This window comes from Artemia sp. Qi Xiang Cuo, chromosome 3 (assembly GCF_049724085.1).
Source record: "Artemia sp. Qi Xiang Cuo chromosome 3, ASM4972408v1, whole genome shotgun sequence".
NCBI classification, from domain to species: Eukaryota; Metazoa; Arthropoda; class Branchiopoda; order Anostraca; family Artemiidae; genus Artemia; species Artemia sp. Qi Xiang Cuo.
Genome location: NC_142796.1, coordinates 76,562,279 through 76,706,457, shown reverse-complemented (window position 1 = coordinate 76,706,457; position 144,179 = coordinate 76,562,279). Strand labels below are relative to the sequence as shown.

General features: G+C 36.1%; 1 protein-coding gene and 1 long non-coding RNA gene across 4 annotated transcripts; one reads left to right on the top strand and one right to left on the bottom strand.

Annotated features, from left to right (window-relative positions):
* The first annotated feature begins 30,812 nt into the window (after window positions 1–30,812).
* Window positions 30,813–119,537, top strand: sn (fascin domain-containing protein singed). The gene is made up of 9 exons (XM_089086589.1): window positions 30,813–30,904; window positions 40,045–40,218; window positions 49,182–49,511; window positions 62,832–63,122; window positions 76,321–76,441; window positions 105,813–105,969; window positions 109,574–109,735; window positions 114,420–114,556; window positions 116,432–119,537. Exons 2-9 carry the CDS (start codon window positions 40,063–40,065, stop codon window positions 116,626–116,628), a joined length of 1,551 nt encoding a protein of 516 aa, XP_088942715.1. The 5' UTR covers window positions 30,813–30,904; window positions 40,045–40,062; the 3' UTR covers window positions 116,629–119,537.
* On the bottom strand, window positions 115,300–143,217 carry LOC148954550 (uncharacterized). 3 transcript variants are annotated; one of them, XR_016141532.1, is made up of 3 exons: window positions 142,873–143,217; window positions 131,247–131,395; window positions 115,300–116,057 (listed from the first exon to the last, which is right to left on the bottom strand). It is a non-coding gene; the product is annotated as an uncharacterized LOC148954550 (long non-coding RNA). The 3 variants fall into 3 exon arrangements; XR_016141531.1 differs by having other exon boundaries at window positions 131,247–131,355; XR_016141533.1 differs by lacking the exon at window positions 115,300–116,057 and adding an exon at window positions 129,766–130,063 and having other exon boundaries at window positions 131,247–131,355.
* Between the last annotated feature and the right edge of the window lie 962 nt (window positions 143,218–144,179).

Genomic DNA, 144,179 nt, shown 5'->3' with positions numbered 1-144,179 from the left:
ATTCAAAAATTTATTTGAAATATATATAAATTTTTTAAGTTAAATGTTAATAAACGACCAAACTCTTTTTAAACAATCAAACTATTGCATTTAAATGATAGAAATTCAAATGAACTTCGAAAAATCAAAAAAATGTAACTGTGATATGTTAAACCACAATCAAACGCTAGTGAAATATTCCAACTCTTGCATTTCAACGAAAGAAAATCAAAATGAACTTTGAAAAATCAAGAAAATGTAACTGTGACAAGGTAAACCACAACCAAACACTACTGAAATATTACAACTCTTGCATTTCAACTAAATATATTCAAAATGAACTTTGAAAAATCAAGAAAATGTAACTGCGACATGGTACACCGCAACCAAACACTACTTAAATATTTCAACTCTTGCATTTCATCGTATGAAATTAAAAATGAACTTTGAAAAATCAAGTAAATGTAACTGTGACAAGGTAAAACACAACCAAACACTACTGAAATATTCCAACTCTATCATTTCAACGAAATGTATTCAAAATGAACTTTGAAAAATCCAGAAAATGTAACTGCGAAATGGTCCACCACAACCAAACACTACTTAAATATTCCAACTCTTGCATTTTAACGAATGAAATTCAAAATTAAGTTTTAAATATCAAGTCTAGCTAAATTTTACAAGGTAAACCAATAAAACCATATACTTACTTTTTAAAACTAGACCCATAAAAATATTTAAAATCAAGATTAACTTAGAACAATCAAGAAAATGTAACTTTGAAAATGTGCACCACAATAACACACTACTGAAAAATTCCAACTCTTGCATTACAACGAAAGAAATTCAAAATGAACTTTGAAAAATCAAGAAAATGTAACTTTGACAAGGTGAACCACATCCAAAGACTATTGAAATATTTCAACTCTTGCATTTCAATGAAAGGAATTCAGATTGAACTTTGAAAAATCAAGAAAATGTAACTGTGACAAGGTAAACCACAACCAAACACTACTGAAATATTCCAAATCTTTTATTTCAACGAAATAAATTCAAATGAATATTTCAAAATAATTAATAACTCGCATTAACTATTTAAACCACTTCAAAAAACTACTGACATATTTCAACTCTTGTATTTCAACGAAATAAATTTAAAATTAACTATGAAAAATCAAGATAATGTAAGTTTGACAAGGTAAACCACATCAATATACTCCTGAAATATTTCAACTCATTCATTTAAATTAAATAAATTCAAAATGAACATTGAAAAATAAGTAGAATGCAAGTGTGACAATATTAACCCTATCCGGAAGCTGGCGGAATAATCCAACTCTTGCATTTAAACGAAAGAAATTAAAATGATCTTTAAAAAATCAGGAAAATGTAACTTTGACAAGTTGAACCACATCAAAAAACTAATGAAATATTCAAACTCTTTAATTTCAACGAAATAAATTAAAAATGAAAAATGAAAAATCATGAAAATTTAACTTTGACATGGTAAACCTCAAAAAAATAGTAATGAAATATTCCAACTCCTGTATTACAACAAAATAAATTAAAAATGAAATTTGAAAAATCAAGAAAATGTAACTGTGACAAGTTAAAGCACGACAAAGCACTTCTGAAATATTCCAACTCTTTCATTTCAACGAAAGAAATTCAAAATGAACTTTGAAAAATCAATAAAATGTAACTGTGACAAGGTAAACCACAACCAAACACTACTGAAATATTCAAACTCTTGCATTTCAACGAAAGAAATTCAAAATGAACTTTGAAAAATCAAGAAAATGTAACTGTGACAATGTAAACAACAACAAAGAACTACTGAAATATTACAAATCTTGTATTACAACGAAAGAAATACAAAAAGAACTTTTAAAAATCAATAGAAATTAACTATGAAAATTTAAACCACTACAAAAAGCAACTTAAATATTCATACTCTTGTATAACAGCGACATAGATTAGAATAGAACTTTGAAAATCAAGAAAATTTAACTCTGGCAAGGTAAACCGTGACCAAAAACTATTAAAATATTCGAACTCTTGCATTTCAACGAAAGAAATTCAAAATGAACTTTGAAAAATCAAGAAAATGTAACTGTGACAATGTAAACCACTACAAAACACTACTGAAATATTCCAACTCTTTTATTAAAACGAAAGAAATTCAAAATGAACATTTAAAAATAAATAGCATGTAACTTTGACAATGTAAAACACGACAAAACACTACTTAAATATTCTAACTCATGCATTTCAAAGAAAGAAATTCAAATTGAACTGTGAAAAATCAAGATAATGTAACTGTGACATGGTAAACCAAAAAAAAACACTATTTAAATATTCCAACTCTTGAATTTAAACGAAAGAAATACAAATGAACTTTGAAAGATCAAGAAAATGTAACTTTGACAAGGTAAATCACATCACAACACTACTGAAATATTCCAACTCTTGCTTTTCGACTAAAGAAATTCAAAATGAACCTTGAATTATCAAGTTAATTTAACTTTGACAAGTTAATACACAACAAAACGCTACTGAAATATTTCAACTCTTGCATTTCAAACAAATAAATTCAAAATGAACTTTAAAAAATAAGGAAAATGTAACTGTGACAAGGTAAACCACGACCATACACTACTGAAATATTCCAACTCTTGCATTTCAATGAAAGAAATCCAAAATGAACTTTGAAAAATCAAGAAAATGTAACTGTGACAAGGTAAAGCACGTCAAAACACTACTGAATTATTCCAACTCTTGCATTTCAATGAAAGAAATTCAAAATGAACTTTGAAAAATCAAGAAAATGTAACTGCGACAAGGTAAACCACAACAAAACACTACTGAAATATTCCAACTCTTGCATTTCAACGAAATAAATTCAAAATAAACTTTGAAATATCCAGAAAATGAAACTGCAACAAGGTAAACCACAACCAAACACTACTGAAATATTCCAACTCTTTCATTTCAACGAAAGAAATTCAAAATGAACTTTGAAAAATCAAGAAAATGTAACTGTGACAATGTAAACCGCAAACAACCAATCGTGAAATAAAACACCTATTTCAATAAATATAAATTAATTCAATATGAACTTTGAAAAATAAAGAACCTGTAACTGTGACACTGTAAACAACAACCAAACACTACTAAAAAATTACAACTCTTGAATTACAACGAAAGACATTCAAAATGAACTTTGAAAAATTAAGAAAATGTAACTCTGACAAGGTAAACCACAACCAAATACTACTGAAATAGTCAAACCCTTTCATTTCAGCAAAAAAAGTTCTAAATGAACTTTGAAAAAATTAGAAAATGTAACTGTGACAAGTTAAACAACAACTAAGCACTACTGAAATATTCCAACTCTTGCATTTCAACTAAATGAATTCAAAATTAATTTTGAAAAATCAATAGAATGTAGCTGTTACTATGTAAACCACTTCAAAACACTACTGAAATATTCCAACTCTTGCATTTCAACGACAGAAATTCAAAATGAACTTTGAAAAATCAAGAAAATGTAAGTGTGACAAGGTAGACCACAACCAAACACTACTGAAATATTCTAACTCTTGCATTTCAACGAAAGAAATTCAAATTTAAATTTTATATTTATTGATTATTTAACTGTTAAAAGGTAAAAAACAAAATAACAATGATTTAATAGTAAAAATATTTAATTTAATCTATAGAAATTATAAATGAACTTTGAAAAATCATGAAAATGTAACTGTGACACGGTAAACCACATCAAAACACTATTGAAATATTCCAACTCTTGCATTTCAATGAAAGAAATTCAAATGAACTTTGAAAAATCACGAAAATGTAACTGTGACAAGGTAAACCACGACCAAACACTACTGAAATATTCCAACTCTTGCATTTCAACGAAAGAAATTCAAAATGAATTTTGAAAAATCAAGAAAATGTAACTGTGACAATGTAGACCACAACCAAACACGCCTGAAATATTACAACTCTTTCATTTGAACAAAAGAAATTCAAAATGAACTTCAAAAAATAATGAAAATGTAACTGTGACATGGTAAACCACAACCAAACACTATTGAAATATTCCAACTCTTGCATTTCAATTAAAGAAATAAAAAATAAACTTTGAAAAATAAATAAAATTTAACTGTGACAAGGTAAACCACTTGAAAACACTACTTAAATATTCCAACTCTTGCATTCCAAATAGATAAATTCAAAATGAACTTTGAAAAATCAAGAGAATGTAACTATGACATTGTAAACAACAACAAAACACTAATGAAATATTCCAACTCTTGCATTTCAATGAAAGACATTCAAAATTAAATTAGAAAAATCAAGAGAATATAAATGTAACAAGGTAAACCACAACCAAACACTACTGAAATATTGCAACTCTTGCATTTGAACTAAAGAAATTCAAAATGAAATTTGAAAAATCAAGATAATGTATCTGTGACTAGTTAAACCACAACAACACACTACTTAAATATTACAACTCGTTAATTAAAGCAAAGTAAATTAAAAATAAAAATTGAAATATATAGAGAATGTAGCTCTAACTTGTTAAACCACGACCAAACTCTACTGAAATATTACAACTCTTGCATTTCAAAAAATGAAATTCATAATGAACTTTGAAAAATCGAAGAAATGTAACTGTGACATGGTAAACCACAACCAAACACTACTGAAATATTCCAACTCTTGCATTTCAACGAAAGAAATTCAAAATGAACTTTGAAAAATCAGGCCTTTGGGGTACCAGGGGCCCTTTGGGGGGGCGGGGGGGGGGGGGGGGCAGGCGGAGGGGTCAGGGGGAGGGGAGGGGTCAGGGGGAGGGGGTCGTTCTGGGTTTCAATGCACAAAAATATATTAAAAAATAGGGGGAGGGAAGGGGAGGGGATGGGGGAGGGGGAGGAGGGGAGGGGGAGGACTGGAGGGGGTAGGGGGAGGGGGGAGATGGAGGGGGAGGGGGAGATGGGGGGAGGAGATGGAGGGAGAGGGAGGGGGCCCTTGTCGGGCCAAAGGGGTGGGGGCCCTTTGGGAGCCCGGTGGACCTTTGGGGACCGGGGACTTCCTTCGGGGTTAAGGTAGGGGGATCGGAGCCCTTTGGGGTTGGGGTAGAGGACCTCACAACACTGTTCAAATGGAACTTGTGTATTATAACGACCACACTCAAAACCTCTTCTAAAACATCGTTTAAATCATCTTTTAAAATGCCTCTAACTGTTTCGCCAAAATAATTCCATAAAATGGGTAAAATAGTTTTGCCCAAATAATCCCTAAACGTAATTCAGCGTCTTCCTTTTGTTTAGCATGCCTGGGTAGTCACATTTAAAATTACATAGAAACCCTTTCGCGCGCTTAGATCAAAACATTTGCTCGAACAACAATAACAAATACTGTTTCCCGGAAACTCATAACATCTGCCTCGAATAACAACAAGAAGGAAGTGTCATTAACTTTGCCTCCAACAACAACAGGAAGGAAATGTCATTAACTTTGCCCGGAAACGATTTGGTTAATGACTCAATAATCCATGAAAGTGACAAAATTCCTGTTTTTCAAATTCTCACTGACAAAGTCCATAAAAACAGACATAAATATGACAAAGTTCCTGTTTTTTCAAATTCTCACTGACAAAGTCCATAAAAACATACAAAAATGTGACAAAGTTCCTGTTTTTTCATTCTCACTGACAAAACCATAAACCACGTGGTTCTATGCCCATATAAGGAGTCACGGTCGGAGATATTATGGCATCTCTACTATTGACTAGGGGGCGAACCCTCTCATATACATGATAATTTCTGTTTTCTGTGAGTTTTAATGTTGCTCCTTACTTTCAGTTGAAAAAACTTGTTTTTTATTTAATTTCTGATTGTTGTTTAAATAATGCTAGGAAATCCGACAACCCCTTCATAGAAATGTACCTTCCCCCAAGGAAACGTCCTCGATGGAAAGATCCTCCCACGTGACCCTCTCCTCCGACCCCCTCCCCCCCCCCAACATAAAAAATCCCTTCTGAAAACGTCTGTATACTTCCCAATAACCAAAACTATATGTAAACAATGGGCAAAGTTCATAACTTGAAGCCCTTCCCCCGGGAGCTGTTGGGGATTAAAGCATCCTCAAAGACATATTTATTAATTTTCGACTATGCTGAACAAAATGGCTATCTCAAAATTTTGATTGGATGACTTTGGGAAGAAAAAGAGCGTGGGAGGGGGCCAAGTTGCCCTCCAATTTTTTGGTAACTTGAAAAGGGCACTAAAACTTTTTATTTCCGTTCGAATGACCACTCTCACGATATTCTAGGACTACTGGACGGATACGATCACCCCTGGGGAAAAAAACAGAAAAAAAACAAATAAACACGCATCCGTGATCTTTCTTCTGGCAAAAAATACAAAATTCCACATTTTTGTAGATAGGAGCTTGAAACATCTACAGTAAGGTTTTCTGTTACGCCGAACCTTATGGTTTCATTTTCATTAAGATTCTATCACCTTCAGGGGTTTCCCCCCTTTTTCGAAAATAAGGCAAATTTTTTCAGGCTCGTAACTATTGATGGTAAGACTAAACTCTATGAAACTTATATATTTGAAATCAGCATGAACATCCAATTCCTTTGATGTATTTACTGGTATCAAAATTCCTTTTTTTAGAGTTTCGGTTACTATTGAGCCGGGTCGCTCCTTACTTACAGTTTGTTACCACACTGGTTGAAAATATGGAATTTTGTATTTTTGTTAGGAGAAAGTTCACGGATGCGTGTTTATTTGTTTTTTTGTTTTTTTTTTTGTTTGTTTTTTTCCCAAAGATGATCGGATCGATCAAGTAGTCCTAGAATATTGTGAGAGGACTCATTCAAGAATTCTAGTGCCTCTTTTAAGTGACAAAAGAGATTGGAGGGCAAACAGACCAAAAATAGGATAGGAAACAAATGATCCCTTTCACCAACAAAAAAAAGACTTGACTCACTTGACTTAAAACTCCTGCCGAGGGTTTGGTGAGAGAACAATGATAACAGGTGCCTCAAGGTTGCCCTATCGCTTGCCAGGCTCGCAGCTTCTTCCACCGGGATGTTGGCTTGGATGAGGAATTCATCGACTTTGTCTTTCCACCTAGTGGAGGTAGGCACCCTCTGGAAACCCCCCCCCCCAAAAAAAAAGAGAAAAATTATAAAAAACGCAAACTATAAATACTAGAAATTAAAGACGGGCCTTAATTTGAAACCATTAACCCAAACACAATATTTAAAACATCATATATAAACTCATATGCAACAGAGGCACTTCATTTGGAAGGGGTCGTCGTTTAAAGTTCAAAGGGGGCTTATCCGATTGGAAATTGAAAGTTCTTGTCGGTAGTGATTTTTGTTCGTTTCAAGCTTGATTTGCATATTCAATTTAAGTTTCATTCGTTTTAAGATTTATTTATTCATTTACATTAATATCTAGTATATATTTGTTTGTTTTACAAGAGGTTAAAGTCTGGAGGTTAAAGAGGTTGTAAAATAGAGGCTGTAAAAAAAGGTTCAAGTCTGTATTAAAATAGATCGCCCCCCCCCAAAAAAAAACAACTTGAACCTCGTCTACTAATTCTTGAAGTTAAAACATTTACTCTAAGATATTCAAGAGCAGAGACAATATATATACCAATATTAAACCCGAATATTAAACATATATGAAAATACCACACATTATACAATCGAAGCACCACATTCCAAATTATTAGCCTAACGACACAAATTTAATTCTAAAACTAAATTTAAGACGTTAAAATAAGAAAAAATTAATATTAGCCTAACACACTAGTAGTATCGATATACACAGTCCAGAACCTACAAGAAAACCCACGCCTGAGGCACTACAGTATCACATGGACATTGCAAAAAAAGCTGGCAAGGTATAAAGTGGCCAAGCATGTTTTGAAACTATAGTCAAGGCTTTATAAGATAATTAGACTGCTTTTTGTTATTGATATCAACTGTACAAGAATATACATGGTCATTTGACGTGGGCATTTAAAAAAAAAGAAGCTGGCAACCTATAAACTGGTCCGACATGATTTTAGAGTATAGTCGAAATTATATAACTCAACCAGACTGTTATTTGAGGCAACATTCGTATTTTAGGGGTCCAATCAGAGACAGGGGAGGTTGCTCAATATACGGTAAGTTGATTGGTAATTGGTTATAAATAAAAGGACTGATTTTTTATTCGTCCTTGAGATTTTGTATAAAATGCTCATACCTTACGATTAAATTTTCATAATGATTTAACATATCATGGATAGTACACTAAATATTATTGACATTGAAGTTATGGATACATCAATTTATAATATGAGTACAGCTTAGTAAATTTCTTAATTTATTTCCAAATAAAATTATTTTACCATCCCTCCAGTAAATTCAAATTTCAGGGGCATTGTCCCCCTCCCCCAACAATACAAACCCTACAAAATGATGACTATAGTCGCTAGAAAACATAAAGTACGCTCTTTTTCTATTATGTAAATAAAATCCCTCCACCCCTGCTCTGTTTACGAGCTTAATTCTTTAGAAATAGTTATTTCCTTAAAAATATTTCTTTCCCTCTTATCAAAAATAGAGTTTCCGGTCTAAAAGCATCTGTGTCTAATCCTGTTAGCAAGAGTGATAATTTCCAAACAACCTTTTGCATGTGTATTATCTGAAATTATTAATACCACATGTTTAAGGATAGCGGCAATGGTTTCCTTGACAAATAGATTCTTTTTTATGGTCAAATTAAACGTGAGTAAAGCCTTTGAAATGCGATGCATAAGTGATGCTTGAACAATGTTGTCAATTTAAAATAGGGTCTAGCGTTATGGTATACTAAAAAATTGATATTAAAATCGTTAATTAAAGAATACTACACTAAACTCAGAATTGACTTTAGGGGGTAATTTATATCATGGGAAGATGTTTTTGAAATCCCCCTTCCCCCCAAGCTCAAAATTTTTCAAAATTTTACTTTAGAACCTTTTTTAAATATTTCTAAAGCTCTAAGACATAGAGCGCTACAAACATCAGAATCAACTTTAGAGGACAAATTTTGTTATGGGAAGATGTTTTTGAAATCCCCCTTCGCCCCAAACTCAAATTTTCCAAAATTCTACTTTAGAAGATTTTTTAAATATTTCTAAAGCACTAATAGATAGAGCGCCACAAACATCAGAATCAACTCTAGAGGGCAATTTATCTGTAAAAGAGGAGTTGCTATTTCCATACTAAATTTTTCTTCTTTTTTAAGGAGGAGGTGGATTCATACAATTACTCTCCCCCGAAAAGAGACCAAGATGGAACGATACCACATCGATGCAAGCTGCAAGGCCTTCCATCATCAGATATGCTAGCTCCATTACAAGTTCTCTGGACCAGCCAGAACCCTCTCATACCAGTGTCAGCTCTGCACAAACCTCTATGCAACCTGGCAGAAAATTCAAGAGGGAATGGATGGCTTCTCATAATGCATCGGTCTTGTCTACTCAAGATCGTGAGGGGACCCCTTTCATGATTTGCCAGGGGCTTCAGGCATACAAGTGCAGTCTGAATTTGGAAATGTAGGTGTTTTACCTCTACCTTATACCTAATTATTTACTTAAAAAATGCTAGGAGGAATTGAGTTTTGTGGGTGGGGTGAAAAATGGTACTTATTAAATATCCTGGTAAACATACGACTAAAAAAATGCTTCAGGGTAAATAGAGTATTGTGTCTTTATGAACTTTCTGTGGGAGGGGGGGGGGGTAAGTATTTAGTTAAAATAATGCAAAGAGGAATTGGGTTTTTAGGGTGGTGTGAAAAATGGTACTTATTAAATATCCTGGTAAACATACGACTAAAAAAATGCTTCAGGGTAAATATGGTATTGCGTCTTTCTGAACTTTCTGTGGGAGGGGGGCGGGGGTAAGTATTTAGTTAAAATAATTCTAGGAGGAATTGAGTTTTTAGGGTGGTGTGAAAAATGGTACTTATTAAATATCCTGGTAAACATATGACTAGAAATACTTCAGCATAAATATGGCTATTGCATCTTTCTGAACTTTCTGGGGAGAGGGATTGAGCTAAGTATTTCGTTTGAACAATTCTAGGAGGAATTGAGTTTTGTGGATGGGGTGAAAAATGGTACTTATTAAATGTCCTGTTAAACATACGACTAAAAAAATGCTTCAGCATAAATAGGGTATTGTGTCTTTATGAATTTTCTGGGGGAGGTGGGGGGCAGGGGTAAGTATTTAGTTAAAATAATGCTAGGAGGAATTGAGTTTTGAGGGTAGGGTGAAAAATGGTACTTATTAAATATCCTGTTAAGCATACTATTAGAAATGTTTCAGTATAACTAAGGCTATTGCGTCTTTCTGAACTTTCTGGGGAGAGGGATGGAGCTAAGTATTTAGTTTGAACAATACTAGGAGGACTTGAGTTTTGGTGGTGGGGTGAAAAATGGTACTCATTAAATATCCAGGTAAACATACGACTAGAAATGCTTCAGCATAAATAGGGTATTGTGTCTTTATGAACTTTCTGGGGGAGGTGGGGGGTGGGGGTAAGTATTTAGTTAAAATAATGCTAAGAGGAATTGAGTTTTGTGGGTGGGGTGAAAAATGGTACTTATTAAATATTCAGGTAAACATACGTCAAAAAAAAATGCTTCAGGGTAAATAGGGTATTGTGTCTTTCTTAACTTTCTGTGGGAGGTGGGGGGCGGGGTAAGTATTTAGTTTAAATAATTCTAGGAGGAATTGAGTTTTGTGGGTTGGGGGGAAAATGGTACTTATTAAATATCCAGGTAAACATACGACTAGAAATGCTCCAGTATAAATAAAGCTATTGCGTCTTTCTGGACTTTCTGGGGAGGGGATGGAGCCAAGTATTTAGTTTCAATAATTCAAGGAGGAATTGAGTTTTGTGGGTGGGGTGAAAAATGGTACTTATTAAATATCCAGGTAAACATATGACTAGAAATACTTCAGCATAAATAAGGGTATTGCATCTTTCTGATCTTCCTGGGGGGGGGAATGGAGGCAAGTATTTAGTTAATAATTCTAGGAGAAATTGGGTTTTGAGGGTGGGGTGAAAAATGATACTTATTAAATATCCTGGTAAACATACGACTAGAAATGCTTCAGCATAAATAAGGGTATTGCATCTTTCTGAACTTCCTGGTGAGGGGAATGGAGGCAAGTATTTAGTTTAAATAATTCTAGGAGGAATTGAGTTTTGTGGGTGGGGTGAAAAATGGTACTTATTAAATATCCAGGTAAACATACGACTAGAAATGCTTCAGTATAAATAAGGGTATTGAGTCCTTCTGAACTTTCTGGGGTGGGGGCGGGGGTAAGTATTTAGTTTAAATAACTCTAGGAGAAATTGATTTTTGTGGGTGGGCTGGAAAAATGAACGTTTTTTTTAAATTTATAAAATAATGGTTATTTCACATAGAAAATAAACCTTTTTTCTATAGATTAATGAAATAGCAGCGCCGTCTTAATTGGGTCATTAAAAATCAACATTTAGTGGACCTGAACCAATTCTAGCACCACCAATGGAGTTTAGAGATGAACCTACATTAGTTCTAAGCAATATGGAGTGGCAGAGGGGTTTTCTAAACCATTGTCTTGGGGATAAGGCCAGCCTAGACAATTTAACGTGTGACATTGACATAATAGATGAACCGGAATGGGCAGATAGATTTATGTGAGAACATTTGGGTGATGATAGTAGTGCATCTGAGCCTGCTCCACATAAATAAATCCCATCACAGGACAATACAGGCTGGCCTGATCAGCTATCCCCAAAAACCTTGGAATACATACTAACTGACTTAGAGGACTTCATACCATCTCCATCCATTGAAATTGAACAGACGGGGGGTGGTGTTATCGACAATTCTATGTCACCCCCCACCATTCCGCTTAATGATACAACTAGTACTAGTAGTAGTAGTAGAAACGATACAGCAACAACACAAGTGTCCCTCTTCCAGATTTTTTCCTTTCCAACTCTGCCTTGCACCACACAAAGGTCTACAGCGCCAAATTCGGTGACCCCTTTAACTCTCTAGTGTCGGGGGATATAATAACAGATCCCTCGGCCATTACACATTTATATACTAATAAGATTCGAGCCATTCTTGAACAACAGCTGGGGGTGTGGGGGATGGGGGTTAGTTTAAAAGCTTCAATAGTACTAAAAAAAATTTAATGAAAATGCGGGCGAGATGTATTCGAAATACTTGCACACAGAGATGTTGGCAATTCGCCCGCTTTTATCAAATTATGAGGAGGTTTTTCTAAATTAGGTTAATATTATTCAAAGTAAGTGGGAAAATTATAACGAGGGGGTAGTGGGTCGATGGTTTTATATATTGAATGTTTAAATGTTAATATTTGTAGATTTAAAAAGGATTTTATTGTAAGAAGTGGGCATGGGGGAGGGAGGGCAATTGAATTAAAATATCATTCAGATTTAGAGGGATGTAAGGGGGTACAACGAATCTGTTTCGATACGAGGCTACAGTGTTTCAAGTATGCATTTTTAATTGCAGCATACAAACCTCTACGCGATGATGCCTATAAGAAAAAGTTGGACAAATTAGTAGTTAATGGTAGGGAGGGTTCAAAGTTCCCAATAGTAGATTTTAATTGTTTAAATGGTAATTTCCCGTGCTACTAAAAGGAATAGATATTTTCGAGCGGGCTAAAGCATATTTAAAGATTGGTGTCACGGTGTTACAGTATGAAACAGAATTTGAGGAGGGTCACCGTTCCGATAAGAAGGGTGTATTATTTCCAGTTCGGGCTCCTTCAATTGAATCAGTGGAACATTGGGTGTGGCTTCTATACACTCCACCCACAGACCCTGATTCAATTGGGCATTTCAATCAAATTACCGATATTAGTATGGTTCTAAGTGAAGGTAAAAAGCGGGATGATGTATGCTATTATCGTACGACATGTTTCTCAGTATTACGCACTGATATAAATTTAAATCATCATACTAAATACTATAAACGTCATGGCAAACAGGCTGTGGAGACGGTAAGTGAAGATAGAGCAATCTTGAGTTTTAGATAATTCCAAAACACGTTCCTACCGAGCAATAGGGTCGCTTTGTACTGTGAAGCGAAACTAACAGACGTGTGCGATTCGTCGAATTCAAATCGTGATAAAATACATGAAGCCATAGGGGTCTTCTGCGCTTACGCGCAGTAAGATTTAATACCATGCAAGTGCTGGATGTAGTTGAGATGGTAGGTGACGATGAAGACTTCATGCGCTCGGGAGTGGTCAGTCTAATCAACAAAGTGAATGTTGCAAGTTCACACTTTCGGTATACAAACTATCCTATGCTCCTATCACCAGATGACATAGCGACCATTAAAAATAGTAAAATGTGTTGGGTTTGCAAGGGAGAATTTGATGATGGTGTTGGGAATGGGGGGAGGAGGAAGTTGATCGACCATGATCATTTGTGGCAGGAAATTACATCGGGGGGAGTAACTTTAGGGGGTAGCACATCAGTCGTGCAATTTAAACGTTAGACAGCAATATTTCGTACCTGTTTTTATACACAATTCCAATTACGACTTAAAGATTGTTCTACCGGCGTTGGCCCGCATTGCCAAGGGTGGAGTTGTAGATGACGTATGGATAGATGGTTCTTTTTCATATAATATCATACCCAAATCATCGGAGAAGCTACTGCTGCTAGAATTCATGTGGAAAACAGTTGACAAGGGTAACACGTGCCTGAATAAAATCCGTTTTTTAGACTCTTTCAGCTTCTTCCCCAAATCTTTAAGTCAATTGATTCAGGTACAGAAAAGTGACAATTTTGATAGCTTCCCCCTCCTCAAATATTGCTTCCCTGATGATGAAATGTATGATTTATTAACGTGTAAGGGTATATATCCATATGATTATTACAACTCTGGCTCGAGGCTAGATGAGGTGTCATTACCGCCCATTGAAGCTTTTTACAATTCTCTTACTGCGAGTGAGTGCACCACTAGCGACTGCGAATTTGCTAAGAGGGTTTGGGCAAAGGGCGGATGTAAAAATGGGTGGGTTTATTTTAAACTATACTTTGCCAGTGACATACTCACTCTTCTGGACATTGTGTGCAAAAATAGAGATAAAACCTACGGAGAATTTAAGTTGAATTTAGTTTATTATTTTTCCACTCCCCATCTGGTGTTGGACCTGATACTTAAAATCATACTAGAATAAATAGCTCTGATCGCCAATGTAGATCAGCATCAATTTGCAGAGAGATTAATAAGGGGTGGGTATGTTTTCCAAGGAGACCGTATCTTGAAAACTGATACTACTGGACAGCACGCCGATGAAAAGTCTGACGCAGTTTTTTGGATATGAATCCTTTTATCCGTCGGTAATGTCTCACTACTGTTTGCCGTGTGGTAATTACAAATGGCTTAACAATCCGTGTGCTTCAAATTTCCCCGACATTGCCATTTTTGAGAAAAATGGGACACAGGGATGGTTTTTTGAAATTGACGGTGAAATACCCATGAAAATTTAAGACTCGGCAAAAGACTGTATTTTTCCGTGCATAAATAGACCGGTGGATGGGGACTCTCTGAGCCCCTACAATTTATCTTTAGTAGAGGACGGGGGTATGCACTGGGTACCTTCAAAACAAAAACTAATTGCCGACCTCAACCCGAAACAGAATATCGTCGTTCATCAATTGCTATTGAGATGGATGGTGTCCAATGGCTTAACAGTCACAAAGATTGATATAGCCCTCCAATTTGATCAAAAGCCCTATATGAAAATGTTTATTGACGCCTTTGTCAGTAAGCGTTCACAAGCGAGAACGAAAGTTGAAAAAGAAGTCTATAAACTCATTTTGAACTCAGCTTTTGGTAAAATTTGCGAAAGCGTATGAAACACAAGTCGATGTGACATTATAACCAATCCCAAAGATTGGGCTCGAATCATTGCGGATCCAAACTTCACATCGTTCACAATCATAGACTCTGATATGGTGCTTCTACACCGCAAGAAAATAAACATTGTTTTAAATAAAAATATTGCAGGTGGAAGTGCAATAACTGAAATATCTAAGAAACTGATGTTGTTATTTTATTATAATGTATGCAAGGTGCAGTCGCCGATTGAGGGACAAGTTCAAGTGTATTACGGGGACACCGATTCACTCCTGTTAAAAGTCAAAACTGAAAATCTATTGAATGATTTGGAAAATGGTGAGTACATTAGCTCACGAATGGACTACACTAATTGGGATGAATCCCGCTACCCAGAGCTAGTGAAACGCCAGGCCCCAAATCAATTGTTAATACTAAAATCTGAAACGAGTAGCGATCTGATATCCAGTGGTGTGTTTCCTGGGCCGAAGGTATACTGTGTGGAAACGGAAAACAAGGATATCACACAAGTTTGCATGAGGGTGCCTGCAGACTATATAAAAAATAAATTTGGATATGAAGCCGCATAAAAAATACGTCGGCTATAGTTAAGTGACGAAGGAAAGACGCATTACGATTTATTATTTAAAATTTAAAAACTAAAGCGGTATAGTTGAAAAAACGCCATGTCGGCTATATCGGACAAAGTCTATGTACTTGAGGATGGTGTTAAGGTACTACCACATGGTAATTATTTAATTTCAGACCGAGTTTAATTCATAGAGTACAGAAAACAACTCGATCTAGAAAAATTAGCTTAAATTCATTTAAAAAAAAGTACAAATTGGGTGGGAGGGTTTTTTGGGTAATGGGTGCTTTTAAATTTTTTTTTTATCACAAACAATTTTCAATGTGTCTGTGTGTGTGTGTGCAAGGCAGATCAATTTCCACTATTTAATGCCAGCCCGACCCCGGCCCGCCGCAGCGGGCCCCGCTTCCTGGCCCCGCGGCACTTCCCGCGGTGCTTCCCGACCCGCCGCAGCGGGCTCTGCGGCCACTGCAGCGGCCGCCCTCGGGGGGACCCCATTTAAAATGCTGTAAATACAAGTGATATTATTATTTTAAGTGCATTATTCCAATAAATGTTGTAGTTTTTATAAATAAAGAAAAAAAGTGTATTTATTGAAGTGTTTTTCTAGTGCCTATGTAAATGTTGTATTTTTTATTATAAATAAATTAAAAAAGTGTATTTTTTCATGTCTAATGTGCCTTTTTCAATGTAGTATTCTTTAAGTGTTGTTACTTTTTTATGTGTGTATAATAAAAGAAAATATGATTCTTTATTCGTCTTCTTATTATTATTCTTGAACGGAGTAGTAGTAGTAGGGAAATTATTTAGTAATTAGACAGCTATAGTCTACAGTTAGTTGTCGAGGTGAACTTTTGAAGGGAACAAATATCAATTTAAAACACCATTCAGATCGTTTCTTTGTGGGCCGTCAATGTCAGGCAAAACAAAACTCCTAACTAAAATATTTAAAATTTTCGATAAAATGATTTTGGAAAAGCCAAAAAAAATCCACCACTGTTACAGCATATAGCAGGATCCATAAAAGCGATTCCCATAGTGAAAATGATGAAAATACAATTCTTACTTGGGCTAGATATTTTCAACAATATAAAGCAAAAATTTTGGTTGACCATTGATGATCTGGCTGAATCTATTGAACAATAGTCCCCGGAAATGCTACAACTGTTCACTGTTCGCTCTCATCATGAAAAGATATCCGTTACTCTGGTTCTACACAATCTCTTTCATCAGAGCAAATGTATGCGAGCACTTGCATTGAACTGCACCTACTATATCATCTACAGAGTTGTTCGTGATTCTAGCTCGCTAATAACTCTCAATAAACAGATATACCCCGGTGCCCCTAAATTTCTGCTCTCAGCATACAATCAGGCAACTAATAAGCCCTATGGCTTCATCCTTTTGGATCTTAGTCAAAATATAGTTGAGGATCTGCGTGTATTCACAGATATTTCCGACAATGAAATTTCAGTATGTCTGCCGATAAGCATCCAAACGACGTCTAAGTCGATATCATGACACTGAAGAAACTGAATGAAAATTTACATTTGTTGTCGGTTTTAAACACTTTAAAGACCTTGCTTAGAAAAGCCATGCTCAAACAAGGTATTGACAATGATTTCGTTAATCTAATATCTGAACTTTGTTTAAATTTGACCAAGGGTAATGTTCAACTGCCATAATTAGTTAATCAACAGTCAAATAAACATTGTTCATTTATACTTACATTGTCATCTAAAAAGAAAGGAAAGAATTTTAAAATGAAACGACTTCTTCAAGTGGGCGGTATCTTTTTCACACTTTTACTGCCGATAATTGCAGGACTTGTAAACAGCTTTCTCTAGAGAATGGCAAAACCCTATAAATTGACTCTAATAGAACTCGCTCTCTCGTCCGTGGAACAATTTGAGAACAATCTGAGAAAATTCATTTACAATGAGAACATTGAGGATGATAAAAAACTGCTTTTAGTTCAAGATGCACTTCGATGAGCGGACAAACAGAGGCCCTATCGTGTTAACGCCTGTAGTATTGACCCAAAAAACGAGTAGTCTTCACATGAGTCTGCTGGTAATGCTGGAAAACAATTGAAGACGTTGTATTTCTATTCAATTTTGATGAACTTCTGGAAGATAATGCCGAACAAATATCACGAAAAAATTACAAAACAACTAGCATATCCCATAAAAATCGGTCAGGACTACTTGCTAATTTATGACTGTAAGAAATAAGTTATACCTCAATGCGACAGGTATATCCCTTTTGCCATAGTATACACTATGGTTACGATACGTGCGGGGCTAATGTCATTTGATGATAATTTGTAAAACTTTCTTAATATACTAAACTTCCACAAAAGTCTTATTACCAATAGAAAAATTCCAAAAAAATTAAATGGGCATGCATCATCATCATCATCATCATCAACAACATCAACCAAACATGAAGAGGAAGAGGAAGAAGAAGAAGATTTGAAATCAATATTGTAAAATACTAGTAAACGTTGTTGAAACTTAAAACTAATGGTAGCAGAAAAATAAAAATCTGTCATGTCAACATCATCCCCATCACCAACAACAACTAGCACACAACAAAGTGTCAAAGGTTATTAAACGTGTTTACGCTCAGAAGGGTTTAATTTCTGAAAGGTGTTTATAAAAATATTGATGAGACGGAGGTTTAAGTTCCCCCACCACTCTTTCTAAAATCACTGGTGTTAACACTAAAAGTGTACAAGACTATCTACAAAATGAATCAAGCTACACTCTGCATAGAAATCATAGACTTCGTGCTAATCATTATCAAAAAACTAAAGCCTTTTTCCCATTTCATATAATGCAAGCAGATCTCCTAACTCTAGATGAGATTCAACAATGACACAATACACCGTAAAAGCACATTCTGCTTGCCATCATTGGTTATAATAGTTATGCATACGCAACTCCGTTGGTATCAATGAGAGGTATTGATGTTGCTCAGGCTGTAGAAAGTATTTTCGAACAGGATTTGTATAAAAAAATTCAAACGGATCGCGGTAGTGAATTTTTTAATCCCCATGTTGCAAAAGTACTAGCGAAATACAACACGCTGCTCTACGGTACTCTTAGCCCTATAAAGTCTGCAGTGGCTAAGCGATTGAAACGAACTATTTGACTTTTAATTACAAGATATTGTACATTGAAAAATACAGCAACTTTTATTCACTATCTACATAAAATCGTATTGATTCTTAATCAACGACCTCATCATCCAACTCAAGCCCAAAGGAAGTTCATCATTCTGATCATGATACAATTGACACCTTTCTTAAACAATATTCCAATGAAACGATTGTCAAGAAGAAAAATAAATTCAATGTTGGTGATACTGTTCGAATTAATAGAACAACTAATGTTTTTGAAAAGGGGAATTACTTGTGGTCCACAGAACTTTTTAAAGTGGCAAAAATCCTAGACACTAAACCCATAACTTATCGATTGCCCGATACCAAAGATGAAGAGGTTCTCGAAGGCTTTTATGACTATGAACTGCAAAAGGTTAAAAATAATAGTGAAATCTATCAAATTGAAAAGATATTAAAGACTCGTACTCGCAGGGGTAGGAAACAGTTACTTGTTCTGTGGCTAGGAAACAACCCTGATTTTGATTCTTGGATCGGTTTTCAATATACTGGAAGTATCCAATGATTTCTAAAGAACATTTATGTCCAATGTCTCCTATCCTCTCTACAAGGACTTGAATATGACAACTGATTTTTGGACAAAACTCTCCCCCGCCATCAAATTTGACGGTGCGTATTAAGTGGCTCTTGTTGACTGTATTCTCAAAAATACCTATGACATCCTGAGAAAGGATCGTGTGTATGATATAAAAGTTATACCATTTGATTGGACACACTTTGTCGACTATGAATGGGTTGAAGCACTTAAATCTAGCGAATATCCACATGTTAATTTAAAATCGATTTAAAACGATAATATAATAGACTCGTGTCGTACAATCAATAGAAAAATCTCATACTATAGGAATGGTACATTCCATTTTAATTATTCATTGGAACACGATAGGATTTACATTACCTCGCCTGTTGACACTGAAATAATTATTCTCAATGCTAATCTTAGATACGTTCTTGGCTTTAAACAGAATGTGATCAATGGGAAAAATGCTGGCATCGTTTACGGGATGGATCAAGTTATTTTTTCTGATTATCCACCTGGTTTTGCCTCGGACTCTTGCATATTTCTCTATGCATCCTTTGTGGAAACATCGAGAGTTGGTAATTAAAATGTCCCTCTCCTACGTGTTCTTGAACGAAAAACAACTCATGAACTTGTTCATCACTATAATATAAAGCATCTTCAGTATGTTCCTGTAAACACTTCGTATTTGTAACCCCGTCACTTAACACTAAGAAGTGAAGTGGGTGATCCTATAGCAATAACAAAAGGCTTAGCAGTGATTACATGTCATTTTCGACCCATTGTCGGCGACAGCAGAATCACCTAAAATGAACAAGAGAAGAATTCCATTTGTCTGTCCTGATATCGATTGCTATGTTGGTGCTCTGAGTCCACGTCAAATAGGCAATGGATTGGACTATTACGAGGGGCGTACTACAATGTCTGGCTATGGTCTTGGTAGCTGGTTTACTAGGCTATTTCGTTCTGCACTACCCCTTGCCAGAAAATATCTTGTACCTGCTGCATCAAATTTTGCTGCCTCAACACTACAGGACTGGGGGTCGGGCAAGAATTTCAAGAAGAGTGTTAAGGAAAATATTAGATCTTCAGCAAGAGCCGTTGGTGAGCAATTAAAATCTCGACAAAATGGGGACGGATTGAAAAGGATGCGTGCGCGTCATTCGCTCATCAGTCTCCACCCAAACGGGAAGCGAAGGACATCAACAAGGATTTTGAGGACTAGAACAAGGAAGACCAATAAGCAGAAGAAGAAAAAGAAAAAGATTGTTCGATCACAGAAGTATTTCTTCTCTTAGGATTACTAATCGCCCCCACAATGAAGCTCACAAAGCGAATAGTTCCTCAAAGAATCTGATGAGTTCTGGAAACGGTGATGTCTGCTTGACATATTTCAACTATGAAAAATTACACACTCAAAAACAGCACCCGGAGAATATACCATTACAATTAAATTCCAATGAAGATTATTTCATTGATTTGTCATCAACATTTATTGATATAAATGTTGCGGTGAAGAAAAAGTCAGATAATACAACTCCAACTGTTGCCAATGGTCTCTCCTACGAGAACTGTATTTTACACAACCTCTTTAAACAAATTAAAGTTTTTATTAATGAAACATTGGTGAGCACTAATAATAAGTTATTCAACTATCCAAGCTACATACAATTTATGATGATGACACCAAAGGCATACAAGGAGTTGAGAGGACAATCATTGGGCTATGAATATCGACCAGGTGTTGATACTGACGGTGAATTGACTATTGCAGTGACCCAGGAGTTTCAACTGGTTTGAAAATTAAATTATGAGATTCAATATACCCCAATGGCTACCCCCCAATGTCAAGATTGACATAAAGTTGGAAATGGCCCAGTCGAATTTCATTTTCAGAAAAATACTTCCTGCAGCATCCGATGCAAATGTCATTATCACTTCGGCAAGTCTTAATGTCCGAAACCAACAGGTTTTGAGCCCTGTTTCATCGGCATTGGAAAAGTTAAAAGCTAATGGTAATAACATCAAACTTCCTACCTCCCAAACAATCGCTGTCCATATGAACATTGCAACCAGCACTTAGAGTTATAAAGATACATCGCTTATAAATTTAACCAACCCTTCATAATTGGCATTAACATTTGTAAAATGTGTTAATGTTATCTGATATTGGGACGCATCGCCCCACGGGTCTAATTTTTTTGTGTCTATATAGCCTTGTATTCAAAGTAAATGGTATTCCAGTGTAGGCTACACTCTATCTTTTGACAAAAAAAATTCTATAGAACTCTGTACGAGTTGACCATGCAATCCCTAGATCATGACTCTCAGCTATTTGAAAATGGAACAACCGATTCAATGTTTTCAAAAAATCATGGGGTAATTGTTTTGGACTTGTCGTGAACTCAAGATATGAGCATAGTACGAACAGGGAATGTACGTTTAGAGTGTACATTTGCCGATGCTTTGACTGAGAGTATCACGGTAATATCATTGAGTCATTTTGAAAACTATAGGGAAATCACACCAGACGGCAGTGTTCTACTAGACCTAGCACCTTGAACACAAACCTAATAATCAACGTAATTAGTATGGATCCATACACGTCTCAGTACAAGTCCTATTGCATACCATCGGACTTCATTGAAAAAATTTCAAGTGTTAACAGTACCTCAATCATTGTTAATAGCAATCCATCGACTTGAAGACAGGCCATCGACTATACATCTTTCAAACAGCGAAGAATATTGAATTTTTTTGATCCTCTTGGCCTATCGTATAAATTCTACACTCCATACATCAGCAACTTTATTGAAAGCAGTGGGAAATATTATTCAAAATCAACGAAGAGTACAGGATTTAACGACTAAGACATGTAGCTTTCATGCACTACTCTTTTTCATGTTCAGATGTCGTGGCTATGCCTACAAACAGTTTCTTGACATCAACATAGACTTACCGTGATTGAACGACTTTCTAGTGGAAAAAGTACTTACAAGCGTATTTAATATTGATTTTAGTGCCCTACGAATAAAATGTTCTAAAAATGTATGTGAAATTGTTTATTAATAAATAAAAAATGTATATACATGATAAAACGACTTTTCTACTCTTTAGATTTGATCTCCTACTAGGTATAGGTATTTGTCGACAATAACTAATGCAGGTAGATTATCTGAATTCACAGTGTACTGATCCTGATGTGTTGCAAAGTCAGGGTCACATTTTCTACATTAGAGTGTAAATTCACGCTTGTCATATCTCTTTGTATAGTCAATGATACTATTCTCATTCATTCTATGGAATTCACATGTTTCAATTTGCTTATTTGAAGCAATTTCACAAACAGTGTCCTCAAGTGTCGAATCACGCTCCGTCACAGCCTGACAAAAATCAAAGGGCTTATAATAATTAAACCCATTGTCGTCACAATGATGACGTAGAAACCATATTCGTTTGTTGTTCCAGCAGTTGATTCGTAGATCCGCCTCCTCCTCTCAGAACAATCTAAAACCACGACGATACCAATCTCGTAGCATTAAACTAAAATCATGCTTAGGATTTTTTCCAATTATACTTAGATATGTATTTTGCCACTGATTACATTTATCATAATGACAATTGGAACATAGGTGCCCTCTGGGATGAGAGTCACGAACCTCTTCAAGACAGGAATTACAACCTTTAATTTGTACAGCATATCCTTTATGCAATTTACACGGGTTGCATAATCTACACTTTTCATCATACTCATAAATCATTGTGCAATTATCACATGATGACCAGCTGCCCAGTGTCTACATACATAGCGGACATGTGTGGAACATTTTTTCATGTGTTGACACTCTCACTGCCACAATGAAACTGAGCTAGCAACAACAAAAAATTGTCTGGGATAGAGAGAGAGAGGAGTAAATCATCCTTGAGCACCATCTTTCTCATGAAAAAAGTCCTAAATTTCTAAACTAATGTTTAAAAGCATATCCACAATATCATTTTGCCGTGTCGTGATCAATATATCAATAAATTGTGTAAATGCATTTGGACCACGACGTAGAAGCTTCATACAATAGTCTAATGATGGAGAATCACTTTTCATTATATCGACAAGCATTCCCCGAGAAAATATCTTCCTTTGAATAGACAGCTCTAGAAAATCGTCATCTAGAATCAAACGTTTTTCCATAAGCACTAGATTCCCTATGATTCGCTCTTTCTCAAATCTATCCATTTTTTAGAGTCCTAACACTCTCACAACCAACTTCAGACTAACCAGAATTTTTTCTACTCTAAAAAATATACGCTAATCTACTATAGAAAGAAAAGTACCTTTGATTTAGAAACAATTTTATTGAGCATAATTACAACAATAATATTCACTGATGCATTTTGTTCTCATCAATATATTTCGCTAGCACATCTAATGCTGCCCGAAGTTTATTTATATGCACAATATTCAGTTTCGCAGCAAAACATAGTTGCTCCTCCTGATTAAATTTGCTTAATGATATCATATATCTCGCATGCATATCATCATATTAAAGGTATAGTCTACAGCCTCCGATTATCTCTACAGCCACACTTGCCACTCGATTATCGTTGCTACCACCGGTTCCATCATAAACCTCCACCAGTGTAAATGCACCACTCATTTTTCTCTACTAACATCCTCTCAAATAAACTATTCTCACTGAATTCAATTCTTACTAATATGAATTGTAATGAAAACCATTTCTTTTATTCAAATCCAATCACCAATCAAGTTATCGTATATTGAGCAACCTCCGCTGTCTCTGATTGGCCCTAATAAAACGGATGTTGCCTGATAGTATAACCTTGACTTTAGATTCAAAACATGCTTGGCCACTTTATACCTTGCCAGCTTTTTTTGCAATGTCCATTTGATACTGTAGTGCCTCAGGCGTGGGTTTTCTTGTAGGTTCTGGACTGTGTATATCGATACTACTCACAGTTACACAAAAACTTTATCTTGACGCGTCAATCTAACACAAATGACTAAATCCAAACCATTCAAATTCTAATCCCCCCCCAAGAAAGCAACTTTAGTCAAGATACCTAACTACAAACAGAAATTTGAAAAAAGTGCTTATTGGTCTACAAAACGTAAGAAAACTGAAAAAACACCCAAGTTACAGAAATTTCAACCTTTAACAAAGAAAATGTAAAGTCATACCAGAGGAACTCATGAACAAACACATCTTGGACCCCAATTATGAAGATAAATCCCACATAATTTCCCAACTAAGTCTCCGTAAGCCAATAACAGATATACGAAGATTAAATCCAGAAACCCAATTAGAAAACTTAAGATCTAAAAAAGAAAATAGAGTAAATAGCCAAATATTGTGACTTCAGTCCTTATATGCGCATTCGTGCCTCCAAGACAAAATATTGATCCTAAAAACAAGAATAAAATTTCATTTTTTATTCCACTCGCAAAAACTTCAATGCAACGCACGAAAACCTTCCCAACGCTTGCGAATACCTTTATGAGGGGCATATTTATTTTTAATACAAAACAAAGTTAAATTACAAGTTTGAACCGTCATTCCTAAGAATATGAGGCACGCTTTTATTTGACCAAAATAGCAAAAACGTTAGGAATCAATGAAAAACCTGAAAAACAAATCTTAAAAATGTAGGCCCCACCTATTCAAATTGAAAGTAAATTCAAGGAATTTTATTTTGGCCAAGTATATTTCTGTAACACCAGATATTAATACATACCAACAAAGAGACTTCCCCTAAAGATCGGTCAGATTCTTTGAAAAAAGTTGTGACAATCTACTAAATAAAGTTTCTTTGAAAACGTCATTAACATTCCCTTACCTGAAATCCATGCTTTGTTCACTCTATTTTGAATCCTCAAATCCATTTCTCCGGGAACACTATCTGACACTTCACCAGTGAGAACCATCCTGAAACTAAAATATGGCACATATTGCATTTACATAAATACTTCGTATAACATCATATCATTTTTATAATGATCTTAATATTTATATTTCCTTTGCTTTTTAATTTTTCGTTATTTATTAACTATCACTTCAAAACAATTTGAATTTTGACTTTCTTTTCATTCTATATCGTTCTTTCATTTTCTATTCTTTCATTCTATTTTCTTTCAGATTTTATTAACCAAGATGGAAAATAAAAATTAAATATAATACAAATTTCCCAATTTGAACATTCGATACGGCTTTAACTTTTCAAGTTTCTCATTGATAACATATACGGTTTTTAATTAAGACAAGAGGGCATATCTGATCCTGGATCTATTGAATACGCTGCTAGATGTGCATTGAGATTTGTGAATACAGGGCCACCACGTAAAATGTGTGCAAAGACAGCCCATTCACCCGCTAGCAACCCTGTATACACACCTGACCCCCTTATATTCTCCCACTAGCAGCGTATGAATATGTACCAAGGGAAAATACTTCCCAAGAAAACTAGGACTCCATGTATAATAATTACTTAATCAACTCCAAAGCCAACGAAAAAGAATATAACTTAAAATAAAAACATAGTCTTCAAATCCCAATTAAAGAAAACAAAAACGGATTGTTCTCTGACAACAAAAAATTTAAATATAAATACATAAATTTCCTCCAAAACAAGTCGAGCCTTATTCAAATGCTCGAAACAACCATTAATTTAAATGCATAAGTTAAAAAATTTAAATGCAAAACACAATTTAAACATTCTAAACAAAAATTTCAAACACTGACAAAACTTAAAATCCAAGTTAAAAGACTTTTACTTCCCATATAAAAAAAAATGAATCAAATGCAGCTTTAACCAAATACAAGAAAAAAAAAGAGGAAAACCTGTTTATGTTATTTGTCCTTTTTCTTTCTGCCACTGTTTTTGGCCTTCCACGACAAAAAATGAAATTTTTAGATGAAAATCTTACTCAAAATTGTCTCTACCCTACGAAAGAGGACTAAAACTTCCAATATTAAACCCTAAACTCTAAGCCTCAATCATGGAAACTAAAACCTGACAAACGAACATGTTATACCCTGCAAACAAATACGAAAATAAATCTAAAGAAAAAAAAAATAGCTACGCTTAAAAAATTTCAGCTCACCTCAGAAAAAATTGATCCAAATTCAGGTTCTTAAAACCAAAATGCAAAATTGTAAACCTCCTAATACCGAAAGTTAAGTTAAAAAAACACACAATTTAAAGCGTATAGACAAAAACTTCAAAACTAGAAAAACTTTGAATATAAATACAAAAACTTTAACTATATAAAACACGAATATAACAAATGATCACTTTCACCAAAATAAAGACTTGATGACTTAATTGACTAAAAGCTCCTGCCAAGGGCTCGGCGTAGGAAGCGACGCGGCTCAATAGTAATTGAAAGTCTAAAAAACGGAATTTTGACACCAATAGACATATCCAAAGAATTGGAGTTTTATGCTGATTTCAAATATATAAGTTTTGTTAAATCTAGTCTTACCCATCAAAACTTATGAGCCTGAGAAAATTTGCCCTCTTTTCGAAAAAAGGGAGAAACAACCCCTAAAAGTCAAAGAATCTTAATGAAAATTACACCTGTAGATTCAGCGTATCAAAGAACCGTTTTGTAGGAAAGATTCTCCCAATTAACCCCCTCCTCCGACCCCCCCCCCAGAAAAAATCCCTCCTGAAAACGTCTGTATACTTCCCTATAACCAATATTATATGTAAACAATGGGGAAAGTTCATAGCTTGCAGCCCTTCCCCCAGGAACTGTGGGGCATTAAGTCATCCTCAAAGACATATATATTAAATTTTCGACTATGCAGAACAAAATAGCTGTCTAAAAATTTTGATTGGGTGACTGCGGAACAAATGAGCGTGGGAAGGGCCAATTTGCCATCCAATATTTTAGGTCTACAAAAAAAAACAAATAAACACGCATTCGTGACCTTTCTTCTTTCAAACATACAAAATTCCACATTTTTGCAGATAAGACCGTGAAACATCTACAGTAGGGTTTTCTGCTACGCTGAATCTCATGGTTTGATTTTCATTAAGATTTTATGACTTTCAAGGGGTGTTTCCCCTTTTTCGAAAATATGGCAAATTTTTTCAGGCTCGTAACTTTTGATAGGTAAGACTAAACTTGATGAAACTTATATATTTGAAATCAGCTTAAAGATCTTATTCTTTTGTTGCATCTACTGGTATCAAAATTCCGTTTTTTAGTTTCTTTATTGTATGTAAACTTTGCCCATTGTTTACATATAATATTGGTTATAGGAAAAAAAAAACCATAAATACTAGAAATTTGAGACAAACCTTAATGTGAAACCATAAACCCACACACAATATTTAGAATATCATATATAAACTCGTGCCTCACACCCAAAAACATGAAACCTAATTTAAAAAACCCAATACAATACAAAACTTTGACCCCTTAAACATTAACTGAAATGCGAGAGAAAACAGATAAAACAACTGAAAATACTAGAATCCTACAAAACGAAATTTTCAATCTTATCACAAAAATAAAAAAAACTTAAAAATTAAATGCCATGATCCGAAATTCAATATCACAAACAAAAACTTCCGTCCCGTATACAAAATTCAAACACCATGCACAAAAAAAAACTGTGCTCCAGACAGAAAAGGTACCTTAGCAAATAACTTAAATTTAACACACTACTATCAAACATAAATAAAAAAAAACTTGCCGTAACGAACCGTAAGTAACGAGCGACCCGGCTCAATAGTAATTGAAAGTCTAAAAAGCGGAATTTTGACACTAGTAGACACATCAAAAGAATTGGAGTTTTATTCTGATTTCAACTACATAAGTTTTATTAAATCTAGTCTTACCAATAAAATATTACTAGAAAGTTTGTCCTATTTTCGGAAAAAAGGGAGTAACACCCGCTAAAAGTCAAAGAATCTTAATGAAAATCTCACCAGCAGATTCAGCGTATCAAAAAACCGTATTGTAGAGGTTCAAGGCTTCTGTCTGCAATTAAATAAAATAAACAAGTTTTTTCAACTTAAAGTAAGGAGCAACATTAAAAATTAAAATGAACAGAAATTATTACGTATATGAGGGAGTTTTCCCCCAGTCAATACCTCGCTCTTTAAGCTAAAGTTCGAATTTTGTTCGAATCACAAATCCCTGAATCACAAAGGCTGTTTAATTAGACTGGATAGCTCTTTTGAAAGTACTAAAAAAATCTTTAGTGTAAAGAGTGAGGTATTTACTCATATCTATTGCATAATATCTATTGCATGTTTGTTTGTATTAAAAGAGGTTAAATAGGTTATAAAAAAGAGGTTAAAGAGGTTGTAAAAAAAGGTTAAAGTCTCTATTAAAAGAGACCAACCCCAAAACAAAAGCTTGAACCTCGTTTACTAATTCTTGAAGTTAAAACACAAAAGCTTTACTCTAAGATATTCAAGAGCAGAGACTATATATACCAATATTAAACCCCAAATAGGTAGAGATATATGAAAATACCTCACATTATAGATTAGAAGCACCACATTCCAAATTATTAGCCCAACAACCCAAATTTAATTCTAACACTGATCCTAGGACGTTAAAATAAGAATAAATAAATATTAGCATAAGACCTAACACCCTTACACAAAAAATTTATCTTGACACGTATAGTTCAATCCAACACAAATAACTATGGCCAATACATGAAAATTCTAATCCCCCCCCCCCCAAAAAAAAACAACTTTACTCTAGATACCTAACTACAAACAGAAATTTGAAAAAAGTGCTTATTGGTCTACAAAAAGTAAGAAAATTGAAAAAAACACCCAAGTTACGAAAATTTCAACCTTTAACAAAGAAAATATAAAGTCATATCAGAAAAAAACAAACACATCTTGGACCCCAATTATGAAGATAAATCCCACATAATTTCCCAACTAAGTCTCCAAAAGCCACTAACAGATATACGAAGATTAAATCCAGAAACCCAATTACAAAATTTTAGATCTAAAAAAGAAAACGGAGGAAATCCCAAAATATTGTGACTTCAGTCCTTATATGCGCATTCGTGCCTCCAGGACAAAATATTGATCCTAAAAACAAGAATAAAATTTCATTTTTTATTTCACTCGCAAAAAATTCAATGCAACGCACGAAAACCTTCCCAACACTTGCAAATACCTTTATGAGGGACATATTTATTTTTTATACAAAACAAAATAAGGCCCCACCTATTCAACTTGAAAATAAATTCAAGGAATTTTATTTTGACCAAGTGTATTTCTGTAACACCATATATTAATACATACCAACAAAAAGATTTCCTATAAGTATCGGTCAGATTCCCTGAAAAGGTTGTGCCAATCTACTCAATAAAGTTTCTTTGAAAATGACATAAACATTCCCTTACCTGAAATCCATGCTTTGTTCACTGTATTTTGAATCCTCAAATCCATTTCTCTGGGAACACTATCTGACACTTCACCATTAAGAACCATCCTGAAACTAAAATATGGCACACTTTGCATTTACATAAATACTTCATGTGACGTCATATCGTTTTTGTAATGACGTCATGATAGGAATTATTATTTCGTCTTTTATGATTTTAATATTTATATTTCCTTTGCTTTTTAATTTTATGTCATTTATTAACTATCATTTCAAAACAATTTAAATTTTGAATTTCTTTTCATTCTATATCGTTCTTTTATTTTCTCGAAATTCTCTTCGAAATTCTCTTTTAAATTCTTTTAAGTGTTTTCACTTTTATAACTTTAAGAAATCGAAAATTAATTAAGATTTTAAGGAATAAATATCAGCATATGCAAAATAAACTGACAAATCTAATTTTTTTCAGTAAACTCACTTGATTTTTTTCAGTTATGTAGAAATTATATTTTAGCTTTTAGATAGCATAGGGTTTAGAACCCTACTCAGATTAATTTCTGCTCGTTTTGAGTTTGACTTATTTTAATTTATTTATTGATACTGATTTGTGGTAGTTATATACTTGGTAGATTTTTTTATTCTATTTTTGTTCATGTTTGGTTTAATAGAGCTCTTTACTTTCTTCTGAAAAATTTATTTTGTGCAAAAAGTTTTTTTTAATTAATAATAAAAAAAAGATTTAAGAGAAACGGGAACTTCCTGGGAGCGTGTAAAGGAACACAACTGTTTATTAACATTGCATCAGAATTACTCAAACAAATTAGTGCACTGTTGACAAAATTTGTTAAAGAATTTGAAGCGCAATATTCAAAATTCGGAAAAGGACTATTATTGTTTCTTGACAGAGCTTTTTGACAAATTGTAGAAAAAACCAGCAAATTGGAACAAACATTTTTCAGACGTTCTGACTTGACCAATGTGTTCAAAAATTTCTTTTGCTGCTTTGAGTTTATTTTGACTTAGCTCCTCGAATAAGATCTTAAATTTTCAATACTTGTTTCCAAGTTATTTTTTTTTTTTTTAATTTTAAACCCAATTATAACGTTTCTGCAGGAAAGATATCTTGATTCCTAAGGTAGTGCTACCTAGAATATTTTGTTTAATAGATGGTCGTCAAGTCTCCTTATATAGAAGATCCAAATCGCAGATGCCTTATAATTGATAGACCCGCTTCAATAAGCTCAGTGAATTCCTGAATGAAGAATTGGACTAAACTGAATATATACGTAAATAGAGGTATTTCGAACTATTGTTTTGTCAGTTATATCAATATTTTAAGATAGACTATGTGACATTGATGAATAGCCTATTTTGGCATAGTTTTATAATTAGAAGCTATATTCCTCCTCTTGTGATATTGTGTTTGCCTAGGCTATTAATGATAACTGATACAGGGCCACTATGAGTGGAGGGGGGGGGGTGAATACTCTTGTACATGGCGAACTTAGTATACTGACCAAGATCAAATACAATCTTTGCTGATTTCTTTGTAGGCTATTGGCAAAGCAACAAAATCAAGTATACTACAGTGTAATGGAACCGCTTTCAAAATCTATTAATTGCAAAAATTACACATAACTGAATAAATTATTAACCGAAAAATTCTATTATAGGAAACTGAAAAATTTTACTATAGGCAACTGAAAAATTCGCTTTTTCAGTTTCCTTAAATTCAGATCTAGGCCTAGTACAATGGAATTTGGTAAATTTTTCGCAAATCATATTATTGACTTACGAATAAAGTGAATACTACACTCGATGCCTTTTTTTATGCTCTTTCCAAATATAATAATCATTATTGTCGGAAATGAATTTTATCCCCACCCCTATATATACCAATTCAGGGTAGCCTATATATTTGCCCATTAGGGGGATGGGGATAAATTTTATTTCTGATTTAAATGGGAGGCAAGTTTAAACTTTACCCCTACCCCCTAATGTGCAAATGTATACCCCTGAATTGGTATATATAGGGATGGGGGTAAAATTCATTTCCGACAAAAATGATTATTATGTTTGGAAAGAGCATACAAAAGGCATCAAGTGGTATGTTTACTTTATTCGTAAGTCAATAATATGATTTGCGAAAAATTTACCTGGAATTCCCCTGTCAACATAGCCTGCTAGGCTATATACAAATCTTCGCTGATTTATTTGTAGGCTATTGGCAAAGCAACAAAATTAAGTATAGTACAGTGTAATGGAACCGCTTTATAAAATTTATTAATTACAAAAATTATAGAGAACTGAATAAATTATTAACTGAAAAACTCTACTATAGGAAACTGAAAAATTTGCTTTTTCAGTTTCCTTAAATTCAGTTAATTTCTTACTTTTAGTTGAAAAAATTTTGTCTTTTGTGTTAAATTTTTGTCCTTTTTTCAAACCCTGAGAGGAAATCTCACCACTGTGTAAAATTTCCCCTGAAACCTCCTTCTCCCCACAGAAAATCCACCCACAAAATTTCCATTTATTTTCTAATAACAAATGTTATATGCGAACAGTGGGCAAATTGCATGCTTTACAGCCCTTTTCCCAGAGGCTGTGGTGGCTTGTGTCATCCCCAAAGCCATATGCTAGTTATTACACTTATAAAGGTACTACCGTACAATCCAGAACACACTCAAGAAACGGTTCTAGGCATTTACACCCCCCCCCCCCCGAAAAATAAAAATTATAACTTGGAAAAAACACTTAAATGAAACATAACACTTACTTTATACTGGGATTTTTTTTTTTCAGTTAACAAAATTTCCAGATACCTCGCTATTCTTCTGTAATTTTTTAGTGGCCATACCTAGAAAAAATTATTTTCTGACTTCAAACTGTCAAAATACTTTACCACCCCCCCCCCAAATATATATGCAAATATATAGCCCAAATTATATATTTCCCATATATTCTGTCACTTCTCTTTGTGCTGTCTCGTGCTAAGCTGAAAAAAAACTAACGAAGAAACAGGTTTGTTTTCGAGTTTTACACAGCGTAAACTTTAGTGAGTAGTGCATAATACACAAGTACCAAAATTCCTTCCCCCTACGGAAATAAAAGAAATAAAACTGAAATAAAATCCTCAAATTTGGAAAGCCTTATTTTCCACGGGGGGTGGTATTTTCTGCGACGGGAGGGGGTATTCGCCGGGGGGGGGGGGTAAACGCCGGCCACCTCAAGAAACATGCTCAGTTGAATCAGCTAAAAACCGGTGTATATCTGTCTCTATTTGGAGACAATTAGGGTAGCTTAAGTTCACTGAAAGAAACTAAGTTATAGTTATTTTTAGTTAAATGTTTAATATATGGATTTGGTATTTTGGTTCTATTATGTTAGGTTGCTTTACCCCCATCCTCCCTCATGTGCAAATATATAGCCCAAATTATATTGTTATATAAACTAAAGTATTATATTTTCATCATGTTAGGTGTATTTCATTATGATTAACCTAACTTCACTTTGCGAGTGTGTTCTGGATTGCATGGGAGTACCCTTTTAAACTATCCTGTATCAAATGGGCATTTAAAATTTTGATTGATTGTCTTTGGGGGGAAAGGAGTGTCGGAGGGAGGCTAGTTGCTGGTCCGAAATTTTTGGTCACTTAAAAAGGGCACTAGAACTTTAGATTTCCGATCGAATGAGCCCTCTCTCGATCTTCTCGTACCATAGGTTCGATACAATTCACCCCTGGGAAAAAAGAAGAAGAAAAAAAAACAACAATAAACACGCATCTATGATCTTTCTTCTGACAGAAAAATACAAAATTCTACGTTTTTGTTGATAGAAGCTTGAAGCTCTACAGTAAGGTTCTCTGATATGCTGAATATAATGGTGTGATTTTCATTAAGATCACCTGACAAATTTTATGGTCTTTCCCGCCCTTTTCCAAAAATTAGGTAAATTTTCTCAGCCTCTTAGCTTTTGATAGGTATCACTAGCTTAATGAATTTTTATATTTGAGATCACCACAAAAATACAATTCTCATGATGCATTAATTGTTGTCAAAATTGTTTTTTTTAGAGCTTCAGTTACTATTGGGTCGAGTCGCTCCTTACAGTTCGTTACCGCGAACAGTTTTAAATACAGTTCTGTCTTAGTGACTACAATGGAATTGTTCATAGTAGCCTATGTTCAGAGGTGGTTTTATGGGAGGGACAAAAGGGTCACTTGCCCCTGGCGCAGAAATTTTAGGGGTGGAAAAATTTAAATAAATAATTTAACGGTTATAATCACTTTGTAATTTTTGAAATTTTGTTTTATTAAAATAAAGTAGAGGGTGCAGTTAACAAATGAAAAAAAATAATAAGTTACTAATTAATTAATATAAATAAAAATATATTAGAATTTGAAAATAATTAAATAATGATAATCATAATAATCAAATAGCTTAAATAATATATTCATATTAATTTAAAATTTAAATATTTATAAAAAATTTACAAAGAGAGAAAAAACTCAATGAAAAAACGACAAATGAGACTGCGGCCAGTAAAGAGAAATGATCAAAAACTGAAACAACGTGGATATTTCGCCTGTATCAAAACTAGGCGTCTTCAGCACAAGAGAAACAAAGATGAAAACAAAAATAAAACTAAAAACAAATAAAACCACCACCAATAAAATACAATTGTCGCAACTGATCCACGTAGGGAAAAGAAGCTATTAGTGTTCAGTGTTCTTTGTTCTAAGGATTTTGTTTTCTCTACCTCCCCCACGGACAAGCTTTGCTTTTTAGGGGAGGCAGCAATAATTTTTTGTTGATACGTTTTTTTTTCAATAAATCCTTCTTCTTCTTCTTCTTCTTATTAGAGTTACTTCGATAAGAACGCCAAAGCAACTGAGGCAAAAATATAAAAAATTGAAATTTGCTTAAGATCTATCATTATATATTTATATATATAAATATATATTTATATTTTTAAAAATTATAAATTAATTAATAAATTGAAAATTATTTTGTTACTAAATGAAAATTTTGCCTGAAAACTCTGGGATACAGGGGGGGGGGGGGTCCAATCAAGATTTTGCCCTGGGCACAAGAGAGGCCAGAACCGTTATTGCCTATATTATTTGAAATAACTTAAAACAGTGGATAAAAATGTAAGGAAACATGATACTCTAATTAATCACAACAAGTTGCATATTATAAAGTAAGAATTTCATTGTTTAGTGTTTTCTTTTAGTTTTCTAGGCAATATATCCTAGGGCTATATCTGGGACCATCAAGGGGGAATGGGGTGTATTGTCTTAAACACGGATACGATATTCAAAAAGAACATAGAATATAGAGCCCCTTGTCTACAATTTTTACCGGAAACAGTGTTGAATGGAGAATTGAATGATACTACTCATTTGTTACTATGCTGTTTATTTCAAAAGAGGCCATGCATAATCCAACAAAGAAGTCGTGTATCACAGGGGGGAGGGAGACTGGAGAAGCTGTCCTGGGTGCTGCAGCTAGGTTGCCCTATGACCAATATTTTTTTTAAAGGCAGTTCATAAGCCATTGGATAGTTCACATAAATTTTGTGAGGTAGATGAGAGACTAATTATGTCCTTGGCGTTACCAAACCTGCGATTGATCTTGGGTACCAAGGGGCTAATAACTGACCGTCGCAGGTGTCCCTTCCTTCGTGCCTCCGGCTGTGCCTCCGGCACCACACCTGAAACAGCGTGTTCCTGGAAGCGAAGGAACACAGTTTTATCTTTGGCTTATGGAAAGCCTGCGGCGCGTTTTTTTACGACGGCAAACTTTATCCTCTTGAGAGGTTATCTTTACTTGGTCGTGTTGTTTACTGCGTTCGACATTGGAGATACTGGGTCCTAAAAAGTGGACATTATGCTTTGAACGAGAATTTTATTACCACAAACCTTTACCATTGCCTAGAGATAAATATGCATTCACTAGTGTTTCTCATTCGTCGGTTCAAACGGCTTGGGCTCGAACGTCTTTTAAAACTCTCCGACATGAATAGCCAACCGTGTGAAGATTTTTTTTAGGAAGATGCGGTCTCAAACCAGCACTTACAGTACTGTAATAAACTTTTCGTTCCTCCAACTTCTACATCGAATTCGTCGATATGAAAGTATAACTGATTTTGAAGCTCAATATTATAATGAACAGTTGTCCTTGCCCAAGGCCAAGCGAGTTAGATCCCTTGGTGCTGTGTCTGTTAGTTCCGATTTTTCTTTGCCAGGGGACGATGAAATCAAGCTGGAGCTAGGGTGAGCTCGTATTGAAAGCCAGCGAATAATGAAAGCCTTGATACCCGACGACGTACTTTCTGCTTTCGGTCCCCAAGTACCGAATTTTCGTCTTTCTGTACTTCACGACAGTGACTCAGACGATGACCCAGAGGAAAATACTCTGTCCGATAAGCAGGAAAAGGCTTCCGCGACTGACACTGAATCGGGCTCGGAAAGTGACGGCATCTTTGAAGATTTGCCAGTGATTGCTCACTGTATGAAACACCAAGTTGAGAAAAATTGGGTTAGTGAGCCAGTGACGAACATGAAGAATTCTAGGTTTTGTCTTGTCAAGACTTCTGACGGCTCCATAGCACCATTAAAAAAATCCACGCTGTTGTGGCTTCTGAGGGAAAGCTCTGAGAAGCTGAGTAGTGACCGATTAAAATGGGTGATGGTCCAAGGCCGACAAGTAGGACTACGTGAGTTGCCACCAACCAATGCAGAGGTCAGTATGAAATCCGAATTGTGTATCGGTGAATGGTGCGTTTACAGACCGATTGGCAGGGGAAAGAGAGTATTAGTTGGGCGGGTCATACAGTTTGGCTACTTGTCTGGGCGAAGATGCCACTCAATTGACACGCAGAATATGGCGATGCCGTTCCCTGACGACATAGGAATTCTGTTCCAGTGGTTACGGCTGAATGCTGATCTCACATTAACTGCAGCATTGGTAGACCAGGGTTACTGTGACTCCAGCCTGTATATCATGCATTCAGCAGAACCCGTTTCAATGGAAATCGGCACCAACATTGTCTTTGGCCTTGACTCAGACGTCTTCACAAAGCTGAATTCATTTATCCAGAAGAAAGGGTTCCATTCTTTTGTTGTCTCGTCAGCATCGCAATCATTATGTTAAAAATGGCACCTAAACCCAAAACTGACCTCAAGACCATATCCACCACCATCGCCATGTTCTGTGTGTCAACAGAAGGAATTTTGTTTAACATTTTTCAGAGGTAGTTGTTATTTTTTCCTTCCCCTCCGCCTCTCCACTCGGTGATATTTTAATACAAAAAAATATAAATCTTAAAACTTTATACATTATCATATCACCTAAACTTCAAAAAAAAAAAAAAAAATATTATATACCAGTCAATGTATTCGTGGACATGAAGGCACACTACCATTTAACTTTTTTCTTGCCAAATATCTATCGCTCCCCCCGTTCCAGGGTGTCCTTCCCCCTCTAGGAGACGCTTTTCCGGTGGCATTTTTACTTCAATTTCTTAAAATTCATATCCTTCAATTTTCACTAATACGAATTCGAATTTTAAAGGTGGTCTTCTAATTGGCTTACTCTTACAACTTTAAAATTTTTTAACACAAAAAAAACTATTTGCTCTCCCGTAGACTGGCCATCCTCCGTCCACAAGAAAGACTTTCTTGCGGTGACACTTTTTTCCTTCTTTTTTTTCTTTTTTTTTTCAGCCCTTTTTACGACCAACCTTAATCAACAAAAAAAAACAAAATACAACCAACCCATCAACAAAAAAACAAAAATAACCTTAATACCGACGTGCATGAGGGCACAGAACTGAACAGAATGTTGAACCATGTCTCCTATGGACGAGGAGGCCACCCACGGCGGGGCTGGTCCTTCCAGCTCAAGTGCGTTTGCCTCTCGTCCCCTATTCGCTTGAGTTCTTGATATAATTTTATGAGTCTCGAATGCATTCCGAGATCTAGGGCAGCGAAAGCGATGAATACCATCGGAAAACTTGTTATGCTCAGTAGAAGACTTAGTAGTAGAAGACTTAGTGTTTATACTTGTGCTAACCGAGCTTTGTTTGATTTACTGAAGCTCATTTGTCCAGTTTCTTAGGGTTGTCATTTGAGCTGTGATTATCGAGATGATTACTGAAACGTACCAATAAATATCTGAGAAACTAGTTATTTTTTTTTAGTTGGTTGCTTTACTTAGCGCTTTTTACTAATAACTCGGTAGTAACAGTTTTTCTGACTGTTGCTTTACAGATTTCTCTTCAAATGCCCAAAGGCCTGGGTTTAATACCAAGAAAGTTAGATTCTAAGGACATTCGGGAAAAAGGGATCTGTGTTTCTTCCGGATTCTTTTGTGTCAAAGCAGCAGATTCCTTTTTTTTAGAACAATTAAGAATCCGAGATCCAAGGGTGCGTCTTGGCACACCAACTAAACAGAAAAGCAGGTATGATAAAAGGGAAAGGGACGTGTGAAGACGTGATAAAAGGCAACTTTTACCGCTGGCCAAGCCATATTGAATAGGGCTGCGAAGCGTGACGTCAATTCTTGGGCAGGAAATTCAAATAACGATGAAACGTGGATGCGTAGACATGTTTTTTCGGAGCTCTGGCGAATAGTTTTGACCTGAAATATTTGTCGTAGATCGTACTAATCCACCAGAACGTTTTCACGTCGAAATAATACTAGGAATATTGACAATCAGTTGTTAGTTACAACTAGAAACCACGTTTCACGGTACTTTGAATTTCGCACCTTGCTTTTTACGTCATCACCGCGCAGCCCTATGTTGTATAACTTAAAAATGGTGTTCTGGGATTTTTTTTTTTAATTTCGGGATTTTTTTTAAAAGAAAAATCGGAATTTTATTTTTGAGCTGGTGGCAACGCTGCATGTGTAATAGGAAAAAGTGACACCATCAGTATCATCGTAGGGTTACCTAGTTTTTGCATGGATATCAACAACTTGCAGTCCTCCGTTCTTCTTCTTTAGGTATATATCAGTTGTTTTCAGTCTTGGGGGTTCTTTTCCTTGCCAAATAAACCCGTAAATGATTTTTTCCAAGTTTTAAAAGATCGCTTCTGAAGGTGCTGAAATATTCGACAGATACCGAATAACAGGCAAGCTGTATATATTTACATATTGTGCCCTTTGGAATATTTTATAAGTTTCCTTCCCTGTCCATTTTTAATGCCTCCGGCATGCCTCCGGCGTGCCTCCGTGCCTCATGCCTCCAGGTGTCCCTCAAAATGCCCAGTTGTTAACCCCTCGTTGGGTACTTAAGCTATAAGGAAAGGGGGGCTGGTTTATTTCTTAAAGTGTGATGCCCCCTCAATGGAATTCTTGACTTTGATATTGGGGAGGGGGTAGTATCATCCCTAGAAGACTGATTCCCTCGGTGGCAGATCCAGAATTTTGGGAAAGAGGTTGGTTGCTGGTATTTTTTTTTCAATGGGTTTGTAGGGTAGAATTTCCCAGCTTTTCTATGCTCAAAAGCGTAGAATAGAATTTAGAACTGTTTTTGGCTTGATAGGTTTGCATAAATCCCAGTTTGAGGCGTAATGACTTTGTGCGTGATTCCTTTGCTGAATTAAAAGCCATACTAACAAAAAATAATGCAATTCGATTCTCAATTCAAAATTCTTTTCAAATAAAATATTCGCTACTGTGACCGTTGCATCCCAACCCTCCTTCCCCTAATACACTGTCGTCAATCCACAAAAATTTAGGATGGGAGGGGGGGTGGTAGTACAATACGTCAAGATATAGAGGGGGACAAACTGTTTTTTTTAATGTTCCCAATGGAAATATCTTAAAATTCATTTTCAATTAAAATACCCCCCTCCCAAAACCAACAACAGTATTTTCAAGAGGGGGGGGGGGCACAATTGACACCACTGCTATAATAGTCCAAGGTTATATAAAAGTTTGCTTAGGTTCTTTATTTTCAAATTTTCATTATTAACCAACAATTGATAAAAATTAGCCTAAACACAAAAAACATACGGCTATATCAAGGCATCAGAGAAAGGGTATGGAAGCAATTTTCGTGGCAGCAAATATCATATGTGAAAAGGTTGCTGAATTAGGAATCAAATGACATTAGTCTTTTGTTATTTTAGTGTTTAGTTGAAACAAATAATATTGTAGCAAAATTACTAAAGATTTGTTAAATAGACTACATCCCAGTCAAGGATTGCCCCCCTTTCCAATCCTTTATTTGAATAAATTTTTTTTCCAAGAAGGAAGTTGTCACCCCTCCTCCTATTATTGGTGGGTTGTCTTAGTAGCTTAGTTCCTCTTCAATAAAACCTTCGTCCTCCACCCCTCCAACCCCTAAAGACCAAACGAGTGTGAACCCACGAACTTATCCCTTATGCAAAAATAGCGTTTTGATAACCTATTTTATATTTATAGTTGCATAGGTCCACAATCATGGTGTTTAACAATGGTTCAGGAAGTAATTCTGACGCAGCCAGTGTTGGCTCGGGAACGTCGAGTTTGTCATCCGACCTCCGCGGGAACTGGAATGTTGGATTAGTTAACTCTTCATTAAAGAAGTATCTTACGGCCGAAACTTTCGGATTTAAGGTTAGTTCCTCAACATTTTACTGATAACAATTCTGACCTTTGTAGCCCATCTCATGTCTTTTTATTAAAGAAAGAAAAAATAAGAATAATAAAGGAATAGCTCATCCTATTTAAAAAGTAGAGAACCCATGCCATTCTGAAAAAGTCAACAAAATAAGAAGAGAAAAAAGATTGTAGACTTCCTCCAGTGGAAGTATAAAACTGCTTTTAATTGTGATTTAACTTGCCAAAGAGCCTATCAGGTGACTGCTATAAATAAGAGAAAACGTATATTCTTGTAAGGATCGGAGAAAAAACATTTTGTCTGCTTTCCCCAACCACGTATTTCTAAGTCAACTTACCTTCTTCCCCCCAAAAATTTTATCGGAAAACTTTTATTTTAATTTGTTAACTTTAATAATATTTAACGAAATTCAATCTAATGATAAATATTCGCATGTCTACAGGCTTCAAGTACCCGTTGTATAACATCGTTCGATTGTTTTCAGAGTTGAAGATTAGTGGTCGAGTTAAGGACACTTACGAATTATGTAGGTAGGGAAAAAGGTCGAGAAAGGGCTATTTTTATACAATTCTTTCATTGGCTTTGTTTTCATACGTTTACCTCCTGCCACCTTTAGACATGGGATGAAGGGGTTTTGTTTGACGTGAATTTAAAAAAGGAGGAATTGAAATTAAGGGGGAATAGTTTACCAGTTGGGGTAAGAAGGAAGTATTTAGGGCGGAGGAGAGGGCAAGATGGTCCTTATTTGACCGAGGTGTGGAAGTATGGATGAGAGTGTGGGTAATTTGATGTATGAGTGGGTAAAACTGAATGAGTTGAAAAGTGAAGTGTAGAGAAAGTCTGAGTTTGATGAGAGATGGCTGAGTAATCTAACGTGGGAGGCTTTTTTTGCAAGCATTACAAACTTAGGACAATTTCTCAGGTAGGCAATGGAGCACAGAAGTAGATTTTTGTGATTTGTGTTTTTCTTCGTTTGTGTTATGTAATGACAATTATTTAAAAATGAATCTTTTTGTTTTGTATTGCCATGGATGTAGGGCTTTTAGTGCAATGAAACTTACTACATGTACACTTTCATAGAATGTGAAAACCCGAGGAAGTAGTACATAATCTTTTGTCTTTAATCTGTATTAAAATATATGTTTTTCTTTAACCATTTAGATTCAATTTTGTTTATTACAAAATGAACACATAGCATCAATCCAAGTGGCTGCCCAAAGAAAGACATAAAAGCACTTGATACTGGGTGACCACATATATAACAATCACTTAACAAACAAAAATCTTAACAAACAAACAAAACAAACAAAAATGGAAATAAATAATAATAAATAAACAACAAAATTATGACCAATCTCTAATCAAAAAAAAACATCTATGAACCAAGGCCCAAAAGTAAATTTTTCATTTTTTTTTTAAACAAATCAAGGTGCTCCTCCGCCCGAATGCTCACTGGAAGTGAATTCCAAATCTTAAGAGCTATATATCTGACAGAAAAACCTGCTCTAGTTCCACTTCTGTATTCAGTGACCAGATTGTCAGCATTGTGGGTACTATAACTCTGAAGTGAATTATTTCTGTATCTAATATATAGTGATTTATTAGATACTGAAGTATTAAGCATAAATTTTTTTGTTGCAACGAGAAAACGTATTCTATGCAAACAAAACTTCTTTTGGGTAAAAATCAGTTATTCCTTGCATAGGTGCAGGCAGGTCTCACCTCGATTGGAAGTGGGATTCAGAATTTTGGGTACTTTTATATTTTAGCGACCACACTTAAGAAGTGAAGTTAAGTTAGTCATATTGAAATATACCAAAATAGGATAAAAATATAATACTTTAGCAACAGAATATTGGAAACTACAGCAGTGAATTATAGAAAGCAGGCTGCCTAGAACAAATTATATTAAATACCTAACCTAACCAACTCTATATGTTAAATATTTCATTAAAATATACCTGCATACAATATTATATCCAGGAGGGTAGGGAATTTGACCCCCCCCCCCCCGAAATGTTTGTCCGACTCGTTAAAACGTAATAAAAATGAATATAAACAAATATCTGATGTGTTTTTTTAATGTTTCTTGGGTACTTGTCAAGAATCCAGGTACACACGCGACAAGTGAAGTTTCGTTAATGCTAATGAAATAAAAAAAAATAGGATGAATATATGATAGTTTAGAAACAAAATTGGGTTATATATTTGCACATTAGGAGGGGGGGGGGGTAAAGCATAGCATTTATTAAATACGTAACCTAACCTAGTTTAAATCTTTGTCACGGAGTGAGCAACGCCTCACAAACCAGTTTATCAATAGCAGCTTTGAGATTTGGATGCGGTCTTTCTCGCGTTTGTACCTGGGTTCTAGACAAGTACCGTTTTTTGTAACCCTTCCCCCAAAAAATCCTTTTGACCCCCCCCCCCAACAAAAAAGTCGATACGACCCTGCCTGCATAGTGGTTTATCTCACTCGGGCTAAGTTAATTATCTCCGAGTACACACAGAAAACTGGTTCTACAACAGGTCAAGAACAAAAGTGTGGTCGCTATAATTTACAAGTACCGGATTTTGTTTCGCCGGTTGGAGGGGGATCAAAATCGATAAATATAGTTTAAGACTACTTTTGCAATTTTTCACGACCCCCCCCCCTCTTTCTTAGGTATTATCTTATCTCTTCCTTTTATTTATTCACAGTTGTGGTGCAAAAAATCATGCACCAAAAACCCTTTTGTCTGAAACTCTAAATGTAATGATTACTGAACAAATAAGATGATTTTATATTTATATTGCCTCCTCAAAAGCAAGGGTTTAAATTGCTTTTTGAGAGGACCGGGGAATTGTCCCCTCCAGATGCAGTTTTCTCCCTATCCAGGCCTAATTTTTCCCCCCTTTCCAACAGTTTCAAGCGTAAGTAATTTTTATGAATGCAATTGTGATTACGGTTGTATAGTGTTGTATGTATTATATCTTGTAATTCATAAGATATAAATTATCACTCAATTTGGCTCAAAATTTATCCTCTATTGTATTTTTGCTAGTTCACTCTACTTTCGGCTGTTTATTGGAAATTAGTTTGTCCCCTCCAGATTTTTTTTTAATTTACGCCAATCCCCAAAACAACTACTATTACTATTAACAACTCACCGCAGCACCAAGCCACCCGAGGCCAGCACAGCTGCGCACGCTCCTCCTCCATCCCAATCTTTTCAAAGCATCTCTCTTTACACACTCCCAGGAAATTCTCATTCCCCTTAAATCTTTCATTGTGACATCTTCTCCCCTCCAACCGCGGACGACCCTCTTTACGTTTAGCCCTAGACGGTTGGCCAAAAAGGACAGTCTTTGGTAATCTGTCATCCTTTATCTGCAGAACGTTAAATTAGTATGTCCGATTGGATTCATAGACATAAAATTACCAGCTATAACAAATTATATAACTGCTGTAATATTGAAGTCTTATTGTTAAAAATAATTCTCGTATTTTTCTTCTGTCAATATTTAATGAAAAAACAGCGTCTCACTTATAGGGGAACATTTCAGAGGATGAAACATAGGTTGGTCTTGCTCGACTATTTACAACTGGACAAATTACAAATTATAAGGATCGCCCTCTTTTGGAACAAACATTTTCAACGATGGGTCGCCCAATTTCCGCCACCTGGGGCATAGGAGCTTGACGTGTGCTGCACAGTCTCGTTACGCATGGCACAGTCCCCTCGACGCTTGATAAAGTTTCTCCCCGCTTGGAAAACTTCCCCACTTCTGGCATGCGAAAACCGGTGTGCGTAATTTTTGAAAGTTAGCCACTCTCGATTTTAAAATCATATCATTGAGAATTTCCTACCATACAGAGTCCTAATTTAGATTTCTTCATTTATCTTAGGTTAATTCTGTGTGACGAAAGTAACCTTGTATGAGCTTGTAATGTAGCTCATTTATTCCGGATTCTTTTAAAAAGTAAATATTTTCCTGAAAGTGTGCATGCTACTTATAGACCAATTAATTAATAAGACATTCGTTGTAATGGTCGAAGAGCTGCCCTCTCTCCTCCATTTGGTGTGCATCTCGGAGCGCCACATGTGCTGCACAGATCCGCCACGTGTAGCATAGTTCTGCCACGCTTAGCACACTTCCTGCAGCGCTTGGTACAGTTCCGCCATGCTTGGGATGTGGTACCTGGTGTACGTGATTTCTGAAAGTTAGTAACCCCTTGATAATGACCAGAAAGAAAAAGAAGGAAAGGCTCCCGAGTAACAGGAGCATAGAATAGATTCTATATCTATTATAGAATCTATATCGATCTATTATATAGAATCTATATCTATATTATAGATTCTATATTATAGAATATTATAGATTCTATATCTATTATATAGAATCTATAGAATCTATAGATTCTATATCGCTCTATATCGATAGAGCGGTCAAATCGAATTGGAGGTGGAAGGGTCCAACTGCCTGAAACAGGGGCGAACCTCCAGCATTTTTATTGGAGGGGCAAGAGGAATTCATATCCAGATGGTCAAGAGGTATGGGATATATAATATTTTTTTCTCCACATTATTGGGGGAGAGAACTTCCCCCCCCCCTGGCCCCTCCAACAAACGACGCCCCTGGCAGGAAAGGTCTTTTTTAGCCAATGTATCAAAAACAGTTCATGGTAACGAACTGTAAGTAAGGAGCGACCCGGCTCAATAGTAACCGAAACTATAAAAAACGGAATTTTGATACCAATAGATACATCAAAAGAATGAAATTTTTATGCTGATTTAAAATATATAAGTTTCATGAAGTTTAGTCTTACCCATCAAAAGTTACGCGCCTGAGAAAATTTGCCTTATTTTCGAAAAAAGAGGGAAAACAACCCCTAAAAGTCATAGAACTTTAATGAATATCGCAACATCAGAGTCAGCGTATCAGAGAACCCTGCTATAGAAGTATCAAGCTCCTCTCTGCAAAAATGTAGAATTTTGCCATAATGAAGATCACTGTTGCTTGTTTTTTTTTTGGTTGTTGTTGGTTTTTTTTGTTTTTTTTTTGTTGTTTTTTTTTCAGGGGGGATCCTATCGATCCAGTAGTCCTAGAATATCGTGAGAGGGCTCATTCGAACGGAAATTAAAAGTTCTAGTGCCCTTTTTAAGTGACCAAAAAAATTGGAGGGCAACTTGGCCCCCCCACGCTATTTTTTTCCCGAAGTCACCCAATCAAAATTTTGAGATAGCCATTTTGTTCAGCATAGTCGAAAATCTAATTAATATGTCTTTGAGGATGACGTAATCCCCCACAGTTCCCGGGGGAAGGGCTGCTAGTTATAAACTTTGCCCGTTGTTTACATATAGTATTGGTTATTGGGAAGTATACAGGCGTTTTCAGGAGGAATTTTTTCTGGTGGGAGAAACTTAACACGAACGGAAATTATTACGCATATGAGGGGATTCGCCCCTCGTCAATACCTCGCTCTTTGCGCTAAAGTTTTTTTTAGTACTTTCAAAAGAGCTATTTATTCTAATTAACCTGCCTTTGTGATTCAGGAATTTGTGATTCGAACAGAATTCGAACTTTAGCGTAAATAGCGAGGTATTGACTAGGGGGCGTACTCCCTAACACACGTAATAAAAACATACGAATATAGAAAGTCGTTACATAAGTTAATTCATAAGTTACGTCAGGAGATAATTTCGAGAAAGCCATTTAGCCAAAAAAAAATTAAAATTAATATGCAAATTTCGTTTTAATTATTCATGTACAGTGAGCCAAAATCAAAGCTGCATTAATTCAAAAACTTTCAGAAATTAAATAAAAAAAGACTCTTTTTTTTTAACTGAAAGTAAGGAGAGACATTAAAACTTAAAACGAACAAAAATTATTCCGTATATAGAAGGGTAAGTCTCCTCCTCAACGCCCCGCTCTTTGCGCTGAAGTTTGACTCTGTCTCACAACTTTATTTTTTAAAACAAAAAAAAAACTTTAGCGTAAAGAGCGAGGCCTTGAGGGGGGGGGGACAGCCCCTTTCATATGCGGAATAATTTCTGTTCGTTTTAAGTTCTAATGTCGCTCCTTACTTTCAGTTAAAAAAACGTTTTTTTTATATTTAATTTCTTTTCTCAAAAAGAATTACATGGTTTTGGTGTCTTTGTTTTGAAATTGAAAAATAGAGGTCTAAATGTGCACTTCTTTCAATTTTGATCCTCTTCCCCTCCATAGGAAAACGCTGACCAATTCCCAGGAGGGCTAGACTGATACTATTTCTGATGAAATCTTTTTAGTCTCCTTTTTCCTCGCCATCATAGCTAGTTGAATAACTTGTCTTTTATTGATTTGACCAGAGATGATCATTGAAGTTTAAACGGTTTTTTTTTTAATTTCGTCTGTCTTACTCAAAGAAAAAGAATCCGATGCCGGTTTCCAGCAAGGGTTGCCAACTGGACACATTTATGTTAAAAGGACACATTCCCAGTGCCGGGACACAATGACATTTAAGGGCAAAAATTGACACATTTTAAGGATTTAGGACATAAAACGGCAAAAAGGGACACATTTTGTAAATTTAAGACTTAAAACGAAATATTTCTCAACTGGATATTTTGGTTTAAAAGAATGTCACTTTTCACCAAAGTTTTATATGGAATTTTTTTCGTTTTCATTATTTTTTATATTAACTGGCCGCTTTGAAAGAGGTTTACAAAGCGTCCTTTGTTCAATAATACAACTGGCAAAAAAAAAATAACCTCTAGTTTTGAGATTTCAAGATGGACACATTTTAGCTAAAAATTACACATTTTTGGATGCTCAGGAGACACATTCATGGACCTGTTTCCAGCAACCCTGTCGGCAACCCTGTTTCCAACGAGCTGTTTATTAGTCAGGTAAAAACCTGTACTAAGCTTGATGATCGATCATCGATTACTAGATTCATAAAAGGTTAATAATATTAAATAGCTGGAATAAATTTTTCACATAAAAATTTGTTTAGCAGAAAAGGTGAGAAAGTGTGCAAATATGTATTAGTTAACTACACACATAGAAGAAAACCTGTTTTCATTCTATGCTTATTACCACTACCCGAGTAAGCTCGAATTAAATACCCTGACGAGTAGACAAGGGCATTTGTGCCTATTGTTTTGCTAGCGACACAAGGTTAAAAACGCTGCTTTAGATCGAAAATTTTCGCCGCAGGTTGAATAATTGATCAGTTATGAGTAATCACGTCTGTTATTCTTTGCATACATGGATGGGCGCAGAGCCGTTCAAAGGGCAAGAGAGGGGGGACAACCGGGTCGGTTGCCCTTGTCGCCGCAGGTAGGGGTGGCTGGGTGACTGCCCACTTTGATTAAATTTTTAATTTAATTTGACTTTTTTGCTTTTATTTGAGTCGGGAGGGGGGCTGTAACTAATTTTTCCCCGGGCGCCACCAACTCTAACAACGGCTCAGGATGGGCGTCATTACTTGTTTTGGTTGAGTGGACAAAATATGTAATTTTGTTTTTCGTTTCATTCTTTGTTTTCCGTTGCTTAAATAAATTGTTCTTTGTATTCACGTCAGTTTGTTTCCTTTTTTTTCTATAATTTGTTTGTTCCGTTTTCTGTTGTGTGAAACTTTAAAGATAGAAACGTGAAAGTTGATGAACGATAATTTTGAAACCAGGAGAATGCAAATTAGTCTATAAAAAAAACTAAAAAGAAACAAAGGTACTTATTTAGAATCTGATAAACACGCAAGAAGTGAAGTTTCGTTAATGCTAATGAAATAAAACAAAATATGATGAAAATATAATAGTTCAGAAAAAAATTTGGGTTATATATTTGCACATTAGAGGGGGTGGGGGTAAAGTATTGCATTTATTAAATATGTAACATAACCTAACCTAAGTACCTTTTTATGTCCCTTCAACCACCAAAATACTAAAGTTTAAGTCTTTGTCACGCAGTGAGCAATACCTAACAAGGCAGTAGAAACCTGTTTTTCACATAGCATCTTTGAGATTTCGATGCGGTCTTTTTCGCATGTTTATTGCATTCTAAACAAGTACCGAAACAAATAATGCTCATTGGCCATGTGGCATTTATTATTGATTCATCTAAAAGTAAATATTACTTAAGGACCGTAAAAGAAACTTGTATTGGTGTATGTTTCATTTAAGTGTTTGTTGATGCACGTTCCTCATATTTGGGCTTTTTATGATGATCACCGATGTAAGTTTATTATATTTTTGCTCTTTTTGTGCCTATGGCCGTATTTTTGGCTTTAATACACTTATCTATCTATCTATTACTTGTAAAGCGAGGGACTACCGACTTTCATAAATCATGTACACCGGGTGGTGTTTGCCAAGCGTGGCTGAACTATGCCAATCTGCATAGACTGTGTCACGTGTGGCAGAGCTGTGCGGCGCACGTGGCAATCAGAGATCAGGTGATCAGGCGCTCACCTGTAGATCAGGTGATGAAAAATGAGTGACCCCTCGTTGTAAAGCTTTCAAACTGGATCTTTTTTTAGTGAAGAATCTTTCTTGTTATTATTTACCGTAAAGTAAATTTAAAGAAATGTTGTTGTTACTGGTGATAGGGAGGAAATGGAATGCTGATCCAAATTAATGAACCAATGACGCGGATCAAAAATGTAAGAATTGGAGGAAGACAAAATTAGTTTAGGTTTCATAATTTCAGTCCATCGGGGGCGAAAGCCCGACAACTCGTCAGATAAAGTGAGTCTTTCCTGTAGAGAAACACAGGAGGCAGTATGGAGCTGATAAAACGTCTACAAATAAAAAATAAAACACGTCTCAATATCAATAGTGAAACCAGGTAAGTTATATACAAAAAAATGAGGGAGCCATGGCTTTAAGATTGCGAAGGCCATAAATTTGTATGGTTGGGAACAAGGAATAAAGCAATGGTCCTAAATATTGACAACTATTCTGTTATTTCAAATGATTCTTTTTTGTTATTTCAGGTGAATGCCAGTGGTGCGTCATTCAAGAAAAAACAAACTTGGGTATTGGAACCATATGGTGACAACACGGATGCTATTGCTCTCCGTAGCCATCTTGATAAATATTTAGCAGTTGATCAATATGGTAATGTTACATGTGAAAGTGATGAAAAGGATGAAAGCTCAAAATTTGACATTATTATTTCTCCAAGTGATTCCAAGGGAAGATGGGCCTTAAGACACGTATTGAGGGGATACTATCTCGGTGCCAGTGCTGACAAACTAATTTGTACTGCCAAATCAGCTGGAGATGCAGAGCTGTGGTGGGTTGTTCTTGTTGCCAGACCTCAGGTAAGGCTTGACCAATTTTATTGTATTTTCTTTATGGAAGGATGTGTTGAGGAAAGGTTATCAATTTTGTTCACTTTTTCTTCGAAGTAAATGCGTTGCCTATAATGTTAAACGGCATTATTCCCAGTACTTAAGAACTATGTTGAACTCGGAACATTGCAGTTCACTTTATTATGAATGGCTTAATTTATCCGTTTATAGAAGGGATTCAAACAAAATTAGCGAAGGCAATAGTCCCTGACAACTTCAATTTCAAATATGGTAGGCTACTAGTGTATTCAGAACACACTCAAGAGTTTTGATCTGTAAAATGTGAAAAAAATCGGTTTGTCTGTCTGCAGTAGGTTATAATTAGCTTAGTCTCATTGAAAAAAAGTACGGTATAGGTATATTTTTTTTATTAAATATTTAATATATAGAGGTGATTAGGTTAGGTTAGGTATTTAATATAATGCGTTCTGGGCGGCCTGCTTTCCATAATTCTCTGTTGTAGTTTCCATAATTTTGTTTCTAAAGTATTATATTCTCATCATATTTTGGTACATTTAATTATGATTAGCCTAACTTCACTTATTGAGTGTCTTCTGGATAATACACAAGTCCCTCAAACATTTTCTAAACCACGACCAAGGGTCGAACCTGTTTGTGCCATTGGCTGGATTCATATATTGGCTAATCCAAGTAATTCAGTTTGTGATAGATTAAGTTATCAACGCATCACTTGCATGGGCGCCCATAAGCTGAATTCCAGGGGGGGGGGGCAAACCTGGTCTAAATGACACTTTTAATGCTATATAATAGAAATCTCAGAACAAAAATATAAACCTAAGGCAGCATCATTCAGCCAGGGGGCGGGTGCCCCCCTGCCCCCTGCCAGTTCTACTCCTGTTTTTGGAGATTTCTGTTCGTTTTGGGTTTCATTTGGTCATTAATGTTGTCTATTCATTTTCAGGTTGTTTTTTTTATATTGTATCTGCTCGTCTTTGGTTTTGTACTTTACTTTTCTTTTAAGAGATTCTCTTTTTAGAAAAAGTTCTTTCAAATTAATTTCGGTTGTTTTGAATTTATAATGTTTTTTTATTAATTAGTAAAAGGAATATTCGTAAAGTTTTGTCGGTTTCTCTGCTGAAGATTTAAGAATTTGGCTTGATATTTATATTCTTGACACAATTTTGCAACACATTTTAATAATAGTTCATTATAGAATTATGGGTGGATCGGGAAGGTGCATAATATATGGATTGAATATTTGCTTAATTTTGGCCCTCTATAGGACTGAAGCCATCCTGTCCTGTTACGAACAGCATAAAAATCCGATTCTTTTGATGTATCTATTGGTATCAAAATTCTGTTTTTTAAGGTTTCGGTTACTATTGAGACGAGTCGTTTTTACTATACAGTTCGTTACCACGAACTTTTTGTTTATTTCAAAAATCAAATATATTTGAAAAGAATGTAGCATGAAAAGACATCAAAAATGCAATTTTTTTTTGTAAAAAGTGATTCTATTTTTATTTATTTTTTTTTTTAAAGACACTAGAACTTTTAATTTCCGTTTGAATGAGCCTTCTCGCGACATTCTAGAACCAGGGGGTTTATACGATTAGCCCTGGGGAAAAGAAGAAAAAAGAACAAATAAACACGCATCCGTGATCTTTCTTCTGGCAAAAAACACCAAATTCCACTCTTTTGTAGATAGGAGCATGAAACCTCTACAGTAAGGTTCTCTGTTACGCTGAAACTGATGTCGTAATTTTCATTATGATTCTAATAGGGCAAATTTCCCCAGGCTCGTAACTTTTGATGAGTAGGACTAAACTTAATGAAACTTAAATATTTAAAATCAGCATAAAAATCCGATTCTTTTGATGTATCTATTGAAATTATAATTCTGTTTTTTAGAGTTTTGGTTACTATTGAGACAAGTCCCTCTTAGACGAATACTGATCGGTCATTTTTTTTTTATAAGACTTATTGTACTATATTTTGTTTTCACTACCTGTTTGTTTAAATAAATGCATCTTGTATTCATTTATTTAAAAAAAAAAAATATGTGTCGTTGATAAAATAAAAATAGTCCGCCAAGAATCAATGCAACCACGCAGATTTATTTCCGATAGAGCTTCCCTTCGTTCTAAAATTTTAATTAAGGTGTCTTCATTGCCACTTAGAATCAATACAACTTTAACTGCCCTTCATAAGGGCCATGGGCATAGCTTCAGCATTTTTAATGGGGGGGGGGGGGAGCAAAAGGGGTCCATATCCGGATAGCCAAGGAGCGTGGGCAACATAATTATTTTTTCTCCAAATTATTGGAGGACAGCTGCCCCTTCTTGGCCCCCCCCTAACGACGCCCCTCATAAGGACAAGGCTCAAAACTTTATTGCCCTTGATAAGGCCCCAAATTTAAAATCTCTTAATTCCCCATTCCAGTATTCCCCGAAATTTTCAGCTTGGTCCTTTAATCCGCTAATTTATACCATTAGCTGTTCCTGAGATATTGCTGACAGGCAGTTTTGACAGCCTGGATACACATAGTATTCTTTTGATTGCATTCATCACGCCCTGAAAGTTTCAATTTAATTCTCTTAGCCGTCCCTTAGATATTACAGATACGCCCTTTCGACAGCGTTGGTGTACACAGTGTCTTTTGATCTAGTTCGACATTCTCCCTCAACGTTACCTGATCTTGATAACCTTAGCCTTTCTGGACACCCATGATGAAGCATGCCCCCCTTCCCAATAATACAACCTATATCTAAACAATAGACAGCTTGTGTAATTTACAGCCCTTGCTCCAGGAGCTATGGGGGTCATGTCATTCCCGGAGACATAGATATAAGACTTTTCTGCTATTTTTACCAAAATAGCTTTCCCCAAGTTTTGATAGGATGTCTTGGTGTTGAGCGGTGAGTAAAGCAGCTAAAATGGGTGCGGAAAGGGGGTTGGTTACCCTCCAAATACTTTTTACTCTTGAAAAAGGCACTAGAACTTTCAATTTCCACTCGAAAGACCCCCCCCTCCTTCCGAAGTTTTGATCGAATGTCTTTTGCATTGAGCGGTGAGTGAGTAGCTAAAAAGGGCGTGGAAAGGGGGTTGGTTCACTTTTTACTCTTGAAAAGGACACTAGAACTTTCAATTTTAAATCGAAGAACCGCTCCTCCCTCCGAAGTTCTTACGGTAACTCCTTTCATGCGAAGTGGCCTGGAAAAAAAGAATGAAATTAGTAAATAATATGTTGAAACCATTTCGCTCTTTACTTAGGCAATTTTATTGTGCTGTTAATTTCGATTATAATATTAATACTTTAATTAAATTAAAGTAATTAAAGTAAATTAAAGTAAAGTAAAATAATATTAATACTTAGGCAAAATTAATTTCGATTATATATCGACAGATTTCAATACCAACATAAATTTTGGATAGAGAATTCACTCGTACGAAAAAAAAGAAGAATATAAGATTTATTCACGATAGTAGCCTATACACGTACAATAATAGGTACTACTTAATGCCATGACTAGGCCTACTCGTACATGAAAATAACAACAACAAACATCAATAGCAACGTTTTATGGCCGGAATGCAGGGAGAAAGACCAAAAAACAGAAGAAAAAAGACGAAAGTAAAAAGAAGAAAAATAAAAATACATACACACTAAAATATAAACATCATTCAGCCGCCCAGCATTGACTACTCGCCGAAAATCAAACCAGAGCAAATTGCCCTACCGATAAACAAAACAGTACACAATTCCAACTTGGACCAGAGACATCACTCGCATGCGGATGTTAAAGAAAAAAAGAAACAAATGTAAATAAATTAACCCAGAGATGAAAAATGTTTTACAATCCTTTAAAAGGCACCAAACGAATGACACTTTCCAGCCAACTCAGGTAAAGTATTTCAGGCACACTAACAAGCAGTTAGGGGGTTGAAATCTGACTGACTGATAGACTGAATGGAATCCGAATATTATCATAATTACGAAGGCAATATGTACAATGCTCAGAGACAAGAAACTGTCTAGTTTTAAGGGCCGCAATATAATTCGGAATAGAATTCATTTTCAGTAAAGCACCCATGACGCATTAGGCTTTAGACTTTTACAGTTAGGGAAAGGGGCAGTAGCCAAACTCTTGTTTCAAGGGGTTTTTGTTCGTTTTTAGCTAGATCTGCATAGTCAACTTAAGTTTCAATCATTATATTTTGAGTAACTTTGAGTGTCCTGGGGGACAGAAGGCAAATGCTCCATAGAGGGGCGTACGTGGGGATGGCATAACTGTTGACCTGTCTCTTTCCTTAGAAACATGATATTTTAGAATTGGTGCTATAATTGTTCGTTTCTTCCATGTGTTCGCTATTTTCACGTTTTTTGGCTCGAAAATGGCGGCCCTTTCCCAAAATACATTTCTGTGTATATGGCTGTCTCCAACTCCCTACAAGGGTTGCGGTCATCTTTGCTGAAGGCCCATTCACAATGATATTTTATTAATGCTGAGATTTGCCTAGCGCTAATTTGAGCCAATCAGGATTTTTTGTAAAGCTTTTTGACCAATCGAAAAATTAAAGGGACAATTTGATTGGCTCTAATTAGTGCTAGCTAATTTTCAATAGAATTAAAATACTGTTGTGAATGGGCATTAAGGGCATCATATCTAGTGAAGATAGTTGCTTCATATCTTATGAAGGAACTCTGTCTAGTTAGAATTCTTGTCTGTAGTATGGGATAACCACCCATAGTACTGGACAAAATCTGCTGAGACTAGACGTATTTTACCAAATATACGACCTATCAATGGCACCTCGGATGTTGCCATTGAAAGTGCTACAAACAGTATTAACGTCATCGAAAGGAGAAATATGTGTTTCAACGCAGGTCTGGGACGTTCGGTGTATACTAAATCCCCAAATCTAGAAACAAAATAGGGAAGAACCAGATAGTACTTCATTTGAATAGGGAAGACAAAGTTAAACCTGGATGTTAGTGTAAAGTAATTATGTAAACAAAATTCATACGAAGCAACCAATTTGTAGGAGGCTATTGGGGCTGTAGGTCACTCCTCTTACAGCTCGTATTTCGTAAGATCTAAGACAAAAAGCTAATTTTTACTGAAAAGCTGATAAAAATAGGGTTGCTTGTTTCATTGGCCTCAAAAATCATTTGTTCTTGTCTCCCTTACCCCTTCCCCCCACAAAATTTAAAGAAAAAGCTCAAATCTGCGTTCTGAAGTAAAAAAGCCTTTAATTTTGCTCATGGCGGGGTTTCTCTACACCAGCATCTTTGAAGCGACTACTGTTTTTTATATTGCAAGGAAAAAAATATCGCAATATTATCAGTAAATGAATAATCGTGTTTCGCAACACACTGCTGCAACTTTGTAGGTATAACAATCTAGTTATAACCAATACAATATTTAGTCATGATATGGCCCATTCAGATCATGGTAAGACAGCTAACCTCATTCATTATGTTATCAAACAGTTCGTGGTAACGAACTGTAAGTAACGAGAGACCCGAAGTTTAATCTTACCCATCAAAAGTTACGTGCCTAAGAAAACTTGGCTGATTTTCGAAAAAAGGGGGAAAGACCCCCTAAAAGCTATAGAACCTTAATGAAAATGACATCATCAGATACAGCGTAATAGAGAACCCTACTGTGGAGGTTTCAAGCTCCTATCTACAAAAATGTGTAATTTTTTTTTTCCATTTTTTACCAGAAGAAAGATCACGGATGCGTGTTTATTTGTTGTTTTTTTTTTCTTTCTTTTCCCCAGGGGTGATCTTATTGACCCAATGGTCCTAGAATATCTTAGGAGGGCTCATTGGAACGGAAATTAAAAGTTCTAGTGCACTTTTTAAGTGACCCAAAAAATGGAGGGCAACTAGGCCCCCTCCCACATTCATTTTTTTCTCAAAGTCGCCCAATCAAAATTTTGAGATAGCCATTTTGTTCAGCATAGTCGAAAATCTAATAAATATGTCTTTTAGGATGACTTAATCCCTCACAGTTCCCAGGGGAAGGGCTGCAAGTTATGAACTGTTCCCATTGCTTACATATTGTATTGGTTATTGGGAAGTATACAGACACTTTCAGTAAGGATTTTTTTCTAGTGGGGGGGATGGAGGAGGAAGTTCGGGAGAGTCTTCCGGGAAGGATGTTTCTTTGGGGTAAGGGACATTTCTATGAAGGGGCGCCGGATTTCCAAGCATTATTTAAAAAACGATCAGAAATTAAATTAAAAAAAACAACAAGTTTTTTCAACTGAAAGTAATAAGCAACATTAGAACTTAAAACGAAGTGAAATTATTGCGTATGTGAGGGGGTTCTCCCCCAAGTCAATACCTCGCTCTTTACGCTACAGTTTTTTTTAGTACTTTCAAAAGAGATATCTATTCTATTTAAACGGCCTTTGTGATTCAGAGGTTTGTGAATTAAATTTTTTTAACTTTTAACGTAAAGAGCGTGGTATCGAATAAGGGGATATCCCTCTTATATACGTAATAACATATACTTAATAAAAAAAACAATAAAAAACAACAAGCGATACGGCTCAATAATAATCGAAACTTTTAAAAACGGAATTGAAAATTTACCTGATTTTTTAAAGAGGGGGAAACATCCCCTTCAAGTGAAAGAATTTTAATGAAAATCATACCAAATTCCTCTTTAGGAATCAAAATCTTACGTGCAGTCAGATTCAGCGTATCAGAAAACCCTGTTACATAGGTTTCAAGCTCATATCTGCAAAAATCTGCAACTTTGTATTTTTTGCCAGAAGAAAAATATACGAATATAGAAGTTCGTTACGTAAGTTAATTTGTGAATTAAGTCAGAAACAAATTTAGAGACAGCCATTTAGCAAAAGAAAAGTAAAATTTCTATGCAAATTTTGTTTACTTATTCAATGACGGTGAGCAAAAATAAAAGCTGCATTGACTAAAAAGCGATCAGAAATTAAATAAAAAAACAAGTTTTTTAAACTGAAAGTAAGCAGCGACATTAAAACTTAAAACGAACATAAATTATTCCGTATATGAAAGGGGCTGTCCCCTCCTCAATGCCTCGATTTTTACGCTAAAGTTTGACTCTGTCTCAAAACTTAATTTTTTTTAACAATAAAAACTTTAGCGTAAAGAGCGAGGCGTTGAGGAGGGGACAGCCCCTTTCATATACGGAATAATTTCTGTTCGTTTTAAGTTTTAATGTCGCTCCTTACTTTCAGTTTAAAAAACTTTTTTTTTATTTAATTGTCAACCAAAGACTGGCAAGACCAATCCAAGATACTAGGGTATATAGGGATGCTGTTATTGATTGTAAAACTAAAGATTACCATCTAGTAGTTTCTGGGGTCAATTTAAAGCTGAAATCTCGGAAGGGTAACTACCTTCCGGGAAGCCATGACGCTGGGAAACTCCAGGATGAGAACTTGAGAGGAACTTTCCAGGAAAAGCTGAATACCAAACTGGAGAGATTGAAATTTGACAAAATGCATGGAATAATTTTAGGAAAATAATTTATTAAGTTGTGATTGTGTCTTAGGGAAGCAAGTTAGGATCGCAGCTAGGAATATTAGTGAAAATGCTGCATGTTTAATAGAGAGGAGGAGGTGCTTGTACAGGAATTATCTGAGTGATAGATCGTATGAAAATAAGAGGAAAGTAGAGAAAGCATTAAAATATGGACTAAGGAGGTGTGAAATGGAGGCCATGAATAAAATTGCCCAGGATCTTAAAGATGCAGCCACGACCAAAGATAGGCCACGGGGCCACAATTAGTGATAAGGAAAGAGTTAAAGGGAGGTGAGCAGAACATTTTGAGAATGTGCTAAACTGGGATTGAGTTACAGGAAAAGATATATCGGAAAATGAAAAAGTTTGTGACACATTAGATGTGAAGTAAGATTTATTTTGTGAGGAAGAATTAGTAATAGTACTAAAAGGATTGAAAATATGGTGGCTATGAGATTAGAAACAAGTTACTGAAGATTATGAATAGGATTTTTGAAATAGGGGAAGTACCTGACGATTTTAGGAAAACCCTAATTAAACCCCTGTGTAAGAAAGTTGATAAGAGTGAGTGTGGTAATTATAGAGGTATTAGCCTGGCTTTTGTAGGTAGCAAATTACTTAGTATGATGATAATTTTTAAGGCTTAGAGATGCTGTAGATAAAGTTTTGAGAGAAGAAAATTGCGGTTTTAGGAAGGGTAGAGGATGAGTGGACCAAACTTTCACTCATAGGTTAATAACTGAGAAGCGCCTGAGTAACCAAACACCCTTAGTGCTCGGTTTTATTCATTATGAGCAAGCATTTCATTCTTCTGATAGAAGAGCTTTAGCGAAGGTCTTATCCATGAATGGTACGCCAGACAGCTACCTTTAAGTGATTAGTGCTATGTATGAGCATAACACTGCTGCAGTTAAGAAATGAGATTAGCAGCTGGTTTCGTATTAAATCGGGAGTTAAGCAGGGTTGTGTTCTATACCCATTTATACGGATCATTTTGATGGAATTTGTCATAAGGAGCACAGGAAAAGCAATGGGAAAACACGGAATCAAATCGAGAAGAAAAACTTTACTAGACTTTGATTGCTGGTGAATTAAGCATTTTAGATGAAAGTGTGAGCAAATTGAATGAAGGTTTACAGGTTTTGTGAGTTCAGGCTGTTAGTATACGTTTGAAATTAATGTTAAGAAGACTATGTCGCTAATGCTAGGAATAAGTGAAGATGAAAAGGTGACGTTAGGTAACGGAAAGACCGACCTAGTGGATAGTTTCACTTACCTTGGTAGTAGTATTAGTAAAGACGGTGGGTGTCAAATATGGTTCTGAAGCTTGGGCGCTCCGGAAAATGTAGGAAGATTTGCTGATTTCCAGAGAAATTGCCTACGGATTGTTTTGGATACCCGACTGACTGATCGTATTTCAAAAAGTAGGCTTTGCGAAAAATGGGGTTCAATCTCTATTTCTGGGGTCATAATGAAAAAAAGGTTGAGATGGTTAGGGCATGTTCTGTGGATGAAGGAAGACAGATTGCCAAAGATTATCCTTCTTAGCCAATCGTCTAGGGATGAACGGAAAACAGGTCGTCAGTGTTTGGGGTGGGAGGATGTCGTAAAGAAAGACTTAAGGGAAATGGGAACTACCTGGGAGGTTGTAAAGAGGGAGGCTTTGAATACATTGGGACTGAGGAGAAGTGTACTTAGCTGTGTCGGCCTCAGGTGACTTGGTGCTGCGGTGAATTGCTAGAAGTAGTACATAAAATTCGGGTTAAAATCAAAGACATATAAAATGGGATTGAAAGCTCAAAAGCGTTCAGTCTAGCGTCAAACTTGGTGCAAAACCTTTAGCGTAATCGGATTGAAGTAGTTATTATTAGTAAATTATATTTTACAAGATATACGCACTTAGGATGTATTTTGAAATCATAGAGTGTCTTAGAATCTACACTAGTGCTGGGACTTGTATCTTAGTAGAAGAAGTAGCTGGGCGCATGAGGAGTCACATTAGGTGGCGATTACCAATGGCTGAGCCTTAGAATCTACACTAGTGCTGGGGCTTGTATCTTAGTAGAAGACGTAGCTGGGCGCATGAGAAGTCACATTAGGTGGCGATTACCAATGGCTGCGCCTTAGAATCTACACTAGTGCTGGGGCTTGTATCTTAGTAGAATACTTAGCTGGGCGCATGGGAAGTTACATTAGGTGGCGATTACCAATGGCTGCGCCTTAGAATCTACAATAGTACTGGAACTGGGATGCTACCATTTCATCTAACCGTCACAAGCACTAAACGTCATTTCGTTGACAAGAAAAATCCACCAGAACATCGACACGTCAGGACATCGACAGTCACAATCGTTACCCGTCAGAACGTCGACAGTCATAACATCGACAGTCACAATCGCTACCCATCAGAACTTCGACATGTCAGTTCATCGACTGCCACAATCGCTACCCGTCAGAACGTTGACAGTCATAACATCTAAAAAAAAATTTTGATGTTATTATGTGTTTATGTTATGACTGTCGACGTTCTGACGGTTAGTGGTTCTGACGGATTTTCGTTATGAAAAAAACATTTGATGTAATGACGTTTCGATGTTATGAGTGTCGACGTTCTAACAGTTAGTTGTTCTGACGGATTTTCGTTATGAAAAAAATTTGTATGTTTATATAATAGTAGTAAATATATAATAGTTTAGAAACAAATTTCGGCTATATATTTGGACATCAGGGGAGTGGGGGTAAAGCATAGCATATGTTAAATACGTAACCTAACCTAACCTCGGTACCTTTCCCCCCTAAACCCCAAAAAACTAAAGTTTTACAATTTTAGATTTTATGACGTGTCGATGCTATGACTATCGGCGTTCTGACGGTTAGTGGTTCTGACGAATTTTCGTTATGAAATTGTTTTAGATGTTATGACGTGTCGATGTTTTGACTGTCAACGTTCTGATTATTAGTGGTTCTGACGGATTTTCGTTATGAAAAAAAATGTTGATGTTATGACGTGTCGATGTAATGACTGTCGGCGTTCTGACGGGTAGCGATTGTGACTGTCGATGTTATGACTGTCGACGTTCTGACGGGTAGCGATTGTGACTGTCGATGAACTGACGTGTCGATGTTATAACTGTCGCTGCTCTGACGGGTAGCGATTGTGACTGTCGAAATCCTGACATGTTGATGTTCTGAATGATTTTTTGTCTATGTTATGACGTATTTTGTCGATGTCCTGGCGCCTTCCCGTTGGGACTTATATCTTAGTAGAAGAAGTAGCTGGACGCATGAAGAGTCACATTAAATGGCGATTACCAATGGCTGTGCCTTAGAATCTACACTAGTGCTGGGACTTGTATCTTAGTAGAAGAAGTAGCTGGACGCATGAGGAGTCACATTAGGTGGTGATTACCGATGGCTGACCAAATATTTTTATTTTTAGGGGGTTCGGGATTTTCTTAGGTACTTACGTGCTAAAGCGATCACACTGTTGTGCTTGATGTGATTGAAACCGGCCTCCCTGTCTGCATTCGGAGATAATTAGTTTAGTCCCAGTGAGATAAACTGTTTTGCAGGTATATTTTAATTAAACATTTGATATATGGAGTTGATTAGGCTAGGTTATGTTAGATATTTAATACAATGCGTTCTGGGTGGCCTGCTTTCCATAATTCTCTGTTATATTTTCCATAATTTTGTTGCTAAAGTATTGTATTGTCATCAAATTTTGGTATACTTCACTGCTTTCGTGTGTACATTTTGTGGATGCTTCACTTCCTTGGTTTGGTCGCTATAACACGTAAGTACCTTTTTTTATATGAAGCAATGAAACTGTGACTATACTGTAGTGTCCATGCTTCATACAATATACTGTTTATGTGACTGTTCCTGTATGTGATACAAATAAAACAGAACTATACTGTTGAACATTATTTTTACCTCAAATCTATTTTAAGGGGTAGGATGGGCTTTCCAATCCCCATCAATCAAAATAATGGTGACTATTTTTATGGAGAACCACTTAAAGCGAAAATCCATTTGGCACATTCAGCAATTCTGGATCGCATCTGTCTTCACTTCCATGTTTAGGATTGTTCCGAAAAAGCAATTTGCTTGACACCCTGGTATCTATTTTAAAAGAGTTCTATTTGGAAAAATACATGATGGTTGACTTTCCAGATAAGGCTCGTGGTATTTTCGTCTACCTATATATTGTATGCCTGCTGAATCTGCAGCGCCCTTGGTCAGTGTGTATATTATACATCCTGATATCAATATATACCTGGTATCATCCTGAATATACCGTGGCAATTTATTATTCAACATTTTTTTGAAAAGTAATCCTGCGTGCTGACCGTTTGGAAAGGATAAAATAAGATTCCGTAATATCTCTTCCATCCCTTATGCGGCTTTCCAAGTAGAAATTCATTATTAAGTATTCTACAAGAAAATGGAGGACTGGAAAAAAATGGTTCTTTTATATGACAGTCATTGTCAAGGTTTATGTGAATTATGATTTTTTTTTAGAATCAACAGATTTCAGTCATCGCATTTTGATTTAACAAAATTCCATTATAGTAGGCCTGTCACGCACATATTCTTTTTTCCACAGGACAAGCTTTGTTTTTTTTTTCACGAAGTTTTATTACAGCAGGTTCTTTTCTTGAAGAATTTTCTATGGACTATCGCATGTTATCAATTACAGCTTTTCTCTAAAAAGCAACAACCGTAAAAATTCTGGTTACAAAGCTTCACTCATGATGGAAGCAAACATTGGGTTACGCACTAGCTGGCTCCGTGTATTCCACAGGCATAGAGCCAGAGCCAGGGGCAACTTGAAACCAGATCCTGGCTCTGAAGCATAAGAGGCAAAGTCAAGAGGCAACATTTTTCTCTAAAAAGCAACAACCGTAAAAATTCTGGTTACAAAGCTTCACTCATGATGGTTGGAAACATTAGGTTACATACTAGCTGGCGTCGTGTATTCCACTGGCATAGAGCCAGAGCCAGGGGCAACTTGAAACCAAATCCTGGCGCTGAAGCACAAGCCACAAAGTCAAGAGGCACAGTAGTCAGAGGCAGAAATGGTGTATATGCGTGATATTGTTGCCACGTTGGGTGCTTTTTTGAGGCCGTTGCGCATTAGATTCTATGAATTGATGCATTTTTTAAAAGTTTTTCTTTTTAATTTGTAACTTCGCCGTATTTTTGCTACAAAAAAAGAGGGCTTTGGTACATCTTTGTTTTTATGACTTAGCTAACGTGTACAAGGAATCTGGTTAAACTGATACACGGCAATGGTAAACTATTTATAATTAAGCGACTGTTCTATATTTGGATCAGCGTATTGTTTTAATCAAACGTCCGTGCGTTTTTTCGTTGTGCTTCTAAACTTAGGCAGGGTTGAACCAGGCATGTCCGTAAGTGCTAATTTCCGTTTTTCTTGAGGGGGGGGGGGATTTCTTGGTGGACCCGAATTTTTCGAAGAACAATGAGCAGGTGTTTTATATCAAAACTATGGAGAAATATTGGGAAAAAATGGGAATAAATTATGAGCTTTTGTGTTGGGGGAGGCCTTAGGCCACCCTTTTGTCGGGTTTTAGCAATATTTGGGAAAACTCAATATTTGTCCTTAAGCTGAAAGTGTGGGATAAGCTTAGAAGCATGAACAAAATCCAAGCCAGTTGGAATGGCTTAAATTCCTGTAGCAAGAACTTATATTGACGGGGGCTAATGCACTAAATCCATGTAAAAGCCATGGCGTTACCTTTTATACATATCTGTAAATAAATTGAAGCGTTTTTGTTTAGGTGAATCTTCGCTCTGTCGGTCGAAAGAGGTTTGCACATCTCAGCGAAGAAAAAGATGAAATTCACGTCGATTCTAACGTTCCTTGGGGAGCAGACACCCTCTTTACATTGGAATTTCGTGAAGATGCACATATGTACGCTATTCATACATGTAATGACAAATATTTACAAAGAGATGGCAAACTAGTTGATACCTGTGCGGATGCCTGTTTATTCTCTGCTGAATATCACGATGGACACATTGCTCTGAGAGACTCACAGGGGGCTTATTTAGCCCCTATTGGATCAAGGGTGTGTTTTATTTTCCTTCTTTCAAGTGCAGAATTTAGAATGCTAATAGAGAGTAATTCGTTAGACTCTAGTATATACAATTATACACCATTGTTCTAGGGTGGCATCTCATAGGGATGCTACCAGGGCCACATCCAGGATTTTTTTTTTCGGAGGGAGGGGGTACAAACGGATTTTTTCGGGGAGGGGGGGGTTATAAAAAGACTTTAAAAAGCGCGTCAAAAAAAATTGTATTCGATTTTTGTTACGTTTTTACGAGTCGGACAAGCATTTTTTAAACAAAAGTTACTTCAACTCAAGTAGGTTAAGCCAATTTTTATGGTATTTTGGTCTTAGAAATTCATCCTCGTTCTGAAACAGAGTTTTTGAGGGTTTTTACTCTTGGGGAACCCATAAAATAAATTGCAGGTAATAAGGTACCCCTGCACAATAAATAATTTCTAAGATGCACAATAATAATTAAGTAATTTGTTCATCATAGTTCATATGGATCCGTCGTAATTCATCATAGCTCACTGCTTCCAGGGATACCTCTAGGGGCTTTTCGTGGAATTCTATAGTTCTGGACCCTTGTTGAGAAGTCCCAAAAGCAGGCACGTTTAGCTGCTGTATCACGTTTCCATTTAAAGAATTATTTCACAAGGTTTCTATTTTAGAAACAGTAGCTATAAGGTTTCTTCTAATAGTCTGAATAGTTTCATACTCAAGGTTATATTCTCCTTTTTTAAATGGCTTAGATGCGACATCTAGCATTTGTCAGATCGTGCAAAAATCTCAAAGTGTCAATCTTGTCAAATTTCGAGTGAAGCAGCGAGCGTTGTTTGGTACAATGATCGCAGCAATAGCTACAACCAAATAAAGAGTGAACCAGCTCATTGTAACGGTAAGTTTGAATACGTGTTAAAATATACCTGTATAGTAAGAAAAATTGCTATTTGAAGCTGATTCAGGTAACAATTAAATCGATTAATTCTTTATTTTTTCGATATTCTTAGTTAATTCTTTATTATTAACTATTAATTCTTAAAAAAAGTTTGTAACGAAAAAAAAATTGTGCTAATTTCGAAAAAGAACTTAAAACTACCAAAAAAATGGAATCTGATCGAAAAGGAAAGGACACCATGGAAATTACCGTGCTTGAAAACCCTGATCGGGAGAATCAAAGTCCCCCCCCCGTTGAACAACAAGGAAAAAACACTTTTTTTTGCATGTGAAGCGCTTGATGTTTTCCTCTTTTTCCAACTGAAAATACGGAAATTTGTGGTCGTTTTAAGTACCAATGTCTCTCATTACTTTCACTTGAAAATTTTTTTTTTCGTCTTTCACTTGAATTTTTTTTTCAAACGCATATGAAGGGTTCCTCCAAATGCGAGGAGGGCTACCCCTCTCCCTCAAACCTGACTCTTTATATATCTATCCATCTACTCTCTGTAAGCGAGCAATAATTGTGTATTTACTTGTGTAATTGTTTTTTTTTTCTCGAAAAAGGCTTAAACCTGAAGAATAACAAGCCAAATGCGTAGTTAAGATATTTCAGAAGGTATATGCAATGGAACACGCCTTGTTGTTTCTGTATTATATGACAACGTAATTAGAGCAAAAACACATTAACGGGGACAAAGCTTATAAAACATTTTTTTGGTATCTATGACTTCATTATGCAAGATGATGAATGAATCCTGACAGCACAATGAATCCATCCTATAAATGTGTGATTCTGTGAAGGATAAACAGGAGGGAGGAACTGAATTCGCATCAGAGTTTCTTAATTCAATTGAAGATTCACCAACTTGTGACTTCAAACTAAAGAATGATACGATAATTATTCTAACAGTTATGCTAATTCGTTATTTGAGTCACATACATACAAGCCCGGTGCTTGTCGATTGTCAGGGCCCAAAGCTCTACTCTTATTGCTGAGACGATAGTTTATTTTTGATAAGTATTCTTTATTTTGGAAGTAAATACTAGTAAATGAGCTCCTTTTCTTTGCTCTACAAAAGCTGAATTGTGATTTGAAGAGTCCGGTTTTAGAGGCGGTATGCCCCTGGAAGCTTTGGGGGGTTATTTTATCAATAAAGGCGTAATTATTGACCTTTCGACTTTTGTAAACAAAACTACCCTCTCAAAATTCAGAAGTCTTTGGGAGGTTGAGGGGGGTGCACGACTAAAAAGGGGCTGGGAGGGTTTCTTATTGCCTTCCAATCACTTTCGACTTTTAAAAAATGAATTTCCACTTTATAAACGAATGCGCCCTCCAAAGTTTTTAGGATCTCCCTTTCCGTGCGACCTGTTAGAAAAAAGAAGAAAAAATATATTGCAACCACTTCGCTTTTACTTAGGCAGCGCTATGGGGATGCCTATGAACATAGAGTATTTGCAATCAGCAGGGTCAGAAATCCTTGTCATTTAATTCTAGTGGAAGCTAAGCATCGTTTATGAAATATTTACTTTTTTTAATAGGACTAATATATTTTCACCTTAAATATTTTCAATGATTAAAATTCAGTAGTAATATACATTAAATAATCTGATAGATAATTAGTCGAAATATTTACAACAGGGGAGGGATATTGGAAGGAGTGTGAAATCAGACCGTTACCTTGAATACTCTGTTATTAATAATTAGTTGGAATATTTACAACCGGGGAGAGGGATATTAGTAGGAATATCAACCCACGGGCCCTGCTTGAAGGTATGTGAAGCCACATACCGTACTTAGGCCGTCCAATCGTGCAGATTTAATATCATAGCGTGACCCCAATTTCAACCGGGTGTGGCCATTTCTGAAATACTTACTTAATCTGTTTTTATTTTCGATGTCTATATTGCACTATTAGACAGAGACCTGTAGTCAACAAGTTCACAAAGTCCTTGTAAATCAACTAGTCTGAAATAGAACGCTATTTTTTGAACGTCCTTAATGCGTTTTGATTTTTCATAATACTTCATGTTACTTCATAGCACGCAGACTATGAAGTATGAAGTGAGACAAATCAAAAGCCTCCAGGATTTGAGCTGTATTGATTTTGTCTGTTTCCAGAGGGCCTCTCCTGTGGATGTCTCAGATGGAATGTTTTCTTACACCCTTGTGAAGGGTGAATATCCTAGAGACTGAGGCACAACTGGAGCAAGAATTCAAACAGCTGGAATGCTAGAATTTGCGTTCTTGATTTATAAACTAAAGGAAAAGATAAACGTATTTATAAGAAATAGTTCCAACATAAATTTTGGGCTATAGTTTTGCTTTTACTCCATAGCCTCAGTATCTTGGTATTTTCTTGCAATTGGTAAAATACGGCATATAGGCTATTTAATTCTTTCCCGGTATTACCTTTTTCATGTTGCCCTTTTCTCATTCACTGTTTTTTTCTTGTCTGTCTATCCATTGAATAGCTTTTCTCCGTTAGTTGCCAAGCCAACGAAGGGTTTTTCATCCGCTCCGACTGGGATGAGGTTATACAGCTCAATCCTGGAGGCTTCAAATCAACAGTTCTTCAAATCAAGTAAGACTGTATCCAAGGGGGGTACGGGGTTGGACCCCCCCCCCCTCGAAGTTTTGTCCAAATCGTAAATACTTAACAAATATGTATATAAAAAAATGATGCGTTTTTGTTTTTTTTTAAACCCCCCCCCCTGAATAAAAGTCAAGGAAATATTTTTTGGATCCTTCAAGAAATATGGAACCAAATTAATTTTTGGAGGGTGTTGGAAATGTTTGTATATATGCTCCTCTCTAAGGAGTAAACAGGATATTTTTTTTAGCATTCTTCCTGGCAAATTTTCCTTATCATAGTACACCGTCTCACATTCCGTAGGGAAAAATCACAGTAGGATTTTACTGGCGTCGATGTTCAGGGTTTAGGTTGTACAAGCTTATTAGAATCAGTTCAATTCAAACCTGTTCGCAACAAATGTTTTGTTACCATGGTTGCAGCGATAGGTGCAACCTAGTAAAGAGCAAACCCGGGCCGTAGTAACCAAAAGCTTAAAAAAATTATCAAGTGAGAAAAATTGCCATTTGAAGCTGATTCAGGAATGGTAACTAGTATTTCAGTTAATTTAATAGTAAAAGTAAATTGCGAAGACAAGTTTAAGGGAATTTCAAAAGAGAGCTTGAAACCGCTCAAAAATGTGTCGGACCGAAATATACCGCACGGATTCGCCATGGCCTAAAACCCACCTTGATCAAAAAGGAAAATCACTTCTGCATGAGAAGCTCTGGTTTGCCTCTTTTTACAGGAGTAATCATATCGTACCAGTGATCTTAGAATATTAGGAGAGGGCTCTATTAGAGAGGAAATTACTACATTTAGTGCCTGCTCTACGTAGCAAAAAAATTGTCCCACGGTGAAATGGTGCTTTCTGTAATTTTGCACCACAAGACATTGAATTTTGCCCAGAGAGGGTCAAAATGCCACGCAATGGAAATTTTAAGATAACTGATAGATTTTTCATGATCTGGAATCCTAAACCGGGGTTTTCAAGGCCACCCGATCCATCTTGAAAATGGCTCTAAAGTAGACGTGAATGCCGCACTGACCTCCATGTTTATTCCTGTATCGTCAGTTGATAATGACATGAATGCTGCAGTAATTACCAAGGTTTTCGATAAATCATCAGCAGATGACTAACTTTTAATGGTTGCAGCGTCAGATGCACCGTAGTAAAGAAGGAACTTGAGCCCAAATTAACCGAAAGGAGCTTTGCGATCTCCCCTTTTGTGTGCTCCCCCTAGTCCCCTTAGTAAGCTTAAAAAAAATCGTTTCAAGAAAAATTGCGCTAGTGGAATCATCATAGTCGCGAACTCCATATGGGAGAATTAGAGTCCCCCATCTTGAACAACAACGAAAAACACCTTTTCACATGGGAAGCAGTGATGTTTTTCCGTTTTTCACCATATTTAACCAAGAGATTGTCTCGCCGCAAAGTAGCTTTTTGTGCCACTTATACCATAAACATCAGTCTTTTCCCTAAGAGAGTCTTTTCCCAAGAGATGCCGATGAGTGTAAATTCTAAGATAGGCAATCGATTTCTAACGGTCTAAAACGCTCAACTGTAGGTTTTGGGCCCCCTCCTCTCATTTTCAAAAAGGAGGGAAAACGTTTTTTTTTCATAGTTAAGAGGCGTGTTATTTATATCTAATAGCTTTTTTCTGCGACGGCTGGCTGGCTACCATAAAATCACATACAGATGCTTAATGGTTCGTCTAAAAGCCCCTACCTCACTTTACCTGCTTCTTATAAGCTCGGCTCGATGGTTCCATCCTAAAGTGCCATATGACACATTCTGGAGTTTAAAGGCTGGGAAGAATAATAGGGATACCATTATAATAGCCAAGGTCTAAAATTGTTAACCAAAGTTTTACGATCTCCCTGTCGTATACTCCCCCCCCCCAGTCCCCTTTGTAAGCTAAAATTAAAAACGCGCTTTGAAGAAAAACAGCCTAACGAAAAACTGTCATTTATTTATATTCATTTTTCGCGAAAATAATTGAGTTTCTTATGTGCAAATTCCGAAAGATAGCAGTGACAATGCGCCCTTTCAGTCTTTAGTTATCTGACAAAGTTGCAAATATCTTGTGGCAGTTTATGGAAGGTGAAAGCCTATATTTAATGTAGTATTTTGACAAAAAAAAAATCGTATTGACTTCTTCAGTTTTGTCGTCTGAATTAAACAAACAACTTTTCCTAAATTTGTTTGCGTATGTTCAAAAAATGAGAACGAGCTAACTCGCTCATGATATTTACCAATATCTATAGGATTGTAAAAACTAGCAATTTACTAAAAACTTTGCTGAAAATAAGAAATGAAGAGAACTATTGGCAACGCTAGAGCGTTACTGCTGTACAACATTGCTACTGCTATTAATGCTCCTACCACTATCACTACTTATATGATACTAGTAATATTAAGACTACGGGTATGCAGGGGAAATTTGAGAGAATATAGATGGAAAGTTTGAATTAAATCAAAACTACCAAATCTATGCGCATGCAGATTGTGAAAAGGGCGCATCTTAGGAATGAATAAGAAAATTAAGTTATAATTTTCTTTTGACTCTTGACAATTTTTTCTCGAACAATTCTTCCAGAACATTTCCACATGTAAAACTGAGTCACCAAAAAGAAAGTAACACAAACAAGAAGAATTTCGTATAGGAATTCTTGTCTTATACGAAATTTCCCCAGGGGCTGTGGATGTCATGTCTTCCCCAGAGGCATAGTTATTGGACCTTTCAACTATGCTAAACAAAATTGTTATCGCAAAATCTTGATCGAATGAGGGAGAGAAAAAGGGACGTGTGAGGGGGGGCTAGTTGACCTCTTAATTTTTTCGGCCACTAAAAAGGTATTAGGATTTTTAATTTTCGTTCGAATGATCCCTTCCTGGTCTTCCAGGACCTCTAGTTCGACACGGTCACCCCTGGAAAAAAAACAAGAAAAAACGCATTCGTAATATTTTTTTCTGGCAAAAAAATGCAAAATTCCACATTTTTTCAGATCTGAGTTTGAAACCTCTACAGCGGGTGTTTCTCTGATACGCTGAATCTGATGGTGCAATTCTCAATAAGATTCCTTGACTTTCCGGGGCTGGTTTACTGTCTTTTTCGAAAATCGGGCAGTTTTTCTCAGGCTCGTAGTTTTTGACGAGTAACATTAAACTGAAGGAATTGTTTATATTTGGAATAAGGAAAAAATCCAATTCATTTGATGCATTATTGGTTATCAAAATTCCATTTTCAAAGTTTCAGTTATTATTGGGCCGATTCGCTCCTTACTAAGTTCGTTACCACGAACTGTTTGAGTATGTACATGCGCCCGTATTACTGGCGAAAAGCGAGTGATAAGATTTCTAGAATGGACGTAATCTATCTTTTTTATTACTCTACGATGCAAATACTTAGCATGAACCAGTAAAGCATGTGGTATACTACAAAGAGAGAAAATAAAAACAGCGAATTGGAATTGATCCTATAAATCTATAAAAAAAAAGAAGTGCGATGTTAAATGCTTTAAGGACAATTTTAACAATAAGTATTTATGAATGAGAATTCAAAGAAGTGAATTTTGTTTTTATTAAGCTTGTCCAAATTTTAGATTCGATTAAAAATGTTAAAATAAGTCAATTCCGACCGGGTATGGCGCAGAGAAGTCAATTAAACGCATGACAGATTGTACAACATCTGTTTCCGCGGACGGATGGAGGTACAAATTTGAAGGGATGGCGTCATCACTTCCTGGAAAAAAGGTTTTTGGATCCTTTGTTTTTCGACTGCTAAATCCCCCTATTCGGAATTCAGTTGCCAGCGCTGGCATTATGCAAAAATGTAAATGATATCTATATCGCTTTTCACACGTCGTCTTGCTCGGATTCCGAACTTTTAGTGAATATGAGTTATTGTCTCTGGTGCTAGGCTCATTTCCCCCGTAAGATCCCCCGTGGAAAATCACCATCCATGGAAAATTCCTCCCACCTTGAGGAAAATTCTCCCCGGGGTTCCCTCCACGTCTCGGGACAGTCCTTCTCGGAAAATTCCCCTCACATGCAAAATAGATCAACCCCAGAGAGAGTATGTCAAATGAAAATAGTAAAGAAAAGAAGGAATGTTCTACCAATATTCCAAAATATAGGCAGAAAATGTAGTGTAGAAAGTCTTATAGTAGGCCCTACTGTAGCTATTTTTACATTTTTATTTTATTTTAATTCTTATTTTGTGTTACCTGGGGGCTGATTTGTTATAGCAGGGTTAGATAAAGTTTAACGTTGAAGCTGCGGGGTAATGTCAACCCGAAGGCGCTTATTAGACATTTGGAAAGTTTGGAACAAAACAGACATATCGAAATTTGATTCGAGTTTAGAGAATAGGGGTTAGAGGAGGGGCGGATAGCAGAAAATGAACCAAGACGGACGCTGATTACCCTCCAGTAGCTTTCGGTCTTTAAAAAGGACACAAGAACTTCCAATCGAATAATCCCCCTCCCAAGTTTCTAGAATAGCCCCTTCTATTTGAAATGGTTGGGAAAAAAGTTTTAGCGCTTTTCTGGAATTTTTTTTGGGCTTCATTTTGATGGAAAGCAACATTTTTATTTCGTTTCCTTTTGCATTGGGGTCCCTTTAGCCCAAAGTTTCATATAAGTTTCAGGCCAATCAGAAAAATTCGTTTTTTTTTTAGCTCACTTTATTAGAGGAGGGATCAATTTCAAAGGGACCAATCCTTTAAATAATTTGTGTACATTAAGCATCTTGGCCTAAGGACTTGCGGTTGTAAGTTTCAAATTGATCAGGGAAAAGTATTGTGGCTAATTTCGGAACCCTTAACCCCTCCCTCTCACCACAGCAAAATGTTAATGATTATTTTTCCAAGAAAACAATCCCCAAAAGCTCCACGTCACTGGACTCCCAAGATCACCCCCCCCCCCCTCCCTTTTCGCTATAAAATGTGTCTGTAATTAATTGACAGTTCACATAATTTACGGCCATTACCTAGGTGCTCTGGGGATTATGTCATCCGTGGATGCAAATTTACTGGTATTTTCAACTATTCCGAAGAAAATGGAAACCTTGAAATATTGATCAGGTGCCCTAAGGCTTACAAAAGAATGAGATATAAAAAAATGTTATAGGGCAGGAGCTGGTTTCTCTCCAATCACTTTTCAGGTTTAAAAACGGTACTAGAACTCTCAATTCCCGATTAAAGGAGCTTCCTCCGAAGTTTCAACTCTCCCCGAGGGAAGAGAGTTAAGGAGGGAGCAGCTCCCCTCCTATACAGAATAAATTCTGGTGGTTTTGGGGTTTAATGCTTCGTCTTACTTTCATAATAAAGGCGTAGACCAGACACAATCTCGGAAATCAAGAGGGATTATAAATAAATTTCTACATCACCCTTACCCCTTCCACAGAACTAATTCTATATTTACATCTGCTCCCCCGTTCCTACAAAATGACCCACCACACCTCCTTTACAATAGCTGATGCAAACTTACACGTCATTGTATATAATATTATGAAATATGTAACATACTAGTAAGTTAAATGAAGCTATTAAATAAATGTCAGAAATATTTTTCAAACAGTTCGTGGTAACGAACTGTAAGTAAGGAGCGACCCGGCTCAATGGTAACCGAAACTCTAAAAAACGGAATTTTGGTACCAATAGGTACATCAAAAGAATCAGATTTTAATTCTAATTTCAAAAATATAAGTTTCAACAAGTTTAATCTTACCCATTAAAAGTTAAGCTCCTGAGAAAATTTGGCTGATTTTTGAAAAAAGGGGGAAAGACCCCCTAAAAGTTATAGAACCTTAATGAAAATCACACCATCATATTCAGTGTATCAGATAACCCTACTGCAGAGGTTTCAAGCTCCTATCTACAAAAATGCGGAATTTTGCATTTTTTGCCAGAAGAAAGATCACGGGTGCGTGTTTATTTGTTTTTGTTTTTTTTTCCCCAGGGGTAATCGTATTGACCCAGTGGTCCTAGAATATCGTAAGAGGGCTCATTGAAACGGAAATTAAAAGTTTTAATTCCTTTTTTAAGTGACCAAAAAAATGGAGGGCAACTAGGCCACCTCCCACGTTCATTTTTTTCTCAAAGTGACCCAATTAAAATTTTTAGATAGCCTTTGTGTTTAGCATAGTCGAAAATCTAATAAAGATGTCTTTTACGTTGACTTAATTCCCCACAGTTCCCATGAGAAGGGCTGCAAGTTATGAAGTTTGCCCATCGCTTATATATTGTATTGGTTATTGGAAAGTATACAGACATTTTCAGGAAGAATTTTTTTCTGGTGGGGGGGGGAGGGGGCTGGAGGAGGGGTTATTAGGGAGACTCTTTCCGTGGAGGATGTTTCTTTGGGGTAAGGGACCTTTCTATGATGGGGGCGCCGGATTTCCAAGCATTATTTAAGAAACGATCAGAAATTAAATTAAAAAAAAACAAGTACTTTCAACTGAAAGTAAGAAGCAACATTAGAACTTAAAATGAACAGAAATTATTACGTATATGAGGGGGTTCTCCCCCAAGTTTATACTTCGCTCTTTACGCTACAGTTTTTTTTAGTGCTATCAAAAGATAAGATAAGATAAGTTTTATCCTTCATTAAATACACATACAATATTAGATGTTATAAATCCCTCAAAGGCTCATTGGCCTGTACAAAGAGGGAAGACATATGAATTACATACTCAAGGATAAAAAACAAAAGAAAATTTAAAATGATCACTTACTCACATATGAAGGAGAAGAAAATAAAATATAAATAAAATAGAAACTATATAAAAAATTAGAATAAATAAACTAAATTAATTAATTATATTAAATAGACTCAAAAAAAAAAAAAAAAATTATTACTATAAGCGAATTCCTGTCGTCGAAACAGACTGTAATTATTAGACTGTAATAAATTGGTGTGAAAGCAATAAAATTTAACCTGTCTTTATGAATGCTACTCCTTAGTGAACTATACAAGTTTCACCAATAAATATTGATAATCATACCTGAGGCCTGGGAGTCATAGCGCAGAGAATACCACCATAAAACAAACTAAACATTCAGGGGACATCAACTCCACAAAAAAAAAAAAAAAAAAAAAAAAAAAAATATTCAGTTTTATTCTTAACTAAATGGTCCTTAAGAATCCTCTTGAAAGTGCCAAACGAGTGGCATTTCTGTACTTAAGAAGGTAGGGAGTTCCAAACCTGATGACAAGCGATGAGGGGATTGAAATCTGACCGCACAGGGGGAGTAGGAGGACTGCAGATTTTATGTGACGAACGAAGGAGATATGGAGCTGAATCAGAAATAAACTGAGGAGTTTTTTGAAGAGATTTTGGAAGATTGCCATGAAGCTGATGAAAAACAAAAGAAGCACAAGAAAGAATGTAGATAGACTGTAGATTTAGATGCGGTCTTGGTGAAGAACGGTTGGTGCCCATAACCAGACGCCGTGTTTTATCATAAATGACAGAAAGCGACCGCAGTGTAGAAGGAAAAGTAGACATCCATACTATGGGGCAATAAGAGACATATGACTGGACAAGGCAGAAAAAAGAAGCTTCAGAATAGATCCAGGAAAGGTGTGTTTGAGTTTTCGAATGACACCCAAACTCCGTGAGACCTTAACCTAATCATGGCTATATGGTGTCTAAACGAAAGGTTCTCATCAAGCAGGATACCAAGAAATCGGACCAACCGATTCTTTGGTCTACACAAGAAGCCTTGTGACACCTAAAGCTGTGTCAGTTGAGGGAAAGCTACACCAATTCGAGCAAAAATTAGAAAATGTGACTTTGTAACATTCAAGGCCAAGTAATTCGCCTCAAACCGTGAAACTACTTTCTCAAATATAGCCACCAGATTAGATCTAATATCACATTCCGTCCTCCCTAGAGTCCCAAAAGTGCTGTCGTCAGCAAGAGCTATCTATTCAAATTAAACGGCCTTTATGATTCAGGGGTTTGTGAATTAAAATTTTTTTAACTTTTAACGTAAAGAGCGTGGTATTGACTAAGGGGAGAACCCCATCATATACGTAATAACATATACGTAATAAAAAAAACAATAAAAAAAAAACAAGCGATACGGCTCAATAGTAAGCGAAACTTTTAAAAACGGAACTTTGATGTCAATAAATGTATCAAAAGAATGGTCTCATAATGCTGATTCTAAATATATGAATTTTATTAAGTTTAGTATTACTCATCAAAGGCTACGAATCTCAGAATACTCACCTGATTTTTTAAAAAGGGGGGGAACACCCCCTAAAAGTGAAAATTTTTTAATGAAAATAACACCGTGAGATTCAGCGTATCAAAAAACCCTAAAACGTAGGTTTCAAGCTCAAATCCGCAAATATCTGCAACTTTGTATTTTTTGCCAGAAGAAAAATATACGAATATAGAAGTTCGTTACGTAAGTTAATTTGTAAATTATGTCAGAACCAAATTTAAAGACAGCCATTTAGCAAAAGAAAAGTGAAATTTTTATGCAAATTTTGTTTACTTATTCAATTACGGCGAGCCAAAATAAAAGCTGCATTAACTAAAAAACAATCAGAAATTAAATACAAAAAATAAGTTTTTTATACTGAAAGTAAGGAGCGACATTAAAACTTAAAACGAACAGACATTATTCCGTATATGAACGAGACTGTCCTCTCCCCTCGCTCTTTACGCTAAAGTTTAACTCGGTCTCACAATTTTATTTTTTTAAACAATAAAAAGCTTTAGCTTAAAGAGCGAGGCGTTGAGGAGGAGACAGCCCCTTTCATATACGAAATAATTTCTGTTCGTTTTAAGTTTTAATGTCGCTCCTTACTTTCAGTTTAAAAAAACTTTTTTTTTTCATTTAATTTTCAATAAGAGGAGAGGTATCACCCTGCAGTACCTTTATTCAGGCTTAGTCTAAATGAAGGGAGATGAGAGGTTATTCCCCCCTACCCCTTCCTAGTTGTACCTGAAGGTTCATGTAGATTGTCACAATTTGGGCATTGAAATGTACTCTTAGGCTTATGGCATCCCCCACCCTCAAAATGACCCACTGCCCCTCCTTCATAATAACTGATGAACAATTAAACAGTTTGTCCTTTATGTCCTTTACCTGTTTTAGTGTCTTATTTATAAAGGTATTTTGGATATTTTGAACATTATTAGGTTAAAAGAATCAAGATGGGACAACACCCTCCAGGAGCCTCCCTCTGTGGCAGGAATTTTCCGGGGGGAGGGGTATTTTCCGGGGGACAAACACCGGATCGCGAAAGAAAGAGCCTGATTATAAATTATAAGGATTGCTGTGTACTTTTCAGAAGAAGTATTTGTGAATTTTCTATCCTACTGCGTTGGCATTAGAATTTCATCTTCTTCCTTTTAAGTTTTAGGTTAATTTTGTCCCAGTATAGTAATTTTTAATTCGTCTCATTATGATCTTTCGTCTCTGACGCTTTCATCCCCTATTATATGTATCTTGCCCATAGTAAACGAGGTTTAAATTTCGATATTTCGAAAAATGGTAAAGCAAACAAATTTGTATGATAGACAGTGGATAGGAAAAAGATAACATTTATCGTTCCAGACAGTAGCTCTAAAATACAACAGCAAAGTAAAAGTGTATCCACTATATTTTGAAGAGGGGGACAAAGTCACATTTTCCTGATTTATTCTCAAACTATCTAAATGGGATATTTTTTTATTTCAGGCTGTACTGAAGACAAGATCTTCAAACGTGACTCGTGACGAATTATTTTCACTTGAAGATTCTGTCCCGCAAGCTACTTTCATGTCCCTCATGAACGGAAGATACGTATCTGTAAAACAAGGTAATATCTATTATTATCATTTACTTTTAGTGATTCCCTATTTCGTCCCTCTTTGCCCCTCATGAATCGAAGATACGTATCTATAAAACAAGGTAATGTCTATTATTATCATTTACTTTTAGTGATTCCCTATATCGTCTCTCATGAACGTCCCTCATTGTCCCTCATGAATGGAAGATACGTATCTGTAAAGCAAGGTAATGTCTAACCTTCATTTAGGCTAACCTTCAGTAATTTATCGAAGAAAGGTGTACCACCAACAGTGGCGGATCCAGGGGAGGGGCAAGGGGGGCGCGCGTCCCCCCCTAACGTGGTCTAAATTTAGTGTAATTTACTTAATTAACGCAAGTTTGCGTTAAATAAACTTGCTCCCAACGTAAGTTTATCAGATCAACATATTTTGCGCCCCCCCCCCCTAAAAAATCCTGGATCCGCCCCTGACCACCAATGTACTAATATATACCATTATAATACTATTATAGTACTATTATATATAATGAAATGTATGTTTTTGACATGGTTCCGATATAATGCATTTTGTGTAATAAGTTTTGATGATAAAAGGAATCTGCATAAAACTAGTGTGAATCAAAAGGTCCTTTTTTAATTCCTGAATTGGTGGCGCCAGTTATAATTGAATATCGGACTTGGCACTAGTATTTTATCGAGGTTGAATGCAATATAAGGTTAAAATAGTATATAATAGTACTTTGGTAGTTGAACCAACGACTGTTGAATCTTATTTTGAAAGAATCAACAGAGAAACTTTTACGAATACCTTACCCAGAAAAATCATTCCAGATCGAAGTGCAACGTCGAATGAAGCTCTTTTTCAAGTACTCTGTTCTCGGCTTGCCAACTTTAAGATAATTGGACCGATCTGTGTGCCTTTGTTTCTCTCCTGTCGGTTAGACAATTGGGGGGAGAATACGGAAAGCTCTAGAGAAGGAGGTGAATTTATGTACTTGTAGAAAACAGCCATCGATGCTACATCGAACCTCTCACTAACAGACTAGAGAGAGTCCTGGGGAAGGACTAAACATGTCCTAAATACTTTGCTTCAATTTCCAAGTCTTTTACAGATCGCTTTTATATTAGTATGTTTTTACGTGAAATATCTGAAATAGGTTCGAAGTTGCAGCATAGAACGAAGCGTCCTTATAAGGGAAATCTTTTTTAGAAAGGGTCATTACCAAACACAGCAAACAGACAAATAACACTGCGTAACAGGATTAAAAGAACTATACAAGTTCCATATCTTTAAAGTCCTTGCGGCTGAGAGCAAAACACGCTGACAATAAACAGACTAAAATGATTTTTTTCTTTGCATCGAAATTTGTAAATGTCACGAAGAGTCACGAGTGACATTTACAAATGAGCGTCACGAAAGTGTCACGAGTGTCACGAAAATCAGTGAACTGTCACTGAGTGTCACGAAATTGTAAACCCGCAGCTGAGCATTTTCTTGTATAGTATCACTAGGGCATCAAGTCCTGGCGATAGTCCTACAAAACCTTATAAATCACCTCAGAAGCATTTTGACATACCATCTATGCGCAAGTATTTGCTTTGTCGTACTTCTGAGGACGCAGTTCCCCATATGATCCCTGGAAAAAGTTTATTATAGAATTGATCCCCTGGAGTTTAGCTTCATTCTCCTTTGTGAGGAATATCAATCGTTCAAAAATACTATCTGATAAGTCCTGTGATTATAGTAGGTTTGATCTCAGCTTGGTAATATGGGACCCAGAGTTCTGGTTCAACTGTAGCAACACTCTGCAGGGCCGACGCGAGGACCTTAGTAGTCAAGAGGCGTCGTACATATTGATAAGATTGGCGGTGGTGCACTTTATTGCTGCTGCCACGAATCTTTCTGTGAGTAATGAAGCTATTGCCTTAGGCTATTCCATGGGTATAAGTTTTGAAGTTGCTTTTAGAATTTAACTTCGGTTATCGTTCTTTGCTAGGTTACAACTACTATTGGAACCATGAAACGTGATTACCTAATACCATCTAACTCTTCAATGTTCTTTCGTCATTAGTTGCGGTCATAGCTGTCTAGGAAATAGGATTTCAAGGAAGATGGGATAGAAATCACACTTTTATTTTTAAAACAAGACTGATAAAAAGCAATATACAGGGAAAACTTCTGGCTCAACCTTGCTAGGGCTCCCTAGGCTGCCAATTCCTCCAGAGAATTCTGGAGCTCGTCATTCTGAACTTAGTCTTATCTCAATACATTAATTTAAGCGTTTAGAGAGTTGTGTAAAACCACCTTTCAAGTTCTTATAGAGGTAGGGGGCTTACCTCCTCTGAGTCTCCCTGAAATTAGTGCCTATTCCATGAAGAGTTTTGCAGGTTTGTTCAACCAGGAAAATTAAATATCAACCTTGTTTAGTCCAGATTTAGCCTTAGAAAATTGACAATTTGTAGGACAAGTTTATAAAACTACGAGTAAATTCTTTTGTATTGAAGGGGAGGGGGGGGATGTCCTTTACACACCTGGGTTTGAGAGTGTCAGTTTGTTAGGGCTGACTTAAAAAATCAAAATCAAACTAACAAATCTATATTTTAAGAAAGTAGTTGTAACTCCTTACTTCTTAAATTAGTCTTTTCAAAATTGGTGGACAGGACCGGGCCTACAACGCACTGTTGGAGCTGCCTCTGCTATTCTGTGCCTCCTTTTTTATTGTTTGAATTCTACCTCGGTTTTGATCTATCATCTCATCTAGCTAATTAAATGCCCCATACGGGATGTCTAAACTCAAAATCTTTTCCTGTTACCTCTGGTGTCAAATAAATCACTGAAAGAAATGAGTGAAAAAGAAATCTGTCTAGACAAGCAATCACCTGAAAACGAGGTTGTGTGTGTGCTTTATTTTATTTTCTTATTCCTTCTAACAGATACAAAAACAAAGAAAAATTGTGATGTTGATTGACAAAATGAGAGTAAAACCTGGTATATATATATATATATATATATATATATATATATATATATATATATATATATATATATATATATATATATATATATATATATATATATATATATATATATATATATATATATATATATATATATATATATATATATATATATATATATTTAAAATCGGCACCTTCCGAAATTGTTGTCACGGGCACACCTCATATGTTGCAAAATTTCAACTTTTCGATGACAATATACAAAAAAAAACAAAGGAAAAAACCCTAACCCCATCTGAATGGAAGAGAACCCTAATCCCTATACGGCACTAAAATACGAAGAAAAAACTAAAATAGTTCGTTCATGTTGCCGTCTCGATAATTTAGTTTTTCGTTATACAATACACATAGTAGCGCTGATATACAATTTTTTTTATAGAAGTTTAAAAAGTAGAGCTATATTTTTTTCAGAAAATATCACTTTTAAGTAATTCGCTCTTTATATATTTTTGTCTTCGAGGCGAAAGGGAGTGAGGGGAGCTGCTTAAGAATAGCCATTGTTGTTTATAACATCAACAGACTGTTCAAAGTAGTTCAATTTATAAGTAGAGCTCAATTTCTCAAAAATCAACACATACCAATACAATGCACGCGCCGAACACAATGTGGTTTTACTGTTTATTTTTATGGCCACCTCTCGTGAGGATCTGGCTTTTGTAGTTTATTAAATAAAAACACAAGTTTTTTTTTACCTGAAAGTAAGGAGCGACATTAAGACTTAAAACGAACAGAAATTATTCCGTATATATATATATATATATATATATATATATATATATATATATATATATATATATATATATATATATATATATATATATATTTAAAATCGGCACCTTCCGAAATTGTTGTCACGGGCACACCTCATATGTTGCAAAATTTCAACTTTTCGATGACAATATACAAAAAAAAACAAAGGAAAAAACCCTAACCCCATCTGAATGGAAGAGAACCCTAATCCCTATACGGCACTAAAATACGAAGAAAAAACTAAAATAGTTCGTTCATGTTGCCGTCTCGATAATTTAGTTTTTCGTTATACAATGCACATAGTAGCGCTGATATACAATTTTTTTTATAGAAGTTTAAAAAGTAGAGCTATATTTTTTTCAGAAAATATCACTTTTAAGTAATTCGCTCTTTATATATTTTTGTCTTCGAGGCGAAAGGGAGTGAGGGGAGCTGCTTAAGAATAGCCATTGTTGTTTATAACATCAACAGACTGTTCAAAGTAGTTCAATTTATAAGTAGAGCTCAATTTCTCAAAAATCAACACATACCAATACAATGCACGCGCCGAACACAATGTGGTTTTACTGTTTATTTTTATGGCCACCTCTCGTGAGGATCTGGCTTTTGTAGTTTATTAAATAAAAACACAAGTTTTTTTTTACCTGAAAGTAAGGAGCGACATTAAGACTTAAAACGAACAGAAATTATTCCGTATATGAAAGGGTCTGTCCCCTCCTCAACGCCTCGCTCTTACGCTAGAGTTTTTTATTGTTTAAAAAAATAAAGTTGTGAGACAGAGTCAAACTTTAGCGTAAAGAGCGAGGCGTTGAGGAGGGGACAGACCCTTTCACATACGGAATAATTTCTGTTTGTTTTAAGTTTTTATTTTGCTCCTTGCTTTCAGTTTAAAAAAAACATGTTTTTTTATTTAATTTCTGAACGTTTCTGAATTAATGAAGCTTTGATTTTGGCTCACCGTACATGAATAATTAAGACGAAATTTGCATATTAATTTTTTTTTTGGCTAAATGGCTTTTTCGAAATTTTGTTCTGACGTAACGTACGAATTAGCATACGTAACGAACTTCTATATTCGAATGTTTTTATTGCGTATATTGGGGATTTCATACCCCTTGTCAATACCTTGCTCTTTACGCTAAAGTTCAAATTCTTCTCGAACTCCAAACCCCTGAATCTTGAAGGCCGTTTAATTAGAATAAATAGCTCTTTTGAAAGTACTAAAAAAAACTTTAGCATAAAAAGCGAGGTATTGAGTAGGGGGTGAACCCCCTCATATACGTAATAATTTCTTTTCGTTTTAAGTTTTAATTCTGCTCCTTACTTTCAGTTGAAAAAAACTTCTTTTTTTTAATTTCTGATCGTTTTTCAAATAATGCTAGGAAATCCGGCGCCCCCTTTATAGACATGTCCCTTCCCCCAAGGAAACATCCACCATGGAAAGATACTCCCTCTTAACCCTCTACTCGGACCCCCCCCCCCCACACACACACACACAAGAAAAAAAAATCCCTGCTGAAAACGTCTGTTTACTTCCCGTCTGTATAATAACCAATACTTTATGTAAACAATGGGTAAAGTTTATAACTTGCAGCCCTTCCCCTGGGAACTGTGGGGGATTAAGTCATCCTCAAAGACATATTTATTAGATTTTTGACTATGCTGAACAAAACAGATATCTCAAAATTTTGACTGGGTGAATCCGGGAAAAAATGAGCGTGGGATGCGACATTTCTGCCCCCCAGTATGTCGTGTAACGTAAAAAAGCCCCCAGAACTTCTCATTTCTATTTGAATGAGCCCTCTCATAATATTCTAGGACTACTGGATCGATACGATCACCCCTGGGAAAAAAAACAAACAAACATCCGTGATCTTTCTTCTGGCAAAAAAAAACAAAATTCAACATTTTTGCAGATAGGGACTTGAAAATTCTGTTGTAGGGTTCTCTGATACGCTGAATCTGATGGTGTGATTTTCATTAAAGTTCTATTGATTTTACGAGTTGTTTCCCCCTTTTTTAGAAAATAAGGCAAATTTTCAAACGTAACTTTTGACGAGTAAGACTAAACTTGATGAAATATATATATTTGAAATCAGCATAAAAATCTGATTCTTTTGATGTATCTGTTGGTATTAAAATTCCGTTTTTTTAGAGTTTTGGTTACTATTGAGCCGGGTCTCTCCTTACTTACAGTTTGTTACCACGAACTGTTTGATATCCAAACGCTTACTAATTAATTTGAGTTCTTGAAATCTAAGACACCCCATATTGCAGCCACGTTGATACCATCAAGAGAACAATATTAGGGAGTATCTTACTTGAATGCTGCTACAAAACCCGGCCAAATCCCGGGTTGATTTCATCTAGTTTCGAACTTGAAAGACTTTTGATACAATTGAAGTTATCAAGTATTTTGCAGTAGGTTGCATAGGTTGCATCAATACATGGCTAATTGTAGATTAAATAAAAAAAACAAGTTTTTTTAACTGAAAGTAAGGAACGACGTTAAAACTTAAAACGAACAGAAATTATTCCGTATATGAAGGGGGCTGTCCCCTCCTCAACGCCTCGCTCTTTACGCTAAAGTTTTTTTATTGTTTAAAAAAATAGAGTTGTGAGAAAGTCAAACTTTAGCGTAAAGAGCGAGGCGTTGAGGAGGGGACAGCCCCCTTCATATACGGAACAATTTCTATTCGTTTTAAGTTTTAACGTCGTTCCTTACTTTCAGTTAAAAAAAACCTGTTTTTTTATTTCATTTTTGAATATTTTTGAATTAATGCAGGTTTGATTTTGGCTCACCGTACATGAATAATTAAAACAAGATTTGCATATTATATTTGGTTAAATGGCTTTCTCGAAACTTGTTTAATTTTATTTACGAACGTTTTTATTAGTAATAAATATACGTAACTTAGAATTAACTTACGTAACGAACTTCTATATTCATAAATTTTTAACACGTATAATCAGTTTTGATTCAGTCTCCCAAGTGAAAACATCTTTTTTGGATTTCTTGAACTTTAAAGCGTGCTCTCAACCAGGATTAATTCATTTGCTTTGAACTTGACCTAGTTTCTTGATGTTCATTAATTCACTGCTTGAACTTGAATTTAATTCAGTGACTTAGTTTGGAATAAATAACAGTCGACTTTTGGTGAATTGACCTGAACTTGACCTAGATTATTGATATTCATTCATTCACTGCTTGGGCTTGAATTTAATTCAGTGACTTAGTTTGAAATACTAATAATAATTCTTAATAGCGGATTCTAGAGTGCGTTCATATTATTAAATTTTACTAATAAGCGAGCAGAAGAGGGGAGTTTCTTGTCGCAAGGGCCGTTGTACCTGCCGGGAGTGTGACTCCCTTAAACTGCGGGGATCAGGTAGCAAGAGACTACGCTTCCCTCGCTTATTAGCTTAAATAGCTCTGTATTACGTCGTAGTTTATTGAACTGGCTCCTCCCCTCGGACTTTGATTTTGCATTACGGATTGTGACGTGGCTGTTGCGATGGGGAGTAATGAGAAATTGGTTTGGAATGCGTTACTGAATTATGCTTTCCGTGCGATAAAAGCTGGTAATCGCTCGGAGGATATAGCGAAAAAAGCAGTCGAGTTTTTCTCAGAGGACGCAATTGCAATGGCGAAGGAGTTATTGTGGCCCCTAGCAGGAATTACCACACGTGTTACTGCGCGATCGAAGAACACCGATGATATCCTGGACATATTAAAAGTATTTCGGGTTTGTGAAGATAAAAATATCTCGTTGCCGCGGTTTGTGATTTTCGAACCTGATGAAGTTCCGATAATCCCGGGAGAAGTGACGGCTACCCTAACCCGGAAAGTAAACGAATTGTGTGCTAAGTTCGATAGTTACGTGGATTCTAATCCCTCTCCTTCTGTCTCTGCTATGCCTGCGGCAGAAACCAACACGATCATGTCGAAACTGTAATATGCGGTTGTTTTGAAGAATCACCCGAAAGATCTTTCGAACCCTAGCGCTCGGAAATCCTATTTGGACAGAGTATGTTGTGATACTAGTTCGAACATTGTGGAGCTGAAACCTAGGAAATCTGAATGGAGAGTAGTCTTGAACAACAAGAATGCTGCCGAGTCCCTGGCTGAGGCAGTGGGTAAAAGTGACTCAACTATAAGTGTTAAAGTAAAAACTCCCGCTTTCTTCGGAATAATCCGCCACGTTCCCACTGAAACTTCAGATGACGAACTGCGCTCAGTTGTACCGAACTGTGTTAAGGCCGTACAAATTGGTAGTACTCGGTCATTCAAATTACAGTTTGAAAGCAAAGCTCATCTCTTTATCGCAATGAACTCTCCGCCCATTTTTGGTTACGAGCGACTACCCATTACAGAATTTAAATTCTTACCGATGCAGTGCTACAACTGTCAGTCCTACGGACATGCAGCAAAATCTTGTGTAGATCCCCCGAAATGTTCAAAGTGCGGTGGAGATCATTCCAGCTCTCGGGACAATCCATGCCAAAATGCCCCCAAATGCGCTCTGTGTGGTTCTTCTCGACCCCCGTGCTACAGCTTCCAATGTCCAGTAGCTCAGAAGCTAATTTCTAAACAATGATCGGTGATTCTATACGGGTTGTTTCATGGAACTTAAATGGTGGAGTGGTTGATAAAATGCCACTGTTAGAAGGATTGTTATGTTATAATGATGTACTCTGTGTGCAGGAACACTTCCTCTCGAATCAAGCCGTTAGTCTGCTTGAGCTAAACGATGGCGTCAAAGTATTTGCTACTCCTGCAAAGTCATCGGGCAGGGGAAGGCCGTCCGGTGGAATCGCCATTCTTGTTAGCAGCAGGTTAAATCCCATTCTGTATAAATCTTCAGACTTTTTTGTTGCTGTTAAGGTGCACAAAACTGTTATCCACTCTGTGTACATGCCAACAGACTACAGAGACAGTAAATCAGAAAAAAAATTTAGTGAAGCCTGCAGTAAGCTATCGAGTTCGGTGGGCAGCTGTTCTAGCCAGGGCCTTGTATGTATAGTCGCTGGTGACGTGAACTGTGACTTGACTGATGAGTCTAACGCTCGAGCACAGATCCTCCTATCTTCCTGTGACGGTCTTCGTCTTGCTAACAATGATCTGTGTTTTACTTATATCCATAACTCAGGCTCGACTTCATCTCTCGACTTCATGTTAAGTTCCATCCAATCTCCAGCTTGCGGCAATTCGCACGTAGATCTGAGCGTAAGCGCGTCTGATCACTTTCCAATTATAAACACTTTTCGAGTAATTCCTGCCTCTCCTAACCCCCCAACTAATGAAAAGAAGTGGAAAATCAAAACTAATTGGAGTAAAATTGACCTGGCTACTTATCATTACGTATTGGATGAGATTCTCACAAAGATTAAAGTGCCGTTCCAATTACTACAGCAGAGTGTATGTATTCAAGATGAAGAGAAACAGCTGCTACTAAACATCTACTGTAGTGAAATATCTCACGCACTGTTATCTGCCGAGGCCGCTGCGGTCCCCATTCGTAAAGTCCGAGTGGGAACGGAAATTCCAAAGTGGTCCGAAAACCCTGCTCTAAGTGAAGCATGTGGTCGTGCAAAATTTTGGCTTAGGCTCTGGAACGAGTGTGGTCGTCCGAAATCAGGTGTTGTAAATGAAGTTCGGCTGTTCAGCAAACGCAGATTTGCTAAGATTTTGTCTAAGCATAAATGTGAAGTGATCGATCAACATAGTCAATTGATAAGTAATGATCCAAATGCTGTGTGGAGATTTCTTAAACGTAATGGTGATCAGAATAGTGTCGAACCTGTGATCTCTGAGCAAGATTGGGTGTCCCACTTTACTTCTGAGTTCTCTCCACCCGAACAAGATCTTGAAGATAAATATGAAGTCGAACTTGATAAGTTCATGGAATTGCCTAGTTCTGGTGTTGGCTACATAGTAACTGTTCCTAATCTGATTCGTGCAATTTCAAAATTAAAAAAGAAACAATCGAAAGGTGTCGACAAGTTGTGTGGGTTGCATCTTGTACATGGTACTGCTGGTCTCCTGAGTCATTTAGAGCTTCTATTCCAAATTATCTTTAATTCTGGTCTCGTTCCCGACGTTTTTGGTACTGGAGTAATTACACCTATTTTGAAAAAAGGAAAAAATCCGTTTGAATGCGTGTCTTACCGCCCTATAACTGTTTCGCCGGTTTTATGTAAGCTTATGGAATTGCTAGTTATAGATCATATTGCTTTTCAATGTTCTACCCCCGATAATCAGTTCGGATTTAAAAAAGGTGTTGGTCGCGAGCACGTCCATTATATTCTTGCTAATATATTAATAGAAGCTGATGAACTGAATGAATCCCTTATTCTAGCGAGTCACGATGTTAGACGTGCTTTTGATTCTGGGATACATCCCCAGTTATTAGTGTCTGCTCATAAACGTGGTGTGGACCGATCGGTTATTTTGCCTTTTCGGGATATGTATAAGAAGCTTCGAGTCCAAGTTAAAGTCCCGTCTCCTAACGGGCCGATTGTATTACCAAAAGCTATTCCGGTTAGAAAGGGCATTAGGCAGGGTGCAATTTCGTCACCCCGGTTGTATAATAATAGTGTTCTCGAGGCCCAAAAGTTAGTGCAAATGAGCTGCATTTTCCGAGGTTTGGATGTAACATTACTTAATTACGCAGATGATATTTTTAATTTAAGTAGATGTTTGTCTCGTATTGAAGAAAATTTTCAGATTTTAGATGATGCTTATAGAGAGATAGGCCTATCTTTTAATGCAAGTAAAAGCGAGATTGTTGCTTTCAATAGGAGAAATGCAGACTGTATAGATCTTGCTGTCAAATTTGGTGCTCAAGAGGTTCCACTGTCTGACTCCATAATGTACTTAGGAATGCCTATAGGTCATAACATGGCATCTACAAGTGCTCGCCAAATAAGTAATTTCGCAGAAAAGGCACGTAAGGCTTACGGGGCGCTATCTTCAACTAAAGCGAAATATAATCGACAAATTCGAGCTAGGCTATATAATGCACTGGTGATCCCACACTTTCTGGCTTTATCACCGTTTTGGCATATATTTAGTGTTAGTGATAAAAGAAACCTTCGATCACTTTTTTACAAATATGCAAAATTTCTTTTAAATACCCCACCGTGGGTTAAAAATTCCAAGATGTCTGCAAGGTTCGGTATCACAGATCCGATTGCTGCTGTGACGAAACGTCGTTCTGAATTTTTGGGGTCGCTTGGGCCTAGTAGTCTGGCAATTGCATTTCGTCCTTCGTTATTTTTTGTAATATTGTCTTTTTTTTTTGGGGGTTTATCTTAACGTTTTTTTTTTTTTTTGCATTTAATTGTTTTTTTGTTTTTTTTTTTTTTTCTTCTTCTTTATACTCCATTCGTGCCATTTGTGGTTTTGTATCGAGTGGGTGAATAAAATTATATATCTATCTATCTATATTAGGGGGGTTCGCCCCCTAGTCAATACCCTGCTCTTTAAACTATAGTTCAAATTTTTTTTCCAGTTCTTTAAAAATGACCTCTTAATCACAATCAGTTGATCAGTTGAAAAACTTGTTTTTTTTATTTAATTCCTGATCTTTTTCTTTAATAATTCTGGGAAATCCGGCGCCCCCTTCAGAGCAATGCCCCTTTCCCCATGAAAGCTTCCTTCCTGGAAAGATCCTTCCATATAGCCCCCTACCCGCTCCTACCCCCACCTCACACAAAAAATCTCCACATAAAAAGTCTGTATAATTCCCAAAAAACAAACCAAAAATATAAAAAATAGTAAATTTAAAAAAAATAATAACACCCCCTGGGGACGTTGGGGGATCAAGTCATCCTAAAAGACATTTTTATCATATTTTCGACCATGCTGAACAAAATGGCTATCTCAAAATTTTGATCGGGTGACTTTGGGAAAAAAATAAGCGTGGGAGGGGGCCTAGTTGCCCTCCATTTTTTTGGTACTTAAAAATGACACTAGAACTTTTAATTTCCGTTCCAATGAGCCCTCCCACGATATTCTAGGACCACTGGGTCGATACGATCACCCCTGGGAAAAAAAAACAACAAACAAACAAACAAATAAACACGCATCCATGAGCTTGAAACCTCTACAGTATGGTTCTCTGATACGCTGAATATGATGGTGTGATTTTCATTAAGGTTCTATAATTTTTAGGGGGTTTTTCCCCCTTTTTTCGAAAATAAGCCAAATTTTCTCAGGCACGTAACTTTTGATGAGTAAGATTAAACTTAATGAAACTTATATATTTGAAATCACAATTAAAATCTGATTCTTTTGATGTATCTATTGGTATCAAAATCCCGTTTTTTAGAGTTTCGGTTACCATTGAGCCGGGTCGCTCCTTACTTACAGTTCGTTAATACGAACTGTTTGATAGAGAAAAGCCAAGACAGATAGTCCAAGTAATTGAGAGGCAAATGTTTAAATTGCTGGGGCACGGGTAAATGGCAGTAGTAATGCATGACTCTTATTGGACACATGCTTGTTTGTTAGTTTTTGGAAAGGCATGCAAATTAGTAAATTAATAAAAAAAAAGAAAAGACTATAGCTAATGTATGGACTGTTTAAGGCTTCGGAGAGGTCTAACAATTTGTAAAGTGGTTCTTATCATCGAAACATAGAAACTCTGATCGGGGCTCTTAAAATTTGAAAGCAAGGATATTATCGGGGGTGAGGTGCATGGAATATGACACTCTTATACGGAATTGAGTAGTGAATTGCTCTTCCAATATTTACATTTTAGTAAAAACAGCCATTGCTCTACATTTATGAAAACAATGACAAAAAATCATATGAAACGAATTCATTTTTTTAGTTCGTATACAGAAAGGAACAATATTTGAGAACCCACTAGTATAGCATGTAGCCTGTACACTCGCAATATATATTGACCTTCCCCGGTTCATTTCCCTTTTATATCCAAGCCACAAATCTCCCTTATTTGCTCTAAACCGCTAATGTGACGCATAAAATGTCTCTCCTCACAGAAATTTTAAGCTCACCTTACAGATTGGAATAGAATAAGAACCTTTACATCCTTTAATCTATAACCCAGATGTTTTCTTTTGGTTCCTAAGGGGTCTGAAATATGAAAGCCACGTATGAGCACACCCCATTTAAGTAAAATACTGCCGCCTGACTCAATGCAAGACCTTTGTCCTTTATGACGATTAAATAAAAAAAACAAGTTTTTTTTAACTGAAAGTAAGGAGCGACGTTAAAACTTAAAACGAACAGAAATTATTCCGCCTATGAAAGGGGCTGTCCCTTCCTCAACGCCTCGCTCTTTACGCTAAAGTTTTTTATTGTTTAAAAAAATAGAGTTGTGAGAAAGTCAAACCTTAATGAAAATCACGCCATCATATTCCGCGTATCAGAGAACCCTACTTTAGAGGTTTCAAGCTCCTATCTACAAAAATGTGGAATTTTGCATTTTTTGCCAGAAGAAAGATCACGGGTGCGTGTTTATTTTTATTTTATTTTTTTCCCCAGGGGTGATCGTATCGACCCAGTGGTCCTAAAATATCGTGGGAGTGCTTATTGGAATGAAAATCAAAAGTTCTAGTATCCTTTTTAAGTGACCAAAAAATGGAGGGCAACTAGGCCTCCTCCCACGCTCATTGTTTTCCCAAAGTCACCTGATCAAACTTTTGAGATAGCCATTTTGTTCAACATGTTCGAAAATATTATAAGTATATCTTTTAGGATGACTTAATCCCACGAAGTTCCCGGGAGGAGGGCTGAAAGTTATGAACTTTACCCAATGTTAACATATAGTATTGGTTATTGGGAAGTATACAGTACAGACGTTTTCAGGGGAGATTTTTCCTGGTAGTGAGGGGGGGGGGTCGGGCGGGGACGCACGCAGGGAGGGGGCCTCCGGGCACAGGCCCCCCGAAATCTCACGATTTTTTTCCTTTTTCCCATAATTTTCTGATTTTTCTCACAGAATAATGGGTTTGAACGATTAGGCCCCCCCCCGAAACAAAGTCCTGCGTACGTGCCTGGGGTCAGGGGTTATGTTGGAGGATCTTTCCATGAAGGAAGTTCTCATGGGGGAAGCAAAAGTGCCATGAAGGGAACGTCGGACTTCCCAGCATTATTTAAAAAAAAAGATCAGAAATTAAATATAAAAAACAAGTTTTTCAACTGCAACAGCACCAACATCAAAACTTTAAATGAACAGAAAATATTACATATATGATAGGGTTCACCCCCTATTCAATACCTCGCTCTTTAAGCCAGAGAAAGGATTAAACTTGATGAAACTTATATATTTGAAATCAGCATTAAAATCCGATTCTTTTGATGTATCTATTTGTATCAAAATACCGTCTTCTAGAGTTTCGGTTACCATTGAGCCGGGTCCCAATAACCAATACTATATGTTAACATTGGGTAAAGTTCATAACTTTCAGCCTTCCCCCTGGGGGCTTCGAGGGATTGAGTCATCCTAAGAGACATAGTTATCATATTTTCGGCCATGTAGAACAAAATGGTCATCTCAAAATTTTGATTGGATAACTCTGGGAAAAAAGTGAGCGTAGTAGGGGGCCTTGTTGCCTTCCATTTTTTGGCAACTTAAAAAGGGCACTAGAACTTTTAATGTCCGTTCTAATGAGCCCTTCCACGATATTCTAGGACCACTGGGTTGATACGATCACCCCTGAAAAAAAACAATAGAAAAATAAAATAAAAAATAAACACGCATCCGTGATCTTTCTTCTGGCAAAAAATCCCAAATTCCACATTTTTGTAGAAGGAGCTTGAAACCTCTACAGTAAGGTTCTCCGATACTCTGAATTTGATGGCGTGATTTTCATTGAGGTTCTATAACTCTTAGGGGGTCTTTCCCCCTTTTTCAAAAATCAGTCAAATTTTCTCAGGCGCGTAACTTTTGATGGGTAAGACTAAACTTGATGAAACTTATATATTTGAAATCAGAATTAAAATCTGATTCTTTTGATGTATCTATTGGTATCAAAATTCCGTTTTTTAGAGTTTCGGTTACCATTGAGCCGGGTCGCTCCTTACTTACAGTTCGTTCCCACGAACTGTTTGATTCACAAGTGGGAATTAAACTTTGCTTACGTTGATTAATTTAAATGTTCGTGAAAAAAAAAATATTGGAAATTTGTACTGATAGGAAATTTGTGACTAAAATGCTTCAGTTGTTAAATATTATCTTAGTACGTCAAACGAATTTCATAGCTTTTGAGAATCCTTCATGCATAACATTTTTTTTGTGGTTGAAATATCCCTGGCGACAAGAAAAATGCAATATCCGGAGCTTTTTAATTTAAAAAATGATTATTGAATAGTTTAAATCATGCTATAAAAATCGGAGGCTCTAATTCAAGAAATTATTGCTGCTTTTGATTTTCCATTAAAAGAAATTAAAAGAAATAAAAAGGTACTTCTGTATAAAACGTACTATTTTATATACTGCTAAAGAAGTCAAGTTTGGTTGATACTAATGAAATAAAATAAAATAGGACGAATATATAATAGTTTAGAAACAAATTTGGGCTATATATTTGCACATTATGGGTGGGGTGGGGGGGTTGGTTAAAGCATAGCATATATTAAATACGTAACCTAACCTAGGTACCTCCCCCCCTAAAACCCCAAAAAACAACAGTTTAAATATCGTTAACGCAATGAAAACCACGCCTTGCATTGCATTACTCTATAGCGGTTTGTTGAATGGGCTGGTTTTTCGTGATTAGTATCCAAAAGAGTACGTTTAATACACTAGTGGCGAAATGGCTAATTCAACATTGCAGAATTTGTCTGAAATGGTTTGGTACTATAAGGACAGAGATCACATATCAGTTTTTGAAGGAGAGGGGTGGTATCAGGGAAGTATTTTCCTCAAGTGATGGTTAAGACTTTAGTAAACCCGGGGTCTCAAGAGAATTTACAGATCAAGAAACTTATTGTAATTCACAATTACAGATCAAGAGAATTTGCTGCTTTTTGCCGAATGACTGACCCATATTTGGTACTTACGTGTTATAGCGATCAAACCAAAGAAGCACAGTTAGGTTAATCCTAATGAAATATAGCAAAATATGATGAAAATATAATACTTTAGTAACAAAATTATGGAAAATACAACAGATAATTAAGTAAAGCATGCCGCCCAGAACGCATTATATTAAATACCTAACATAACCACCTTTATATATTACATATTTAACTAAAATATACCTGCAAAGTAGTTTATTTTGCTCAGGCTAAGTTGATTATCTCCGAGTGGACACAGAAAACCGGTTTCATGACAGATCAAGAACAAAGGCTAATATCCTGATCAATCAACTCGGGCCCATAAAACCCCACTGCAGAATCCCCAAGTTAATTTAGAAAAAAAACTGGTTAATAAAAGTAGAAAAAATCGTAGTACTTACGATTACTCATGCGTGAACAGGACTTGATGCCCTTGAAGGCCAAGCCTGTTGTACTTTCGTACTCAGTGGCGCAGTCCATGGCGTCATTTTCCAAGGGGGACTGTATAGCATGCAGCCATGAACTTTTGCCAGGAGAGCGGGGAATTTCTTGGGGGGGGGGGGGAATTTCTAGTGAATTGGCGTGATTGTAATAAATTTATGAGCTTTGAATTTTTTACTATTCGCAAATATCTTCATTATCATGAAAGTGATAAAGTCCAAAGAGTGAGAGTCCAAAGGGAGGAATTACATAGGGGTCCTAAGTATCAAACGGAAGCTTTTATTGTCACCTTTTTCCATGGACAGGCCACCCCCTCCCCCCCGCGGTGATGCTCATGGTGTCTTTAATAATGGTTAAATACAAAAAAGTTTTCTTGATCTATTAACAGCAGAGGGAACAGGTCAAATCTGTGAGTAAATTGGCATAATTTGAGTCATCCTTAAGCTGTATGTAATTTTGAAAACTTTATTCATTCGAAATACGCGATAAGTATTCTTCTGGGGGCCAACATGGTCACCATTGTCGGTAGGACGTTTTTCGTATGTCCCCAAACCTGTCTCCAATGTCCTTGCCCATATGGCACCGTCCATGTCTCCAAACTTGCATACAGCTCTTTTTCTATACCTTTGGCTTACAATCCATGAAGTGACATAATCCTTAAATCCTTGATAACATCAGTTCGGACTTTTCAGTAAAGGTTTTGAATAATTTTGTCTTTTTTTCTAACGAGTTCAATTGAATTATAACTCAAATGATTAATATTCTTGTATTGTTTCATTGTCTTAATTAGTAATACGGCCTTTCGGCAAAACATCTCAAATCTTAATCAAATATGCTGCTAACTTAAATTTCCGCTATATTAAGAAAGAAAAAAAAACAGAATAAGAAAAGTTACTTGTTTGCTTGGAAGCAGAAGAAGAGACCGTATTCATGATTTCATTTTGATTTTTGTTCAATGACTAGTTTGTAGTCGGTTTTTGACCCTTTGGTTAACAGATGGTGATTTTCCTTCAACTAGTTAATTACAGCTAGATTTCACTTGCACAAAAACTAGGCCAGTGTAACAAACCTTAATTTGCTAGTAAAATCAAATTAATTTAATTTGTTCTTAAAATATATGTAAGTTCATTTCTAAGTAATTAATTATATCAGATATAGTAACATCAAAGTTTAGGAAGATTTAAGTAATAATATATTTTATACCGTTTCGCCAAAAGATATCCCGTCAAATTGTATAAATTTGAGTTTCATGCTGGAAATTCTGCATAAAACTGACCAGTTTTTATTTTTTGCATTGACCCAAATTGGTGTAAAAGAGTCTGCTTTTAATTTTAAACTATGGAGACTACTGTGCCCAAGATTTAAGGCCATACGGATCCCCTACATAGCCTACTCTACCTATTTCTTTCATTGTAAATTATTTAGATTTTCAGACAAAGGTAATGGCAATTAATAGATTATTTTGATGGCAATTAAAATCTTGGAAATTAAGTTTAAAAAAAAATTACAAAAAAAAACAGAATTCTTGAAGAAACTAACTGAGCGAAATTTTTTTGTAAGAAATAGAGTAAAACTTGAAGTCGACGCTCACTTTTCTAAGAATTTTTGCTAGTGTCTTAACCATTAACAAATATTGATTTTAGGTTACACAATGAGTATGGGTAACTCGTAAGAGTGAAAACTGGCCCTAGTATCAACACACAAAAAAAACCATCAGCTCATGTTTGGCGTTCCTTTGCATTTCTTTCTGTGTAATAATAAGAGTAATTAATTTAATTGGTAAAATTAGTGTAGTAATAAGTGTGATATCAGTTCCTGATAAAAAACGATTACAAAGAGTGAAAAAATGCCAAGTTCCAAACGCTAGATTATGCTGTTTTCTTTGTTGTTGTTTTTTTTTTCACTGACGGTAGCGCCAGTTTCCACCCTAATAAGCTATCCATACTCTGTGGGTTATACAGGTTATTTTTATGATACTCACTTTGATAAAAATTATTTGAAAAAAACTACGTTTTCTAAAGAGTAAAAGAGGCTGAGTTACAAGGTCGAACCTTAAAACGTACAGGGATTAGGAGGCACAGTTGGGGGGCTGCCGCCCCCAAACCCCCACTTTCGCAGCCTTTAAATAAAAAAAAAAAAATTTAAACTGAAAGTAAGGAGCGACATTAAATCTTAAAACGAACAGAAATTATTCCGTATATGAAAGAGGCTGTGCCCTCCTCAACGCCTCGCTCTTTACGCTAAAGTTTGACTTTCTCACAACTCTTTTTTTAAACAATAAAAACTTTAGCGTAAAGAGCGAGGCGTTGAGGAGGGCACAGCCTCTTTCATATACGGAATAATTTCTGTTCGTTTTAAGATTTAATGTCGCTCCTTACTTTCAGTTTAAATTTTTTTTTTATTTAAAGGCTGCGAAAGCGGGGGTTTGAGGCGGCAGCTCCCCAACTGTGCCTCCTAATCCTGTACGTTTTAAGGTTCGACCTTGTAACTCAGCCTCTTTAACTCTTTAGAAAACGTAGTTTTTTTCAAATAATTTCTGCACGTTTTTGTACAGTTTATTACTTATTATTGCTTGACTAACTGTTAGCTGATCGTGTCAGGAGTTAAAATTGGGGGGCTGCCGCCCCCAAACCCCCCGCTCTTGAACATTCTTGTGTTAAGGCTTTTAATTCCTGAATACTCAAATCACGTCGTACAGGGTGCCTCCTAATCCCTGTACGTTTTAAGGTTCGAACTTGTGACTCAGCCTCTTTAACAGCCCCCCCAATTGTGCCTCCTAATCCCTGTACGTTTTAAGGGTTGACCTTGTAACTCAGCCTCTTTAACTCTTTAGAAAACGTAGTTTTTTTCAAATAATACACATAAACAGGTTAGACATGCTTTGTTATGAAAATTGACGCGCAGATATTTTCATAACAAAGCATGTCTAACCTGTTTATCTGTATTATTTGAAAAAAACTAAGGTTTTTCGTAAATGTAAATTCGGGGGATAATTTTTTCGGTCTGAAAATATCAAAAGGCCCTAACAGGTCGAATTCTGCTTCGAATGAGTCCTCATTCAACCGGATCCGTTGCCAACTGTGGCCTGTAGGCGTGGCTAAGAAAAAAAGAAGAAATGATGAATTTTAAGTGGCTATATTTGGTTTTTTGAAAACAGGGAAGGAGTGATCGGATTGAGCTGAAATTTCGAGGATAAGCTCCCGGGCCCTAGGAAAGCTTAACCTCTAAATTTCAGCCCAATCGGACAACGTTAATGGGGGGATGTGGTGGGAGGGTCCAAACTTCCGGCCCAGTTTACCCCATGAAGATAAATTCGGAGGAGGATGAAATTTTGCAAGTTTCTTAGTTTGAGCTTGGGCTACAAAATGCGATTACCGCCGTCTCTCTGCGACCTCTAGGACCTGAAATCGCTTAACATTGTGGTGGGTCGCCTCTTTATAGAGGCACAAGTGTGCCTCCTTGATTTTTTTCAAATAATTTAAAAAAGAAACTGAATTTTTTTTTTAATTTAAATTCAGTATATAAAAAATTTGATCTAACGGTGAATCGAACTCGGGTTTTCCGCCTGACTGCCAGAAGTCTCACCGCTACACTAAAGAAACATAACTAATATTGTTTTTTAGTGAGGTGATGAATCTTTTTGCCGCAAGCAAAACTTGATATGTGGTTTTTGGAAAACAGAGAAGAAGTAATTAGATTGAGCTGAAATTTCGAGGATAAGCTCTCAGGCCCTCGGAAAGATTAGTCTGCAAATTTCAGCCCGATCAAACAACGTACAAGGGGGTTTGTGGTGGGAAAAATTAACATGGGCTAATATGGGAGAACAAGGTTTTTCGTCAATGTAAATTCGGGGGATAATTTTTTCGGTCTGAAAATATCAAAAGACCCTAACAGGTCGAATTCTGCTTCGAATGAGTCCTCATTCAACCGGATCCGTTGCCAACTGTGGCCTGTAGGCGTGGCTAAGAAAAAAAAAGAAATGATGAATTTTAAGTGGCTATATTTGGTTTTTGAAAACAGGGAAGGAGTGATCGGATTGAGCTGAAATTTCGAGGATAAGCTCCCGGGCCCTAGGAAAGCTTAACCTCTAAATTTCAGCCCAATCGGACAACGTTAACGGGGGGCTGTGGTGGGAGGGTCCAAACTTCCGGCCCAGTTTACCCCATGAAGATAAAGTCGGAGGAGGATGAAATTTTGCAAGTTTCTTAGTTTGAGCTTGGGCTACAAAATGCGATTACCGCCGTCTCTCTGCGACCTCTAGGACCTGAAATCGCTTAACATTGTGGTGGGTCGCCTCTTTATAGAGGCACAAGTGTGCCTCCTTGATAATTTTTTTCAAATAATTTAAAAAAGAAACTGAATTTTTTTTTTTAATTTAAATTCAGTATATAAAAAATTTGATCTAACGGTGAATCGAACTCAGGTTTTCCGCCTGACTGCCAGAAGTCTCACCGCTACACTAAAGAGACATAATTGAAATTGTTTTTTAGTGAGGTGATGAATCTTTTTGCCGCAAGCAAAACTTGATATGTGGTTTTTGGAAAACAGGGAATAAGTAATTAGATTGAGCTGAAAATTAGATGATAAACTCCCAGGCCCCATGAGATAATAGTCTCTAAATTTCAACTCGAAAAAACCACGTTCCAGGGGGGTTGTGGTGGGACAAATTAAAATGGGCTAATATAGGAGAAGAAGGTTCTTCGTAACTATAAATTCGGGGGATAATTTTTTCGGTCTGAAAATATCAAAAGGCCCTTACAGGTCAAATTCTGCTTCGACTGAGTCCTCATTCAACCGGATCCGTTGCCAACTGTGGCCTGTAGGCGTGGCTAAGAAAAAAAAAGAAATGATGAAATTTAAGTGTCTAGATGTTTTTTTTTTAAAAAAGTTAAGGATGTATGTTAGTCATCTTAAATTTAGAGTATACAAGCCCGGTCCATACTAAAGCCTAACCTCTAAATTTCAGCCAAATCTGAAACCGGTATAGGGGGGCTGTGGTGAGAGGGTCGAAACTTCCGGCCCAGTTTACCCCATGAAGATAAAGTCGGAGGACAATGAAATTACGCAAGTTTCTTAGTTTGAGCTTGGGCTACAAAATGCGATTACCGCCGTCTCTCTGCGACCTCTAGGACCTGAAATCGCTTAACATTGTGGTGAGTCACCTCTTTATCGAGGCACAAGTGTGCCTCCTTGATGTAACATCGAACTTTCCTACAATGACAATAACCAAGAAATAAATTTTGGAGCCAACGGGTCTGTGGCCAGTAGGGAGAACTAAGAATAAAAAAAGAGAAGAAAGAGAAGGAAGAAAAAGAAGAAGAAGAATAAAAAATGTTTCGTCTGTATACAACAAGACATCCTCACCGTTGAAAAAAGTAAATAAATTAAACGATAACTAGTTAAAAAAAGAAAAATCAGAAATTGAAGTTGAATAAAAAGAAAAATCAAACTAATATTTAGGAATCACCGCTTCTTTCTTGCAATTTTTTAAGAAGGTTTATTGATTTATCAGATTTGCGTGTTTTTTCTTACTAGATAAAAATGAGAATTGACAGAAGCGGCTAAATGTTCCCTATCCAAATGACGAATAAAAGACCTAAGTGCCTTGTCGTATACACGCAAAATATTCGTTTAATTGTTGTTCGGATTTTTTTTTTCTTTTACTATTGGTTATAGGCCCGTTGTTTTCTTATGGTAGGTCAGTTCGGCTTTAGCACTTTTATTCGCCAAGTGTACAAGCAACATCAATAACGTTTCTCTCAATTCTTATTTGAATCTAGAAAAAACACTAATCTTATAAAACAACAAATCTTTTTAAAAATCGCAAAAAAGAAGCGTTGATTCTTACATTGGTGATTTTTCTCGTTTATTCTCTATTTTACTTTATACAGTTTTCATTGTTTTTTAATAATTATGGTTTAAATTCTTTCCAATGCCGGGGATACCTTGTTGTGTAAAGGCGAAATATTCGTTAGTTTTTGTTCCACTTCTTTGTTTCTTCTTACTGGTCATAGACCCATAGTTTTCAAAATATCAAAATAGTTTCAAAAGTAAAAAATTTGGTTCTTTAGCTTTGGCTAATTTAATTCTAACTAACCGAAGAGCCTGTCAGACTACAGGCTTAAGAAGCCGTGTTATATAGTACTTTGTGAGAATCGATAGTTTTACCATCCCCAAATACAAAAGTTCTCTGCCCCCCCCCCCACAAAAAAAAATCCGATTTGATTTCCCTGTCGTGAGATAAAACACGGTACGGTTGCCGCCTTTAGTATTTGGGCATAAAAATGAAAAAAAAACGTATTCTGTTTTGTGAGAACCTGGAAACCAACTGATTCTGACTGTAAAAGTAATCATGAAAAATCGTTACTCGTTTACAGTGTCAAGTGTTTTTTTTCGATTAATGATTGGCTGGTCGGCACGGACACTTACCAATTATGGAAAGCATAAAATTGGAGATCGATATGCCTTTTCCAGTCTGGTTGATTGGCAGTAAGAACAACTAAAGACGTATTTTCTTCAACGTTGGGGAAAACACAGCAGTGGAGACTGGCTGATTCCAAAAAATGTAGGTTTGTATAAAACGTCAAATGGAGGTTGGCTTTTGAAGTTTCCGAATATCTCCGTTTGGCATAAAAAATAAATTCAAATGAAAGTATAGATTGACATCAAAAATTAACGAACAGAAAGTATTCTGGTACTTGTCTAGAATCCGATAAGCACGCGAGAATTGTATTGCGACAGGAAGGATAATAACCGGTTAGTTTCCAATGTATAGTGATTGAACAAAGGGTTTCTCATTCTGGGAACTATATTTAAACTTTCGTTTTTTGGGGGTTTAGGGGGACTAAAAGGTACCTAGGCTCGGTTAGGTAGGTAACGTATTTAATATATGCTATGCTTTACCCCCACCCCCACCCCCCAAATATGCAAATTTATAGCCCAAATTTGTTTCTGAACTATTATATTTTTATCCTATTTTGTTTATTTCATTAGCATTAACGAAACCACTTCTCGCGTGCTTACCGGATTCTAGATAAGTACCATTATTCTTTATTTTTCTGGGGGGGGATTGCCTACTCCTCAAACCGTCACTCTTTGCAATAAAATTTTGAAGCGCTATGCTGAAAGTATTTATGAGTACCCTTGAGCTTGAGCAGTCCGTTTTAAAGTGATGCGGACAAAAAGTCAAATTTTAGCGTAAAGGGGTCGGAGGTGGAGGGGCCCCCTAAATATACAGAATAGTTTCTGCTCGTTTTAAGCTTTATTGTCGTTATTTACTGTCACTAAAAAAACTCGTTTTTTATTTAATTTCCTTTCGTCGTTAATACTATATTCGGGAGCTTTTGACTTTCCGGTGAAATGTCGTGGTGGAGCTCATAATACCCTCTTGACTCTCAACTGTTAAGCGTAAAGGGTGCTTATTATTGTGATAGACTATTCCAAAATAGTCCAAATATATACCTACGAATGAAGGGTGATTCGCGATTAATTTCGGACCCTCAAACCCCCTTTTCCTGAAAGAAACTCATTCTACATTAATCTGAAGGCTAATAGACGGCTAATTTTGCTTAAGAGTGAATACGCCACCGCGTGGCATTGCTGCCTCTGAAATTCAAAAGTCTAATACAAAACTTGTCGATGATTCTATACCGATTGGCTATCTCATGATGTTCAATCCATATCCTTTTCTCCTGCTTTGGGGCAAAATTGATGCTTTGTGTCATAAAATAGCAAAAAACGCCATTTTGCTACATTTTAGACGGGGGTTTGAAACCTATACAACAGAGTTCCGTGATATACTGCATTTGAAAGTGCAACTTTCATAAAGATTACTTACCCTTACGGGGCCGTTCTGCCCCCTTTTCGCAAATCAGGCACATTTTCTCAGCGTCGTAACTTCTGATGGATAGCCTAAAATTAATGAACTTTACATATCTAGAATTACTATAGAAATCCGATTCTTTTGATGTATATAATGTTATCAGAACTCCTTTTCTGAGTTTCGGTTACTAGCACGAGTCGCTCCTTATTTACAGTTTGCTACCATGAACTGTTTGAAATGCCATGTAAATCCAAAGAGATTAAAAAATTGACTCGTTACAGAGTTCTTATTATTGAGGTCCTATTCTTTGCGTCGGTACTTACGTGTTATAGCGACCACACTGTTGTTCTCGATCTGAGTAAAACCGGTTTCTCTGTCTGCATTAGGAGATAATTAGCTTAGTCTCAGTTAGATAATCTACTTTGCAGGTATATTTTAATAAATATTTAATATATAGATTTGGTTAGGGGTTAGGTATTTAATGTAATGCGTTCTTGGCGGCCTGCTTTCCATATTCTCTGTTGTAGTTTCCGTAATTTTGTTACTAAAGTATAATATTTTCTTCATATTTTGGTATTTTTGATTAGGATTAACCTGACTTCACTTCTTGGGTATGGTCGCTATAACATGTAAGTAGCTATGCGTCATTTTATTTTGATTTGTACAGAAAAAGGGACGTTATTGGATTTCACTTCTTTGTACAGGTGTGTAAGATTTGTACAAATTAAGACGTAAATATCTACTGGAGAAATGAAGAAAATGACGATGGAAATTACCTGCCAAATTTTGATCGTTCTTCTTTAAAGCCATTTTTAAACAAAGGCAAATATTATTTAACATCTGGTATGAAATATTTATTTGGAAATCGAACTAAGCTTGTAGCTAAGCAAGCATCTGTTCAACCATATATTATTTTTTTTAATGCAATTTTTGGCTGATATATGCATCATTTTTCATATGCCACTTCTTTTGTCAAAATTAGCCAGTGGTTATTATCAAGACCAAACTGTCCAAAATAAATTACAAAAATGTCATTTATGATGAAATGCCATAAATTAAATAAGATGTGCCAATCCAAATTGAGGTTCAGGGTAGTTCAGCCTAGCGCAAGAACTCGCAAAGAATATTTGAAAAAGAGGAATCAATCTTCTAACATTTAACTTTCTTTTTTTCTCTTTACCTATCTGAAGGAAACATGCTTTTCTGTCATTTGGTAATTTTAAATGTTTTAGCTACTACATGTCTTATTTCACAAACTGTTTTCTAGCTGCACTTTTTCTTATGAATTGATTTCCGAGCAATGATGAAAAACAGGTTCTTCTACCCTTACTCTCATTCAGAAATCCCCGTCTCATTTCGCTTTTCTAAAAACATTTCCTCGGACATGACTAAATAAACGCTTGTCTTGAGCTTAGAATAAAAAGTAAAACTATGAAATTATTTCAAAGCTACCTTTTCTTCTTTTTATGTTGACAAAAAATGTAAGTCGCAATACCATATCAGGTTATTTAGGAAAATATGTCTCCATAGCAGCTATCGTTTGGGGAAGTAACAAAAAAGAGATTTCGGTCTCTAAATTTCAGACACCACCCTCCAAAATCAGAAATAGCAAAATTATTGCTTAATAATTTTATAATTATTGATTTAAATGTCGCTCCGTAAAAAATCAGGAGGGGATCATAACTCCCCTCCAGGCGCAAATCCAGGTAGTGTCTTTCCAGCTTAACTCCTTTCCAAGGCCGGACTTGTGTAAGTCAGAAACGAAAGACAATTCGGGTGCCAATTTGTTAGAAATCTATCTATGTTTCTTTTTTTTCTATTGCACCAATACATATTTTATTTACTGGACCAAAAAGTTAAGGATTTTTTTTTACATCGGCCAATAACATAATAACACCAACATTAAAAGAAATGAACACATTTTAGAAATTATAGTTAGAAAGAGATGATATAGGCCTATACTTATTCTTATAGTAGAATAAGTTAGAAAGCATTTGGCAGAGCGCGCTTCACCTGCGTAAGTACAAAAGCAAGAGGAAAATGAAAGAAATTTGTGCTTAAATTTTTTTCCAGTGTACGGACGAATATCACATCAACAAAAATATCTTTACTATCTGCTTAGCCCTTACAGAACTAATAAATAAGTTTTCACGAGGGACTATATTGTTAATTTTTTTAACTTAGTGGAAAATAAAAGCCTTTTCCAAGGGTGATATCATTTGAAGTCTGATAGGCCACCTGTCTAAATTGATCGATCGTCCAAGACTATCTTGAAATGAGTCAATTCAAAGAAGCTAATGGCGTGTCACGAACCTGACATTACAAAATAAGTATTTATCTTATTTAGTTGTGACAGGAATCTTAAACTGGCCTCTTTGTATTTTGAGTTTAATTGCCTTAAATAAAATTTTCTCACTCCGAACTCTTGAGTGCATTGAAACTAGACTAGAATTAGTTTCTTAAAGATTGATTCCCTTTAAACTTGCATGACAGCACACCTTATTCAAGTGACAATCAAGGTCCATTGGAAATTAGTTGTCTTATTTGTAGATTTTAGTCAAAAATCAAATGAAATTCAATGAAATTATTTTGTATATAAGGGGGGTAGTCTCCCTCTAAAAAGCCGCTCGTTGCGCTCAGGTTTAACCTATGCTTTATTTACTGTATGATTAATACCAAACAGATTGTGGTAACTAACCGTAATTAACCCTGGCAGTAATAACCGATACTCCAAAAAACAACTTTTTCTCTGCACAATGTGAAACTGGTAGAGCATGAATATAACTTTTCAAAAGTTATAAACCAATTAGTCTTTCTTGGAATTTTCGTTTGATAGTACTTTGGTGTTGGTCGGGCCAAGATTTTTGTTTCGCTAGAGAAAATGGCTGGAATCGATATCTTCCTGTGTACCTAAGGGCACTAAAAATTTGAATTTCCGTTTATATGATTTCTCTCCCAATATTCTACGACTACTGGTTCGACACGATTCCCTGTAGAAAAGAACAAAAAAACATACAAATAAACATTCATCTGTAACCCAACTTCTCGAAAAACCACGGCAAAATTCTTTTTTTTGTATATAGGAACTTGTAAACTCCAGTCAAGGGTTCATGGATATGCTGAATTTAATGGTGTGATTGTTATCAAGTTTACTTCCCTCTATTGAATGTTTTATTCATTTTTACACCAGCATGTATATTTTTTTAGGCTAAATACTTTTGATCTGTAACCTCTACAAAATGTTGAAACTTTAGCAATAAGGAAGAGCTGTTTAAAGCAGCAAGCATCATTCAAATTTTAGAGCACTCATATTCGTTTTAAACTTTAACATCGCTTTGAAGGAGTCTATGGGGCGAATTCCTCCGCTCAATACCTTTTCTAATTTTCAATGATAACCCCCTTCACCCTGTATGTCTGAAGAACCTCTCGGTGAAAGTTTGAAAACGCGGGTCTAAACCAGTGATTCCCAACCGATTTTGGTCCATGCCCCACCTAGACATTTCTAAAATCCTAATGCTTGCCATTCTTGCTTGATGCTGTATCTCATTCTTGCTTGATGCGTAGAAGGAAATCATGACTTTTTTCATTTTAGGGGGGTTTTGGAAGGAGTTGGATGGGTTAAGGGAGAAACTTTTTCAAGGTTGTTTCCAAAGGGAGAAAATGGGTGGAAATTACATCAAGTGATAAATAATGTTGGGGCATAAAAACTTATGCTTGACGATTGGTTTTATGACAATTGGTTGGTATTGGCATGGTTGGTAGACACTAGTCATATATAGTCTATACCAGTGACTCCCAACCGATTTTGGTCCATGCCCCACCTAGGCATTTCTGAAATCCTGATCCTTGCCTCGTGATGTTTGAATTTTGTTATTCTAAATTTTAGGTGTACTCACCTGAAGAAAACTGAAAAAGGTCATTAACTTGTTATCTTTTTTTGCTTCGTCCTCTTGGCATATTTTGTACTAATGAAAAATATTGTCTGAATACAGCGCCTTTTATGTAATTATGACGTCATTACGATGCTATTATGTATCTTTTTTGCTCTTTAAGTGCATATGAATGTGATGTCTTTCACATGAATTTTTTTTTCAAAATTAAGGCTCTAAAGTATATAACGTCCTGCCTATGACCCACCAAAATATTACCATGCCCCATCGGTGGGGCCTGCGCCCCACGTTGGGAATTCCGGATCTAAACTAAGACGATTAGGGTATCTCAGAATTTGTGTCAAACTACCCGATAGTAGTTCGATCCTCCTTGGGCCAAAATTGTTGTTTGGTGCCTCAAAATGGTAGAAATTGCCGCTTTTCTGCGGTTTGATCTCTCGTTACTCGACAAAGTGCCTCAGAGCTTTCTATTTGCGTTTGAATGAGCCCTCTTCCGATATTCTATAACTAATTGCTTTGATGTGATAATCTTAGAGACAAGAACAGAAAAACAAACAAATACGCCTCCCACACCATCCTGCACGAAAAATACAAAATTAAATATTTTGTAGATATGCCATTGTAGAACCCATTTTTCCAAAATTGTGCAAATATGCCTAATTGCTTATGCTAATTACCTATAGTGGTTAAATTTAAGTTATTGGATTTAACGAATATGAAATCTGCATGAAAGGCAAATTCTTTTGATGTGTATATTGTGGTCAAAATTCTGTGATTTAAAATTTGTGTTTCCAATTTTATGAGCAGAAAAACCAAACTCATTCATTTGTTTTATAGCACATAGTCCAGTTTTGAAGAATCTTCTTCTTAAAATTTGGCTGTTTTGCATTTAATTGGAAGAGTCCTGCTAAATGCATACCGGCTGTAAACTGCATTTCAAATAAACGCTTGAAAATATCATCTTTTTATTTCAAAATACATTTCCAGTTTTTTTTTAACTCGTTTAGCACTCCGTGTACATACTGGCATACATGAGGGGAAGGGACGAAGAGGAAAGAGAATTCCCCAATATTGGTCCAGAGAGCTTTTCCATAAAAATTGTGGTTTCAAATTGTGTTTGTGCTTTTGAGCCCCTCTCCATCTGAAGTACAATCCTGAATCCCCCTGTGGTGTCGTAACTCGCAACTGTGTGCACTTAGGGTTGTATACATTTTTCGTATTGTCTACTTAGGACACGGTGGTAAGAAAAATAGATTTTGTTTAGAAAAGATCCGTTTATTATTAATGAACAACTCATACTGTTCTAAGGAAGGACCTAACTCAAGTCTATTTAACCTGAAGTATTAAAATCCTTAATGTTTTCTTTGATATTTTTTATATCATCCAACAATACAATGAAAAACCCTAATTACTGTTTTAATGAAATAATATCATCATATTTTTTTTTAGGGGTGGATGTCACTGCAAATCAAGATGAAGTATCTGATCACGAGACATTTCAATTAGAATTCGATCTGGCAACGAAACGCTGGTATCTACGGACTATGGGAGATAGATATTGGACATTAGAATCAGGAGGAGGAATACAAGCCGGTGCCACCAAAAAGTATGTTTTTTCAGCCAATTTTCAAACGCTCACCCGTACACTGCTTTTAGTCTGCGACCTTGTTTCAAATCTGTTGAAGGATTTCAAATATGGAATTTATACAGTTTACTCAGAAGCGCGTTGCGACCTTCTAAGTGCAACTGTATGGCTGACGGTCGTAACGGACATTTTATCCTTTTTCTTTCTTTTTTTATAGAGTTTATCTGCTGAAGACGGCCACCGTGTATGTGACCGAACTGTTTCACTGTGAAATAAAAAGGATTCTCCCTATTTAAGTGTTATTTATTTTTCATTGTTGTTTTTCTAGTGTTAATAGTAAGCATTTTTTGTTTACAGCAAGATTGGACAGCATAGACTATTTCTTTCTATGACAAAATTAAAATATATAAGTTTTGTTTTTGGATAAAGTAGCAATGGTCTGCATTTTTCCTTACTACAAGAAACTGTTGTTTCAAACAGTTTGTAGTAACGAATTGTAAGCAAGGAGCGGTGCGGCTCAATAATTACAGAAACTCTAAAAACAGATTTTTGATTACAATAAATTCATCAAAAGAATTGAAATTTTATTGCCGATTTCAAGTGTATAAAGTTTGTTGAATTTAATGTTACCCATCAAAAGTTATCAGCCTGGAAAATTCGCCCAATTTTGGTTAAATTGGGGGAAACGCCCCCAAAAAGTCTCATGGTCTTGATGAAAATGCGGAATTTTGTGTTTTTTTTTGCCAGAGGAAAGATCACGGATGCGGTTTTTTTTGTCATTTTTTCAGAAGGGGTGATTGTATCGAGCCAGTGATTCTGGAAGATCGGGAGAGGGCTTATTTTATCGGATATCAAAAGTTCTAGTGTCCTTTTTGAGTGAACAAAAAGATTGGAGGCCAGCTAGCCCCCCTCCCACTGCCTTTTATTCTCCAATATTGCCCGATAATAATTTTGAGAAAGCCATGTTGTTCAGAATAGTTCAAAGGTCTACTAACTATGCCTTCAGGAATAACATGACTCCCCTAGCCCCTGGAAAAAGGGCTGTAAGATACAAAAATTTGCCTGTTGTTTACTTTTAGCATTTTCATTGGGAAGTATACAGACACATTTTTTGGGATGGGGTGTTCCACGGTGAGAATTTTCCGTGAAAAGTTTCTAGGGGAAATTTTACACTGGGGGAATTTGCCAGAATTCCTATACAAAATTATTTTATTTGCCTTACTTTGTCTTTACCGACCCAATTTTTTTTGTGGGGATGTTCCGGGAAAATTGCCAGTGGGGATATAATTGTCTGGAGGATTTTCCCGTGGGAAAATTCCGCAAGAAAAATTCTTCATGTGGGAATTCTGCGGAAGAAATTTTCCATGGGGGATTTTCCACGGGAACAGCTTTCCACTTGAGGTGGGGTATTTCCGGGAAAAATTTTCTACGGAGGGATTTCCGGCATGACTTGAAAAACGATCAGAAATGAAAGTCTTTTTCAAATGAAATTGTGCCAAGGAGAATTTTTTAGGCGGAATCGTCCACAACAAATTTTGAGGGGGGGTCCTCATATACGAAAAAAATTCTGTTCGTTTTAGCTTGTAATGTTGCTCCTTACTATCAGTTGAAAAAACTTGGTTTTTTAAATTCAATTTAAAGACAATGGCACTTTACTTGGGCTTGCAGTGAAATTTGTCCCTCACTGAATCTATAATAGGTGAATAAAGACGGGAGTTTACGTCTATGCTTAGTTAGGGAGCTTAATTACTCTTATGAAAAAAAAAAAAGTTTCAGTTTTGCCTTTCGCTAATCCAGCAATGATATGCACTTTTAGTTTTTACAAGAAACCGCTGTTTAAAACTAATGGAACTTTACTCGGGCTTGCAGTGAAATCTGTCCCTCTCTGAATTTGCAGTAGATGAATGAAGATGGGAGCTTGCTGTGTTCGAGGAATAATTCTAGTCTTTTTTTAATTATTTCTGATATTATAAGCACTTAGCTTACTATTATAAGTTATAAGCTTATAAGCTTACTATTATAAGCTTTATATTAAGCTTATTATATAATATTATTATTATATTATTTTATTATTATATTATATTATTATTATATTATATTAAGCTATTATAAGCTTACTATTATAAGCTTTATATTAAGCTTATTATATTATATTATATAAATATTATAAGTTTACTATTATAAGCACTACACTGACATTATTTTAATGTGGTAAATATGGTGAAATGAGAAGTTAACAACAAAATACATTTTTGTAAAGAATTCCAAATTTAATATTTCTGCTTTTTTAAGCTCATTTCAAAATTTATTAATAGACATAAAAATATATTTCTAAATGCTACTAAATTAATGTTAAAACTGCTAAGTATTGACTATACCTTAAAAGAAATGTGGCATCGTTGTATTTGAATTGTCTGTTTTTTTAGTATTTTTATTTATTTTGACTTATGCGTGATATTTTTGTTTGCTTAACGCTTTGAAAGAAGGGATTTATTCCAGCTCAATACAACTAGTTTGCTGTCATAAGAGGTCAAGTTCCCTTTGTCTATCGGTCATCAAGACCGTGTCTAGAGGGGGGTGGGTGTTTGAGTGCCTCCTTTCGAAAACTTTTGTCCGACTCGTAAAAACGTAACGAAAATAAATATAATCAAGTTTTTAATGCGTAAAAAAAATTGTCACCTTCCCCTGAAAAAATACCTCCCCGCACAAAAATCCGTACGGCCTTATATGGCGTAAGGTATTTGATTAAATCAACATAACAAAAAAACATATACCCCCAACAGAGAGCAAAGCTCGTAAAATTGGGTATTAATAATAATAATAAAAAAAAAAAAAAAAAAAAAAAAAAAAAAAAAAAAACATTTTCTCATCATAACAAAAGAGAGAAAGAAAAAAAAAAAAACCTGGTTAAAGAAAAAAACAAAAAACATAACAAACATAAAGAAAACAAACGCTGGACAAGTGGGGCATGGAAGGCTATCCCTGGGATAGCCTACATGGGTAACAAATATAAACAAAAAAAAATAATAATAATAATAAAAAAAAAATTCTATTCCACCATCACAGGTCAATACATAATTTTAATATTTTCTTCCTTAGAACTGATATTTGCCGAAATGACTCAATTTGAATTCTATCTTTCAGCCTATATTTATTTGAAATAAATGGTATTTGGTATCTAATTGAAAATCTAGATCTTTCACAATTAACAAAGGGAATTCGATATGTTCCAGAACACCTAAGAGCTGAAGGAGGGGGCAGAATCAACAGAGATTTTTCATAAACATAACTACTAGGATCATGTATTTTAAAATGCCATATTGATATATTAAGTTCTCTTATATGTTTCAGATCTAATAAATTCAAGAATAGAAATAATGTTTCAGTTTCCGATGCATCTCTAAGTTTTGATGGACGATGTAAAAAATTTCCAAGTATTCTCACTGCTTTATTTTGAAGGATCTGTAGGGGTTTTATATGCGTCCAAAAAGTATTTAAATAAATAATTTTGCAATAATTTAAATAAGGAGCAATCAAAGAATGATAAATTATTTTTAAAATTGAAAATGTAAAAACATGTTGCAAACGATACATAGACTTATTGATCATTCTTTCTTTTTTCTAGGAGTTCCAATGCCTTGTTTGAGCTTGCTTGGCAATCCGATTGCTCAGTAGCTTTTCGAGCCAACAATGGTAAATATGTGGCAACTAAAAAATCGGGTCACTTATTCGCAAATTCTGAAGTTGTCGATGACGCGTCAAAGTTTTATTTCCATTTAGCTAACAGGTAAGCTACTAATTCTCCAACTCTAACGCTCTTTTTCTCTCCTTCTTTTTCAATCTTCGAATCTCTTTTGTATAAAAATAATTCAAAAGCCAATAATGACAATAGTTCCCTTTGCCGTAGATTTAGCTACATTCAGGGCAGCAGTGTCTTAGTTTCTTTACAGCATGCCCTCTATACCGATTATTGTGCCCCATTTATTGAGAAAAATGAAAAAAATTACATGTTTATTATCATACAACAGACTCCTTTTTTTAACAACAAGATAATTTGTGCTTTTGTAATTTGTATGATTATAGGACAATGTGTTTTCAATGACACTTTGACGCTATCTACATTGCTTTGGGGATACTCCCTTTGAGAAAAACTTGCAAACGATTTTAGCCAATAATCTCAGAAGTGTGGGAATGTCAGATACAACCTTTAGGTGTAACAGTGGTCACATAATCAAGGTTATCTGCAGTGTTTGCACAAGTATTGTAGCTTAGTTCAAATTAACATTGATGCCATCAGATTTGTCACATATATTGAATTGTTGTTTTGGTTTATAAATACATTCACAGTCAGGCTGATCTTGGCAAATTAAGTAAAAAAAACTAGTTTTTTTCAACTGAAAGTAAGGAGCAACATTAAAACTTAAACGAACAGACATTATTCAGTATATGAGGGGAGTTGTCCCTCCTCAATACCTCGCTTTTTACGCTAAATTTTTACTTTTTGTCCTAATTCTTTAAGAACAATTCCTGAAACACAAGGGCCGTTTTATTAGAATAATAAGCTTTATTAAAACTTTAAAGAAACTTTAGTGTACAGAGCGAGGCACTAAGGAGGGGGCAATCCCCTCATGTACTTAAAAATTTCTGTTCGATTTAAGTTTTAATGTTGCTCCGCCCGCTCCCCCGAAAAATATCTGTATACTTACCAGTACTATATGTAAACAATGGACGAAGTTCATAGTTTGCAGCCCTTCCTCCAGGAGCTCTGGGAAGTAAAGTCATCCTCAAAGACATAGTTATTAGATCTTTTGGCTATGCTGAACAAAATGACTATCTCAAAATTTTGATCGGAAGACTTTGGGGAAAAAAGGGGGCTAGCAGCCCTCCAGTATTTTTGGTCACTTAAAAAGGACATTAGGACTTTTTATTTCCGATCAAATGAGCCCTCCCCCGATCTTCTGGGATCACTGGTTCGATACGATTACCCCTGGGCCGTGATCTTTCTTCTGGCAAAAACTGCAAAATTCCATATTCTTGTATATAGGAGCTTGAAACGTCTACAGTATGTTTCTCTGATATTCTGAATCTGATGGTGGGATTTTCATTAAGGACATTTGATGTTTTTTGGAATGTTTCTCCCCTTTTTCAAAATTGGGCAAATTTTCTCAGGCTCTTAACTTTTAATGGGTTTAAAAGGCTCTTAACTCTTTTGATGTATCTATTGTTATCAGGACTCTGTTCTTTAGAGTTTCGGTTACTATTGAGCCGTGTCACTCCTTACTTACAGTTCGTTACCACCACTGTATATAAACAACATACAGTAAGATTACGGCGTGGTGATTTTTGGCTACTACATTCTCGGCGCGTACAAACAGCTCCTCCCATTTAATCTGCCATCAGCGGACCAGTGTATATTACCCTGGATTACGTATTTTCGCAGAAACTTTCTCAAAATGCCTTTGAAACCAACTCGAGACTTCGAAACGTACTTGTAGTTTATAAAAGCATTTAATAATGACATTGCACTACTAATTACCGATTTTGTATATGTATTGGAATAAATTAATTAAAAATTATATTCTTTAAAATTTAGTGTTACAAAGGTAAAGCCAAGTTTCGCGTACACGAGAAATCTGACTTGTCTACCCGTGAAAAAATCGAATGTCGCTTATGTTTATACTTGTTCTAATGTTCTCCGGAGCACTTGCATCTCGGTCCGGCTTTGTATAATGGTTGAGATTGGGAATGATCATACTGTATTATATTTATATACAGGGGTTACCACGAACTATTTGATTAACTAAAACGTACTTGAACTGGTTTGGAGTGAGACAAACAAAAGTCACCAGTTAAGTTACCTGGTGAATATCTGAAATACTAAGGGTATTAATGGTACTAGGGGAATTATGAAGAAAGTTATTGCTCAATGATCTATAATTTATGTGTCGTGCTCTTACTATTTTACCATAAAATCACCTTATTGCAACAAGCCGGTTAAAATGAAATCTATAGCTTTTTTACGTTTATCACGAGCAAAAGGTATTGACCGCAATTGACTGTATTTATTTAGTTTGCGCTTTCACTGCTGAATAATTTCATTAATTGATTCAGCTAAGAATGTTTGCTATTCGTAAAAGTTCTGAGTACGTTTTTAGCATATTTAATTTCTTATAAATTTCATTTATTTTCAAATTAATATAAATTATATTTAGTAAAAATAATAATAGAAATAATATATATTTCTTGTAATTTATTAGAAATACAATTTTTTTTAATTTGTTTATATTTTAGTTTGCTTTTCGTACCAGTTCTGAGTACGTTTTTAACTTGTTAAATTTCTCAGAAAATACTTTTCAGTTTCTTTGAGCTTGTAGTTTAAGCTGGTTTAGCTAGATTAACGTTGATAGAGTAGATCAACTTTTATATTAATTTGAGTTAAACTTCGTAAATAAAATGAAGATAAACTTGATCCTAAAAACAAAACAAGAGAACAATTTATGTTATACTTTTATGGAAGATAAAGTTGCCGTTCCTGTTGTAATTAAAACCAAGCAGCAAAAATGCGACTACTGGAAACATAGTCAGTTTGTGGTTTTGGATTTTACAACGTAACTCAAAAGTCCAAGCAATCCGAGCCAAAAAATTTTCCATGCGTGTAAAAGTAGGATCAATTTCTATCACCTGTTTTCAGAAAAGTGTTTTTATAAATAAGTATCATAATACTATCCAGTATCATAAGACTTCTGGAGTCGCTTGTATAATATAAATAAACAAATTGAAAATGAAACAAACACAATTTTAGGCACTAGTGCTGGATGCATCAATGAGTTCTGTTGGAAGAAGCTGTAAGAAAAATGTAGTTTTATAACACTTACTACGGCTATAATGAAAGAAAAATTGAGATGGCAAGGGCATGTTTTACGGACCAACAATGACAGATTTTCCGTCTGGGGCAAAACCAAAAGGATTTGTCGGCCCCAATGGGGTGGGAAGATATCGTAGGCAAGGATCTAAGGGAATTTGTACCTCATGGGAGGGCAAGGCCGTATCCGGGGGGGGGGGGGGGTTGCTTCCCCTGAAATGCGTGTCTGACTCCTAAAAACGTAACAAAATGGATATAAACAAAATTTTTGTGTACCCCCCCCCCAAAAAAAAATCCTTGTATAAAACACCCCCCGAAAAAAAAAATTATGGATACGGCCCTATGGGAGAGGGTAAAGTGTGAAGCTCTCTCTTTCTCTCTCTCTCTCTCTCTCCCTCTCTCTCTCTCTCCCCCTCTCTCTCTCTCTCTCGCTCTCTTTTTGTTGTTAGTGTCAATGCCTTAAGAATGTATACTCTAACACAGTAGTAATGGAAAACAAAAAATCAATTTGTTTTACTCACAATTCTTCAAGAATCAAAGGGGCTCATTCACTACTAAAGAAATGAAGGTTGAGGGTCGAAGTGGTTGCAAACCTCCTTATGAATAGGGTAATTTATGTTTGTTTCTAAGGGTTAACGTCCGAATTTACTTTCATTCGAAAAATGACTTGTTTTTTTTTTCTCTTCTAAATTTAAATGCTGCAGAAGTATGATATTATAATTTCTTCAAGTTATGATTCATTACAATAAATCGCCATGGAATTATATGTAGATTTGATAACATGTATGGGAGACTGATAGGAGAGTTAATTTTATCATTTCGACTTGGCCCAAAATGAGAAGTAAAAATTACCAACGCCACTGACATTGTAGCTCTACAAAACATAATTGGAACATTCAAAACAACAGTAATTTAGATCTATTTCAATAGATCCTGAGATTTCTGTGGCGTTTAGCCAAAAGGGGATAAGTCACCTTATTGGCGAAAATAAGTTATAAGCACCAATCGATTTTTCTCCCTCAAAATCTACAAATTGGTCTAATCGTTAAGGTAATAAGTTCAATTTTGGCTGAGATTATGTGAGGTTTATGTAAAAACCTCAGAAAAGCAATATGCCAAAATGGGACTAATCCTGTATCTTCTAAATCCTTCCATCCAGCCAGATTTGAGTAAGTTCATTCGATTTGTGATGAAAAACGAAGCCAAACAGATATCTCCCATTTTTCACTTCGGAATTTACTCATTTGATGGAAACAGTTTAACACTAAATCTGCTATCCTGAAAATTTTTAAAAAGGTGACTTATCCCTTTTTGGCTAAACGCCACTGATTTACCCAAACAGCTAAAAACAACAGTAATTGAGATTTGTATTGAGATCCAACCTAAAATTAAAGGTTTTTACGGTGAACTTGGTAATTTTCGTGGCAAACTAAAGAGTTGATTTTTTTTTGTTTTTTTTTAAGACCAACTTCTGAGCTTGCGCTTAATATTTTGTAATACCCTTTGATCTTGGGTAGTATACCCCAAAGGAATTAGATTAATGTGCATTTAAAAATGTGTAAATCTGACGTTTGTTGCATATAAAAGGTGTCTACTTAACTTGTTCCAGGCCAGTGCTCGTCTTAAAATGTGATCAAGGATTCGTTGGATTCAAATCAGCCAATACCCCAAAGATGGAGTGTAACAAAGCTCAGTACGAAACAATCATTGTTGAAAAGGGACCCAAAGGACAGGTATTTTTCAAAGGTAATGACTCCCGTCAGTCGGTATTTTGGTATGGCATGGTATGCTTGGCATATCAAGTACCAGATCAGGTAAAAGAAAATAGTAATGACCATATTTACTAAGAAAAGTGGCTTACAAATGAACGATATTTTATTGTACCGTGTTTGATAAATGAGACTTTTTCAAAAATATCTCCTTCCAAAACTGTTTTATTACTTAATTAGCTATTTTCATTTGCTAGTTCATTAGTTAGGTAAACGAACAAAGAATAAATTAGATTAAGCCCGTGATACGCCCCTAGATCCCGATCTTGACTTTAAAACTTGCCGTAAAAATAGCTCATTAAAAATTATAAACATCGCAATGCACATTTTTGGAAGAAGTGTTTAATTCTCCCATTGAAATCTGCCATCTTAGAGCTTTCAAATTGGGATTTCATCCTCTTTCTTTTCAGTTTTAGGTAGTTTTGTCACCCGAAAGCAATTTGAAATTTGGAGCGGTGAAAGCTCTCCCAACATAACAGCCTTTTTCAAACATTTACAATTCCTAGTGAAATTCATCCAGTGGCTACAGGTAGGCACGGGTCTAAAGAATCTGGTGGTACATTTTTAGAAAGTGTTAATCCAACAATAAATTCCAAACGCTAATTTTCCCATAACATTCTCAGAGTTTAATTCTTCCTCTTTCACGAAGGTAAATTTTTGAGAAAAACCTCCCAAAAACTTAAACCCTGCTCGTGAGGAAGTGTCTTCCTATTGCAGTTTCTAATATTGTAGGAATATCAGACTTTTTTTTATATTAATGTTCTTTTAATGGAGATGATCTTCTGCAGTATAAATTCTGTATTTGGCGCAGACATCAACAAACTGTCTCTACTAATATCATTTCCACATCCAAGCCTCGTTTCCATCAAGCCACATACCTCGCCGTGTCTTAAGTCTTTCCCTACCTTGGGCATTTTCTCCTGGACTTTTCTAGTGTAGACGTAAAAGCTGTAAAAATATTACGTCTGCGACCGCCCAGGTTTAACCACCATTGAGGTGGATACAAAAAAAAATGTTGAGGGCGGAAAGGGGTGAACAATACCTCTAAACTTGCAGGACCTCATAATTAGGCCCATAATTCTCAAACTACCTTGTGGAGTTACTGCTGATATTCAGTCGTTCAAGCGAATAGCTGCAACTAACCTTAAACTGACTTTTGGGGACACCCACGAATTAGGCCTGTTTTTCAGGCTCTAATTCGTGGTGTAAAGAGAAATTCTGCTATAAAAATGTCACATGTTTGCTGATGTATGTATCAAAAATGATAAATGTATCAAATGTATGCTGACAAGTCAAATGTATGCGGCCTAAAAATGAATGATTTTTGTCATTCTCCACTTTCGGAGATTTTGTCCTTTTGGCACCAGCAACGATGAGCTCCAGAAATCAGCACCACACCAAAAACTGGATCTGTCCAAGCTTGCTGCTTGTTCGGGGCAACATAAGATAAATTGATAGTTCTTTCGTCCATGTTTGCTCTAAAAAAAAAAAAAAAAACTAAACTAACCAAGCTAGAAACATGAAAATTGTGTGCAGTAATTTTGGATGCATGAGATTGACTATAGAGAATTGAAACCAAAAAACTAAATCGCTAAAAAATAAAAGGAATATTCACGCTTCTTGATTCGAAGCGTGAATTCGGTTTCTTAACCTTTTTATTTATTTAATCCTAACTTACGTGAACCTTCTGTCTCAGGATATAATAACTATTGCTGGTTTCATTCTTTTAAGTATTTTCTTAGTTACTTTTATTTTTGTTAATCTTGCTGGGCACATTTATCTCTTAGCTCGAAGCATGGATTCGGCTTCTAAATAATATCGATCCTATCTTACGAGAACCTATCTGTTTTAGGACAGAATAATTGTTACTGGCAATTAACTGGTGATGGCGTAACAGTAGATGCAGACTCACCAGAAGGATTGTATCTGGAGCTTCGAGAACCATCCAAAATAGCAATCAAGACACCAAACAACACCTATTTGAATGCTGATAAAAACGGAGTCTTCAAAGCATCTAGTGCTGAAACGCCTACACTTTGGGAATTTTAAATTTGGCAGTTCTTTTGCCTTATGTTGCTAGTCGTAGAGGTGGCAGTCTAGTATAACACGTATAGTGTCGAATGCTACACTGGGTAGAGATTATGCTTATATAGCACCTCTGTGTATCTGTGTATATTTTCTCTTATTAATTTATCATTAAGTTTAGTTCTCGGAGTACGATAAAGATACGTTTCCGGCCAACCCCAAGCCGGAGCGCATCAAGTGAAAAATTCATGCTTTTAGTTTGAAGCTTCCGCATTATGGAAAACTGGAGGACGCACATTGTATTTTGGAATGGGAGAAAATCGATGAAGAAATCGCAATTGCTTTTATAAAGCAAAATCCATTGACATAAGGGTCGATATCCGTGTTTGATGCAGCTAACTCAAAATCATAAAAAATGTTCATTTCCTGCATTAATTTTGAATAGGAAATGTATCCTTCTTCCTCACCCAAGTAAGACTTAAAAAACGCCAAGATTGAGAGTGATCAGGTTGCAGCTCAAACTGACACCCCTTACCTCCATAATCTGTTATATGAAAGTATGTAAGAAGAAAATAGTAGCATAAAATACAATGTGTGCTCCTCAAAAAAGCTACAGACAAATTTAAATAAAACTACTAATACAACGTTCATTTTATTTGCTAACCTTGGCGTCACAATGCTATTTTGGTCCCATATTTGGAAATATGTAACTTATTTTACTTTGTTTTGGTCAATCCTGTTGCCCCAATCATACAATTCTATCAATAAATCGATTTTTTTAACAGAATATTAAGCAGAGTAATTTTTTGGCTCTTGACAGTTGATACTCGTTGCCAAAAAGTAATGCCAACTTATAAGAGTGGTAACTGACGTTAGTCTCTTAAAAAAAAAATCACCAACGCCATCTAGCATTTGGAGTTTCTTCAAGTCATCTTTATCTAGATTTGTTTTTTTTGGAAATTGAGGCTATACACTTACTACTTCACTAATTTTGCGAAAAGTATTAATTACACTAATTTGTCTTATTAAATTGAAAAAAATACTATGAGACGCCAAACACTAGATGGTGTTAGTGTTTTTTTTGTTGACACTAGTGACAGTTTTCACTTTTGTAAGTTACCCCGCACTCGTTTCGTGTAGCTATAAAACACTTCTTTTTTGTGTGTTTTAATTAATCTTGAAACACCCCTTGTAATATTTTAATTTTCAGTCCTGTAAATCTGTGTTTTAAACATGTTTGTATTTGTAGCTAGAACTTATTTATTTTTCCTTTGAAAATCTGAAAGTGGATATTACTTTTTGAGTGACACTTTTTGAATATCCTTAGTAAAATTTTTATTGCTTATACTTGTAATTATCTCCTGTATAGTTGAAACTTTTTATTTTTCTTTTAAACATCGAGAAGTAGATCTTGCTTTTACCATTAGTGTAAACGGTTATGGAATAGATTAAAACGCTCATAATCATTTTATTATCAGTATGAGCTGACAAGGATATATGGCCAATAATATTAGTTGTTGCAACAGATTGTCGTCTAATACGCATTATCATAGTCGTCTATGCATATTTTTTGTCGTACTGTCATAGCGTCATTGTCGTATTTTCGCAGCGTCATTGTTGTTATTGACATAGCGTCATTTTCGTCACTATGTACACAACATTGTAATGTCAACAAATTGAACAAGACAAAACTGGTTTTAACATGGTAGATATCAATCATATATTCAGATTCTAAATACGTTATGTCTACTTATAAGGTTTTTATTTTAGCGTAGAAATTCAGGATTAATTTCTAGTTGTGTACGTTTATAATGATATTCCCAAATGAGCGGCTGAATCCCTTTTTAGGTCCAAGAACATCAGAAAAAAAACACAGTCCTGGACAATTCCTCCACTGAATGATTGGTAAATAAGTAAAAACCTGCAATATATCTTATTTTGAATTTTTGTTGTTGTTTTTTTTATAGACTTGACCCATTTCTTCTCTGAAAAGCTCGTAGAAAAATGAACTTATGTCACCCAAGACGTCATTGTGCTTAAACACCGCGAAAAACTTTGATTTTGAAGCCCAACTACAACCATCACAAAGCGAAAGAGTTTAAAAAAAAAATACAAGTAAGATTAAAGCAAGGCGTAAAGTTATTGTATTGTAAGCTGTTCAGGGTTGCCACTTGCTTCTGAAAATTACTTGGTAAATATTCAAAAATTACTGAACTAAAAGAAAATATAACAAAAAAACCAATATTCTTCCAAAGTCGCGTTTCATTTTTTTTTTTTTTTTTTTTCAACAAGTATATTTTTAGATTTTTGGAATGGAAAGGGGATTTGAACAAACAAAGTTTTTTCTGATAATAATATTCCTTTTGTGATTTTTTTTTTACTGATTTTTATTGATTTTTTTTTTTACTTTGGACCTTGAAACTGTATCTAGAACATTTCGAATAATCACGAATAGAGTTGGAAGAAAATTAGTTACGAAAAATTTAGCAGGAACCGTTGGGAATCTTATTTTCACATATTTTGGAAACATGAAAGTAGTATTTTGTGTTGGCAATTTTCAAGCTTTCGCCAATTCTAATACGTGGTTACAAAATAACTATGCATCATCCCTATCTGCATACCAAGATCATTTATAAAAGCGATAGTCTGAGTGATCCAAAGTGAATAGCCAACGCTGAAAATTGGGGGACATTTCTGATACCATTTGCTAACATCTGATACACATCGACGTTATCATTAGGGTTGAAGTAGAAATGTTATTTCACTTATGCTTTTGGTCTGAAAAGTGAATTCAAGTGATTAAAAAAAGATGATGAACGTGTATGAGTATTTTCTTTGCTTTAGATCTGAATTGTGCTTCTATTCTGTTTTTTTTTTGTGTGTGTGAAAGTTTTTGCATTAAATTTGCTAACTTTTAATTTATTTTTTTTTAATTTTACCTACCTACCCGGATTAGCAGTTGTCCTAGAATTATTATTAGCATTTCAATATTTTATTTGTGCCGTGTACAAAGTAGGCAAGTCACCAGCATATCAAATGGAGAAGCACACTGTTGAAGCTTTAGGATTCAATGTCAGAGCAGTAGAGATAACCTTAGTCCTTAGTTCCCCCGGAGCCATTGGTGGCGCATAGGGTGTTGACAAAGCCTCTCCAATCGTCCCAAAACGGTGTTGCAGTGGTGACTTTTCCATTTAGCTACTTACGAGGTCCCAGCCGTCCTCAGATCTTGGTCAAGGTTCGTCGCAAGGCGTTCTTTGGACGACCTCGTCTTGTTTTGCTGCCTGGTCTCGAATCGTTGGCTGTCCGAGAAAAGTGGCATTCCTTAATACGGAGTAAAAGTCCTAAAGTTGAACACCTCTTCTTCCTTTGAACAACAGTAATGAGATGCTGGCCTGTTTTACAATAGATTTCCAAGTTACTGACTCTGTTGCCAGTTTATATTTAAAATTCTCCTTAGGGATATATTTTCGAATACAAGGATTCTGTTTTGAGATGGTGGCTCATTTTCCAGCAATCACTAGTGTAGAGTAGTATGGAGTATGGAGAACACATTGCATCTGAAGAGACGTAGGTTTTGTCGCAGAGAATATTTGCTGCTCCTCCAAATGCACTTTAGTTTATTAAAAGCTATGGTTGACTGCCAATTCTGCGTTTAATCTCGGTCATTGTTTCATCATCACAATCGATCCATATACCCAGGTACTTGAACTCCTTGTCTCTTTCTAGATTCTTATTCTTGTAGTGCAGAGCAAGCAACGAGCTTGTGAAAGATCGCTGGTGGTGATTTTGACTACTCTACACTAGCGTAGAGTGGTATGTAGTACACTAGTGGTATGGAGTATGGAGCACACATTGCATCTGAAGAGACGTAGGTTTAGTCGCGGAGAATATTTACAGCTCCTCCAAATGCACTTTAGTATATTAAAAGCTCTGGTTGACTGCCGATTCTACGTTTAATCTCGGTCATTGTTTCATCATCACAATCGATCCATATACCCAGGTACTTGAACTCCTTGTCTCTTTCTAGATTCTTATTCTTGTAGTGCAGAGCAAGCGACGAGCTTGTGAAAGATCGCTGGTGGTGATTTTGACTACTCTACACTAGCGTAGAGTGGTATGTAGTACACTAGTGGTATGGAGTATGGAGCACACATTGCATCTGAAGAGACGTAGGTTTAGTCGCGGAGAATATTTACAGCTCCTCCAAATGCACTTTAGTCTATTAAAAGCTCTGGTTGACTGCCGATTCTACGTTTAATCTCGGTCATTGTTTCATCATCACAATCGATCCATATACCCAGGTACTTGAACTCCTTGTCTCTTTCTAGATTCTTATTCTTGTAGTGCAGAGCAAGCGATGAGCTTGTGAAAGATCGCTGGTGGTGATTTTGACTACTCTACACTAGCGTAGAGTGGTATGTAGTACACTAGTGGTATGGAGTATGGAGCACACATTGCATCTGAAGAGACGTAGGTTTAGTCGCGGAGAATATTTACAGCTCCTCCAAATGCACTTTAGTTTATTAAAAGCTCTGGTTGACTGCCGATTCTACGTTTAATCTCGGTCATTGTTTCATCATCACAATCGATCCATATACCCAGGTACTTGAACTCCTTGTCTCTTTCTAGATTCTTATTCTTGTAGTGCAGAGCAAGCGACGAGCTTGTGGAAGATCGCTGGTGGTGATTTTGACTACTCTACACTAGCGTAGAGTGGTATGTAGTACACTAGTGGTATGGAGTATGGAGCACATATTGCATCTGAAGAGACGTAGGTTTAGTCGCGGAGAATATTTACAGCTCCTCCAAATGCACTTTAGTCTATTAAAAGCTCTGGTTGACTGCCGATTCTACGTTTAATCTCGGTCATTGTTTCATCATCACAACTGATCCATATACCCAGGTACTTGAACTCCTTGTCTCTTTCTAGATTCTTATTCTTGCAGTGCAGAGCAAGCGATGAGCTTGTGAAAGATCGGTGGTTGTGATTTTGAATACTCTACACTAGCGTAGTGACTACTCTACACTAGCGTAGAGTAGTATGGAGTACACTAGTAGTATGGAGTAGGGAGAACACATTGCATCTGAAGAGACGTAGGTTTAGTCGCAGAGAATATTTGCAGCTCCTCCAAATGCACTTTAGTCTATTAAAAGCTCTGGTTGACTGCCGATTCTACGTTTAATCTCGGTCATTGTTTCATCATCACAACTGATCCATATACCCAGGTACTTGAACTCCTTGTCTCTTTCTAGATTCTTATTCTTGCAGTGCGGAGCAAGCGATGAGCTTGTGAAAGATCGCTGGTTGTGATTTTGAATACTCTACACTAGCGTAGTGACTACTCTACACTAGCGTAGAGTAGTATGGAGTACACTAGTAGTATGGAGTAGGGAGAGCACATTGCATCTGAAGAGACGTAGGTTTAGTCGCAGAGAATATTTGCAGCTCCTCCAAATGCACTTTAGTCTATTAAAAGCTCTGGTTGACTGCCGATTCTACGTTTAATCTCGGTCATTGTTTCATCATCACAATTGATCCATATACCCAGGTACTTGAACTCCTTGTCTCTTTCTAGATTCTTATTCTTGCAGTGCGGAGCAAGCGATGAGCTTGTGAAAGATCGGTGGTTGTGATTTTGAATACTCTACATTAGCGTAGTGACTACTCTACACTAGCGTAGAGTAGTATGGAGTACACTAGTAGTATGGAGTAGGGAGAGCACATTGCATCTGAAGAGACGTAGGTTTAGTCGCAGAGAATATTTGCAGCTCCTCCAAATGCACTTTAGTCTATTAAAAGCTCTGGTTGATTGCCAATTCTGCGTTTAATCACGATCGTTGCTTCATCATCACAATTGATCCATATACCCAGGTACTTGAACTCCTTGTCTCTTTCTAGATTCTTATTCTTGCGGTGCAGAGCAAGTGATGAGCTTGTGAAAGATCACTGGTGGTGATTTTGACAGCGACCATTTCCTGGTCATGTCTGCACTGAAGATACATCTTAAATTACCCGCAAATCTGAAAGAGATATCCAATCGTTTCAACACCCATCTCCTCCAAGACCCTCAAACCCGCCAGACCAACATCTCGGAACTGTCTGGCAAAATATCAGACCTTCTCTCAAATACCTGTTTAGCTCTATCTCAACAGGATATTGATAAACTGGTCACCGAATCCTCTACAGTCATCATCGACGTCGCGATTTCTGATTTAGGAACAAAAAGGGACAACAAAAAGATTTGAATAACCGACGAAATTACCTTATTATGTGCTGAGAAGCGCAAGCACAATAACAAATAAGACAGAGAGAGCAGAGACAAATATAAGCAGTTAAAGCGTGCTGTAGAAAAAGCCACCCGTAGAGCCTATCAAGGTTACATAAAAGACAGATGCGAACAGTGTGAACATGACTTCAAGAAAGGTGACTCACATTTTATATACAAGAGAGTTCGCGAGCTAGCAAGCAAGAAAAGTCAATTCCTGTACACTGCTAGATAAAAACGGCTCCCATATACAAAGCACAGAAGTCATCCGCTCGAGATGGATGGAGTATTTCAAAGAAAATCTTAATATTAATATCCTTCCAAAGCCTGCCTTCCTTGATTTCTTTCCTGCTACTGTCTCAGACTCAAGCCCACCTCCCATCCGCTCTAAAGTTAAAGACGCCATCCGATAAAAACGGCTCCCATATACAAAGCACAGAAGTCATCCGCTCGAGATAGATAGAGTATTTCAAAGAAAATCTTAATCCTAATATCCTTCTAAAGCCTGCCATCCTTGATTTCTTTCATGTTACTGTCTCAGACCCAAGCCCACCTCCCCTCCGCTCTAAAGCTGAAGACGCCATCCGAGCGCTGAAGACAAATAAGAGCCCTGGACTAGACGGAATACAAGCAGAACTGCTCAAGGTCCCATGTGAACCACTTATAACCACGTTCCTCTTGCCGCTGCCTGGCAAGAGGAACATTTCCCAACTTCTTGGTGCGAGGCCACAATTGTTCCAGTACACAACAAGGGGTTAAAAGTAATATGTGATAATTACCGTTTTATTAGCCTAAAAAGTCAAACCACCAAAAGTCTCACAAGTATTATACTTCAACGTATCAGAGCCGTGTCTTCCTCAGTCATTCAAGAATACCAAACAGGTTTTCTTCCCGGGAGATTGACCACTGATCAAATTTTTACTCTGCGCCAGATTTTAGAGAAATATCTGGAATACGGCCGCGACCTATACTAGCCTTCATTGACTTAAAAAAGTTTTTGACCTTATTTGGAGAAGCGGCCTCTGGCATATCCTCCTCCATTACGGAATTCCACGAAACCTAGTCGACCTTATTAGAGAGATGGACTCTAAATTTAGGAGTCGTGTCATGACTAGTGAAGGTCACACTGACAGCTTCCTAACGTCCGCAGAAGTCTTTCAAGGATGCATCTTTTCCCCAGAACTGCTTAACTTCTTCCTCTCAGCAGTTTTATCCTTGGTAGAAACAACTTGTGACACACATATAGGATATGTCCTGACACACAAGCTAGCTTATGCCGACGACATCGACGTAATGGCCGAAACGCCTGAGGACCTACAAGTCGTTGCTAACGAAGTTCTTCAAGCGATTAGCTCTTTTGGAATGACTATTAATGCATCCAAAACCAAGGCTATGTGCTGCTCACGAAAACCGCATGATAAAATTAAGCAAGACTTGAAACTTAACGGAGAGAGCATCCAGTGGGTCGAAGAGTCCAACTGCCTAGGCAATATAATTACCAATGACAACAGCCACTCAAAAGACATAAAAAGATGAGTTCCAGATTCAAAGCCCCTATGCCCATATGGCGAAGCAAGGATTTTTTACGACTTAAGACACGACTTTTCGACACTTTGATTATCCCCATCACTATATATCCATCACAACATCACTCATGTGAAACATGGACGGTGAAGGTAAATTCTGCACAATTAAGTATAGAGTAGAATAGAATTTATTTGCGCTAAAAGCCCATAGGCCATGACAAAAAATATAAACAAAGAACTATTACAAAGAAATTGCACATAACCTAACATAATCCTAGAGAAATCTACTTCTATGATTCATCAGTAGACGAAGGAATCGTGCCAAGCTTCTGATACCCATAAAACACTCATCCGCACACACATTCACCAACCACTCAAAATCATAATCCCCCCTACCACACTTCTAGTCTTCAATCACTCAGCTCCTCACATTCACACATCAAGTGATACACGCTCTTATATAAACCTCCACACATTGGACAAAAATAAGAATCATCGTTTGACCTCTCCCTTACAATAAACTTTCTTCTTTGGCCCAGTGGCAAACCATTAGCCCTCATTTAAAGTAATAGCTCTATTTCATTTTTATTCAAACCCACCTTAAAAAAATAATCCTTCAAAAGTTGTTGGAGTGTTTGGAGTGGTTGGAGGATACGTTGGACTGGTTGGAGCGGTTGGAGGATACGTTGGACTGGTTGGAGTGAACGACCACTCATCTTCAAGACCCTGATCATCCCACCGTTCAGAGTTTCTTCTACTCAAGCCACGATTCTGTACACTTTCAGCTATTGACAGATGAAGATGACTTTCCAAGTCTATGCGTTCTGCTATAATTTTTGTCCTTCTGTTTGTTTTTTTATCTTGAGTATAAGTAGATTCGATAAAGTTTTCAATGCAACTTATTAGAAGAGTATCTTCACGGCTAACTGTTTTATACTTGGCCCTGCACAAGGGGCAACTCCTTATGTTTTGTTCCCACTGAAGAATGCAGGTTTGACAGAAAGTATGTAGACATGGCGGTTTAACAGGCTTAACAAATACCTCGCCGCAAATCATGCAACTCAGATCTGATTGCAGTAAGTTAATTTGTTTCTTCTTTAAGGCCTCGAGCTCCTTCTTCGTCTCTGTCTCTCGACAGATTTGATCAATTCGTCTCATGAGCTTCTCTCTCTCGAACAATTTCCTGTATTTTTCTGCATTTTTCTCCAACAAGTCAATTTTTCTGTTCATTGAGACTCTTGGTTTCTTCCGATTTGTCTCATTTTCTCGATATATCTTATCAACTTGTCTCTTGAGCTTCTTGACCTTCTTTTCTTTGCAGTTTCTCTTCAAAATACCTGTCTTTTCCGGTATTTTTCTCCAACAAGTCAATTTTTCTCTTCTTTGGGGCCTCGAGCTTTTTCCGGTTCGTCTTTGTCTCTTGATAGGTCTTATCAATTTGTCCTTTGAGCTTCTTAACCCTCTTCGGCCCTTTGCGCAATTCCTCTTTTAAATGCCTGCGTTCTTCCCCAAAGATTTCATCTTTCATCAATAACGAAATCTCCTGTTGAAGTATTTTAATGTATTTATCTTGTTGAGTTTTCACTGAGTTCATTTTCTTTTCAAGTGTTTTTACTGTGCCGATTTTCACTATTAAAAGACCCGAGTTTACGCATCCTTTTATATTAGTAAATGATGTCGTATGCCAGTGACGTCATTATGAAACTATGAAAGTGTTATATAATATTATATTATTTTTAATAATTGTATAATATTATTATTATATAATATTATTCTTTTTAAAGTATGCCATACAGCCATTAAAAAGTGACGTCAGTTATAAAGTGAGGGTCTTAATTGTGACTCGGAAAAATCAATCAAGTATGACATAATGCCACACTGAAGCGACTTTTCAAAAGGTTTAGAAAGTGCACAATTATATTCCCAAACGTACCTATTTACTTGGCTATATCCGTAGTTCCTAGAGAAAATCCGTTTTTCTTTATTATATAGTAAGTTAAAAAAAAGTTTTTCGGATAAAAGTAAAAAGCGAAGTTGAAACCTAAAATGAACAAAATAAATATTTTGTAGCCTTTGCAATATATGTCAACTGACTAAATAAATTGTCTTGTGTTTTCCCTGTATTTGTAAAATTATCCAAAACTAGCGCTTTACTGAAAAAGCAAAACAATTCATGGTCTCTGTACAGCAGAAATATAAAGCGTTTTATGATGTTTTCAACAGCGGCGTAATTTCGTCAAAATCCTGGGGGGGGGGGGCGAAGTTGGAGCCAGTTTTCCCCAATCAAGTGAAAATGACAGCGGAAATGTAAAATGAGCCATATAGTACCATAAAGGCAAAGATACTAAAGAAAACTGACCTGTTTCTCTGGATGCATGAATTGTGCAGGCTTATCTTAGTTTTGACAAGATTTTTTCAGGAACTAAATTTCAGCGGGGGGAGGGAGACTGCAACTGGGGTCTGGAGGGGGCAGTCCCCCCCCCCCGCCTCATAGCAAATTACATCCCTGGTTTTCAACAGTAGAAAAATAAAGCACCATAGGATGTTTTTACATGATTTGAAACAGCTGAATTTTGTCGAATAGATTATCATTTAATAGATAAATGTGAAGAGAAGGGTAGTGTTAGAAACCATAGACTAACTTCAGAAACTCGCATAGTAACTTAAGATTCTTCGTACTACAGGTAAAAATAAATGGATTACCGAAATTTATATTATGTTGTTAGTTCTTTATTTCGAATAATACTGAAGCCCCTCAGTTACAATAATAAAAATTCCTCTTGTCGCTGGAGTTTCTCAGATAATTAAAAATTGTATGCAAAAAGTTATCAATAAATTAGTGCTCTATTTTCTGCAGACTACTTTAGGGCTTTGTTGTTCTTCAAACAGCAACAAGTTCTTTCTGCATGCGTTTTATGTTTTCAGTAAAGCATTAATTTTGCACGATTCTACAAATATAGGGAAACAACGTCAGATCGACATGAAAAGTCCTCCAGTGGAATTATTTTGGTCTAATTCTGGGTTCCCAATGATGCAATTTCACGCTAAGACAGCAGTTTTTGCGTGATCCGTCAAATTTCCTGTTTTTTTTTTTTTTTTTGCTGCAAGTTTGTGCGTCACAACGGTTCAACGGCTGCGTTGAAATATTTCTACTGAGCCGTTGAAAATCGCATCCATTATTCTGAATTGAAAATTTTTTTACAACCATAAATTGCAAGGAATTGAGAAACTAGTCATGTTTTTCAGAAGTTTTCTATTAATATTTGACAAAGACAATGAGGGTCATATCCTTCTAGTCCAAGATTTTAGTCCTCAGCGCCTGGGGGAATATTTCCAGGGGAATGAAAATAGAAGATACAAATTCTATTTTTAATAAGGCATAGCCTGGGCTGTTTAGCCCTTTGAAAATTTTTTCCTGGTTTCTAGAGCTGGATTTAGGCTATTCCTATGCATTTGCTTCGTAAATATCTCATAACGTTTTTTTGCGCTTCAACGGCTGCAGGGAACCGTTTCTATGTGAACATTTTTGCGATTTTCCTGCGTCCGCTATCCATGCGCCGTTTTGAGTCAAAAAATTGGATCAATGGGAACCAAGGCTAAAACCCTATATAGGATAATTACAGTCCCTTACGTTGAACAAGGAAAACCACTTTTTTGTATGGGAAGCACTAACTTGCCTTTTTTTTTATGCCGCATATGGGGCACTGGAAGCTGGAACATCAATGAGCTATTTAGCGACTCATTTGAAAGCTATATACATATATATTATGGATTAGACTCGATAACGTCATCTTAAAGTACATTATAGTACCAAAAATGGCCCTTTTTTAGCATAATTTGTGAGTGGAAAGGCTGGGAAGCATGAAAAGGATATCGTCATTATTTCCATGGTCTTCTGGCCTTTATTAATTCAAAATATACTCAACGTTTCTCCACCAGCTGCATTAGAAAACGTGCAGGTAGATGACATTTTCTTATGACCTAAAAGCGAGGTCCCCCTCCTAACCCCCTGCTCTGCATGCTAACATGTGAATAGTGCTTTCATAAAAAGATTTTAAAATGTGTCAAATAAACGCCCGGCTGGTAATTGCAGGCGTTTTATCTATCAACTGTCATTCGAACTGACAATTGCTATTTAAAGCAAATGAAATTAAAATGACATTGTTTCTTTTGTTAATAGGAAAATAGACTGCTCCGAGAGCTGTTATTGATTTTATCAAAATGCACTTTTATATCGAAGCAAGCAAAAACCTAACTTTGCCGGATTTTTGATGACTGCTTGGGCTAGAACGAAACGGCTTATACTGAATTTAGATAGTTTCAAAGGAAAATGAGACTAACATCTTAAAGTTTTTTCCTCGGACTTGCCCACATCGAAAGAATTGATCTATAGTACTGACAAAATACTCACAAACAAAAAAACATTTTTAAATACAAAAAAAAAAGATAAAGAAAAGAAAAACAACGTGGGCAAAATGTACATTCACATATAGGGAAATATTTTCTGGTAATTACTGGTTGTGCAGTGTGCTCTCCGGAGCATTTATTTATTTATCGGAGAGACTTCATGATATTTTCCGTAAAGTGGAAAAGTATAATTTGGCAGAAATTCATCTATAAATTAAATCTTTTCCCAAAAATTATTCAAACTAACAAGATTACCAACTATGGTAAATTTCAGTCAAGAAAAAACCTTTTTTGCCATCTAGCATTAATGAACACAACTAATATTTTAAAGTTAGTAAAAGACAATAAAGCATGTAACAAAACTAGCTACTGTAGTTAGTTCTAACTTTTCCATTAACTTCATGCCTTAAAATACTCATTTTTGAACTTTGTTCTAGCTTCAAGATTTAGCTTTTCGAAAGTATTGAGTTTAATTTTGGAATTTCAACGGAAAACAAATTCATTTATAATAAGAATATTGGCCCAAAAAAAGAAATGTGCGCCGAAATTAGAGGAAGTAAATAAAAACATAGGTAAAGATTCTGATAATTAATCTCTCAGGTCAGGAGCTAAATCTTCTCCTTTTTCTATTGTTTTCATTTTTTCAGTAGGTTCCAGGGGAAGATCTAGAGCAAAATCTTGGGGAGGGGGCAATGTGATAAGGGCTAAGCAAAATCTTGGGAGGCGGGCAAATGTGACAAGGGTGCCAATAATTGACCAAATTGACAAATTGATTTAAAAAAAGTGAAAACCAGAAAAAAACAACAAGGAATGAGGGCACCAGAAAAATCTTGGGGGGGGGGGTCCCTTGACCTCCCTGGATTTGCCATTGTAGGTTCTGACTATTCCTCTTCTGTTGATTTCTTACTATGGAGGAATGCGCAGTTATCCAAAATTACGAAAAACGATCTGAAATGATTGCTTCTTAATAGACCTTTTAGCAATCTTTTGAGTTTGATTTGTCAAAGTGCGTCGCTGCTGGTGTTTGCAAACTACAGTTTCTAGGTTAAATATTTGACAGTTATCTCGTGTACACTCAATATACGACATATTTAGCAAAATTAATACAACGGCCTATTCACAAACACAACTAGCTTATGACAATAATTAGCTATCGCTGACATATAGTTGACACCGGCCTCATTCGTAATAATATCATCTGATTGGCCGGCTGTGACAGTTAAGGGTCATTCAAACGCTGCACGCACCTTCTATCAAATCCTGAAATTTAATATAGTTAAACATTCAACCAATCAGATTCAAGTTTCTGGAAACTTAGTTAAAGACTGAGTCTATTGCCTGAACGCCGCCTTAGGATCCGAAAATCCATTAATGTTAAGATCCTTTTAGATTAAATTCCTAAAAAAAAATTCCTCACAGGAAAAATTGATATTAGAGATCTCTAAATAGCCGGCCTTAGCTAAGTTCAAAAAAAAAAAAAAAAAGATCGAGCAGTGGCTCTAACTAGCTCTGATTTTAGCCTGATTTCATTATAAACGGGCCCATTAGCCAAATTCTGGCAACCCGTTAGCAAACCCTTATTTTGAATAGCTCGAAATGCGAACTTTCAAGTCAGAGTTTGTATAAAAGATGGCTTGTAAATCAGGGTTGCAAAAATCCTTTTTTTGTTATAGTATGTTTCACATTCATTTCAATACTTTATGTGTTTTCACGGTGCAAACTTCTTGAAGATTTCTTCATTCTTAGTATATAATTCACATCTATTCCAAGCAACAGAAAAGGTTAAATTACTTTTTATTGCGACTATACTAGTTCGACAAATTTCAATACATAAATAGATATGCATGTGAAGACCGCGATACATACTGTAATAATCTCGAATTATATATACATTTTTTAGCACAGATTTATTATTTTTGGTAAGAAAACCGGTCTAAATATGAGAATATAAACGGTTGGCAGGAACCAGTTTCGTAGTCAGAAGGGGCGGTGTAAGGTTGAAAATTTCCTTTAAAGGAGAAATATTGCCGGTGATAAGTTTTTCATTAAGTTCACGTAAATATTTTCTTTTAAATTATATTTAACAATTTTGCGTGGAATAACAAATGGAGATAGCCAAAACTCACGATGCCTGTTATATCTAAAAATGTAACGTCTATCGGCGTAACGTCTATCGGCATAGCCAAGGGAAACTAAACGAATTGAAGGCAACCATCAAAATAAATATAAATAAATTTATTTCAAATACGTTCCAGTACTTCGATTCGACTAGTTGATTGAGTAAGGTACTTTGATCACTACTTCAGTAGTAACTAAGGCTTTGGTTCATTTTAACCATACTGAAAATATGTCCTAATTTTTATTTCCATCTTTAGATTTTGACAAAATCTTTATTGCAAATGTGACTATGATGTGGCGTGAACCACTTATTTGAAAAACTTACCACAGTTATAACACCGTCCCCAGCCACCATATTCAAAGCCAGGAAGTCCTTCCACTTCATCACCTGAACTTGAATAAGCAGCGTCATTCAGTAGTTCATAGCTTGAGAGCTAGAATCAGCAAAGTCATTTAGTAGTTGATTTTGTAATTCTAGGATATAAGTAAATATAGGTGAATTAATATACATATTGTTCAGAGTTTTTACTGATTTATTTTATTTGTGTCGGATGCAAAGAAAAATAAAACTGGGCTCAAATCAAGACAGAACCCTATATTCAAAATCCTCCCCACTTTGGGTTAAGCGTACTGTAATTATTCTTTTTCAAAATCCTTCAAGGATGTTGTCAAAATCCTATGTGTCTAAAAAATAGCCTAAAAATTGAAAAAAAAGTCTGTCTTCATCTACGCTCTCTATACTCAGGATCTAAGACACTGCTCTTAAATTGTCATTAAGCATAGTATTAGAATAACCGACAAAGCAACAAAAGTTTCAATAAGAGATTACTTGAGGGACAAGTTGATAATTTCCTTTGTCACACCCTTATCACTCATAGCAGGACTTCCATTAACTGAAATCAGGGCTCTAATAACCTTTATTTTTTTTTACTTGCTCCGTTTCAATTTCATATTGATTCTGATGGTCCTCAGCGTTACCAACGCTTTTGAATAAACTATACTAGTTTTCCAACTGAAATTGTATCACTAGAGATTGATTTGTACCGTCAGAACAGCAAGCTAAAAATTTGTCATAACACGAAGAAGATTTTTGACAAACTAAAACTTGAACAGATATCTGATTTGGAAAGGAGTAAGAAAAACCACAATGGACTGCAAAATTTGTATTTTACCAAATGTACTTCATTGTACCAGGACCTCTAAATTGTACCAAATACGGTATAATTGTTCCGCGTTTGCAACGCTGATGGTCCTATCAAGTTTTCCTACAGCTGAGGATGGATGTCGTCCATTCAGTAGGAAATTCCAGCTTCAAAATTGATTTGGTATTATCCTCTGATTGTTTAAGGGAAATTATTATAAAGGCATCAGAAAATTTCAGACGTTAAAAACTATTTTCTGGAATTTTATTTGTTCATTTAGCATAGACAGTGGTTTATATTTAAAGAATGAAAAACGTATATGTTAGTTGTTTTCCATATGAGGGTTACATTATAAGTCCCTTATATTAAAACAAGTTATTTGACGAAATAAATGCTATTTTGGATTAAGCTTTGCTCCTTAAAGAAACATTGTTATCGTTTCGACAGTCAGAGGCAACGCTGTAGCGTTGCCTATAGTAAAGGCCATACGGCTACAATGTTTTATTATTATTTATTATTTATCATTTTTTTTTCCCCAGAGGCACTTCATATGGAAGGGGTCGTCGTTGAAGCTTCAAAGGGGGCTTATTCAATTGGAAATCGAGAGTTCTAGTGCCCTTTTTAATAGTAGAAAATGATTGGAGGGCAACTAGCCCCCCCCCCCACGCCCATCATTCCCCCAACCACATCCAATCAAAATTTTGAGATAGCCATTTTGTTAAGCGTAGTTGATATCCAGATAGAAAATATATTTTTTAGTATGATACTCCCCCACAACCCTCAGGGCAAGGGTTTTAAGTTATGCCCTTGGGGCATATAAGGTTTTTATAGAAGGCGTTGTCTTAGAAACTTCAAAACAGGCGCATTCGATTTGAAATTAAAGAGCTAGGGTCATTTTTAATAGTCAATAGTGATTGGAGTATAACTAGCCCCCCTCCCACCCCATGCCCCTTATTTCCCCAAACTCATCAAATCAAAATTTTGATATAGCCATTTAGTTCAGCGTAGTTGATTTCCAGATAGAAAACATATTTTTGAGGAGGACACTCCCCCACAACCCTCAGGGCAAGGTTTTTAAGTTATGCCCTGGGGCCTATAAGGTTTTTATAGAAGGCGTTGTGGTAGAAACTTCAAAAAAGGATCATTCGATTGGAAATTAAAGGGCTTGTGCCATTTTTCATAGTCGAAAGTGACTGGAGTGCAACTAGCCCCCCCCCCCCCCCCCGACGCCCATCATTTCCCCAAACACATCCAATCAAAATTTTGAGATAGCCATTTTGTTCAGCGTAGATTTCCAGATAGAAAATATCTTTTTGAGTAGGACACTCCCCCGCAACTTTCAGGGCAAGGGTTTTAAGATATGACCTTGGGGCATATAAGGTTTTTATATAAGGCGGTCTTATAGAAACTTCAAAAAAGGCTAATTCAATTGTAAATTCAAAGGGGATAGTGCCCTTTTAGACATTCGAAATTGATTGGAGGGCAACTAGCCCCACCCCACGCCCATCATTCCCCCAAATACATCCAATCAAAATTTTGAGATACCTATTTCGTTCAGCATAGTTGATTTCCAGATAGAAAATATATTTTTGAGGAGGACAATCCCCCACAACCCTCAGGGCAAAGGGTTTTAAGTTATGCCCTGGAGACATATAGTGTTTTTATAGAAAACGGTGTCACAGAAACTTCAAAAAAGGCTCAGTTGATTGAAGTTCAAACAGCCGGTGCCCTTTTTAATTGTCGAAGGTGGTTGGTGGGGACCTAGGCGTCCTCTCATGCCCCCTTTTTCCACCAACCCATCCAATCAGAATTTTATTAAACGTAGTTTTAAGTTCTAGAAATTATGTCTTTGAGGATGAAAACTCCCCCACAGCCCTCAGGGCAAGAGTTGTAATTTAAGAATTCTCCGAATCCTTCCCATTATTTCTTATGGAAGGGATGCTCGTATAAACTTTGGAGGGGTCTCATTTGACTGAAAATTGAAAGTTCTTGTTCACTTTTTAAGAGTCAAAAGAGATTTTAGGGTGAATAGCCCCCCCCCCCCCCCCTCCACGCCCTAAATGCATCACGTAAAAATTTTGAGATAGACATTTTATTAAAATAGTTCAAAGTTCTGATAACAAAAAACTCTGGTGTCGACACAGCCCACCAGGGCCCGGGGGTAGGCGTTGTAAGTTATGGCTTGGGGCATAACTTATTAAAGGGGGTTTATAACTTATGGGAAGGGGTTTTGTATGGGAAGAACACATAGGAAATCTATTATAATTATCCAATTATAAGGTTAAAATAGATACTCTGAGATAGATGTAAAATTGCTTTGGCACACAAAATCCTATTAAGGTCAATTCCAAACAGTCGTGATCCCTTTTTGTCAGCAAGTAAAATGGTCTAAACCCCCTCATTGGAGCTATTTTTTCAATCCATTCAATGTTGTCAATCGCTGTCCACAAGTTATGCAAGCTGTCTATTGTTCATATATAAGGTTTTTATAAAATAGTTAATCGTATAGACTTTGAAAAAAGCCTCATTCTATTTAAATTGAAAGTTCTATATCCTTTTTTTAAAGTCAAGAATAATCGGACAGTAAGCACCCCCCCCCCATGCCAAAACTTTTTGCAATCAAAAACGAACAAAAATTAATTGAAAAAACTTTCCGAAAAATAAGTTTTTCAAAGAAAAGTTAAGGCAATTTTAAACTTAACCTCAGGAGATACAAATAAATGTGAAAATTCAAACCCAAAACGACCAGAAATTTCTATTAAAGAAAAAATGAATCCCAAAACGAAGAGAAATTAAATAAACAATCAAAGCAAAAAACATACAACAAGTAATAATATAAATGAATAAATAGAACTTAAAGCGAGTAATGCTTAGATTGAATATGAAAATCAAGCTTAAAACGAAAACAAATATTTTGCTTTTAAAGTATAAATGAAACTTAAAACGAACAGAAATTAAATAACAATCAATGCGAACAAACATACAATATATATTAATGTAAATGAATAAATAAATTTAAAAACGAGTGAAACTTAAATTGAATATGCAAATCAAATTTGAATCGAATAAAAATAACTACAAACAAGAGTTTGGGTATCGCCTCACTGCAGAAGCCTAAAACCTACTGCGTCATTGGCGCTTTACTGAAAACGAATTATATTACAAATGTTTTCTTTTGTACTTAGTAATGAAAATAAATATTAAAATTACAGTAAAATTTTGAACTGATGAGCTTTTAGCAATTAATATCATTATGCATCAAATATTCAGTTTAATTTATTAGTTCTTTTCAAGATTATTCAAGACAAATATAGTTTCACTACAAACAAAATTTGGATACTGCCCCCTTCTTTAACTGTAAAAACCTAAAGCCTTCTGCGTCATTGGTGCTTCACTGAAAACGAATTACTCGTATATTACAAATTTATTATTTTCCAGTTCTTACAGCACTGAAAATGAACCTAAAATTACAGTGAAAAAAAATCTTGAACTGATGGATCTTTAAACAATTAATATCATTATATATCTAATATTCAATTTGATTTTGTTTATACTTTCCAAGACTGTTCAAGACTCATATAGTTTTGTAATTTTTGTTAACTCTGCCATTTTTTCTAACTAATCGTGTTGGTTTGTTATATTCTATGGCTTCTAGGCATTTCTATTTGAGCAGAAAACTGCACCTCAACTTTGTGGAACATGCATTTTCTTGCATGAAACGGGTAGGCTAAGGAGGGTAGGCTAATTCTCGTAGCAGCCCCATTCCGTCGTGGTATGATTCATACTTTCAACACCTGGCGTCCGGACTATCATATAATCTACCAAGCATACAACTACCCCAAATCAGTATCAATAAATAAATGAAACCCAAAACGAACAAATATTAAAATAAATATTAGAGTCAAACTCAAAACGAGCATAAATTAATATGAGTAGGGTTGTGTTCCACAGATAGAAAATATATTTTTGAGGAGGACAATCCCCCAAAACCCTCAGGACAAAGGGTTTTAAGTTATGCCCTGGGGGCATATAAGGTTTTTCCAGAAGGCGGTGTCGTAGAAAGTTTAAAAAAGGCTCATTCAAATGTAAATTTAATGGGCTAGTGCCCTTTTAAAAAGTCGAAAGTAAATTGAGGGCAACTAAACCCCCTCTCACGCCCACCTTTTCCCCAAACACATCCAATCAAAATTTTGAGGCAGCCATTTTATTAAACGTAGTTTTAAGTTCTAGAAATTAGGTCTTTGAGGATGACAACTCCCCCACAGCCCTCAGGGCATGACTTGTAATTTAAGGATTCTCTGAATCCTTCCCATTATTTCTTATGGAAGGGATGCTCGTATAAACTTTGGAGGGGTCTCATTTGACTGAAAATTGAAAGTTCTTGTTCACTTTTTAAGAGTCAAAAGAGATTGGAGGGTGGCTACACCCTCCCCCCCTCTCCTCCACGCCCGAAATGCATCAGGTAAAAATTTTGAGATAGACATTTTGTTAAAATAGTTAAAAGTTCTTATAACAAAAAACTCCGGTGTCGACACAGGCCACCAGGGCCCAGGGGTAGGCGTTGTAAGTTATGCCCTGGGGAATAACTCATTAAAGGGGGTTTTATAACTTATGGGAAGGGGTTTTGTATGGGAAGAACACATAGGAAATCTATTATAATTATCCAATTATAAGGTTAAAATACATACTCTGAGATAGATGTATTTTCTTGCATGAAACTCAAAATATAATAAAATGTATATAATATTCAAAATATAATAAAATGTCCACCACTTTCACTGGAACACTTTCGAAGTGTTCCACCACTCGCAAGCAAGTTCCATGGGTATTTTTGAATCCGCATAGTCAATTTAGGGGGTGGAGGGTAGGCTAATTCTCGTAGCAGCCCCATTCCGTCGTGGTATGATTCATTCTTTCAACACCTGGCGTCCAGACTATCATATAATCTACCAAGCATACAACTACCCTAAATCAGTATCAATAAATAAATGAAACCGAAAACGAACAAATATTAAAATAAATATTAGAGTCAAAGTCAAAACGAGCATAAATTAATATGAGTAGGGTTCAAAACCCTTATGTTTTCTAAAAGTCAGAACATAATTTGTACTTCACTGAAAAAAAATTCAAATGAGTTTACTGAAAAAAAAATGTGCATTTTCAATTTAATATACATATGCTGATATTTATTCCCTAAAATCTTAATTAATGAAAGAATTGTTTTCAGTAAAGCACCAATGACGCAGCAGGTTTTAGGCTTCTGCAAGGAGACGATACCCAAACTGTTGTTTGGAGTTATTTTTATTCAATTCAAATTTGATTAGCATATTCAATTCAAGTTTCACTCCTTTTAAGATTTATTTATTCATTTACATTAATATATATTGTAAGTTTCTTCACATTCATTGTTAACGGCTCCATACGGTTCCAATGTTTTATTATTATTTTTTTTTTTTCCCAGAGGCACTTCATATGGAAGGGGTCGTCGTAGAAGCTTCAAAGGGGGCTTATTCGATTGGAAATTGCGAGTTCTACTGCCCTTTTTAATAGTCGAAAATGATTGGAGGGCCACTAGCCCCCCCCCCACGCCCATCATTCCCCCAAACACATCCTATCAAAATTTTGAGATAGCCATTTTGTTCAACATAGTTGATTTCAAAAGAGAAAATATATTTTTGAGGAGGATACTCCCCGACAACCCTCAGGGCAAGGGTTTTAAGTTATGCCCTGGGGGCATATAAGGTTTTTATAGAAGGCGTTGTCGTAGAAACTTCAAAACAGACTCATTCGATTGGAAATTAAAAAGCTAGTGCCCTTTTTAATAGTCAAAAGTGATTGGAGTGTAACTAGCCCCCCTCCCCCCCATGCCCATAATTTCCCCAAACACATCCAATCAAAATTTTAAGATAGCCATTTTGTTCAGCATAGTTGATTTCCAGATAGAAAATATATTTTTGAGGAGGACCCTCCCCCACAACCCTCATGGCAAGGGTTCTAAGTTATGCTCACGGGGCATATATAGTTTTTATAGACGGCGTAGTCTTAGAAACTTAAAAACAGGTTCATTGGATTGGAAATTAAAGGGCTAGTGCCCCTTTTAATAGTTGAAAATGATTGGAGGGCAACTAGCCCCCTCCCCCTCCCACACCCATCATTCCCCCAAACACATCCAATCAGAATTTTGAGATAGCCATTTTGTTCAACGTAGTTGATTTCCAGATATACAGTATAATTTTTAGGAGGACACTCCCCCACAACCCTCAGGTCCAGGGTTTTAAGTTATGCCATGGGGGCATATAAGGTTTTTGTAGAAGATGTTGTCGGAGAAAATTCAAAAAAGGCTCATTCGATTGGAAATAAAGGGCTAGTACCCTTTTTACTAGTCGAAAGTGATTGGAGGGCAACTAGTCCCCCCTCCCCGCCCCCCCACGCCGATCATTTCCCCAAACACATCCAATCAAAATTTGAGATAGCCATTTTGTTCAGCGTAGTTGATTTCCAGATAGAAAATATATTTTTGAGGAGGACACTCCCCCACAACCCTCAGGGCAAGGGTTTTAAGTTATGCCCTGGGGGCATATAAGGTTTTTAAAGAAGGCGTTGTCGTAGAAACTTCAAAACAGGCTTATTCGATTGAAAATTAAAGGGCTAGTGCCCTTTTTAATAGTCGAAAGTGATTGGAGTGCAACTAGCCCCCCTCCCCCCCCCCAACGCTCATCATTTCTCCAAATACATCCAATCAAAATTTTGAGATAGCCATTTTGTTCAGCGTAGTTGATTTCCAGATAGAAAATATGTTTTTGAGGAGGACACTCCCCCACAACCTTCAGGGCAAGGGTTTTTAGATATGACCTGGGGGCATATAAGGTTTTTATACAAGGCGTTGTCGTAAAAACTTCAAAAAGGCTCATTCGATTGGAAATTCAAAGGGATAGTGCCCTTTTTAATAGTCGAAAGAGATTGGAGGGCAACTAGCCCCACCCCCACGCTCACCTTTTCCCCAAACACATCCAATCAAAATTTTGAGGCAGCCATTTTATTAAACGTAGTTTTAAGTTCTAGAAATTAGGTCTTAAAAAGGCTCATTCGATTGGAAATTCAAAGGGCTAGTGCCCTTTTTAATAGTCGAAAGTGATTTGAGGGCAACTAACCCCCCTCTCACGCCCACCTCCCCCCAAACACATCCAATCAAAATTTTGAGACAGCCATTTTATTAAACGTAGTTTTAAGTTCTGGAAATTAGGTCTTTGAGGATGAAAACTCCCCCGCAGCCCTTAGCGCAAGAGTTGTAATTGGAGGATTCTCCGAATCCTTCCTATTATTTCTTATGGAAGGGATACTTGTATAGACTTTGGAGAAGTCTCATTTGACTGACAATTGAAAGTTCTTGTTCAATAGAGATTGAAGGGTGACTAGCCCCCCCTCGCCCCCCCTCCTTCACGCCCTAAATGCATCAGATAAAAATTTTGAGATAGACATTTCGTTAAAATAGTTCAAAGTTCTGATAACAAAAAACTCCGGTGTCGACACAGCCCACCAGGGCCCGGGGGTAACATGTATTTACCCCCGTACATGTATTTAACACAAATACATTGTGGAACATGTATTTTCTTGCATGAAACATTCAAAATATAATAAAATGTCAAGTTTCGGAGTGTTCCACCACTCGCAAGCAAGTGCCTTTGGTATTTTTGAATCCGCATGGTCAATTTAGGGGGTGGAGGGTAGGCTAATTCTCGTAGCAGCCCTATTCCGTCGTGGTAAGATTCGTATTTTCAACACCTGGCGTCCGGACTATCATATAATCTACCAAGCATACAACTACCCCAAATCAGTATCAATAAATAAATGAAACCCAAAACGAACAAATATTAAAATAAATATTAGAGTCAAACTCAAAATGAGCATAAATTAATATGAGTAGGGTTCAAAACCCCTATGCTTTCTAAAAGCCAGAATATAATTTGTACTTTACTGAAAAAAAATTCAAATGAGTTTATTGAAAAAAATGTGCATTGTCAATTTAATATACATATGCTGATATTTATTCCCTAAAATCTTGATTAATGAAAGAATTGTTTACAGTAAAGCGCCAATGACGCAGTAGGTTTTAGGCTTCTGCAGTGAGGCGATACCCAAACTCTTGTTTGGAGTTATTTTTATTCGCTTCAAATTTGATTTGCGTATTCGATTGAAGTCTCACTCGTTTTAAGATTTGTTTATTCGTTTATATTAATATACACTGTATGTTTGTTCGCATTGATTGTTATTTAATTTCTGTTCGTTTTAAGTTTCATTTATACTTTAATAGCAAAATATTTGTTTTCGTTTTAAGCTTGATTTTCATATTCAATCTAAGCATTACTCTAAGCAGAACAAAATGGCTTTCTCAAAATTTTGATTCGATGTGTTTGGGGAAATGATCGGCGTGGGGGGGGGGGGGCTAGTTGCACTCCAATCACTTTCGACTATTAAAAAGGGCACTAGCCCTTTAATTTCCAATCGAATGAGCCTGTTTTGAAGTTTCTACGACAACACCTTCTATAAAAACCTTATGTGCCCCCAGGTCATATCTTAAAACCCTTGCCCTGAAGGTTGTGGGGGAATGTCCTCCTCAAAAACATATTTTCTATCTGGAAATCAACTACACTGAACAAAATGGCTATCTCAAAATTTTGATTGGATGTGTTTGGGGAAATTATGGGCGTGGAAGGCGGGGAGGAGGAGCTAGCTACACTCCAATCACTTTCGACTATTAAAAAGAGCACTAGCCCTTTAATTTCCAATCCATTGAGTCTGTTTTGAAGTTTCTACGACAACACCTTCTATTAAAACCTTATATGCCCACAGGGTATAACTTAAAACCCTTGCCCTGAGGGTTGTGGGGGAGTGTCCTCCTCAAAAATATATTTTCTATCTGGAAATCAACTATGCTGAACAAAATGGCTATCTGAAAATTTTGATTGAATGTGTTTGGGGGAATGATGGGCGTCGGGGGGGGGGGGCTAGTTGCCCTTCAATCACTTTCGTCTATTAAAAAGGGCACTAGCCCTTTAATTTCCAATCGAATGAGCCTGTTTTAAAGTTTCCACAATAATGCCTTCTGTAAAAACCTCACATTTCCACAGTGCACAACTCGCCCCTCTTTTCCCATGGTCTGATGGAGAGTTTCCGCCTCAAAAACATATTTTCCCTCTAGAGATCAACTTCGCTGAACGAAATGCCCTTCTCAGAATGTTAATTGGAGGGCAGTTAGGAACTGGGGAACATGGGGGGGGGGGGGGGCTAGTTGCCGTCCAAAAATTTTTGGCTACTAAATAGGGCACTAGAACTCTCAACTTCAATATAAATTAGCCCCTTTTGAAGTTTATACGATGACCTCTTCGATAAGAATTGCCTCTGGGGAAAAAAATAATAAATAAATAATAATAATAATAAAACATTGGAGCGGTATGGCCTTTACTATAGGCAACGCTACAGCGTTGCCTCTGATAGTATTGGCTATCAGGAAGTATACCAATTTTTTTTGGGGGGAGAGGGGGGTACTTTACTGGCGGTGGGGGGCGTACATGGGAGGACTTTTTCGCGGGAGAAGGGAATTTTCCATGGAGGTGGAGCTGGATTTCCTGGCATTATTTAAAAAAACGATCAGAAATTAAATAATTTGTTTCAACTGAAAGTAAGGAGCAACATTAAAACTCAAAACGAACAGAACTTATTACGTATATGAGGGGGTTACCCCTCCTGAATATCTTGCTCTTTACGCTAAAGTTTTTTTTATAACTTTTAAAAAACCTGATTATTCTAACTAAATGGCCCTTGTGTTTCAGGAGTCATTCAGGGAACAAAAAGTTAAACTTCACCGTCACGATTAAAAAAAAAACAACAATGATTTCTCAAGTAGTTTGTATGCGTGTAAGTCAGGTAAAGGATAGCTTCTTAGAAGTTGTCTATACTTGAATAGCTCTTAAACAGCCCAAGAAGAATCAAAGCTGTGCTGAAAGTTGCATTTTCATTTAGTGTCGTCATTCTAAATTTGATTTTCTCTGCTTCTGACCTAAAACTTAATAACCCTCTAAAAAGTGGATTTAGTTTATTTTAAGCAAAACACGACAAATTTACATCCATTATTGACACAAAACCAGAATAACATTCGGTCAACCAATCATTCAAGACGAAATGTCAATATACATTTGACGCAAATTTTAATATCAATGTACATTTGGAACCTTGACAAGGATGGCATAGCCATATCTGTCTCTTTCTTTGTTTCATTTTACTTTTTGTCGATTCCTTGCAAGCAGAAGAGTATCTTAAAGTCTAAACGGTAAGATTTTTCTAAAGGTTTTTTCCTCGATACTTATTGAAAGGCGCGCAAATATAAAAAAAAATAAAACGTTTTATCTGATAAGCATTATTTACCCATTAGATCTCGTAGAAAAAAATGTTGTCCTACATAATATACAATGTCTATTAGTTTTACCCGAAACCGACGATAAACCCAGTCATTTTCATATACTATGAGAAGACTTCCAAGTATCAACGCATTGTTTTTCAATTTATTCACAAAGGGTTCTTTGGACTACATTTTTTTACTTAGAAATCTGAAAAACAACAAAACATCTTCAATTTTTTACTTTTTCGCCAAAGCCTTCCATATAGAGGATAGGTTATAATTATCCTTAGTTATAATGTCATTCTTTACAATTATTTGAAACAATAAATTATGCTAAAAACATTAGAAATATAATTCTATTTTACTGAGTAATGTTGAAAGAAATATAAGTGGTTGAAAATAATAAATTTTACCTGATAAGCCTTGTATTTTTCAACTCTTCTTTCCTGTCCTCGTACAAAACAAAACAAGCTGTTATCATCACACTCAATATACCAAGTGCGAAGCTTCAACGATGCAGTTTCATGTCTCTTCTACGTTGTACCCTCTAGAAAAAAAAAATCTCAACGAAATTTGCAGTTAGAAGACAAGGAATAGCAAGGATCACATCAAATCGTAGACGAAATCTGAGGTTAGAAGAGAAGAAACAGCAAGAATTATAACAAACCCCATGATAATACAAATCCTATAAAATATATGATGCTGTAAAAGCGTAAAGGATAAACAAGAAGGAGAAACTGAATTCACGCCAGAATTTCTTAATTCACTTAAAATTGCTAACTTGCCACCTCATGACTTAAAATTGAAGAATAACATAAATATATATAGGTTAGGTTAGGTTAACCTAATATATATATATATATATATATATATATATATATATATATATATATATATATATATATATATATATATATATATATATATATATATATATATAAGGCTGGAAAAGGATTGGCATGTGAGCGATCACATGCCATCATTCTCTGACCATCAAATAATAAGATTTAAAATATATATATCCCAGTGACAAAGGAAACTTCTGAGGGACGTAAGGAAAATGAACTGGCACACGCATAATCAGGTTCTAGCCAAAAAACTTGCCAATCTGCCCCCACCCCTGGAGTAACCGAAGAGGATCTAGACAAGGAGGTAGGAAGACTCACAGAAAGCATGAACAGTGCGATTAAAGAAGCAACCTCCAAAACACTTGTTGACGAGGTGGACCGAGCCAATAACTGGTGGACCTCGGACTTCAGTCAAAGCAGAAAACTGACCTAAAGGCTATTAAGAACAGCTATCCAAATGTATAATCCAGGAGACGGAGATGCTTACTCGGGAGTTTTAAAACACCTGAAAAAGGAGATAAGAAGAACGAAGAGAACCTCATGGAGGGCTTTTTGCAAAAGCATAGTCAGATGAAGCTAGTAATAAGCTACTAAAGACTAAAAAAAGACCACCGGGCAAACTTTGGAAGTGTGACAAGAATAGATAACAACCTCATTGCAGGCCCAGAGGAAACCCTGAGCCGCATGATTGAAATCTATGTCAAAGACACCGGAAAAGGTAGTGCTACGCCAACTTATTGTATAAACCCAAATACGAGGGAGGGGCTGAGGTCACGAATGATGAGGGGGACAGGGTAAAAAAAACTGCTACGGATTATTTTCAGCCTTATATAGCCCCTGGAGTCGATAGGGTATACTCATAATGCTCCAGA

Coding starts and splice junctions, on each gene's coding strand:
- sn (XM_089086589.1), top strand. CDS start 40,063: ATGGTGTTTAACAATGGTTCAGGAAGTAATTCTGACGCAGCCAGTGTT. Junction 105,970..109,573: donor CAAGCCGGTGCCACCAAAAA/GTATGTTTTTTC, acceptor TCTTTTTTCTAG/GAGTTCCAATGCCTTGTTTG. Junction 114,557..116,431: donor AGGACAGGTATTTTTCAAAG/GTAATGACTCCC, acceptor TATCTGTTTTAG/GACAGAATAATTGTTACTGG.